Raw genomic sequence first — 144,179 nt, 5'->3', positions numbered from 1 at the left:
GAAGCCCCAATTTCCATTTTACCTTTTCACTCCTTTTTAGTCTTTTTTTTTTCTTAAAATTTTTATTTTAATTTTTTTTGACTGCATAGCATTTTGTCTAGGTGTGGATTTATTTTTCTTCCTTTCATTCTCCCCCTTCCTCTTTTTCTTCCTTTCTTTTCTTCCTCTATCCCTGCTCCCCTTCCTCCCTCCTTTCTTTCCTACCTTCCTTCATACTGTATGGGAGCAAAACATGTCTTTTTGGCAAAGGGCTGACTTAATGGGAGGGTCTCTGAAGAGGTTGGTTTAGAAAAGATGTTTATATGTAAACTCTCTATAGGACCTCCCCTGGTGGTGCAGTGGTTGAGCGCTGGGCTGCAAAGCTGCCCACAGCCTCTGCAGCACCGGTTCGACCTCTCCTGCTGCCCGCTGCTACCCTCAGCAATGTATTTTGGTCAGTCTGCCTGTTCTGTTCCCCACTCTGGCTCTGGTGAATTCTCTCACCCTCCCACGCTTCTGACTGTACCCAGTGCTTGTATAAATAAATATTAAAAAAAAAAAAAAAACTTTTCTATAAAGGTGTCTCCCAATAAGTACCTAATCTCACTATCTCTTTTTAAAGTTGAAAAGAGAACTTAAAATCTACATACCTGTTGGCTGTGTCTTCCTTGGTAACCTCCCTAACTGAACTTTCCCTTTCTCACCTCAACCACCCTTATCTTAGCTGAACTATTTAAGAAGGCATCTGAAAGCAAATAAACTGTTACTCAGTCATGTTGGGTCTCTCCCATATATGCATGAGATATACATGCTATTATTAAAACTCCTTTTTGATTTTTTTTTTCTCTAATTCATCTGTCTGATGCCTATTCAGTTATTTGCCAACCTCGAAGAACACAGAGAGATATGAAATGATTACCTTTGTCCCCTCCACTTCTACATTTTCATGTTAGCTTATGAATTTCTTGGTGACAGTATGGCTAAAGAAAATAAACTGTGTCATCTATAAATCATGTTTTATTAAAGGAGTAGTTTCCAAATTGAACTTAGTTTCATGCTTATTTTCAAGGTTTTGTTATTCTTTATTTAACCCAGAGAAATGAAGAATAGGATCAATAGGAACTAGTAGAAATTCATATGACAGTCCATCTTTGCCACTCTGTATCTCTCTATACATGTGTCTTTATAATTATTTTTGATGACTGAATATGCCACTTTCTTTCTTGCCAGTTTTGTTACAGTTTTATAAAAACAGTTTATTGAAAATATTTTTTCAATAAATTTGCTTTCTTTCTACATGGAGAGATTTTTAAGGTCTATTTTTCTATATTAGACATGTAAGTAGAAAAGGCTTGATTACCGGGGACCAGCCTCTGGCAAAATGTCGTGTCAGCGGTTCCTGAAAGGATGAGATGGCCTAGGCAACCTGTAAGGGGCTGAAACTTAAGGGCTGAGGGAAAGGGGATGAGGTAGTGAGGAGACACTGACACAGGATGAGGTGCAAGTATCTTCTGCCGAGAGACTCAGCAGGTTTTTATTTATTCATTTTTAGTAATCAGAAAAATTACATCATCATGAGCAAAGCAGAAACAATTAGTGTATTTTATTCCCAAGGACTACTGGCTCCTACGAGTGTCAGCTAGATGGTAGCCTTCAAGGTTAATAGATAAAAAACCAAACCTAACACTAAAACTTATTATTTCAGCTAGACAATTACCTAAGACAGTGGCTAGCTGCCAGTACATCCCTATCAGCTAAAGCCTAAGCATCAAAAGACTTCTATGCATATGGCCTTCAGCTGGAGACCAGCTGCTACTTAGCTATCAGAACTTTTTTCTACCTAGAAACTTCTTAACACAGTTACCTTCATTTAAAAACTTTCCTAAGAAATTTCTAAATAAAAAGGAACTTCTAAAAGCAAAAGAAGGATTTACTATAATAGTAGTACTGGATTGCTTGTCAGATATGTACAATAAATCGTCTCCCATTGTCAAGTGGGCCAAATTGTTTAATAACTAATTTTCTAAACAGATGATTTTCCATGCCATTTATTTGTAGTATACTGATGCATATAATTTATTGCCTAAATGTACTTTCTGAAAAATTTTGTCTCTTTATGACCAAGAACAAAAAATGAAGGAATGTTAGATCTTCAGCCCCATGGTGTGAGGCTCTTTACCTTCGGCCCCACGGTGTGAGGCCCGTTAGCTTCACCTCTTGCCAGTGTCTTATCTGGCTGGGGCAACAAGGCCCCCTGCAGCACTTGATATTACATTTAGTTTGTAAAGTAGGTGATGCAGAAAAATAAAGAATGTAAGAACAAGAGGTAACAGTCAAATGTGCATTTTTTAAAGTCGTATTATTAGTAATGTGGGGAGTAAATGCTAGGAGGTAATGAACTGAGGTATGGGGTGGGTCATTTTAAAAAATAGCACATTGTAGATGGAAAAGAAAGGAAGATGCAAAAGGATCTTAGAAAACAAAATTTGTATGTTGTTGGATTTTAAAAGTAAGAAAAAGGACTGTGGTCAGATCTCAATTTCTCACTTGTATTAAAGTTTTCATGGAGTTGTCTATAATCAAACTAGAATAAGGAATCAGAAGAAGTGGAGATAGAGGGATGATAGCAAATTGAAAATGACTATTTTAGTATGAACATTTTGAGATTGTTTATATGGAGACAGTTGTTCCACTAGACTTTTGGAGTCACTGATTTGAAATTCTAAGAGAAATGGATGACAGATTTGTATTTTTTCTATATTTATGTGTGATAGGAGAAGAAAGGAAATCACCCTACCCTTCTGTGTTTTTCTCAGGATGATTAAATAAATTAACACCAGGCAGATTAGTAGAAGACAGAAAAAGAAAAGGAAAAACAGGGGCATGTATCCTGAGTAAGTTATGGGATCGTGATCTGACTTCAAGAAGAAAGGAGAAGGGCTCTCATTTAAGGAGATGGTAACTCATGTGATGATAAGTAGATGCTCTATTTAGATGTTTTCCTTGGCATATAGTTAGGTTTCTAGGATAGGAAGGTTCTATCTGGTTAAAACCCTAATTTTAATAATAACCCCAGTTTTCACTCTTTTAGATAGTTGAGGGAAGTGTTAACATTTCTTGAGAGCCTAAGGAGTCTGGATTGACCTTGAAATAATCCACATGTCAAAGTGATACTTCTTGGGAAGGTCTGTCCTGAATACCTTGAGGAAAACTAACTGAACATCTTTAGGAGAACTAGCCTTTTAAAAGTATTATATTTTTTAAAGAAACAAACAAAAAACACCTTGAAGTTTTGCTATTGGATGATATTGCACCGGCAGACTTATAGCAAACTTAGGAGAAGATTGCAGTTTAAAACAGTTTTATTACAGAACAGGAATTTGGCTTAGGAAAATTGAGAACTTTCAATAATATGTTCATTTTATTTCTGCCTACTGGTTCCACTCTTTAAATGCCATTGATGATGGAGAATATTCTTTGTTAATTTCCTACATTGTCATGCCATTGTTCATTGAATAAGAGCACTTTAAAAAAGTTAGTTTCAAAAATGTCACTGCACTTCCTTATATGATGTTGGAAAAAAAACATGAGGTTGTAGGATTTAAAAGTTGGAATAAGATCTACCTCAAGAACATTTTAAACCTGAACATTCATTTGAAAATGTAATCTACTTTGTTACTCAAAGGTTCTGCTCTTTCATCACAATCTATGATGAAATTGCAGATTTCTATGGATAGCTATATTCAACATGTATCTCTAATCAAAGAAGTACCAGATCAAATGCAGGATGTTTTTCACAGAAGCACTTTAATTCCATGCTTGTTATGAATTCTGTGATACAGAATTACTGGAGATTGCTCACAGAAGAATAATTCATCCAAGTGCTAAAAATACATTGAAACTATTTCCTATCCATAATTCATTAGAAATAGTATTCAGAGACTATTGAAACTATGAAATGAAGTAAACCTTATAAAGCGATGAAATGATAGATGTAACCTAATTTACAGGGAACTATCAAGGATTTCACATATATTAACTGTGAATTTTAATAACATGTTCTTATGCTATGACTTATATTCAATATTGCCTGGGGGATACTTTAGTATAATAGTCTAGGTTTTCCTTGTATTATGGACTCCAAATCTTCTCTGTATATACTCTTTTTGAAGCTCTAAATATTCACATATATGATTGGTTTAAGTTTTTCTATTTCTCATTTGTTCAAATTTTGATGATAAAGGTTATATCTCCTTTCTTTACAAGGCATATTATCCAAAATTTCATGTTTAGTGTGGCAGTGAAGTTCAGTGAGTATAACTTAGATCATTTGATATCCTTTCAAATCTTCCATAAGTTTAAAGTTTTCAAAGTAAACATGTTTAGAAATAAATTTCAAATGAAAACAAGCCCTTGTACCATGTATTCTTTTCAAGTATAATAACATGTCTTTGTAAAAATAAACTTTAATGTTCATAAATTAATCAAAATGATTGATATAAAATAAGCAGCATGTCAGAACAATAAATAAGCGAAAATAAAATGTCATTTACTATGTTAGTTCTTAGTTTGCTATGATTATTTTTTCTTATATTGTACTTTCTGATTACATATTGAAACTTTTTATATTAATATCTGGAAGAGTTTGTGTATATGTTTAATTTTTTGGTAGAATTATCACTGAAGTTACCTGAGTCTAGAAATTTATTTGTGGATTTTGTTTAATCACTTTCTTTCCAAGGACTCTATTCTTCCTTCAATTACTTTTATTGTTTTTTTCCTAACAATTTATCTATTTCATGCACATTTTGAAATTAACATGACATTGTTCATAACATATTCCCCAAACATTTTAATAGCTGCACAATCTGAAGTAATATATTTACATACATTTGAAATTTTTGTTCTCTCTTTCCTGTTTTACTTCTTTTTCTCTATCGGTCTTGCCAGAAATTGATTGATTTTATTTGAATTTTTAAAGAATCAACTTTTGACCATATTGAACTTAGATGTTTACCCTTTTATGAGTTCTTTCTTTTATATTTATACATTATATTTTCCAATTTATTTGGCTATATGTTTCATTATTATTTCTAACTTCCTTATGACATCTAGCTTGTTGATTTTCACTACTTTTTCTAATATATGTGTGGTAACCTATACTATTGGTTTCTGTGCTACTATACTTGTGTAAAAGTTTGAATATACAATATTTTTATTCATTTAAAATATTTTCTAAAATTCGACATATTTTGACAGCACCTAGGTTAAGTAGGACTATATTCTTAAATTCCCAAACAAATGAGGATCTTCTGCGTATCTTTTATATGTTGACCTCTGATATATTTGCACTGAACACAAAGAACACATCAGCATTTCAACTAGTTTTTGAGATAAGTGTTTATCTTGTTGTTTACTTGAGCTCCTTCTAAGAAAATGTCTTCACCAATACGCCTGACCTCAGGCAACTAACTACTGACCTGTCACTATGGATTTGTCTTTTTTCTAGATTTTTGCAAAAGTGAAATTACCAAGCACATACTTTTTGCGTGTGGCTTTGTTTACTAAGTTGGAACATTGGTATACCATAGTCACTTACTTGATCATAGCCAGAATATTAGAACCAGAGAAATGTCACCTGGATATGTATCCATAGTAAATGTGTTATATTCCATCATATTTATTTTTAATAATAACACATTGTTTTACTCTTTTTATAAAAGTACCACCAGGAACTGCTGGATCCAAAATATGCCTAATTCACAATTTTATTCTCTTTCTAAAATTTTCTAATGTTTTACTTTTCTCTAATTCTCCTTCAAAAATGATTTTTTGAAGGCAAGGATCTCTAGATCAGAATTAAATTTCCTTAAACAATTTGTGAAAAAATTATAGAAACTTTAATTCCTTATTATTGATTATTTGATAAATATCTTTCTTAAAGACACAAGTCCCGTATTAGCCAAGAATTTTGGATAAAGAATGATTTAATCTCTATCCATCCATCCATACATCCATCAATCATCTATATCTATCTATATGATTTTATTTTAATATAATATTAGGTTAACTTTTCTTAGGAAATTACTAATTTGCTTATATTTCAAGATAATGTGAAGACATAGAATGGGAAAATTAATTAACATACCTGATTCCCTGCAGGTCAACAACACAACTGAAAATATGAAAACAATTATATTTCAAGTTGTTTATTTATATTGTTAAGTAAGTGCCATTTTAATTCTTCCTGGTAATCAGAAAAAAAGGCTGCATTGGAAAGGGAGTAGTTATATATATACACACACACATATATATATATATATATAAAAATGTTCACACATACACACATATATAAATATATATATGAAAATCTGCCACATTTATAAAACTTTTATCACTAAGCATTATTAAGTTTGCTTTTACAACTTTCACCAAGAGGGTTTTACATTGCACTTGATATTGGCAAATGCTTGATAATTCCCCAGCATGGATGGAAGTACAAAATAACACTTCCAACCTTTAAGACCAAACACTTCTGTAAATACCACAGATGCCAAATTGCACTAGCAGGTGCTAAATTGCTACTAGTGTATCACCTTGGGATATGATGAAGATAAATGGAGCACTGTGCATTTCCCCAGTATTCCACAATTACCGGAACACCTGTGCTAAACGATGTGGTGCTAATGCACCATAAACATCCTCACAATGCTCAAAGGACCTTCTCATTTCACACTACAACTTGCTTAGCAGGGACTTAACTTAATGTAGGTGCTGGAAGTGTTTCACCTATCCTTGACTGCTACCACATGGTGACATACCAGTATCTTTATCAGTGGGAGCTGGCTTTCTGCACTCCTTGTCCAGTTTTTTTTTTTCTTTTTCTAATATTTTCTTTATACAATATTTTTTTTTTTTAAAGATTTATTTACTTATACAAGCACTGGCTACAGTCAGAAGTGTGGGAAGGTGAGAGAATTCACCAGAGCCAAAGCAGGGAGCAGAGCAGGCAGAAGGACCAAAGTACACTGCTGAGGGGAGCAGCGGGCGACAGGAGAGGTCTGCGCACCATGCGGGACCCTCCTCCAGTGGCCCGGGGAGCAGCTGGGGATCGATCCAGCGCTGCAGAGGCTGTGGGCAGCTTCGCAACCCAGCACTCAACAGCTGCGTCACCGGGGAGGCCCTCTTTATACATTCTTAACGTTTGCTGTAGGAGTATGTATGCCTTCCTTTGCTTTAAGTGAATTGTCTTCACCCTTTTGCCTAAATATCAAAGGCATTTTTTTTTCAACAATACTAGATGCTGTTGTCACTATGATTTTAGCCCCTCTTGTTTTCCACAGTTCACCCTGGGATATATAAGCTCTGAAAGGCAATATGCAGGTTTTAGAGTTTATGAAGATATGTCAAATGGATGTGCATAATATGTTGATTTATAATGATGCACAACTGAACCTTTTATAATGTAATATACTAATTCAATAAAATGATTAAGAATAATGATGATTGAGAGCAGAAGCAAGACAAAAATCGATAATACCTGAATCTATAGTACTAATTTAACAATAGCAATTCTAAGCTCCCCAAATACCATCTTGAATCCATAGATATAAATAAATGAGAACCTGGGGCCTCCCGGGTGGCGCAGCGGTTGAGCACAGCGCTGTGAAGCTGTCGGCAGACTCTGCAGCACCGGTTTGATTTCCCCGCCAGCCAGGGAGAAGCCTTCATGGCGCAGCAGACCTCTACTGCTTCTCCCGCTGCTCCCCTCAGCAGTGTACTTCGGTCCTTCTGCTTGTTCTGCTCCTCGCTCTGGCTCTGGTGAATTCTCTCACCTTCTGGCGCTTCTGACCTGTACCCCAGTTCTTGTATAAAATAAATAAATCTTTAAAAAATAAATAAATGAGAACCTAATATATGGAACAGTGGAAGTACAACTCTTTTTTTTGTTTGTATATTTGAAAGCAGCTTAAAATGAACTGCAATATTTGAAACTTGTACTGTGAACTTGCTCTTTGAAATGAATGATACCGAGAAAGTTTATTTGTACATAAACTGTTCATATGCTCGTGCAAACATAAAATGGTGTGAAATGTTCATAAAAGTTTAATAAAATTCTTTGTTTTAGATATTTATTGATTTTTGCTTGTAGGCGAACATTCTATTTAGAAAATGAATAATAAGGTCAATGCCATCTTTTCAAGTTTAAAATATTAGATAAATAAGCAAATTAGAATCTATTTCTCTCACCTGCCCATTTACTCAGCCAATGTTTATAACAAAAATTTATGACAACATTTTCACAGCCAATCTATTATACCAAATTATTTTGGGGGGTCATGTAAATGTCTGTGAGAACAAAAGTAAGAGATTATGAACTGAATTCTCGGAGCAGAACTGATATTATAATCTTGTATTTCTTTATCATAATTTTTTTAATCTGAAGAAAATTTTACTTCCTGAATGGTTTCTAATGACTTAATCATGCTAAAGAGTGATGTGAGTCAAAATAACCACCTAAAAAAGTTAAACATAATAAACTAAAAAGGTAATGAAGTGAAAAGTAGAGGATTCAATACTAGTCTGGGAAGTATGCCCAAGTTTTCAATATATGAATAATGGAAATGTTTGCATAATAATAATCAATCCTTTCAATAATGAGTTTGCTGTCACTATATAATCATGTTGAGTAATTAAATTCCAATGGATTCAGTTGCTAAGTCAGGCATATGCTTTGAGTCATCAGCATGGCCAAGGATCCTTGAGCCAATTGCCAGGGTCAGACTTTCTATATTAATTGCTACAGTTTCCTTCTGCAGAGCTTTTACTTATTAGGTTAGTTATTAATCAGCACCTGCTATGAAAAGGCAGAGAGTTAATAACCGGAGAGACAGAATCTGTTTGTGTGGCCAGCTCACAGATTCCCACCCAAATTCGTATTCGGAGGTTAGTGCCATGGCTCAGGATAAAATAAACAACCTCTTGCTATCTTCTTGTTCCCTCTACCAAATTATTTTTCTTATTTCTTTGTAACCTAGTATTTTTTCCCCCAATTTTCCTGTTTATTTGTATTCTAGTAATTTTGGAATATATCCTGAACATTATAAATAATATGTTGTAGAGATTTCCAATTCTTTTGTATTCTTCATAATAGTATTGATTTTTTCTCCCCTTATTTTAGAAAGACATTAACTGAGCTATATTTAAACCTGAGCTATATTTAAACCTTTTGGACTATATCCTGGACATTATAAATAATATGTTGTAGAGATTTCCAATTCTTTTGTATTCTTCATAATAGTTCCTTAGTTCTTAGGTGGATGCTTCGATCTGTTCTGTGAATGGATAGTTCTGTGCTTAATCAGAATTGGGTGCTAACCCTTCTGGGTTCTTTGCTTTCAGTATTTTTTTCCTCACTTTCTGTGACCACAGCCTAATTTACCTTCTGTAGTAATTCACTCTCACATGCTTTTATTTTAGTGTTGAGGACAATTTGTCTCTGTGATTGAGGCCTGTCCTTATCATAAAAATCATTAAATGTATCCAATGCCTATTCCTTCTTTTAGGAGAATATATGTTTGGTTTAGCCACTAAATATTTCACAGATTGTATAGTTGTTTTTGTTATTTTTTTAAATAAATGATTTTTTTTTATGAGGGTTGGACTAATTTGAGTGTCTCTGCCACTGTAGAATTAGAAGCATTTTTTATTGAACATATCTATAATGTAAGATTGAATAATTTTGTCCTTGTTATGTATTCCATAGGCATCTATGTGTATATGTACTGAGAGAGAAAGACAGAACTGTCATAACAACTTCATCTTACAGCTAAATACCAAGTCATAAATATATTCAGTAAACAATCTAGGGGGTGAGGGCCTCCCCAGTGGCGAAGCGGTTGAGGCGCTGGGTTACTAAGCAGCCTGCAGCCTCTGCAGCACCCGTTCGATTCCCGCCGCTGGGCGAGGGTCCCACATGGCGCGCAGACCTCTCCTGCCACCCGCTGCTCCCCTCAACAGTGTACTTTGTCAGTCTGCCTGTTCTGTTCCCCGCTCTGGCTCTGGTGAAGTATCTCACCCTCCTGCGCTTCTGACTGTACCCAGTGCTTGTATAAATCAATAAATTAATCTTTAACAAAAAAAAAAAGAAGAATCTAGTGGATGAACTGTACCCAGTGCTTGTATAAATCAATAAATTAATCTTTAACAAAAAAAAAAAGAATCTAGTGGATGAACCTATTACAATGCATCCATTGAGTGAATCATTTACACTAATTTACTGTTTCATTATCTCCTAAGCTTTAAATTATGAATGTTATTTCTTCCTTTCTCTTTGATCATCTTATACATCATAATTAAATCTCTGAAACATTGCTTTATTATTTCAAATATGTAAAATTGTGTGCTTTTATTGACTTTGGAACTTTCACTAGATAACATTTTTCCTGATATATTTTAACTATTTAATACTCAGATTTTAGGTAATTCATTTTCTTCTTTCCTCATTGCCCTCTTGGCTCCTCTGTATAGGCAACATAGTATACTCCATGTATATATTACATTAATTACTTGGAGCTTTAGGCTCATCAAATCCTGTAGACCACTAGGTCTCTCGACTTTGGAATTTGTTCTGGTTTTCTTTTCCATTTCTTGCCCACAAAATTATTTTTTCAATTATGTTTGTGCATTTTATAATAAAGATGCTTTATAAAATGTTAGTGTGTTAAAATAAGAGTTATATATAAAACAAATTAATTGAAAGAGATATCAAAACATTAAAATATATTAATAAAACACTTTCTTTTATTTACAATGATAAAATTAGATTATTATATAGATAATTCAAACCATCATATTAAATAGAAGGAATTCTATTGGCTATAACTATCTGGCTCCTCAGGAAAAAAATCTTGTATACTTAGAAATATATAAAATACAATTATCATTTGCTTTGGGTTTTTTTGTAATAATACTAATATCTGTAAAGTATAAGATTTGTGACAGTTTTATGCACTGAAAATGAATGCAGTATTTATTACAATTTTAAATCATTTAAAAGATTTGTAATTCAAGGATGTAGAAGACTATGTATTATATGCCTCTACTAAAAAAAAAATACCACATTCTCAGATATCTGTGACATGAATATAATTTTCACTGCTTTAAGAAATATTCATTTGTGTTTTAGAATATGCAAAATATTATATTTTTCACAGTTTTACATAAATGTACTAAGTTATGTGTTAGAATAAATGTAACCTTTCTTGGACAAGATTAATATGCTGTTTAATTGTAATGTGTAGGAGTAAATTTGATATGCTTATTACAATTTTTAAAAAAGATGTTTTAATTTATCATTATTCAAGCAGTCCAAATCATTATCACAAGAAACACCTTTTTAATTATGTAAAAAGATTTTGTAATTAATATTCCATTTATTTTTTTTAAATGTAGCTATATTTTACCTAACAACATTTTAAGGAAATGATCTACTAAGTGATGAGATAACAAAAGTGCTTGATTATAACAATAACATTCATTTCTGACTTCTCCCATATATTGTGCAGCAAGAAGTACGAATGGGCTGTTCCATAAACCTGATATGGTATTTTAACTGCTATAAATTTTATTTTTTTGTCCTTTGGTATTTACTGACTGCAACATTCCTTTTTCATTTAGAAAAGCTGAAAGTTAATTTCTCAGTTCTTTCACATTCACAATGAAGTAGTAGACATGTTTTCTCATATTCTTTTTACTAAGTATACTTAAAAATCCTGGGCACGTTGTACAAAGTACCATTAAAAGACAAGAAAAAATCAAACTGACCAGATACTTGAGGGGGTAAAGAATACCATGTTGGCGAGTGTTCTGGGCTTTCTTTTTGGCTCCATATACTAATGATTTGGAGCTAAAGAAGCCAATGAGTGACAACCCCCTGCCCCATAAAAATAAAGCAACAAAACCTCAATCATCTCAAAAATTTTAATATTTAATAAGAAAAATGCACTAGGATTGCTAAAGTATGTAGCTGAAGAAAAGTTAATTTTCATTTGCTTGTTTGTATTCTTAGATCTTATTTGGTGTCATAAAGCAATGCATTTATTCAACAACTATTGATAGATTTAACTGAATACTGTATTGGGATAATGATAAGTTCACAAGCAATTGTAAGAATAGCACATAGAAATAACATGGACCCTGTTCCATTTTATTCTAATGTTAATATTTTGCAAAACTATAAAACAGCCAGCATATTAACATTGATAATACTCACTGATCTTATTCAGATTTTCCAGTCTTACTTTTACCTGTGTGTGTCTCTGTGTGTATTTAGTTTTAAACAATTGTATCACTCTCAACACCACAGTCAAGATCAGTATCTTGATCAGAGTTCAGTGCTCACAAGAAACAGGTTGATTATATTCATAAACCATCTAATATAATGATTATAATCATAATCATCTTCCTTCCTTACATGGATCATAATACCTGGCAATCACTAATGTGCTATTTCTAAAATTTTGTCATTTAATAGTGTTATATAAAGGAATCACGCAATAGTTACCTTTGAGACAGGCTTTTCCCTCTCAATATAATTCCCTAATATTCATTCAAGTTGTTATATGTGTCAATAACTTGTTCCTTTTTATAGTTTTGCAATATTCCATGTTTTGTATCTGTGTTCTTTTCAGTTTGAGATTATTAAAAATTTAGATGTTGTGAATATAAGTTTTTATTTTTTGAGTAAAATGCCCAAGAGTACAATAGCTGGGTCATGTGATAGATTCATGTTTATTTTCATAAGAAACTTCCCAACTGCTTTCTAGAGTGACTGTATAATCTCACTTTATTATCTGCTTTGTATGAGTGGTCCAGGTTCTTTGAATCCTTGTCGGTGTGTGGTGGTGGTATTATGTTGATTTTCAAATTTTAGATATGGTGATATCTTGTTATAGTTTTATTTTCCACTTCCCCAATGTTATTTATATTTCAGTTTAAGTCTCTGATCCATTTCAGTTAAATTTTATGTGTTTGTGAATGTTAGGTCAGAGTTCTTTTTTTCCTCTTGTCACATACCCAATTGCCCCTGCACCAAATGTTGAACAGATGGTGTCCTCCCTCATTAAATTGTGTTTATTTCTTTGTCAAAAGCATATTGAGAATAATTATGTGGGTATATTTTTGTACATTTTTATTCTACAAATATTTTAATGGTATTAAAAATTATATAGTGCAGAAGATACTGAGGTGTGTCAATCATGATTGTCTTCAATGTACTCCAGGTGTTCGAGGGGCAGGGAACTTAAGCTGTTGTGATGGCATGTAAAAAAGACTGAATTTAAAGTCTGTATCAGTACATTTTGGGGACACGATAGAGGAGAGAATTCTGTGTAAGGAGGGAGTTATTAAGTAGAGCACTACACAACAGGCTTAAAGTGAATGACAAGTATATAGATAAGGAGAGAAAGCATTTCGGGTATCAGAAGAAGCTAATATTTATAGAGGCTTTAAGTATGCAAATTTACAGAGGTTGGAGATGGTCTGTGGCATTTGGAAAGCTGCAGACAGTTCAGTATGCCCTTAGTATATGGTTCAAGAGGACCTAAAAAGGGATGATGCTGGAAGCATTAAGGTCATGGAAGACCTGTTTAATATTCTAAGGACCTTGGCAAAAGGGAGATATGAAATAATTTTAAGCTAGAGAGTGACATAATCAGTATAAAAGTAACTATTATAAGCTTCATATTCCTTTCTTAAAAATCAATTATACCATATAGTTGTATTAGCCCCTGCACTTTCTCTTTCAATTTTTACAAATGGATTTCTTCAGCCCCTGCACTTTTTTATTCAGCTCATGCAAATGGAATTCTGCTCATCACCATGAAAATAAAGGCCATACAAATTACAGATAAGGGAAGTTAAAGAGCTATTGATTCAGTTACCAAAGAACACAAAATTTTAAAATTATAGCCATTTAAAAGAATAATTTAGATAAAATCAATGCATATACTAGAAAATTTCTTTTGGAAGACTATTAGAACTCTGTTTTATACCTTTGTGCATGAAGTTACATTTACTATATTTTGTTCTATCAGTTATCAAAAAATGGTAACAAAGGAGTTTATCATGAAATAAGTTTCAATAAAATATACAGTTTGGATAATTTTATTTCTATATGTTGGTCTGGTGAAGCATAAAAGCACGTAAATATCACAGGACAAATTCCATTTAAATAACACGTAAATAACACGGACAAATTCCATTTAACAGAAACATTTGCAAAAAGAAAAAAAAACAAGGAACAGATATTATTTTTTTTAAATGTCATGCTAAACCTTAGACTAGAAAAACAATCAAAAGATTCATGGAAAATTTCAATAATTAACAGGAAAGAAACTAGACTAGAGTCATAGCATGGTAGATCGTATGTATGGTAGGAAGGGCATTCTAGCGTCTCTGATGTCTATAGTTGCTTGCTGATTTTGATTTTTACTTTATTGCAATGAATCTTTTCCCTGGTCCCTTATTTAGGTTTTCTAAGTTCCTGCTATGAGCGAGACCAACTGGTATTTGGCTTTTTTTTTCTGGCTTATTTTGCTGATCATGATCCCTTCCAGCGCCATCCATGTTGCTGCAAATTGCATGAGTTTATATTTTTGATTGCTGAGTAATATTCCATTGTGTATATGTACCACATCTTGATCTAGTCATCTATTTTTGGGCATTTGGGTTGTTTCCATAGATTAGCTGTTGTAAATAGTGCTGCTATAAACATAGGGGTACAAGTGCCCTTTTGAATTAATGTTTCTCTGTCATTTGGGTACGTAATTACAAGTGGAGTTACTGGATCATATGGAAGCTCTATGTTTAGTAGGTCAAGAAATCTCCACACAGCTCTCCATAGTGGTTGGACCAGTTTGCACTCCCACCAGCAGTGCAGGAGATTTCCTTTTTCTCCACATCCTCATCAACATTTGTTGTTGCTAGTTTTTTTTAATATGTGCCATTCTCACTGGTGTAAGATGGTATCTCATTGTAGTTTTGATTTGCATTACAAGTGATTGTTGATTACAAGTGATGCTGAACATTTTTTTTCATATGCCTGTTGGCCATTTGTATTTCCTCTTTGGAGAAGTTTCTTTTTAGCTCTTCTGCCTGTTTTTTGACTGGATTTTTTTTTTTTTTTTTTTTTTTTGAGTCTCATCAGCTCTTTGTAGATTTTTGTGATCAGTCCTTTATCATTAGTGTTGGGTGCAAAAATGTTCTCCCAGTTGGTGGGGTTTCTCTTTGTTTTGGTTATTGTCTCTTTTGTTGTACAGAAGCTCTTTAATTTGATGTAGTCCCAGCTGTTTATCTTTGCCTTCACTATCCCTGCTTTGGATGATGTGTCTATAAAGATGTCTTTGAGGTGCAAGTCATGCAGTGTTTTCGCTTATATTTCCTTCTAAGTATTTTATGGTTTCAGTCTTATGTCTAGTTCTTTAATGCATTTTGAGTTGTTTTTGTGCATGGTGAGGTAGTAGTCAAGCTTCATTCTTTTGCATGTAGCAACCCAGTTTTCCCAGCACCATTTATTGAACAAACTTTCTTTGCTCCAGTGCATATTCTTTGTTCCTTTGTCAAAGATTAGTTGACCATAAATCTGTGGGTTTATTTCTGGATTTTCTATTCAGTTCCATTGGTCTGTGTATATGTTCTTGTTCCAGTACCATGCAGTTTTGATGATTATGGCTTTATAGTATAATTTGAAGTCTGGGAGTGTGATGCCTCCATTCCCTTCTTTTTTTTTTTTTTTCCTTTCAGGAGAGCTTTAGCTCTTTAGCGTTTTTGTTGATTCCATATGAATTTCATCAATATTTGTTATATTTCTTTGAAGAAAGTCATTGAAATTTTTATTGGAATAGCATTGAATCTGTAAATTGCTTTTGGTAGGATGGCCATTTTGATAACGTTAATTCTTCCAATCCATGAGCAAGGGATGTCTTTCCATTTCTTTGTGTCTTCTTCTGTTTCTTTCAGTGTTTTATAGTTTTCTTTGTATAGGTCCTTTACCTCTTTTGTTAGGTTTATTCCCAAGTGTTTGACTTTTTTTGTTTCAACAATGAAAGGGATTTTTTTTTCTTCTTCTTCAGATTTGTTGTTTGTGTATAGAAGGCTAGTGATTTTTGTGTGTTGATTTTGTATCCTGCCACTGTAATAAACTGATTAGTTTAATTAGTTTTTCTGTGGAGGTTTTGGGGTTCTCTAGGTATGTATGTATATTATCATATCATCTGCAAATAGTGATCGTTTAACTTCTTCCTTCCCTATTTGGATTCCTTGTATGTCTTTCTCTTGTCTTATTGCTCTGGCTAGGACTTCCAGTATTATATTAAAAAGCAGTGGTGAGAGTGGACATCCTTGTCTTGTTCCAGATCTTAATGGAAATGCTTTTAGCTTTTCACCATTGAGAATGATACTGGTACGGGCTTGTCATAAATGGCCTTTATGATGCTGAGGTATGTTCCTTTTAAACCTAGAATTTCAAGGGCCTTTATCATAAATTGGTGTTGCACGTTGTCGAAAGCTTTCTCAGCATCTATTGATATTATCATATGGTTTTTATATTTCTTTTTGTTGATGTGTTGGATAATGTTGATTGATTTTCAGATGTTGAACCATCCTTGTGTCCCTGGAATAAATCCTACTTGGTCATGGTGAATTATCTTATGGATACATTGTTGAATTCTGATAGCTAAAATTTTATTGAGGAGTTTGACATCTGTGTTCATCAGCCTGTAGTTTTCTTTTTTTGTGTTGTCCTTGTTTGGTTTTGGTATTAGTGTAATGTTGGTTTCATAGAACGTGTTTGGTATTATCCCTTCCTTCTCAATTTTTTAAAAGAGTTTGTGAAGGATAGGCACTGATTTGTTTCTGAATGTTTGGTAGAATTCATTTGTAAATCCATCAGGTCCTGGGCTTTTGTTTTTAGGGAGGTTTTTGATTTCAATTTCGCTGCTTGTAATTGGTCTGTTTAGGTGTTCTATTTCTTCTTTATCTAGCTTTGGGTGATTGTAGAGTTGTAGGAATTTGTCCATCTATTCTAGATTGTTAAACTTGTTTGCATATAACTATTCATAGTAGTTTCTCATTATTCTTTTGATTTCTGCTATGTCTATTGTGATTTATCCTCTGTCATTTGTGATCCTATTTATTTGTGCTTTCTCCCGTTTTTCCTTTGTGAGCCTGGCTAGGGATTTGTCTACTTTATTTATTTTTTCAAAGAACCAACTTTTGGTTTCATTGATCTTTTGGATTGTTTTTTTTTTTTTTTCAGTTTCTATTTCATTTGTTTCTACTTTGATTTTTATTATTTCTTTTCTTCTACTAGTTTTGGGTTTCTTTGTTGTTCTTTTTCTATTTCTTTGAGATGCGAGATTAGGTTGTTTCCTTGAGTTCTTTCTTGTTTCTTGATGTGAGCCTGTATTGCTATATATTTTCCTCTTATTCTGCTTTTGCTGTACCCCATACATTTAGGAAATTGGTGTCCTCCTTGTCATTCAACTCAAAGTATTTTTTAATTTCTTCTTTGATCTCCTCATTAGTCCAGTGGTCTTCCAGTAGTGTGGATTTCAAGCTCTATGAGGTAGGAGAGTTCCTTGCCTTCTTTTTATGGTTTATTTCTAGTTTGATGCCTTCATGGTCAGAGAAGATGGTTGGTATGATTTCAGTCTTGGTGTATCTGTTGATGTTTGTCTTGTGTCCCAGTATGTGCTTTATCTGGAGAATGATCCTTGCGCGCTTGAGAAAAATGTGTACTCGGATTTTTTTGGGTTTCGTGTTCTATAGATGTCTGTTAAGCCCATGAGTCTAGATCCTTATTTAGTGCTTTAGTGTCCTTACTTGTTTTTTGTCTCATTGACCTATCCATTGTTGATAGTGGTGTGTTGAATTCTGCTACTACATATATATTTTCTCTGATGTCTGTTTTCAGAGATGATAATAGTTGTCTGATATATTTTGGTGCTCCTTCATTTGGTGAGTATATGTTAATGAGTGTTATCTTCTTCAAGTATTGTCTCCTTGATCATAATGTAGTGACTGTTGGGGTCTCTTTTACCATTTGAGTTTGAAATCGGTTTTATCTGGTATAAGTATAGCTGTTCCTGCCTTCTTTTTTGGTCCATTTGTTTATAGGATTGTTTTCCATCCTTTTACTTTGAGTCTGTTTTTATCTTTTGTAGTTAAATGTGTTTCCTGGTGACAGCAAAAGGTTGGGTTTTGTTTCTTAATCCAGGCTGCAACTCTATGTCTTTTTATTGAAGACTTTAGTCTGTTTACACTTAGAGTTAATATTTATATGTTAGTGCCTGTATTTTCTATTTTGTTTGGCTTTCCTCTGATTTTATTTATTTATTCTTTTAATAATTTTTTTTCCTTTCTTTTCTTTTCTTTCTTTCTTTCTTTCTCTTTTTTTTTTTTTTGCCTTGTTTCGTTATTATTCATCCTTCTGTTGCTTTTGGATTTAGGACTCCTTGTAGTAGTTTTTGGAGTGGGGGTTTAGTTGTAAAGAAATTCCAGAGTTTCTGTTTGTCTGGGAAGGTCCTTATTCTTTCTTCTTAGAGGAAGGAAAGCTTTGCAGCATAGCGTATCCTTGGCTGGCATTTGTTGTCTTGGAGTCTGTTGACTATGTCACTCCACTCTCTCCTTGCCTGTAGTGCTTCTTCAGAGAAGTCTGATGTCAGCCTGATTGGTTTTCCTTTGTATGTTATCTGTTTCTTCCCTCTTGTCAGCTTCATTATTTTTTCCTTGTCTTGGATTCTTGGGAGCTTCACTATTATGTGTTTTGCTGGATTTTTCCTTTCATCATGGACGTTTGGTGTTCTTCTTGCTTCTTGTATGTCTATTTTCAGCTCCTTCTTCATGTTTGGGAAGTTCTCTTCAATTATTTACTTGAATATATTCTCTGTCCCTATGTCTCTCTCCTCTCTTTCTTGGATTCCTATAACTCTTATATTTCCTTTCCACATGGAGTCAGATAGTTCCCAAAGTCTTTCTTCAGTCTTTTTCATTTGTACTTCTCTTTCCTTTTCTGTTTTGATTATTTTTATTTCTGCATCTTTGAGAGTGGTTATTCATTCTTCCATTTTATCTATTCTGTTATCACTGCTTTTCCCAGAGTTCTTTAGCTCTTCCATTAATCCTTTGATCTCCTGCATTTCCTTCACTTCCCTCTTTTGAGACTCAATTTCAATCTTCTGATCATTGTTTTCCTTAATGACTTCTGTCAGTTTTTTAATCATGGCAATTTTAAATTCTCTTTCTGGAAGGCTCAGAAGTTCTTCCCAGTCATTGTTATTGCAATCTGGTGGGTGGTTTTCTTTTTGTGGTGTGTCTTTTTCCTGAGGACCTGCTTGGTTGCATGTAGTTTTTCTTCTCTCTGCTGCTTGTTTTCTAATTTGTCCTATGCATTGGGACACTGTGTCCTGCTACTGGCTGGCATCTTTTTGGTGTGCTCTTTCTGGGATGTCAGAAACTAGTGGTCCAATCGAGTCAAAAACTTTTATGTCTGAATTCTGTTAGGGCAGTAGTACTATGAACATGTTAGCGGTCACTGTCACAGAGAATTTCCTCCTTCTGTATTTGTTTAATTCCAAGGAGGGTCTTATGGTCCCACAGTCTACCCTGTGGTGACTGGATCACCCGCTGGGCTCCTAATTGCTGGATCCCCCTCTGGGCTCAGACTGGTGGCCAGACAGGTCAGGGCTTGTGGGGGCTTTTTAGCTCACTGGCTTCTAGGGGCTTTTCAGTTCACCTCTGGCTGTGAGTGCAGCCCTGTCCCAGCTCCACACAGTCCAGGTGTGTTGTGAACACGCCAAAGGTCCCTGATGTAAGATGGGGCATCGGGAGGGCACGTCTGTCAGCCGGTGTCTGCCCTGGCGCTGACTGGATCACCCTCTGGGCTCAGGCTGCCTGATGGGGACTTGTTGGTGGGGGCTTTTCAGCTCACCTCTGGCAGTGAGTGCAGCCCTTTCCAGCTCCACACAGTCTAGGTATATTGCCAACATGCAAAATGACCCTGATCTAAGATGGGCAGTTGGGAGAGCACTTCCGTCTGCTTTGGCACTGACTGGATCTTGAAGTGAATTTCTTAAACCTAGATTCTAGATTTCTATTTCTCATGTTTGCCTTTACCACCTCCTTCTTTTTTGGGCAGGTTCAAGGCAGCAATTTTAAATGCTGACTGCTTTTGCATCATTGTGACTTCTGATCTTTTTCCTATTTGAAAGAAGAGATCACTGGATTTTGATAACCTGGTAATGTGGTTTGCCTAGTCAAGTATCTGTTCCTCCACTATTCCTTTGGCTCTTCTTCTGCTATTTGCCCTTTAATTTTTTTTTTTTAAAGAACAACTTTTTTTAAATTTTTTAAAATTTTATTTTATATTCCCCATACAATTGTAACCCCTTATTTTGACCCCAATCCCTCCTTTCCCAGCCCCTCCCATAGTGTGTCTCTGGTTCATAGTTGTTTGTTGATTTGATTTTTTCTTTTTTTTCCTGGTCCCTTATTTAGGTTTTCTAGATTCCTGCTAAGAACAACATTTTTTTAAAAGATTTATTTATTTATATAAGAACTGGGGTACAGACCAGAGGCATGGGAAGGTGAAAAGATTCACCAGAAACAAAGCAGGGAGCAGAACAGGCAGAATGCCTGAAATACACTACTGAGGGGAGCAGTAGGTGAGACAGGAGAGGTCTGCCATGCCATGTGGTATTCTCCCTGCACAGCTGGGAATCAAACTGGCACTGCAGAGGCTGCAGATAGCTTCATAGCGCTTCGCTCAACCCTCTGCGCCCTGCCACCTGGGAGGCCCTGCCCTTTAAATCTTAACACTTCTTACAATTGTTTTTACTCTGTATTTGTTATCACTCTGTATTTCTTCTCTCCTGTAAGTTTCATCTGTTCTCATTATGTTAACTATCACAAATATTCTGGATAGTTATTCCATTCCCTAAGGATTCTAAAAGCATATATCCAATTGTTAACAGACATACAGGAGATGATGGTTTAAAACAATCCATTGACAGTTCCTATATAATTCTCCACTCACTGACTGCTATGGTTTTGCTTGGGTGCAACAGATAACAACAAAGGTTTTCCAAATATCAGCTTCATGGAATAAAAGCATACTCATTAGTACTCTTGTGCTTATTCAATGCTACCAAATGAGCTATACTATGTTGTTATTTAACCAAAAGAAGATTGATGGTTGCAGTTAAGAAATCTTCAGGTACTTGCTTTTAACTTCTTGAAATAATCATACAGCCAGGCATTTTAAAATATACTTTTATTGCTGATATCATACATACAGAAAAATGCACAAATCAGTCCTAAGCGACGATATGGACATCTATGCATAACATTCTCTTAGCTAAAGAAATACAGTACTGGGGCCTCCCTGGTGGCTCAGGGGTTAAAGTCAGTGCTATCAAGCTATCAGCCACCACTGCAGCATGAGTTCAATCTCCAGCCAGCTGACATGGCAAGGCAGACCTCTCTTGTTTTGCCCAATGCTCCCCTCAACAGAGTATTTCAGTAGATCTGCCTGTTCTGCTCCTCACTCTGTCTCTGGTGAGTCTTCTGACCCCCACAACTCTGTCTTACACCCCAGTTCTTGTATACATATATAAAAAATACAGTACTATCCACAGCCTACAAGTTCCCTTTTTGACCCCTCACAATTATTATCTTTGCATTTTTCCCCAAAGTAACTAACTAGCAACCTGACTTCCAACTTCCAACATTTTAGTCATGTCTGTTTTTGATTTTTATGTAAGTGGAATCAATAAGTATACTCTGTTATCAGCAATATGTCATGTTTCTTTTCCTTATAATTTAGGCACTGTTTTTAAAACTGGAAAATGAACACATAGACTTGTTTCAGAAGTTAGAAAATCCTTAGGCAATTGGTTTTAAGGTTTTGGGCTCCCCACATAGGCCATTATTAGTTTTGATGTGTTCATTTCATACATTCAAGCTCAGTGAAAACAAAAGTAACTTGGGATACAGGGTTATAATTTGTCCTTAGAAAATATGTGGTCTTTATTCTTGAAATGGTATGTGTAGCAACAAAGAAAACAACAAATCTACAGAAGCCTATGTCCTTCTTCTAAACTTGATGAAATAGGATCACTGCAAAGAAACACTTTTGAAAATGCATGTTCATTAGACTCAATGGATGAAATCTTAAAAAATGTTTCTGAAATTTTATGATGTTTAGGAATAGTTGTGCAATTCCAAAATCATTTAGTTATTAAAATAATCAATATAATCTAGGAATTCTATATTATACACATTACTTGAATTTTTCTTCTTCATTAGATGAAGAAGAGAAGTTGACAGTGACTTGAACTTCAAAAATATGTAGTCAGTCCTTTTATCATAATATAAATAATTTGGAAGAGAACAAGGTAGCTGATAATGGAAAAGGATTTGGAGAGATAAATTATGTTAACTTATTAAAGTGAACACTATGCAAATATTCCATTTGCTTTTATTTTAGCAGTTAGCCAACGATTGATTGCTTTCTTTCCCAGTATCTAAATGAACATTTTTTTTAATAATTCTCCTAAGTTCTCAGTATTTAAGAAAGGATTATTCTTTTTCAAAATTCCGTTGTAAGAACATAAATTAAAGCTCTACAACAAACTGAAAATAGAGCATCTATAGAAAAATGATCTATGTATTTAATCTTCCTTTTCCTTTTTTAGCTTTACTTTAGCATCTATTCTGTCTCACAAAGCCATTGTCTAGTACATGACTCCTATTCATTCATGCAATCAATCACTAATTATCAAACATTAACTGACTCTGGCATATTTTGCAGTGCTGTTTGCAGAAAGTCTATAGCACTCTGTTAGAAGTAATCTTCAGGCAGCATGTTTTATCATGATTGGCTTCTTCAGTGTATAAGTGCTTCTTCCTCTCACCCTGTATCCAGAGACTACGGGTGATAAGTTCTGATGATGCCAGGCACCTTGCAGTCTGGTCAAACAGCACTCATAGAAGTTCAAACTTTCCCCATATTTTTTGGATTTATTGAGGTAACATTGGTTTATAATATTGTTTGTGTTTTAGAGGTATAGGGTATTCATTCTCCTTCACATGTTGTCATACCATATTCCCCACCAAAGCACTCACAGTCCTCTTCTATAGTTCATTGTCCTCTCTCTCCAATTAGTTCTTGTTCTTCTCCCTTTAGTAGCCTCAGTTCTGCAGTTAAATTTCTAGTTTTGGTTTTTAGTTTGACTTTATCTCTTTGTTTTGTTTCTCTGTATTCCACATATAAGTGGCACCACTGGTATTTGTTTTCTAGAGAACCCCATTCTTGAGGTTTAAAGAGAACTCATAGATTAGATCCACATTTGAGAGTGTTTTATTACTCTAAAAAGAATAAAGACACCAAGTAAAGGTGGGATCATGGATATGGGTAGATTTAAGATAGAAATCTAAGTATAGAAATTTTTAGATAAGGTGATTGATAAACTATAAAAGTGAGGATGACTTAATAGTTTCTAACTGGATTGTAAAGTCTCATTGTGAGAAATGGAAACATGCTTAAAATTTGAGTTTGATCAGGACAATTTTGAATTCCCGAAAATTCAAGATTGAGATGTGAACTAGTTGAAAGATAGAGAGAGATTTATTTTGGAAGGAGAGGCTTGATTGTCATTACATATTATTTAGATATCCTAGGTGTATATTAAATAATCAAAATATCAGTCAAATCAAAGTGGTCAATAATCATTCTGATGAGGAATTTTAAAGTCAATAAAGATGATAGAATTTGAATTGAATTGGAGAACTGTGAGCAATTTGGAAAGCTCTGTAATTAATGAAGAGGAGTAGCTATAAGTCCTAAATCAATAGATGACATAGATGGGAAAAAGATATTAGTTTTAGTATAGATTTGATAACTTTTGAAAGAAAAAGCAATATTGTTAGAAAAGTTTTGAAGAATAATGATCTGAAGTAAACTCTGGTATAATGAGTATTTTATCTCTTGTTTCCAAACTTAAAATTACAGTCAACCTACTAAGAAAATAATAAATTTGGAGAGAAATATAGAAGTAGGGTTCTCAGAGGAGGACCCTACCATATCTTTTGATATGGTAACTTTTGTATGATATGCAAATATTTTCTCCCATTCAACAAGATGCCTTTTCTTTTTCTAGATAGTGTTTTTCATTGTGCAGAAACATTTTAGTTTGATGTAATACTACTTGTTTACTTTTGTTTTTGTTTCTTTTTCTGTAGGAGTGAAGTCTCTAAATATACGTCTGAGGCCCATATCATTAGAGGGCTTTGCCTAAATGTGCCATCCTTGTTACAGGGCTGTTAGTGCTTTATTTCTTTTTTGTGGAATAATATTTCAATATGAAATATTTTGTAGAATGACAGTCATTATATGCATATACTACAATTTGTACATCCATTAATCTCCATCTGCAATGTACAATGGTTCCAACTGATCCACATCCATGGGTTCTCATCACCTGTTTTTTTTTTTTTTTTAAGGTGTGAAGTAGTGTCTCATAATTTTTATTATATATCCCTGTAACTAGTCATGTTAACTAGCTTGTCATGTTCTTGTTGGCTATTTCTCTGTCTTACTTGGAGAAATGTCTATTTAAGTCCTTCACCCTTTTTTCAATTGGGATGTTTCATTTTGAGGTAGCAAACAGGACATCTTGCTTAAAGCCAAAAAGGCATGCATACAAAGAAAAGTGAAATAAAGCTGAATAGATTTTGAATAACCAAAATATGTTATAATATTTTTAAGCTTTTTGTCTCACTCAAGAAATGTTTTATTTTGGCACTTACTGTGTTGAATATTTGTCCTTAAGTTTAAGATTTTTTTTAAAGTGAAGGCCAGATATCTTTCATAATTGTTGTGCATACAGCACAATTTTGTTTGTTAATTGATTAATTTAACATGACTTGCTTACTCAATTAATGATCACTGAGAATATCTTCCATAAATTTGTTTTATCAGGTTGTTAAAAATCAGAGTTCATCTTCTTTATTCTGCAATGTCTATTTGTAGATTGCATAGAAGTTATGTCATAGGTCTGAAGTGAATGCTTTCAGCAGATTAATGGCAATAATTTAAATCCTATTTATTTGCTATCAGTATGGAGGGAGAGGACATGCTTTTTATCCAATCGACAAGATAGAATTTAGATGGACAGAGCATTAGAGCTAGGACTCTAAGACATAGCTTACTGATTTGTTCATGTAGCAATTAAAATTGAATTATGAAGAGAAGAAAATGTTATAAGAATATATATATTTATATAGAATTACTAAGAAAGACTGAAATATCAGTGAAAAGCACAGAAAATAGAATACGAAAATGGACTCAAACAATTCCTACAATGTAATTTGCAGAGTTTGTCAAAGCTGTTACAATTTAGTCACCCATGGAAAAAAAATCCTTAATCTGTTTAATAGGCCTGTCTTTTTATTTATGCATATCCTTGTTCCCTCAGTGTAGATAAGTGAATAAAATAGACTTACACATCCTCTGTTGGCTGCCATTATTAGACCTAATATAACCAATCTAATGAAAGCAATTTTACTCTCTATTGTCAAAGTAAAATGCAACTTATGATGTAGTTTTGATGTGCTTGTGGCTATTTAAAAATGAACCATCTTCCAATGAATCTTAAGATTCCAGCATACAATTGAGATAGAAATACATTTTTTTTTTTTTATTCACAACTCCATATCTGACCTTAAATATGTTACCAGTAAGCCAAACAACTGGATAATGCCTCTGAGCAAATGACTAATGCCCCTTACCAGTTGGTAAATTAGAATAGTGTGCTTGTGTAAAAACTTGTTCTCCACCTAGACATTTGTTTGTTCAAACAATTGCATCGTAGTGATTATTAAGAGAAAAACCTCTTACTTCCTGAATGGAAAGGTAATTTGAATGCATTTGCTTTTTTTTTTTAATATTTTTTTTTATTAATTTTTTTTTTTATAGAGGCATGTTTATTTCTTTATTTATTTGTTTTGTTTGTTTGTTCTGTTTACACATGCACTGGGTACAGTCAGAAGCGCGGGAGGGTGAGAGAATTCACCAGAGCCAGAGCGGGGAGCAGAGCAGGCAGAAGGACCGAAGTACATTGCTGAGGGGAGCAGCGGGCGGCAGGAGAGGTCTGTGTGCCATGTGGGACCCTCCTCAGGTGGCCGGGGAGCAGCGGGGGATCGAACCTGCGCCGCAGAGGCCGCGGGCAGCTTCGTAACCCAGCGCTCAACCGCTGCGCCACCGGGGAGGCCCCCTGAATGCATTTGCTTTTCAAGTGATAGTTGAAATATGAGGATTTATTAGTACTATTTTGTCTTTAGAGTCTGTTCTATTTATTTTCTTATTTAGCTTCTTGTCACTTTGCTTTGCTTTGACATATCAACATTTCTTGTAGAGTTGGTCTGTTATTTGTAAACTTCAACTTGTTTGCTTGAGAATGTCTTTCTTTTTTTTTTTAAAAAGATTTATTTATATATACAAGAACTGGGGTGTAGCCCAGAGGTGTGGGGAGTGAGAAGATTCACCAGAGACAAGAGTGGGGAACAGAACAGACAGATCTTCTGAAATATACTGCTGAGGGGAGTAGTGGGTGAGACAGGTGAGGTCCCCTGCACCACGTGGGTTATCTCCTTGGCTGGGGATGGAACTCATGCACAGTATCATGCACATAGCTTGATAACACTGTGTCTGTAACCCAGAGAATGTATTTCTTCCTCATATCTGAAGGAGAGTCTTGTACAGTATAGTGTTCTTGGTTGGCAGTACTTAACTTTTGAGAATTTTGAATACATCATTCCATTTTCTCCTTGCCCATAGGGTTTCCTCAGAGAAGTCAGATGTAAGTCTGTTTGTTTGTTTGTTTTTTCTTCCCCACGTGCTGACTTCTATAGTCTTTCTTTGTCTTGGATTTTTTTCTAGTTTCTTTATTATGGGTTCTGGTATAGGTTCTTTTATATTTAGGTAATCAGGTGTTTTAGTTTCATGATTTGCCTATTTAATTAATTCTCTAAGCTAGGGAAGTTTTCTTCTATTATTTCCTTGAACAGGCTTTCTATCCTCCTGTCCCCCTTCTGGGATACTCATTATTCTTATCCTGGCTTTCTTAGAGGTATAGGATAGTTCTCTACTTGGCTGTTCATTTTTTTTTTTTTTAACCTCTTGTTTCTCTTTCTTTCTCCATCTGAACCTTTAGTGCATTATTACCTTCAGTCATTGATTCTAGCCTTAATTTGATCTATTATACTCCCATAGCTTTCTCTAAATTTCTTGATCTCATTTATTGTGCTCTTCACCTCCTACATTTGTTATTTTCTTATTTAACATCTCAATTTCTATCTTCTGCTCATTGGTTTTATTTTTTTTTATTTCTGAGCTCACTAATTTGTTTTGCTAAATATTGTATTTCTTTGATTAGCTTCTATGAATTTTCTTATATCTCTTTGCCTTGTCTGTCTGAGTTTCTTCTACTGCCTTGAATATTTTTATTATATCATTTTTGAACTTTATCTGATAGGGAGATATAGTCTACATCTATTTGTGTTTGAAATTTGGAGATTTTTTTTCTGACCTTGAGATATTGTGCCCTATTGATGCTTTGTATTTTCATCTGATATATATATATACACACACACACATATATGTATATATATATTTAAAGATTTATTTATTTATGTATACAAGAGTTGGGTACAGGCCAGAGATGCGGGCGGGTGAGAAGATTCATCAGAGACAGAGTGGGGAGGATAATAGTCAGATCTACTGAAATACACTGCTGAGGGGAACAGTGGGCAAGACAGGAGAGGTCTGCTTCACCATGTGGTTTGCTCCCTGGCCAGCTGGAGATCAAACTTGTGCTGCAGAGGCTGATGATTGTTTTATAATGCAGTGCTTAACCCCTTGCGCCACCAGGGAGGCCTTCATCTGTTATATTTTTATTTTTTTCCTTATAATAAGTAAATACTGCATTGTCGTATTTCCTTAACAAAGGTGTGCAAATGAAAAATAAATCTATAAGAGTTATTTTTTTCAAGCAGGATAGTATGTTTCCTTGTACATATAAGCATTATTCTTATTATTTACTATGAAACAAATTTTTTATTAGGAGGTGTGTGTATTTTATCTTTTCTCCACCTTTATTCCTATAGGTATATGAATTTATGACCTCCAGTCTATGGATATACAGTAACAGACATACTCTGTGTCTCAGTTTCTATTTTCCTATCAATTGTAGTGCTGTTTAACAGCAGAAGTGTGGTTCAACAGTTTAATCCAATTTTCAGAGTAGGCATGCCAGAGGAATGCATCTGTCACAGAAAATTAAGAAAGATCCATACAGTACCTAATGGCCTAAGAAAGTTAATACATTTCCTAAATTACTTGACTTTCTTTCTTGGTGCTCCCCACCACCCCCCAGAAGAATGTCAAGTTTAGTATTATATCCCTGCACACTTTAAATGAAAACAGATTGATTTTTATTTTCAAACATAAATAAAATAATTAATATCTAGCCATCAGGCTCTTATATGGATTCTTTCTTAAAAATCCAAAAAAATCATGGAATTTAAAATGCTATGCTTAATATTTCGGGTTGATACTTGGTAAATGCATGTAGAACCTTTTTCTGTCAATTTGTATTTCTTAATGGAAATTCATTTAAATGAGGATCTGTCAATTTGCAGTACATTATCTCACTCTAGTTAAGACAAAGCTTCACTGAACACGTGGCCACCCCCTACACAGAATAAATTGTATCTTGGCAATGCATTTCTTTTAAATAAATATTTTCACTCTTTTAATTTTAAATAAGCTCTTACCATCTGTTCTGTCCTTTATTTAAAAATGCCAAAGAACATAACTTAAGTACTGTGCCATTTATAAACTGCAGACAGAGAAGCATCTTAGTTCTTAATTCTACACAGTCAGTATTTGTTTTTCTTTTCTCTTGCTTCCAATATATTGGGAGATATTATTCTGTTCTGAGATAATAATTCTTTCCTAGTGAAAAGTCAACACAGGGAAGAATAAATGATTAATTGGAAGACTTAACCAAAGTCATATCTGCAGATATGTGATATAACTGAAGGGTAGTAGTCATATAGAGGGGATTTTACGTCTAACTGCACGAGGCAGGTGCAGTACAGATTGCATTGTAGCCAAGACTCTTGCTAGAGGAAACTCTGTCTTCTAAAATGGTTAAAAGGTCTTTCCAAAGAAATAAATAATTAAAGCTTGATTCATCCTGTATACATTTTCTGATAGGTTATGCATTCCAGGAGCACAGTAAGCAATTCCTAGATATCAGAAATGCACCACAATGCTGAATAAGAGAATGGTAAAATAAGTCTAGTTAAAATGTAAAAGTTATATTTCTTCAATTCAATCTTCATCAGTCCCTTTCTTTGGGCAAATAACATTGTAAGTCACTTAACTGAATACATTCATAATGAAAATAAAAGCTGCTGATTAATTTGAAAAAAAAAAAACTTTCAGTATGTTTAAGAATTCAAAGAGCTAAAATCATTAATAGGAAAATAATGCTATTTTACAAAACCAGAGCATATGAGTTTTCAAAATCTTGCCTATATTTCTCAGATGGGCTTCTCAGGTTGAAAGATTTCTTCTGTATTGTCCTCTGGCTTTCTTTTCCATAGCTGAAGGAGGTGAATTCAACTCTCTAGGATCCTCCATCATGCCAAGGTTAGACTAATTTGGGCACTCTAACCATTCAAGAGAAGTATAATAATTACATACATTGATACTTACCTATTTGATATCAACTGGCTACATCAGTTCATTGTTTATTTGCATATAAAATTCCCCTAAGAAACTGACTTAGAAATAGTATTACAAAGAGTAGAAGTTTTGCACCATCTATGCAAACAATGAAATCAATAACTGGAGATTAAAAATAAATTCAGAAAATAAATGCTATACTAGCTGTGTATATAAGTAAAAAAAAAAAAGAAAAAAATACACAGTGTTCTTTTTAAATTAATTATTGGGGCAAAGATAAGACCTAAAATGAATATGTAGTTTATCTAATATGCAATGAAAACATAATATATTAGAATGCCTAAGGCATAGAGCTAAAACACTCTCAAAGGAAAATTAATTTTGCGTGCCAAATAAGAGAAAAGGAGAATAAATGAATTAAATACATAATTCAGGAAATGAATAGCAAAACAAAATGTGAGCAAAAAACAAGAAATTGTAAAGGTTAAAGCAGAAAACAATGAATTAGAAAAACAATAGAACCCACAAATACATTTTAAAATCAGCTTCTTTGGCAAAATCAATACTAAATCACTAGGTAATATAAATCTGGAAATAATGGGAAAACAGTAGATATACAAAATAAATTATGATAAGGAAAATAACTATAAAAATGAAAAGATGTATAAGAAATAACCTTGCTCAGCTCTATACAAATAGACTAAGAAGCCTGGTTATAATTTATTTACAGAAAATTTAAAAACTAATCCTTAAAAAATAGATAATATCAATGGAATTGTTTCAATTGGATAAATAGAAATTTAAAAAATATTCCCAAACATATTTGTTGACATGATTTTAAGAATTCTGATGCAAAATTCTATCATAATTCTAATGTTACTTAAACAGCTTCAGAATACAGGTACAGTTAAGAGATATTATAGGTTTAATTCCAGAACACTGCAGTAAAGTGAATATCACAGGACAGCACACAACATAATTTTTTTAATTTCTCAGTGCACATAAAAATTGCATTTACACTATACTGTAGTTTATTAAGTATGCAATAGCATTGTCTAAAAATATACTCATGCCTTAATTTAAAATATTTATTACTAAAAACAAATATTATGTGATCATTCAAGAGGTCATAATCCTTTTGCTTGTTGAGTATTTTGCCTCACTGTACATGGCTCCCATTCAAGGTGGTTGTTGTAAAGTTTGGAGTAACTACACAATCTCTTAAAATAAGGCAACAATGAAATTTGCAATGTCATTTTTTCCTTACTTACAGAAAAGTCTTCTCTTTAGCATGTGATACTTTGGATAGCATTTTATCCATAGTAGAACTTCTTTCAAAATTGGAATCAATGCTTTCAAACCATTTCAAAGTGTCAACAAAGTTTATGTAATTTTTTAAATCTTTTGTTGCCATTTCAGTAATGTTCATAGCATTTTCACCAAAAGCACATTTTATCTCTATGAACAACTTTCTTTGCTTATCCATAAGAAGCAAGACTTTATCTGTTCAAGTTTTGTCATAGGCTTTTGAAAGAAAATTCTCTTAGCAGAGATGAAAACAGCATTAATCTAGTTCATCTCCATCAGAGGTCTTGGGTAACAAATTGTATTGTTAATTAGCACTGATATTTTGAAAGGAATCTTTTTTCCCGAGCAGTAGATCTCAACACTGGGCTTTATATATTCAGCAAAACGACCGTATTATAAATAGATACACTATCATCAGGCTTTGTTCTTCCATTATAGAGTACAATAGATTTAGCATAATTCTTAAGGACTCTAGGATTTTGGGAATTGTAAATAACCATTGACTTCTGCTAAAGTCAGCAGCTGCATTAGCCCCTAAGGTAGATTCGGCCTGTCTTTTGAAATTTGAAGTCAGGCTTTGACTTCTCCTCTGTAGCTATGAAAATCCTTAGATGGCATCTTCTTCCAATATAGGACTGCTTTGTGTATCTATATTGAAAATCTGTTTTCTGTAGCCACTTTCATCTATTATCTTAGATAGATCATCTGGATAACTTGCTGCAGCTTCCACATTAGTAGTTGCTGCTTCACCATACATTTCTGTCTTATACCGACAGTTTCTTTAATCCTCATGAAATTTCTCTCCTAAATTAGCAGTTCTAACTGAAGTGAATAATGGTATGAATAACATCCCCCTTCTTTTTTAAAAATCCCCATTGTGAGTTTGAAATCACAGGTTCAAAGGGCAATAAGATAAATGGGTTTTATTTTTCACAGATACTAAATGCCACCATATCCCAATTCAGGGTAAATTATTGTGTTCATAATTCAAAAGTTTTCTCAATTGTTCCATCTGCAAAAAGAAAATAATTCTTGTTGCTGACCTTAAAGATGTTAGAAATTTAAATAAATGCCTAGTAAGTTTTAGAAATGTGGGCTATTACAATCCTTTCATATGGTGTTTAAACCAGGAACTGCAAAGAGAGAGGAGGTAACCTTAAAAGAGGTAACCTCATGTGGGAAAACTAAGGAATCCATGATGACCATGTGGAAATAGTCTGCAATGACCAAAATCATAACCAATTTACAGGAAAATTTAAAAGACTGAGAAAGGTAGCACTCTAAGATAGTAAATATTTTTTTCAGGTTTCTTTATACTTAATATTTGCATCATCCAAGTTCTAATTTGAAATTATCCTTTCCAATCCTGAATGCAGAACATTTTCTCTCTGTCCTCTAAGAAGGAGTATTACATAGTATTTAAGAGCATAACAAAGACATTAGACAAATCCTGCCTTTGGGAATACAAATGGTGACTTTATTTACACAAATGGCATTGTACTTCATGGATTGAGGATATGGCATGGGTGCTTGTTCAACCCTTTTTTGGTGGGGGGTGGCAGTGTGTCCTGGTTTCCTTCTGATATGACTGAATATACCTGCCAACTTCACCATGATTTTTCAAAAGTAAAGAACTTTGTATTCAACCAAATTTTCTTTTTCTTTGATCTAAAATCCTATTTGGAAAAAGGCAGCAGCAAATATGAAAGGTAGGATTGTTACACAAAGCATACTACTTTAATGCATTGAAGACATGTATTGTACATAACTTTTTATCCACTTACTAATTTTCCCAAAAATTATTTTTATAGTAATAGAACAAGAAATCCGTGGAATTGAAGGATGAGACACTAGCTTTATTTTTTCGTATTAACTTTGTTGTTTAGTATTTCTGAGAATAAACTCAAAGGAAACAGTATTTTCTCTACCAATTGGATTTGTTGTCAAATCTAATGAGACCAAAATGGTAAAAGTATTTGATTATAAAAGATTGTGGTGGAACTGAATTTTACATGCTCTGTTATAATATTAATTGAAATATTTTATGAAATCAAACTCTATCTCTCTCAACATATATAATTCATATTGATGTGTCATGCAATCATGCCCTAAATCCATAAATAGAAATGGTTTGCCAATACAGTTGCTATTACTGTAGACATCAGCAGGACGATTCAGCGCAAATTTATTTTTCTTACCAATTAAACAATGATTTATAATGCCCATGTTATTTTATTTACTTTACTATAAAAATTTCAAACTAAATAATCAGCTTATTAGAAGAATTAATTGCTTTTTCAGTCTTTCATTTCTCATTTCTACTACCAAGTAACAATTCATATTTTATCATTATTATTACTACATTTATGTCTCTTAGCAATTGGGAAGCTTTCTAAAGATAGCCTGAACAATGGCATATAAGATTATTTTAGGCATATAAGATTATTTTAAGCATCTAAATTATTTAGGACTAACTTTTTGTGATTTTGCATTTAAAATATTATAAAAGATAACATTACAAAAATAGTATGGATGATTTTAATTTCACTTTTGTTAGAAATTTTGGGCTATGAGTCCTGCAGTAAATCATAACAACTTAAAATCTTAAGTGTCAGTTATTTCTTACATTGTCCTTTGAATGTGCAAAGCACTGTATACCATCTGAAACAGATCAAGGGAATGAAGTCCATGTTTCTGAAGAATCGTGGTTTTTGTTTAGTTATGTTTTGTTTTATTTTTCCCTGAAAGCAGTCCAGCTTCTCAGTGCCTATGATTTGCTATTCTGTCTCTTTTGTGTGCTATCTAGAAACTGTTCATTCCTTTCACCACCTCTTAGTGCTTCTAGGATTTAGTCATTTTTATTTTACTTGCTAGGTGACTTGTATATGTGAATCAAGGATTGCATTGCTTTCTGTGTTGCTGACCAATATGATTGCCAGCATTTACCACAGTCTGTAATTCAAAGAAGGCCCTCAAATAATATTTGTCAGAAAAATTGACTTGAACCCAATTGTAATTAAGTAGGAAAAAATAAACAAAATAGAAATTTTAGAAGAAAATTGTCAAAATAATGTAAAAACGTAATATCTAAAAAACCATTATATTTTAAAATCTGTTGAAAGAACGAAAGAATAAGTGAATAAATAGTATATTTAATATTGAGCATCCTTTTTAAGTTATAAAGAAGAAACCAACAAACTGGATAGCAAGTGAATTTGGCAACATGGACATCAGGCATATTGAAAATTAATTCATAGTTTCTTGCAGAATAAGCAAATATTTTTCCAGTAGTGTCAAGATGACCAAAACCAGTAACTTTCAAAAGAATGTTTTGATATATTATTGTGCTAGTGATCACAGGAATGTGATGAAAAAAATGATGGGGGAAAAGTATACCACTCCAGAAAAATCACTTAAGTCTCAAAGTGAGCAACTATTGTTCTAGATTGTAGTATTTTGCACAAATAAATATACCATCTAGGAATTGCAAAGTTGTACAAAGACTTGTAAAGAAGGCTAAAAACCTCATCCCCAAACTGTCTATAATTTTAATAATTTAAAATAATATAGACTTACTTATTCTCTATAAAATTTTAGGAATATTATTTTTATTTTTCAGTCAGTTGAGAGTTTTTATGCAAATACAATGAATATGGTCTCAGATAAACTCTAGAGACCCATTGAGAATGATTCAAAGGGTATACATAAACAATGCTCTTTTTTATTTTATATATTTTTACATCATTTTTCATTTTTGCATAATGTATGCATTTTCATCTTGGTTAGAGTCCCCATACAATTCCCACCCCCCTTGTTTTGATCCTGTTCTCTCCCACCCCCCGTAGTGTGTCTCTGTTTTATAGTTGCTTGTTGATTTTGCTTTTTACTTTATTATAATCAGGTTTTTTCCTAGTCCCTTATTTAGGTTTTTTAAATTCCTGCTATGAGTGAGACCAGCTGGTATTTTTCTTTTTCTTTCTGACTGATTTTGCTGATCATGATCCCTTCCAGCTCCATCCATGTTGCTGCAAATTGCATGAGTTTATCTTTTTTGATTGCTGAGTAATATCCCATTGTGTATATGTACCACATCTTCTTGCTCCAGTCATCTATTTGGGGACATTTGGGTTGTTTCCATAGCTTAGCTATTGTAAATAGTGCTGCTATAAACATAGGCATGCAAGTGCCCTTTTGAATTAATGTTTCTGTGTCCTTTGGGTAAATACCTAGAAGTGGAATTGCTGGATCATATGGAAACTCCATCTTTTGCAGGTTGAGGAATCTCCACACAGCTTTCCATAGTAGTTGGACCAGTTTGCACTCCCACCAGCAGTGCAGGAGAGTTCATTTTTCTCCACATCCTCGCCAACATTTGCTATTGCTAGGTTTTTTTTTTTTTTTAATATGTTCCATTCTCACTGGTATAAGATGGCATCTCATTGTAGTTTTGATTTGCATTTCCCTGATTACAAATGATGTTGAACATTTTTTCATATGTGTCTTGGCCATTTGCATTTCCTCTTTAGAGAAGTTTTTTACCTTTTCTGTCGATTCTTTGAGTGGGTTGTTTACTTTGTTTTTGTTGAGTCTCCTCATCTCTGTGTAGTTTTTTTTTGTGATCAGTCCTTTATCATCAGTGTTGTGTGCAAAAATTTTCTCCCAATTGGTGGGATGTCTCTTTGTTTTGGTTACTGTCTTTTGCTGTACAGAAGCTCTTTAATTTGATGTAGTCCCAGCTGTTTATTTTTGCCTTCACTATTACTGCTTTGGGTGATGTGTCTTTAAAGATATTACTGAGGTGTATGTCATGTAGTGTTTTGCCTCTATTTTCTTCTATATATTTTATGGTTTCAGATCTTATGTCTAGTTCCTTGTGTCCCTGGAATAAATCCTACTTAGTTGTGGCGAATAATTTTATGGCTACATTTGTTGAATTCTGTTAACTAAAATTTTATTGAGGATTTTTGCATTAGAGAGATTGGCCTGTAGTTTTCTTTTTTAGTGTTGTCCTTGTTCAGTTTTGGTATTAGTGTAATGTTGGCTTCATAGAACGTGTTTGGTATTATCCCTTCCTTCTCAATTTTTTGAAAGAATTTATGAAGGATAAGCACTAGTTCATTTCTGAATGTTTGGTAGAATTCATTTGTAAATCCATCTGGTCCTGGGCTTTTGTTTTGGGGGAGGGTTTTGATTACCATTTCAATTTCACTGCTTATAATTGGTCTGTTTAGGTGTTCTATTTCTTCTTCATCTAGCTTTGAATGATTGTAAAGTTGTAGAAATTTGTCCATCTCTTCTAGATTGTTGAACTTCTTTGTGTATAATTGTTCATAGTCATTTCTGATTTTTCTTTTGATTTCTGCTATGTCTGTTGTGATTTCCCCTTTCATTTGCAATCCTATTTATTTGTGCTTTCTCATGTTTTTACTTTGTGAGCCTGGCTAGGGGTTTGTCTATTTTATTTAATTTTTCAAAGCACCAACGTTTGGTTTCATTGATCTTTTGGATTGTTTTTTTTTAGTTTCAATTTCATTTATTTCTGCTTTTATTTTTATTATTTCCTTTCTTCTACTGGTTTTATGGGTTTTTTGTTGTTCTTTTTCTATTTCTTTGAGATGCAAGATTAGGTTGTTTCCTTGAGTTCTTTCTTGTTTCTTGATGTAATACTGTATTGCTATTTATTTTCCTCTTATTCTGCTTTTGCTGCATCCTATATATTTAGGAAATTGGTGTCCCCCCTTGTCATTCAACTCAAAGTATTTTTTAATTTCTTCTTTGATCTCCTCATTAGTCCAGTGGTCTTCCAGTAGTGTGGGTTTCAAGCTCTATGAGGTAGGAGAGTTCCTTGCCTTCTTTTTATGGTTTATTTCTAGTTTGATGCCTTCATGGTCAGAGAAGATGGTTGGTATGATTTCAATCTTGGTATATCTGTTGATGTTTGTCTTGTGTCCCAGTATGTGATTTATCTGGAGAATGATCCTCGTGCGCTTGAGAAAAATGTGTACTCAGATTTTTTTTGGGTTTAGTGTTCTATAGATGTCTGTTAAGCCCATGAGTCTAGATCCTTATTTAGTGCTTTAGTGTCTTTACTTGTTTTTTGTCTCATTTTGATCTATCCATTGTTGATAGTGGTGTGTTGAACTCTCCTACTACATATATATTTTCTCTGATGTCTGTTTTCAGAGATGATAATAGTTGTCTGATATATTTTGGTGCTCCTTCATTTGGTTAGTATATGTTAATGAGTGTTATTTCTTCTTCAAGTATTGTCCCCTTGATCATAATTTAGTGACCGTCGGGTCTCTTTTTACCTTTTTGAGTTTGAAATCTGTTTTATGTGGTATAAGTATAGCTGTTCCCGCCTTCTTTTTTGGTCCATTCGCCTGTTGGATTGTTTTCCATCCTTTTACTTTGAGTCTATTTTTATCTTTTGTAGTTAAATGTGTTTCCTGGAGACAGCAAAAGGTTGGGTTTTGTTTCTTAATCCAGGCTGCGACTCTGTGTCTTTTTATTGAAGACTTTAGTCTGTTTACATTTAGAGTTAATATTGATATGTTAGTGTCTGTATTTTCCATTTTGTTTGTCTTTTCTCTGATTTTATTTATTTATTTATTTATTATTATTTTTTTTGCCTTGTTTCGTTCTTATTCATCCCTCTGTTGGTTCTGACTTTAGGACCCCTTGTAGTATTTTTTTTGGAGTGGGGGTTTAGTCGTAATGAATTTCCAGAGTTTCTGTTTGTCTGGGAAGGTCCTTATTCTTTCTTCTTAGAGGAAGGAAAGCTTTGCAGCATAGATTATCCTTGGCTGGCATTGTTGTCTTGGAGTCTGTTGACTATGTCACTCCACTCTCTCCTTGCCTGTAGTGCTTCTTCAGAGAAGTCTGATGTCAGCCTGATTGGTTTTCCTTTGTATGTTATCTGTTTCTTCCCTCTTGTCAGCTTCATTATTTTTTCCTTGTCTTGGATTCTTGGGAGCTTCACTATTATGTGTTTTGCTGGATTTTTCCTTTCATCATGGACGTTTGGTGTTCTTCTTGCTTCTTGTATGTCTATTTTCAGCTCCTTCTTCATGTTTGGGAAGTTCTCTTCAATTATTTACTTGAATATATTCTCTGTTCCTATGTCTCCCTCCTCTCCTTCTGGGATTCCTATAACTCTTATATTTCCTTTCCTCATGGAGTCTGATAGTTCCCAAAGTCTTTCTTCATTCTTTTTCCTTAGTACTTCTCTTTTCTTGTCTATTTTGGTTCTTTTTATTTCTGCGTCTTTGAGAGTGGTTATTCATTCTTCCATTTCATCCATTCTGCTGTCATTGCTTTTCCCAGAGTTCTTTAGCTCTTCCATTAATCTTTTGATCTCCTGCATTTCTTTCACTTCCCTCTTTAGGGACTCAATTTCATTCTTATGATCATTGATTATTTTTTCCATATGATTTTTGACTTCTTCCAGTTTTTTAATCATGGCAATTTTAAATTCTCATTCGGGAAGACTCATAAGTTCTTCTAAGTCACTCGTGTTGCAGTCTAGTGTTTGTCTTTTTGTGGTGTGTCTTTTCCCTGGGGATGTGCTTGATTGCCTGTAATTTTTTCTTCTCCCTGCTGCTTGTTTTCTAATGTGTCCTATGTGTTGGGACACTGTGTCACTGGTACTGACCGGCATCTCTTTGGTGTGGTCTTTCTGGGATGTCGGGAACTGGTGGTCCAATCAAGTCCAATACTGCTATGCCTGAAGTCCAGTGAGGGCAGTGGTATAATGGATATGTTAATGGTCGCTGACTCAAAAAATTTCCTCCCTCCGTATTGTTTAATTCCAGAGGTGGGTCTTGAGGTCCCAGAGACTGCCCTGGTGGTGGCTGGATTGCCCACCTGGCTCCAAATCACTGGAGCTCCCTCTTGGACTCTGACTTGTTGCCAGGCAGGGCCTGGCTTGTGGGGACCTTCAGCTCATCTCTAATTGTGGGGACAGCCCTTTCTTAGTTCCACACAACAGCTTTGGTGAGATCTGGATGCAGGCAGAATTCTCTGTCTTAAATATGGCAAGTCTGTTGGGCTCCTCCCTGCACCCTGGGTCTGCCCTAGTGGTGGCTGGATCCTCCTCTGGGCTCTGACTTGCTGCCAGGAGGGGCATCTGCCAGGCGCTTCCCTGTGCCTTGGGTCTCAACAATGGTCTTTTCAATATTTGCTCTATAAAAAGCAGGGAAATGAATATTTGAGAATGATCACCTGTTTGATAATATTACAATAAAAATACTGCAAAAGAAGTCACCATGGATCCAAAGTTTCAGAAGTAGAAAAGTCATCATCTTGTGCATTTATTAATATAAGAAACTATAATCAGGAACCCATCATATTTTGTAGGTGCAGAAAAAAAAAAAACATGAGATAGTGAATGTAAAAACTTTAACTGGGTATTGCACATTATAATAATTACAGCACAAATTATCTAAGAGGAGATGTAGTGTTAGTAGTAACCATACTAAAGTTTAAGCATAGGTAAAACTTCATCCAATGTACATCATAAATTCCACCTTCTCAATGAAAACAGCAAGAAAAAACATGCTCCTATAAAGTAACTTTTCACTAGAGAATAAAGAAAACTAAATAGAACTGTTTTTATCATGGATAAAGATGAGGACAATATCATGAAATGTATGCTTTGTGTACCATTATCAGTAATGTTCTTTATGGACTTTACCAGTTTGCAATGATCCTCTATATTTATGTCACTTTCTAATTTGTATTCAAGTAAGTACCCCCAAGTAATCTGTACTAGGGGATGTATTTTGTCATTAAACCAAAATCAATAATTCAAATCTTATTTGCCATTACACTATAGATATCTTTGATAATTGTTAATATTCTGTTTCTAAAGTGTGATAGCCTGAAACTATAGGAATGAGTTAATCATTTATGATTTGGGGATTGGAGGAAGGACAATTTATACTCTCTGCAAATAGGGATGGAATTCAGATGATAGGTGATAGAAGAGTTTTCATGAGGCAGGGATCCTCCACATCCTAAAACACTCTACTTCCAAAAAAAAAAGCCCAATAAATATGCATATGGGTGCATGACTTAAGTTTAGCCTATCTTATCTCACTCCTCAACACTTTTTTTTAAATTAATATATGTATTTTCTTACATTGTTGTTCATTTTTGTATAATATTTGATTTTCCACTTAAGTATTGTCCCCATAGTTCTTCCATCACCACAGCACCTGTGACCCATCATCATAGTAGCTTGTGCTCTTCCCTCCTGCTTTGACCTCTCTCCCTCCCCCTCTCTTGCTATATGCCTCTGATCTATGGATAGTTCATAAGTTTTGTCTTTTTCCTCACCCTTTATTTGGTTTCCCTATATTCTACTTATAAGTGAAACCACTTCTGTTATTTATCTTCTTCCTTCTGACTTATTTTGCTTAGCATAATCCCGTCCAACTCCATCCATGTTTCTACAAATGACATGAGTTTATCTTTTTTGATTGCTGAGTAGTATTCCATTGTGTATATCCACATCTCCTTGATCCATTTATCTGTATGGGGCACTCCCATATGCTAGCTATTGTAAATAGTGCTGAAATAAACATAGGAATACAGGTTTCTTTTTTACTAAATTAGTATAAAAAAGAAACAGAGACAAGTGTAAAATTCATTCTCCTACTGGTACACTAATGTTCAGTAAGCATAGCATTCAGTGACATAACAGTAAACCAACTTATTTGAGTTATGTTCTTGCTCATAAATTCAATTGGCAGAATACCTTTGATTCTGGTTAGTTTTCTAAGCTGAATTTATGAGCCTTTCATTGTTTCTTTGAGCCACACTTTAGATTTGCAATACATTTCATTTCTATCTAAGTTACCCACAGTCTGGTAATATTACTTACCTCAAAAAAGTTTCACTATTAGAGATAATGGTATTCAGATGTAAGGAATTTGAACGAGTTCATTTTTTGGCATATTTTACATATTTGAGATTAGAGGCAGCACACATATAGTAGTTTGGATAAATGAATACATATTATAACATACTAGAGTAATAGCCAAATAATCTTGTATATTTATCTGGAAATATAGCTTAACACAAGTGGTTGAAGATAGAATCGCCAATTCCATTAAATATTATGATGTGGGAAGGAATATCAGGGTCAGATAGCTGCTAATATTGAACTTGGATAGCTTTTTGACCAGTTAACACAACAAATAATTTCAAATCTTAAAAATGTTACTGAAAGTTCTTACTTTTTTTGAAGTGCCCTTTTCCAATTGCTGATGAGACTGATTTTTTTCTTCAAATTTCAAGAATGTTATTGAAAGCACTTACTGACTTTTTGAAGTGACTTTTTCTTCTTGTTGATGAGGCTCATTTTTCTGTTTATTAAATAAACTGTAATCTCAAATTCAGGGAATTGCCATGGAGACAAACCAAATTTTCTTACAATAGGCTTGCTGGAATCTACCCATTGAAATATCTCCCTTTTATGAATGAATCATAGGGATATATTTTCTCAGCTAAGAACATCCTGGTACTTGCTTTCTAACCTTGGGGAAACTCATGATTATAAGAAGACCAAATGGAAGTTCCTGGAATGCATCTTTACATCAATCTTGAGTCAAAAGTGACACAAAATTGCTATAGAAATAACACATCATAAATTGAAAAATTTCAAAATGATGATTCTGATTGCATTTCCATTTAATTCTTCAAGTTGACTGAGGCAAAAGATATATTTGTACTGAAAAACTATAGTGTTTCATCATGATCTTAATTAGGTGGTTTTCAGGTGCAACTAGTATCCCAAATGTGCTTTCCTTACTAAAGCAAATCAATACAGCCCCTGGCATCTGGTATGCTGTTATTGATCCAGAGATAACTTTTTCCCCCCACTGAACTAATAAACAGAAAACATAAAAAGCAGTCTGCTTTCACCTGGCAGGGACAGCAGCTCAGCAGGACACTTGCAATTTTAAACCACCACCTAGTTTTAAAAAATCTTAAAAACAGAAAGTAGAAGTTATCTCTATTCAAGGTTTGGTAAGAAAAATCCTTATTCGGGCCTCCCCTGGTGATGCAGGCAGTTGAGCGCAGTGCTATGAGGCTGTGGTAGCCTCTGCGGTGCGGGTTCAATCCCGGAAGGCCTGCGAGAGTCCCACATGGCCATGGCAGACGTCTCCTGCCTCACCGCTGCTCCCCTCAGCAGTGTATTTCAGTCAGTCTACCTGTTCTGTTCCCCTCTCTGTGTCTGGTGAATTCTCTCACCCTCCCATGCATCTGGCCTGTACCCCAGTTCTTGTATGCATGAATAAATAAATCTTTAAAAAAAAATCCTTATCCAAGAATGCGCTAAAAATGAAATCACTAACACCTTCCATCTTGCTAAACTCTACAAGTACAGCAATTTTCAGCATCCCCTTCAAAAGGACTGACAAGTGCATCATAGTACCAAATTAATTAAAACACATAGTGAGTTTAATAAAGTTTAGATGCAATTCCAGTTACATTTGAGTGTGCCACTCCAATTAATTTAGTTGTTATTGAAAGATATTTAAATCCTCTATCTAATCTTTAGGTTTCAGCTGGAGCAATTTGATATTCAAATTTATGAGTCAGAGAATCTAATGATGTTCCGAATTCCTATATTATAAAGACTTACTTTACTTAAACCGTATGAAGACTTACTAAGACAATCACACTATGGACTCTGGCTTTTTTTTCTTCATTAAAAACATCCTCTCTTCAGTAAGTAGTGATTTTCCTTTTAAGAAAGTTTCTTCTGCTAATAGGCCCTGATAAAGTTTGGACACCTAATCATGGGACAAGTAAACATAATATCAAGCTGCTCATTGTCAGGTGAATATCTGTCCCTTAGCCTTGAAGACACCTGGATGAGAGATAAAGAAATATAGTTTTACCTAGATATATTAACTAGATAGAATTTGGATTCTTTTAGCTAAAGATGAAAAAGTAGTGGAAACTAAAAGCCCTGCAATAGACTGCTTTACTTTGCTTTCCAATACTGTTAACATTGGTGGCATACTTTTAACTGAACTACATTGGTAAAATGACTCTATACACTATTCATATTTCACCACCTTTCCCCTAATTTCCATTTTGTCCTCTAGTTTCTAATCTAAAACACTGTTGCATATAGCTGTCCTTTCTCCTCAGTTACCTTTGGATTGTGGACAGTTCCATCTCTCATGACATTGACATTTCTGAAAATACTTTTATAAGTATTTTATAGAATATCACTTAATTTGGTCTAATGTCTGCCTGATAATTTCTCACGGTTATGTTGAAATTTTGAATCTTGGGTGGAACTGCCAGGGAGGCAATGGACCCTGCTGATCGTGGATCATATTAGCATTTTTATTATGTCATTATGGGTTTCTACAATGATAACAATGGACCCTTTGGTTAAGGTGATGTCTACCAGGTTTCTTCACCATTTCAACCATCATAGTATTATGAAAACCATTCCCTCATTCAACAGATTTCCTTAAGCTGTCCTACTGGAGTCATCTGTTTCCTCCATCCCACTATTAGTTGGTTGATTCTGAATATTTGCATATGGATGTAATCTCTATTAGTCATTATACATATTTATTTTTAACCCCCACTTCCAAAATTAAAAGCAAAGCATTATCAAGGACAAAATGCTTCACTAAAAAACTAGAATAAATTAGCTCCTGTTTATTTTTCTAGTCTCTAACATATCCTATACCACTTTAAATATGATGTATTTTTCTTTCCTCAAACCTTTGCAAAGTATTTTCATATTGCATGCATGTTTTCTGACTTTCCATCTTAAGTCCTCCTGGATTTTAAATATGATTTTTTTAAAGTATGCATGCTATTTCTAATTTTATTTATTTATTTTAAAGATTTTATTTATTTATACAAAAGCTGGGGTACAGGCCAGAGGTGTGGGAGGGTAAGAGGATTCACTAGAGACAGAGCAGGGAGCAGAACAGGCAGACAGACTGAAAGCACTGCTGAGGGAAGCAGCGGGCGAGGTCGGAGAGGTCTGTTGCGCCATGCTGGTGTCTCCCTGGCCGGCAAGAAATCGAACCAGTGCTCCAGAGGCTGCGGACAGCTTCACAGCACTGTGCTCAACCTCCTGCGCCACAGGGGAGGCCCTTAAATATGATTGTTAAATGCCAGCTCACTTGTGAATTTCCTTTATTTACTTACATGGTGTTTACTCTATTTTTATGACTTTAAGTATGTGAATTAATTTTCAGTTGGCCAGTTTCATCAACAATGAGGATGAAAATATTCAAGGGAATAAATCTGAAGAAACTAAGCATTCTGAATTATTCTATATGCTCCTGGAACAACTATGTGTTATAAATCATAGTTTACAAGAAGCGATGAGGACTAGGTTAAGAAAAATGTCCAAAAAAGTATGCAGATATTTAGCAAAGCAAGAATTTGAACCGTGATCTCTTATATCAAAGATTGATTTTGCTTCCCTGGACTAATTCATAGAGCTGTACTTATTTTCTCAAATTTTCTGTAGAATAACCCAGTGTGTTGCTATTTTTTTTTTAACATGTTCAGTATATCCATGGAAGATATTAATGAGTAGCATTTTTAAAATTCCCACAAGCATATGAAATGTGAAACACAATTATTCTCTATTTTGTCTCTTTTATAGTCTATCTTAATCCTGCTCTAACACTAAGGAAACTTTTTTTTTTTTTAAGATTTATTTATTTATTTATACATACAAGCACTGGGTACAGTCAGAAGCGCGAGAAGGTGAGAGAATTCACCAGAGCCAGAGCGGGGAGCAGAGCAGTGGGCAGCAGGAGAGGTCTACGCGCCACGTGGGACCCTCCTCCGGTGGCCGGGGAGCAGCCGGGGATCGAACCGGCGCCGAAGAGGCTGCGGGCAGCTTCGCAACCCAGCGCTCAACCGCTGTGCCACCGGGGAGGCCCTAAGGAAACATTTTTAAAGATTCTTTCTAGTAACCCCTATTTAGTAACCCCTGGAAAATAATTGTGTTGATCCATATACCACTTTATAAAAGTTCAATTTTGCTCGTAGGTGTTTGAACACACACAGACACACACACACCTCTGCAAGACACTGCTCAGAGAGGACACTAAGTGGCAGAGGCAGGCCTAATATATAGGCAGATTTGGAATTGGAAGAACACCAATTCTTATATCAGAACATTTACCCTATTTTGGTCTCAAAATAGAGACTATATAACCAGAGACATTTAAAAACAATTCTGTATCCACCACAGAAAATGACCTTTAGAATTATTCTTTCATAACAGGAAATGTAAACTTTGTATTTTTAAAATTCTGAGAAATGTTAAACCTTTATAAGGAAATGGCAGTCTGAAGAATTGTGGCACCTAAAATACAAATCGTATAAAATTGAGAGTTCTGATGAATACTTGGCAGATCACATCTTTACAATTTCTGATAAAAGAAAAAAAAATTAGACATTGTTTAAATCTGAAATAGAGCCACATACTTCTTATTTAATACCAATGCAAACATCACATTAGGGGATCAAATCAATGGAATTCTCTGAAGAATTACAAGGTTGGTATAGTTTGTATGAAAGTTAAAACCGTGGAAATATAAAACTTAAGTCCAAATCCTTTTCCAAGCTAGTTAAAGGATGCTTTTAAAAGTGGTATGCATTCTGTACTTTTTCGAAATAGGAAAGGTGTTGCTAGTATTTTCTAGTAACTTAAGTAGATTATTTTATATGTTGCACAATGTAGATAGCAAATATGATTTTGAAACTGAGGGGAGAAAGAAGCAACTGAGCCACCCTGTAGGTTACTGAATGTATTATAAAATTAGAAACTTTGAGGGTTGAGAATCTAATTCAACCTGAACATATAATAAATTAGGATAAAGTAAGAATTGAGCTAAAGAATAATGTTGAAAATTTATGGAATACATGAAGAGTTAACCTTCCAAATTCTGTGGCTTAAATTTAATGAACTATGGAGTAAAAAAAAAATGCCTCTCATTTCAAAAAAATACTGTTCAAAGAAATTTTGACTAATAACTTTCTAGAGTACACCGTCATTTTCTCCATGTATCATTTTCACCATTTTATATAATTATTCCTAAAATCCTCATGGTATATTCATTATATTTGCTAAGTATTTGTTGCTTTGTATAAAAAATATTTATGCGTATTTATTTTAAATATTTTTATTCATTCTACTTGTTATAGTATTTCTGGTCTTATTGTTATATAGATAATATCTCAAAATTTTTGAATTAGAATGTGGGTTAATTCTCCTTTTGTCATCTTGCTATATGAGACCTTCCTCCAAAACATGTCTCAGTCAAAAAAGATAGCCAAAGATTGTTCTCTTTTTCCTAACTGGAAAGAAAACTCTTGTAACATTTCAAAAGTGATATGTTAGCTTTGAATTTGGGTTAGAGTAAGGTAATAGTTAAGGAAATTCTTTTGACTCTACTATGAGATTCCCCTTTTCTATCTCAGGAAAAATTTTATGTATTTTTTATAAATTTTTGACATTGCCAGTTTTCATTTGTTCAGAGTATATTCTTTTAACTTACTAAATCTAACCTATCTAATGCAAAATTATTTATCATTCTTCATTATCTATCTTAATTTTTGTGGATACTTTAATAAACAAATTTCAATTTGAAACATTCGGATTAAATAGTAAGTATACAAATTAGAGGTTTTATATCATAGGGAATACTATATTCTTCAATGGACTATGCTGGAGGACTGTGGGTGCCTTGTTGGTTGGTGTAATATGGTAAAATATCAATTTTTTTACTTTTTTGTCCTTGAACTCATTTTTTTCTCCCTCTTAACTTTTAAGGAAATCAGATAATTGTTTTTATAAATTATTTATTGACATTTATTTAATAAATGTGTGTACATGTGTGTGTGTCATCACTGGTATGAATTACTCCTCTAAATTTTCAGATATGTCCTCTCATTGCAGTTAGCTTATGATTTTGATCATAAAAATATGTGTTAATTCTAATAATAAATCACTTCCATACTTTTAAAGTCCTTTATTCTCTTTTATATTCTTGAGGTGAACAATTAATTTGTACTCTTTTATCTATTATACAAAACTACATTAAACTAATTATTTAACACAAAATATTTCTTTAACTGATCACATGAATTTGATATGATTTATTATCATTTTCAGCCAGTTTTGAATATTTTACATTTTGCATTATGATTTTTATATCCATGAATTATTTATAAGCATTTTATTTCAGTTCTAATACATGGAGATTTTAATTATTTTTGGTTTCCAGTTTTATCTCAATGTATTCAGATATCAGGGTTAATAAAGTAGTACTTAGACATTTGTTGAAATTTCATTTTGTAATTATATGCACTTATTTAAAACTGTGTATAGATGAAAGTGCTTATATAATTCTGAGAGTGTTTTAATAACTCCATTCCATTAACACTTACTATTACTTTAAAATTATTTTTATTTGTTTTTATCATATTATCTGTACTTCATATTGATATCTGCATTATTAAATGTATAGCTTGAGATATTACAAGAGATCACAAATAGCAGTGTTTAAATCAAATAGTTTGTGTTCTTATAATCCATATATGAGCAGTGTAGTGTTAAAATGATGGCTCAATGGTATTCAACGTTTGGTTCCTTTACTTTGTTTACCCCCATCCTTAAGTTATGCTTTTTGTCTACATGATTTAAAATTCACCTTCACCATATTTGCACTCCAGTCAGATAAAATGGGGGGAAAAAGAAGAGGACTTTATGCCATGTGAATTATAATTTGTATATGTTTTCCTATAAACTTAATGGATTAAGACAACAAAAATTTATTATTTTATATTTTTATAGTCCAGATGTCCATCATGGGTTTTAGCTGGCTAAAACTACATTTGCAAAAAGTATAGAAGAGAATCCACTTCCTAGCCTTGTATAGCTTATAGAAACTACTGTATTCCTTTGTAGCTCACTTTCTCCTTCTTAAATGACAGCAATGACAGATCTCAGAGCACTTCTTGTGCTGCCATTATTTCTGACTTTTTCCATGAGCATGTCTTTTTCTTTCTGGTGACAGCTGCCAAAATTTCTGTACTTTTAATGAATATCATGATTACATTGGATCTACCTGAACAGTCTAGAGTGTCTCATCATCTCAGTGTCTGTTATCTTAATCACATCTGAAAAGCCCCCTTTACCATATATAAAACATGTGTTAACACACTGTGGGGGGTAGGACATGGGCAATTTTGAAGGTGGTTATCCTGCCTATCATGGTATATAAAGATCTTGACATTTAGTAAACAATCAAAAAATGTTAACCTTCATTTCTTACTATTTTTGTTTTTACTTAGCATGGACTTGATAGCAGAAAAGACTGGAAGTTCATCTGACTCCTCATTGTTGTGACACTGTGGAATCTTAATAGGTTCCAGACAATCAATCGGTTGCTTTCTCTCTCTGAATCCCTATTAAATAGAAATATATATGGGCACTTACAAGAGTCAAGAGAATATTATGCTATAGCTTTGAAATATTTATGGTTAATTCGTATATTCAGTTAAATTATATACCTTATTTCATCAATAGCAAAGCTATTGGTCGGTAGAAACTAAAGTCAGGCATGGTGGGTCTCAATAACAAATCCTATGGCACACCTATTAATATATTGCAAAGGAGCACCAGCTCTCTCTTTGAAAATAAATAAAAAAAATGAAGCATGTAAACCAATAAAATAAATAATTGTGCTCAGTTATGGCAGAAATGAGAGAGATAGGGCCTCCCCGGTGGCACAGAGGTTGAGCACTGGGTTGCAAAGCTGCCCTCAGCCTCTTCAGTGCCGGTTCGATCCCTGGCTGCTCCCTGACCACCGGAGGAGAGTCACACGTGGCGCGCAGACCTCTCCTGCCGCCCGCTGCTCCCCTCAGCAGTGTACTTCGGTCCTTCTGCCTGCTCTGTTCCCTGCTCTGGCTCAAAAGAAATGAGAGAGATGTTTGGTAGCTTGAAGCTGAGTAACAGATGTCCAGAGTTAAAAAGGATCAATATGTTGGGATTCTAGTTTAAATCACTAAGTTCATTTAAGAGGTTATTTGACTTCTTGACTTTGTCAACTACATACAACCAAATGCCTTCGATCATACTTTTTAAAGTCAGTAAAAATGGATATGTATCATATGTGACCAACTTTTAATATTTAATATTCATATAAGTATCCATCTAATAAATATTGAATTTGAAAGCATGCTTTGCTTATTTACCATACAATGATTAATAACAATGCCGATAATAATAATAGTAGTAAAAATTCAAATTTGTATAATACTCACATTTTCTCAAAGCACTTGAAATAGTGAGTATGTTGGCAGCAGAAGGAGAAAGAACATTTGTGTTAAACCACCATTTTCAAATATTGGCTTAAACCTGAGGCAATAGTCATCAGCTATGCTCCACTAAGGCACAGATTAGCATACTCTTCTATCATTTTGTGCCTGTATTAGTCAGGGTTCAATCAGAGAAGAAAAACAAGAAGAATCTAGACTCATAAATGCAAGTTAGAGTCTATAAATATGAAACAGAAACACTTCAGTTCTTGTTGCCTCTGACTTTGAGGATATGTGTGTTTTATAGAAGCCAAGACCCTCATGGAACCAAGCCCACCCTGGAGCCAGAGAAGAAAAGGATAATTTCGAGGAAGACACTGCAACTGACTCATGCCAAAAGGGGAGCCAGTGGGTAAGTGACAATATGTGTGAGCTGCCAAATGGCTGCAGTTTCATTTCCTTCTTCCACAAAAATCTCACATTATCCGAAATATATGAAAAAGGGAATTTTGGGAACTGTAGTTTAGCTTATAGAATTGATACATTAAATATCCCATAAGATACCTATTCGCCTCTTAGCAACTTTTTAGGTTTCTTTTGATTTATATGCAATTTAGAAGAATATTAGAAAGACATCTATGGAAATTATTAATGAGAATGAGAAAATGACATATGTCTATATTAATACATAATTTGTGATATCTAATATTTTAAATATTTATTAAGACATAAATAAGCATTTGTGACAAAGTAAATACTAGTTGAGGACAAGATAATATCTTCCATTTCATCATTCTTCCTTCTCCTTACCACTGACTGCAAATGGATATAGTAAATAAGCATTATTATTAATGCAGTTATTTCAGTTTTCACCAGTTAATTTGAGATAATGGTAAAATGTAAGATTTTAAATCTTACATAATAAAAGATTTTTAGATCACATAGTCACCTGCTTGTGTTAGAGTTCAAACTTGTATTATCATTTAAAATGCAAAATTACTGGTATCTGTATTCACTTTTGCAAAGAAGTTTGAATATTGATACTTGTGTTTCTATGGTTTATTATCTTTAGAAAATATGAAGATCAGAACCCAAACATTAATATTTTACATTAAAATATTGAACCTTCTTTTTTGTATTTTAACACTCTTAGCTGCGCATCAATTTTTGTTAGATCAAAATAGTTAATGTTTTTATGTGCAATGCTAAGATAAATTGATAAGAATAATATTCAGATAATTTCAGGTAAAATAAAATCAATAGAAAATTCACAAAAGATTTTAATATATTAAAAGCTGAAAAAGTACATTAAGCTTATTTATAGTAACTTGTACTGTGTGAAATTGTCATTCCTGTTCCTGTGTATAAAAATCAGTCCATATTGATAATTTAATGTGTTTTAATCTATTAATTTAAGGTGTTAACAAAATGGAGAGAAGTTTTTTTGGTGTCTCAAATTATAAAATATCAAAAGTATTATAACTTATGCTTATAAGAATGGAGGAGTCTAATCTCATTGAACACCAACAGCACTACCTTCCTGAAAGTAAATTTCACAACTTATACCAACAAATTAAAAATGTTTAGATAGTTGAAATATTGTGCTTTATAAGATATGTAAGGTATATATATATATATATGGTTATTCACAATTTTTCACGTATATTTTGGTCTTCATAATCCCTGAATCACAGATCCCAAAACTTAAGATTTTCCAAGCTTTGAGAATGATAAATGTATCTTTTGTTATGTGGATAAGGTGACTTTTGGAAGCATTAAGGGTGGGGATCTGGTTGCCTAGTGAACCAATGAAGTGATTAAAAGGTTGGGTGAAAGGATTGGGATTTCCAGTCGTATTTCCAGATATTTTGGGGAGAGAGATTGGATATGAACTCATTGGCCATTGGCACTGAACTCAATCAATCAATTATGTTTAATTAATGAAATCTCCATAGAAAAAGAAGAGGTCAGGGCTTCCAGAGTATCAGGGCTGATAATCACCTGGAGGTTTAGGGAGAACAGAGCACCTGGAATGGTAATGGATGTTCTAAACCCTTATCTCATACCTTGTCCTGGGTATCTCTTCCCCCTCACTGTTTCTGAGTGAATTGTGGCTAAAATATTTTTAAAACCTTATATTTCTAGATCCTATTAATTAGTGTATATATTCGCTCAGGAAAAATACCTGCTATTGTCAAGTGTTAGATTTAGAAGGAAACAGACCATAATTTATAAGTAAGCATTACTTAAAGTCTCCTGAATATAGATTATCTAGTATTTCAATTTATTCTTTTATCCTTTTCTCAAGGATACTGCATTTAGTGAGTTCTCATAAATCAGATTCATAGTGCAGTTTATCTTTCTTATTACATGGTAAGTGAGATTTTTCTGCCATTTCTTTTGCATTGTATCAGTAAAGATATACACACTGAAATAAATAATTTATTGACAAAATATTTTGCATTATGCAGGGTTGTTTTATCATTAGAATACATTTTCACACTTATATAATAATAACAAAGAGGGGAGATAGCCTTCATCTGCTAACTGAAACAATTAATCAGGTTTTCTTTTTTTTTCTTTTTTCTGTGTAACTTAAAATTGACAAAAATTGCAGTGAACTCTGGGAAAATCAATTGGGAATCATCCTGCATCTCTTCAGAAGTTTTGATGAATATAGACCTCATTTTGATGATGGCATACCATCATATTTAGCCTTGCTGCTATGAGCAAAAGAGGAAGAAATTGTGTGTGTGTGTGTGTATATATATATATACATTAAATTATACATTATTTATAATGTATATATGTTATATATAATATATTTACATATTTAGTTATTAACACTTGTACCCTAAGACCAACTATATACATTCCTGGCACATTTTCATGACTGCATATAAATATAGATACATATATATTAAGTAATATATGTATACATAAAATAATTTTATATTTGATAACTTCCTAAGAAATCAGGATGGAGAAATGCTAATAGAATGATTAATTTCAGCTTAAAATGAGGAAGAACTTTTAAACAATCAAATCTGCCTCACCGTGATAATCTAGAGGGGTTTTTTTAGGTTACATTATGTTATGGTAAAAATCATATTTTTCATACCCTGGGGAAACAACTGCTTCCACCCAGGAGTCCCTGGTTGTTTTTAAGATCTTTCATCAATCAAAAAGTCATTTGCTTTAGTCCTTTTGGTGAATAAATCTTGTACTGCCTTTCAAAAGGACAACATAGTCCAGAAGGCCTGTCTTAGTTTATGTTTTGTTCATTTCAATAACTGGCTTACATTCAGTCCACCATCCAAGGTTTTATGGAAACACATTGTGAAAGAGATGAAATTAGATTATATATATTTTACATTAAAGGCATTTTTAATTTTGGTATAATAGAGTCATGTTCTGTTATTTTATTCAGTGTTCTCAGTATCAGTGACTGTATGTAGGGACTTCTACTACAGGAGTTTGTGGACCTTTATTCTTCTATGCTGCCATTAATTTTATTGAGCCACACATTGTGTGCTATTTACTGGCATGCTATCAACAGGCATCCTATCTATATTCTCAGTTAAAAAATACCAGAGAACATATTTCATTGACTTATCAATATATGCCATCTGGGCATTGCCTTTTATCCCAGCCTACACCTTAACTCACTGATCATCCTTTATCTCAGTGGCTGTTGATCCACTCTGCTAACATAGTCCAATGTCAGTGTCCCCTTACATAAATTAATTCCTTCAGTAGGTGTCTGTGAGTGAGCGTTTTACATAAGAAAATAGTACAAGAAATACTGACATATATACAATAGAAGGAGCTGCCCTTCACTTTACATAATAATCATTCATTAAAAAGCAACTTAACATAACATAGTACTCAATTTACTTTTGACTAACTCAGAAACAAGATGATAATGATAAACTATGTCCCTTATCCAGACATCTATACAATAGTTTTTTTCATAATGAGAAAATTCATAATTGCTTCTTTAACAAGGTGGCTATTGAAACTTCACCTGATTTTCCATTAACCAAAGCTCAAATAGTACTTTGTGGGAAAAGTACAAGAGGATTGTGTAAATATATGAAAGAAGAAAAATATTTAAAGATATTTTATAAAATAGAATTCATGAAATAAAATATTGATATACATTTATTATATCAAAATAATTTCTGTTGGGTGAAAAATACAACATAGCCAAGCTAAATGACAAGTCATAGAGTAGGAGATCATTATATATTATATATTAATGTGAGAGCATGTATATCATATATGACTGAAAATGGATGCATATTCAGAATACATTTCAATAACTTCAATGATAAAAAATAAACTAATTTAAGAAGAAAAATTATCAATTACCTAGTAAAAAGAAGCATTAAACATAAAAAAAATACTGAACTTTGCATGGAATAAGAACAGGGAAAGTTAAAACCACAATAAACAGCTTTTTCAAGTGAATCAAAGAGTAAAAATCTGAAAGTTTGGCAAAACCATCTAGGGGAAAAAGCAATTCTGATGAGTGTCTACATTGGAAAAGCAATGGTGAAGAGCAATTAAAATATCTTTTGATGGTATAAGTGTGAATTACTCAGAACTCGATAAATACACTTTTAGATAGATACCCTAGAGAAAGTCTTATGTGCATCAGCATTTATAGCAGAACTAAATTTAGTATTAAAAATAATGGAAGTAATCTATCCTCCATCAATAGTAAATTGAATAAAGATATCCTGGGATTTTTAAAAAGTGATTCGTTGCATGAAGTTAATCTGAGTTATATAACATCTTGACTAAGGCATATTAGAAACTATATATTAGTATCTTTCAAAATGACACTTTTTTTGAATTTACAAAAAGATGTACAGAAATAAAACTCTGGAGAAGGTACAGAAATAGTAAAGTAAATAAATACAAGTGACTTTAAAAATATGTCATGGTGGTGGTGGGGTGGTGGTTTGTGGGTGTGTGTGGCATGATACACATGTGATAAAACCTAAATATTTGCAAATATTAATAGTAGTCATTAATAATCATTAATAGTAGTCAAATTAAGGTCTTTCTTCTCTTTCCTGTATCTAATTTGCAAGTTCAATTTATGAAATTACATTTTAAGAAAACATCTTTGTTCAGGAAAGAACTAAGTCATCCTTTTCATTTATTTAATGTAGAGAAGATAGGCATCCACCATTCTTGAGTAAGTACATATGGGTTCTTTTATATCCTCATGAAGATGGACCAGTAGTATACAGAGAAAAGTCTTTACAGAGTTTATAGTAAACTGAGCTTTGGGGTCAAGAAACTTTCTATGAGGAAAGGATATAAACTGACATTGTATTCATTTCCTATATGGTTATGGTCTTCCTAAAGAATTTTTACTGGTTTAAAAAATAAGGGAAAGAAGAAAAAGCAAAAAGCACTATGTTCCTCAATATGAATTTGAAATGTGAGGATGTCTACTTGACATCAAAGCCTAAGAACTGGTCGAATCTGACTTTTCTGACTCAGCCCGAGACTCAGGCTCTACTTTGTTCTACAAAAGAAATATCTTTATATGTTCTTATATATGTGGAAACTAGCTGGTTTGTGAAGGTAAAATGATAGATCTTAAATTAAAAAAAAAGACGAGGCTCTTCTGCAACTAGTGTGGAAAGATTAAGATTAATTTCACACTTTAAATACAACAAAATTATGATATGCATTGTTTTACTGTTCTTCAACTTACAAAAGAAATCTGCTAGTGTACTATAAATCTATTTTTAATTCTTCACAGTCATGTTTAGCTCATTAATTATTTTTGTTGAAGTAATGTGTTTATAACATTATATAATTTTCAGGTGTACAGCATTATAAATCAGCATATGTATATACTGTGTTAATGTCATCACTAAATGTCTCTTTTCCATTCTTCACCATCTGATTCTCAAATCTTCTTTCTACCTTTTCTCATGGTAACAAACCAGTAAGAGTTTGCTTTTGTTTTATTTTTATCTTTTCTTCTACATGTAAGTGAAATCATATAGTGTTTATCTTTGAGTTATTTCACTTAGCATAATACCCTTTATGTGGATTCATGTTGTTGTAAATAGCAGGATTTCATCTTCTTTTATTGCTAAGTAGTATTCCATTATGTGTATATTCATATATCCAGTCATCCATTGATAGGCACTGAGGTTGTTTTCAACTCTTGGCAACTGTGATTAGCCCATTTTATGTTTTTTTTTTTTTTTTAAATTTTCTAGAGGCATGTCTTATTTATTTATTTATTATTTGTTTGTTTGTTTTTGGTTTATACATGCACTGGGTACAGTCAGAAGCGCGGGAGGGTGAGAGAATTCACCAGAGCCAGAGCAGGGAGCAGAGCAGGCAGAAGGACCGAAGTACACTGCTGAGGGGAGCAGCGGGCGGCAGGAGAGGTCTGCGCGCCATGTGGGACCCTCCTCTGGTGGCCGGGGAGCAGCCGGGGATCGAACCGGCGCCGCAGAGGCCGCGGGCAGCTTCGCAACCCAGCGCTCAACCGCTGCGCCACCGGGGAGGCCCTAGCCCATTTTAAAGAGAAATATGCTGTTTCTTAATCCAAAATTTGGACATTTGAGCACATATTCAAAAAGAAATAGGAATCTTATATTCATTTTGTTTACCCTTTTACTTTGAGTATAATGTTTCATAGTCACCCTGGAGATGGGCAATATTTACCACATTTTTTAAATAATGAAGCAAAAATTAGAGATGTTCAACAATCTGCTTTCAGTAGCACAGTGCTTATAAACAGGGAGTATTTGTTGAATGAATGAACAAATATGGAAGAACCAAAGTTGAACTTGGTTTTAAGAGTGACACTTTATAAATAATCTAAAAAAATTTGTCTTCCCTTAAGATCTATAGTTAGCATTAAGAAATTGTTGCCATTAAATTCACAGAATCTTATATGTTGGTAACATTTCCCACATTTTTGCTCATATATAGTATGGGGACTTTTGCATGCATGGATAAAGCCATGATGTTTACTTCACAATTGCTCCTAAGATTCTCAATAATATCTGAAGTCAAAAAAGTACCAGAGAAAAAAATGAGAATGATTTTAAAAGTATAAAATAAAATCAGTCTTTTGGAACCATAACTTCATGAATAAGGAAAATATTTAACAGCTTATTCTCTAGTTTATGAATTATTACAATTTTTGTGTACTTTCAGAATTTGTTTTGTATATTATATGATCATTTGATTAGAGCATCAATCACATCAAACTGCTGGAGTTGTAGAAATATTTGTTGTTTCTACACATATTAATCTTTACTGTAGTTTAGAGTTTATCTATTGAATCAGTGATTTTGAAATCACCTTGACATTTGCAGAGATTAGAAACTGCAATAGAGATTTATGCAAATGGATACACTAAAGGCTTTGTGTGGTGGTTGTTATATTTATACATCATCTCACCTTTCTTGGTTGTACTTGAAGGTAGGATGCCATACTCATGTCTGTTCAGCAGCAAAATAGCTTCTCAGAGAGGCCTTTTTATATGTTGAGTAGAATGTGGATATCTTTTTGTTAAGACCAAACAGTACTTTTTTCTATCGGAAACATTTCACATTTCTGCTTGAGAGCAAAAAGATCTGTGATTTATAGTGGACATTTCTTTTCCTTCCAACAAGTTATTAAAGAGTAATATTGAACCCAACATGTACAAAAATGATAATTAAGATGATAATACCAAAGCCAATTCCTTTAATATTTGGAGAGAAATTGTAAGTGGGAGATTATATGTTGACCTCCCCACACATGTACACACACACAAGCCCAGAGTAAGAGATAAGAGAAGAGATGAAAAAAATATATAACAATATAATATCTAACACTTTCATGTGTTTTTAAGCTTAACTAACTTTATTACTCAGGAAAGCATGAAACTGATATAAAATGGACTAAACCATTGATACACTGATCTTTAGCAAATAGATCTAAAACTTTGAAACTCAATGACGTGTTAAGATAGGCCATCTACTGGGTAAAATGGTTCAAATAAGTGTGGTACTAGAAAATTAGTTCCACAAAATCCTTGCAATTCCCAATACCAATCACATTTCCATGTCTTTCAAAGTAACTTGTAACCAAATTTCAGATATTTCTTCAGAATTTTTGTAGTGCTAATGCCATTCCCTATACTGTATATGTTCTTTAAACCTTGCACTGTGATGATGGTACCTGTGGTCTCAACAAAGGCAAGCTTATATACATTTATAACTACCATACAACATACAGATACCAGAAACTTGAAAGTACAACTTGATTAAAAAAAAAAGATGAAGTCTATCCCAAGTACTATTAAGTTGTTAGAGGTGTCTTCCTGGTAAATGAAATATTTCCTCTGTTTGAGTTGTACAACTGTACTCTATAGAAGGCAGGTATTTGAGGACAGAGAACAGTAACAAAACTTGCACCCCCTCTGCTTTGACAGATATATTTTCAACACTATCTAAATATGCTTTTATTTCTCATTGAAAATATATATGGGACAAAGATGTGGGCCTATGATATTTCTTGATCAATTGTAAAGTTTAATTCCTTACAGGAAAAACTGTCCTCATATGATTTATCATCACAGAATGTCCCATCTACCTTTCCTGGCCTCATTTTGTCAGTGTCCTTATAGTCCTTCCCTTATATTTTGTCCCCTACTGTCACCACCACCACTCCGAGAGTAAATAAATGAACAAATTGAGAAGTCATCAAAGAATTAAGCTATGGGAGATGCAGATATTCCCTCTGATGGTTCAAATTGTTCTGTCAGATTTGGGTAGCAGGTACCTTCCAAGGTTTTTTTTTTTCTTTTTTTTTAGATATTTTTAATATTAATTTTTTAAATGAACAATGATGTAAAAAATAAAAAAAATGCTTTCTTTAAAAAAAATCATCATACTTATCAGTTAATCAGTTTACCAAAATTTCTGTAGTTTTAATTGCAAGGGAATGCTGTGGTACGGACCTGGACTTTACAGATATAACTTGTGTGTGTGTGTGTGTGTGAAAATAAATCTACTTTCATTGTTACATACAGAACCTATCTTAGAACCTAAACTATTTTTTTCCTTGAAATTATATCTGGTATAGTTGTCACTTTTTATAATCAAGTATTTAATTCATGCTTCAGAAAGGTGGTTAAAGTAGGTAACTTTTAAGGCTCTTTGCAACCCCAAAATTATTTAATTCTATATGATTTTATCTGAAAAGGTGGAACTCCAGGGGATGGGGATGTGCGGGCAGGAAAGCTTTTATGTTCAATTCCCCATCATTTTCACTGGGTAAGTGCAATGTCAAAAGAATGATGACTGAATTAATCTGTATCCTACAGGAAAGAAACTGAAGTAATGCTTTCATCTCTCTGTGAAAAATTATGACCCAGTTTTAAAATAGATGTAATAGAATGTTACCAAGATAATTACAGTATTTGCAATCAAAGTTTCTCTCTAAATATCTTATTTGTAGATACAGTTTTTTCCACGTTAGACTATTAACTGCTTACATGCTTTCTTGAATATCGTCAAAATAATTTGTTACTGGGAGGAGAACAATTTAGGATTTGGCCTGCTTTTAATAAAAGCAAATCATTGACAAATGTTGAAGATTTAGTACTGATATGTGAGAAAATTTGTTTCCTCCCAACCACACATTCTTTAATTTCCAAATCTCTTTTAAAAGAAGTATTTGTACTGCCATTATTATTTTTACATTGATGTCTCCTTATTTGGTTCCCCTATATTTCTGCTAGAAGTGAAACCATCTCATATTTTTCTTTTTTTCATCTGGCAGGGGAAGAGGAGGGAGAGGGATCAGAGGGTGGGAGGCAGGAGCAGAGGGGACTGAAGTGATGGTGCACTTGTGCATTGAAGGAAACTCTATGGGAACTACACCTGAGGGGGTGGGGAGAAGCAAATATTGTTTAAAAATGAACAATGATATAAAAATAAACAAATAAAAATTAATTAATAAAAAATAAGTATTTGAATTTTGTATTCCTCAGAAATGTTTCCAGTTTAGAGAGTTAGGTATCCTTTATATTCCAAATATACACATTCATACACACCTCTAAAATAATATTTTTTGTTCAACTTCTCAAATTGAATAAAAATATCAAGGATATAAAGTACATCAAAATCTGGAGTCATGTTCTTAAATAATTTAAGTTTTGGGTAACTTTTTAGACAATTTTAAACATTGTATGAAATAATCAAAGAAATGTGTACATTAAAATCCAAGATCATATTTTTAAAAAATGCTCTTGTTTATATATTTATTTTTTCTATTGAAGTTGCAGATGAACATCATTATAAATCACCATATGTGTATACTACTGTGTTTCACCACTAAAATATTATGTTCTTAAATTACTTGCATTTGATAAAATTTGAGGGAAAATGTACACTTCAGGGTCTTGATAGAGAGTTGATAGGTCATATATTTTCTGCAACCTTGCTGCTGTGTAGCAGCAGCGTAGGAACAGATAGTTATAGATATATATGATATAATTATATATCTTGATCACCCCTATCTCAACGCAAATTCTGATCAAGCTCTAGAACAAGTTACCATTTCCTTCACATCATTGTTAACAATCATTACTGTAATAGTCTTTTTTTGGTTCACAGAGTGTGACTTCAGAAGTTCTAAGAGAAGTCTTATTAATATAAGCTTTTTGTCAGATCCTCAAATCACCTTGAAAACTCCTGTAGTGAAAATTATATGGGCTTAGTCAAACTTAGCTGGATTTGTTTCTTGGATCTACTATCTACTACCTATTTGTATCCAGCTGTGTTTATAAAAATTATTTAGCTTACTTAGGATTATTTTTCATTAGATTGTGGTATAACCTAGATGATAGAGCTTACATAAAACCCACCTACAGAACCTTTTTTTAATTTTCTGCCAGTTTTCACATTTTACTTCTGCCTTCTGAAATTACAGAAGTTGTGCCCTGGGCATGTAGTTACCTGTAATACTTCCAGGTAAGATTTACTTCTCAGATTTCTTTGTTGTGATCATTGAAAGCTGGAAGTGTATGTAGCTTGTGGGAAGTTTCATAAATAAAAATAGCATTGCTCTTCTCTCTTCCCCTTCCTTTTATCCTCTGATTAGAGTTTAGGTATGTTAGCTGGAGCTTTAGTTGTGATCTTGAATCATAAGTTGGAAGGTTCTTGATGAGAATAACAGAGAAACAAGGTAAAAGCAACTTTGATTTCTTGTCATCACTAGTTTCCGCTTCAGTCCTAAGAAATTATCATACTTCGTATGTAATTTTTAAGGCTGTTACTAGTTTTGTGATTTTGGTTATTCAGAGCTGAAATTAATCTTGACTAATATAGACACTTGACCAAAAGACTAATACGTATAATGGTTAGCAGGTCAAGAAAATGTAATTACAAATTCTAGTTCTGTTCTTTTAGCTAAGTAACATTTTGCTCAACTATTCTACTCCTCAGTTTCCTCATTTCAAGTGAGGAATAATATGTGAAAATTAATGCAGATGTTGTGAAATAATACACATGTAGTATCTGGCATCAGGGCTAGCAAACTAAGGTACCTGGCTTCATTTATCATTTATTTCTACTCACCTATTTCTGAATTGAGGATAGCTTATAGAAACCATAAGTGTCTATTTAGTTTTTCTGCCCATTTTTGATTGGGTTATTTATTTCCTTTATGTTCAATTATATGAGACTTTAATAGATCTTGGATATAATATATATGTAATGGAAAACAGGTGCATGAATAAATGTTCGTCATCACTTGTCATCAGGGAAATGTAAATCAAAACAACAGTGAGATACTACCTCACACCTGTTGAATGACCCGTATTAAAAAGAACAGAAACAGTAAGTATTGGTGGGGATGTGAAGAAGATAATAATCCTAAAATCCTCTGTTGTTGGGAATCTAGACTTGTCCATCCTCTATGGAAAATAGTATGGAGGTTTCTCAAAACATTTAAAGTAGATCTACCATATGATCAGCAATTCCACTCCTAGGTATCTACCCAAAGTACGTGGAAACACTAATTTGAAGGGATACATGCATTCTTAAGTTCAGTACTATTTACTACAGGGAAGTTGTGGAATCACCCTAAGGGCCCAAAGCCGTATGATTGAATTAAGACACGTGTTATATACACACAGTGAAATACTCTCAGACAAAAACTCTTCTGTAAATCTTACAGTAACTCTCCAATCTATGCAGTTAATAACTTGATATGTCTTATTTTATTTTCTCTGTAACCTTTTTAAAGAATAAGGTCTTATTCATTCTTAAGTAACAAAAGCCCTTAGCATAATCACTTAAAAATTTTCTCAATAAATGATCGTTGCTATTATCTCCCAAAGTCTTTTCACATAGATGTATATAATCTACTTATTATCTATAGTCTGAAGTCTATTTGCTAAATATGTTTAAGATTTTATCAAGGACCAATTTTTGAAAAATTAAATACAAATTCATTGTAGAACTGAGATGCTTTCAATAAATATATTTGCCTACCATACATTCCATATGTCCCTGCATCTTACTGAAGAATCAACAACTTTCAAAGCTCTGAGATGGTTCCCTTGACAATTACACTTATGTTATCTGCTTATGCAGTGGTTTCTTATTTTATCATTTACAGGAATTATTTGCATCTTGTTTAATAGTTGAGGATTTGAAAATCTTTCAAAAACTCTTATTTTCATTTTGAAACTGAAAAAATATTTCCCTGACATATTTTCAAATCCTTCCCAGATTCTAGTTTTCTAACCTACAAAGAATGAAAAAAATATTGTGATGATTGCTTTTCTACTTTTTTTGCTGAAGGATATTTTAAATTATTTATAGACACATGGTAGAAAGACATTTTATCATGTTGCAGAAACCCAGCACTAATTAGTAAAAATTAGTCACTGTTTTTCAAATTGAAGGATTATTTCCTTTTGTTTACAGAAAAACAATAGGCAGTCATGTTTGCAAAAGGAGAATAAGTGTCCCACACATAAATATTGTCTTCATTTGTGGAAGAATTGATCCCTTCTAACACATGTATACATCCACTGTAATTTTGAGATCAATTTATAGTTATTAAAAATAAAAAAATATAAATTAAAAGGAAGTTGAAATAGAGATGGCCCTTTTGAACTACTTTCTCTTTTAAAGTCCACTATGTATGTATATAGTTTGCAATATTTAGTAGTCATTGAATCACATTCTGTATTCATTTTGCTTATTTAAAATGTTATTAAATTATGACACTACTTTGAATTGTAAAAGATACTTTCATTTTCTGCTTGTTTGCAGAAGAGTGATTTAAGAAGATTTTAAGCTTGTCAAAGAAAATAGCAAGCATAAATTTATGGCTGTAGCATAACGGTCTTTGGAATCAGATGGTTTTGTTTCAAGTCCCACTTCCCCAGTATGTTAGTTGTGCTATGCTCAAATTATTTAATCTCTGCATCACTTTATAAAATAGAGATGGGAAAATCTAGTTCACACTGATATTAAGAGATTCAAAGTAAACCAATACACATAAAGTACAAGTATCTGATAACATGTAAGTTCTCAAAGAATTAGTTATTATTACTAGTGCTGTTGTTACTTCTTATTACCATTAATACAAATGCTACAGTTTACTCTTGTATTTAATGAATGACCACTGATTGTATTTTATCTTGGAGATTTAATAGACTTAATACAATGAAACTAGTTGATTATATTCATTTAATGATTATATTAAAATATATGTAAGAAAAGTCAACTACTGATTTATTCATAGAATATCTTAAATATAACTTCATTGTTCCATGGCAGAGTAAAGTTGCAATATATACTTACATAGCTTGTGGATGATCTGTAGAATTTCTTTTTTGCTTATTTTCAAATATTCTAAGTGTATAAGTCAATAATGAAAATGTTTAAAACAGAAATTTGACATATTCATGTCTGAAATGAATTAAAATATAGTTTAACTTTCTCATCTTACAAAAGCTTCTTTGGAAAGAAAGAACACCAGCACTTTTGTGGGTTTTGCCTCTGTAAAAATTCCCCTACATTGTATATGTCAGCATGGTGAATTTGATAGTAGAACATTAATTCCCAATTAAAATGTTTTAAATTTCCACATAAAACTAGTTTTAGTGGTATCTCTCTATGTATGTATATAAATAAGTATATATGATACCATATAGAAAGAGAGAGATAGAAATTTTCAAGAATGTTAAGTTGGAAACTTTTATCTTCTGTAATACAAAACCTTACTGTCATATTTACTGAAAAAATCAGACACCAACCTAAATATTTTAAACAAATTAATTGAAATGATTATAGAACCAAAGTGCACTCCAGAGTTTTATATTTCATACAAATAGATCTTGAAATTTAAGGAAGCTGCTAATTCTGGGGCCACCATTGCTAGCCACCAAGAATACTAGAACATGTTATTCTATCCTTCGTACCGACTGATGATGACCAGAAGAAAGAAAGATTATTTTCTCATTTCTCTGAATCTCAAAAGAGTTATTGCACTCCATGAATATTCATATGGCTACTTGCAAGGGAATATGGCAAATGTAGTTAATAATTTTCTAAATGTTCCAATTAGATGTTCTCCTGGAATTTGAGAACAACTGTTGAAATGTTTAACAGTAGTGATTTTAAGTATTTTGAACCTTCAAAATTGCAAAAATTGAAATCATTCTTTCAATAGGAGTTTTGTCTATCACATTACTAAATAATAATACTAACAGTTGCAATTGATCTTTTTGTGAAGTTTGTTTATTAAAACAATGTGAAAACCAGTATAAGATATTATCAAACTTACAGAAAATTTTTCTTCCCATGTCATTTTAACATTACACCTGTGAAAGTCATTTGATCAATTCAGACATCTTAATTCTAATAAGTATAATTTGATTAAGATTATTGTAAAAACTTCCTAACTGATCTGCTTCAATTTCTCCTCTGCAATCAGTTCTGAAGATTTAATTATTTTCTTCAACACCCTAAAATTCCTCAGTGGGAAAGTTAAAACAACTGTAATATCCATGCTAATTCTGTATTATTTTACTCCAACCCATGCGACATTTTGATTCTATGAGATATATTTTTTACACGGCTTTTTAAAATGTCTTTAAATAAGGAAAATATAGTATTTATAATTTTATTTCTATCTACCAGTATTTACCCTGGCACACACAGATACCCAACATCTCAACATCTTTTAAAATAAAAAAAAAGATAAATATTCTTATGTTTAGAATAAATAAATGGATAAATAAACTGTTGCTTCACAAGTTTATAAGTAAATCTATTTCTGAACATTAGAGTACAATCCAATGTTATATCTTCCATTTGTAAATTTGGTAAAAGGAAAACCCCAGTATTTTAAGTTTACATTAAGACCCCTGATTGTCATTTCTGATAGATTTGGTTTGGATTTCAACCTAATAAATAGCAACCATGACATTTCTATAGATCTAGACACAGTGGTAGAAATATCAGTAACATTATATTTGAAATATTGTGAAGGATAATTAGATTGTGATATATTATTTCAAATCAATCAGTGACTGAAATGGAAGATGATAAACTGACACTGAAGATCTTTTTTCTCATGTAACTCTCTGACCTATTCCTTGGAATAAGAGGTAAAGAATTATTTCTTATTTAAAGTAATTTTGTTGAATATAAAATGCACACACACAAACATATGTGCACAGGAACTCACTTGGCAGTAATTACTATTTATTTTTAACTGCTGAAATGAGTCTTTATGCCATACATGCCCTTGGTGACTTTACATCAACTTAAATGAGGCCATAAAGAAAGAAAGTGCCTACAGCAGGAGTCTATAAATTAGTGCCAATAGGGCCCACTGAAGCATTGACTTTAAACATATGAAACTAGCAAACTTAACTTTGTTAAGTTTCTGATTATTTCAGCTATTATTTTCTGGTTGTTATTAGCTATTATTAACAACAACAAAAAGTTAAAACCCTCTTATGCATCATTGTATTTTATCTCAGATGCCCCATCATAGGACTACTAAGTGCTAAAAAATACCTTTGCAGTCAAAATTATTGCAACAATCTGTATTAGAGATGGTCACCTATACTAGTAAACTGAGTGCTCAGAGCTGAAATGCCAATTTAACAATTTGTATCAAGATCTGTAAAAATAATTACCTCTTAACGCATTGCATCTACTTGGGTTTTCCTGAGTTTGTTTGTTACACCCCCCGCCCCTTCCCTTATCATCCTTTGGCCCTTTCTTCCTTCCTCTCATTTCTCTCTAAAACTCAGAAACATCACTTGATTTTTTTGTCCCTTCATTTATGTATGTATTTTGCTTTGTCAAATCATTCACTATGTAAATGTCCAATATTTGTCTTTGTCACTCTGTCTTGCTTTGCATAAATGCTTTGCACATAATTTCTTCAATATCATTCCATTTTGCTGTAAGTGGCAAATTTTACCTCTTGTGGTGGAATAGTATTCCATTTTGTGGGCATACCACTTATTTTTCATCCAGTCCTTTGTCACTGGGCAATTAGTTTGTTTCCATGTCCTCATACTGTGAGTAGTGCTGCAATAAAAATGTAGAGCATATAATTTTGGGAGTTGATAATTTCAAGTTCTTTGAGTGACTGCTCAAGTGTGGGATTACTGGGTAATACAGTATTTCCATTTTTCCTTTTTTTAAAAAAATGCATATAATTTACATTGCAAGGACCACTGAAGACAACTATTTGTCTTTTTTTTTTTTTTGTTATGGTTTTCATTGTTAAGGTTTTATTTATTTTCAAATGATTTTTAAACAGATTTATGATTTCATATTTGTTTGTTTTTTCCTCACCAGTATTCCTTATATACACTTGTTCCTTTTCTTCTCCCTCCCTCTGACCTCAGTAATCTCACACTATTTATTGACGTTTACTGGTTTTTGAAAGTGCTTTACATTATCAAATTGTCTGGTCTATAAAATGTTTAATATTTGTTTTTTGTTTTTTTAATAAAGATTTAGTTTTTTATTTATTTTTATTTTTTTAAAGATTTATTTATTTATTTATACAAGCACTGGGTACAGTCAGAAGCATAGGAGGGTGAGAGAATTCAGCAGAGCCAGAGGGGAGAGCAGAGGGCAGATTGACAAAGTACACTGCTGAGGGGAGCAGCGGGCGGCAGGAGAGGTCTGTGCACCATGTGGGACCCTAGCCAGTGGCCGGGGATCAAACCGGCGCTGCAGAGGCTGCTGGCAGCTTCGCAACCCAGCGCTCAACTGCTGCGCCACCGGGGAGGCCCTCAGTATTTGTTTTTATCATTGACTTAATTTACCACACATAATTCTCTTTAGTAACATACTGTTTCTTGTATAAATCATATTATCCTTTGTCTTGTTGATCTGTCCATGGTTGTATGTAAAGTGTTAAAGTCCTTTGGTGGTGGTGTGTTTTTATCAATATATCCAGTTCTGTTATTGTCTTATGTGTCTCAATGATCCATCACTTGGTGCATGTATATTTATGAGTGTTATTTCTTATTGTTGTATTAGACTTTTAACGATAATACAGTATCCATCTCTCTTTCTGAATTGGAAGTCTATTTTTGTTTTGATCACCAATTGCTTGTTAATGATCTTCTAACCTTTATCTCTAAGTCTGCTTATATCCTTGATGGTAAGATGTTTTTTCTGTAAGCAGCAGAGGTTGGAAATCATTCAGCTAATCTACTTCTTTTGACTGGTGAATTCAGGTGATTTGTATTTAAGATGATTATTGAGATATAAATGCTTTTTTATCCCTATTTGGGGGTGTGGGGGGTTGTCTTAGTCCTTTTTTTTTTTTGAATTTTCCTATTTAGGTTCCATTCCCATTGTGTTACATGTTAGTTCTATTAATTTTTTTTTAGGGGTTTACCAAAATTAGCATATGATAGGCTATTTGTGTGACCCATTGGACATTCTGGTCTCTGTCTGATTCTGATGGGTCACATAGTTACTGTCCTCCATATCCTCCATGTTAAGTTATTTAGGTGTCTGTTACCTTGATAGTCATTGTTCTGTTGCTTTATAACAATCCCTTTAGACTTTCTTTCATGTGCAATTGGTACTGATAAATGCTTTTAGTTTTTGCTTCTTTTTTAAATATTAATATTGCTGGGTAAAGCATTCTGGGCTGGAAGTCCTTTCCTTTAAGTACTATAAACATCTCCTCCTAGTCCCTTTCTGTTTGTAATGTTTCTACTGAAAAACTCACTAAAAGTCTGATTGATATTCCCTCATAGTTATCCTCTTTTATCTGGATGTTTTTTAATGTTGTGTCCTTGTTGGTTTTCAACAGATTTCTTATAATGTGTCTCTGTTTGTGTCTCTCAGGTATTATTTTGTCTGGAATTCATCGGGCCTGTTGGTTCATTACCTCTGTTTTGTTTCCCAGATTAAGATGGTTTTCACCAATTATTTTTTAAATGTGTGTTTCACACATTTAAAATACATACACATCTGTATGATATATGATACATATACATATGAATCATCATCAAGTATATCTTAATGATATAAAATTTCAGTTTTCAGTGATATTTCAACAAAGCTGGAAAAACAACTAAAACAAAAACAAGACATTTTTGAGAAACTTGTATAGCCATTAGCAACTTGAGACATAGCAACTAAATGTGGCAGTCTCAATTGTAGCACAGAAAAAAGCAATGAAAAACCTAAAGAAATTTGAATAAAGTTTGAACCTCACTTTCAATATTGATTCATTAATTGTTCCAAATGTATCATCCTAATTAATGTAAGGTATTGCTAATAGGAGAGTCAGGGTGCATGTAATATGAGAACTCTTTGCTTTCTGTTTATATATATATATATATATTGGAGTTTTTAAATATGTGAAAGCATGGTTGTTTTTTCAGATCAGTGAAGTTTATACTAATGAAATTTTAGAGCATTTACTGATAGGAAGCTTGTAATTATAACTTTTTTTCTTCTGTGAAATTTATAGAATCCTTTTCAAATAGGTAGACATTTTGTCAGCTTTAGGACCCAGGAAGATCTTTCTTAAGGACGTAGAACAGTTTTGTTGAATATAAGCATCTTTACATTTAAAGAACTAATAATCTTACATTTATGTATTTTTTTAAAGATTAATTTATTTATGCATACAAGAGCTGTGGTACAGGCTAGAGGTGCAGGCGGTGAGTGGACTCACCAGAAACAGACTGGGGAACAGAACAGGCAGACTGACTGAAATACACTACTGAGGGGAGCAGCGGGCGAGTCAGGAGAAGTCTGCTGTGCATGTGGGTAGCTCCCTGGCTGGGTATCAAACTCATGCTGCAGTGGCTGTGGTTTGCTTCATAATGCGGTGCTTAACCCCTTGCACCGCCAGGGAGGCCCACATTTATGTGTCTTTGAAATATAGATATTAAGGCCCACATTTACGTGTCTTTGAAATATAGATATTAAGTGAGTACCTCCTCCTTCTCCCAGTGTCTGGCAGGATAGGAATATTACTTCAGGTGGAAAACCTACCCCTTGCCATAAAGACAGGAAAAAATTGTTTCTCTTCTGTGTAAAGGCTAACAGAGCTTGTCAGCCCAATTAACAGATTAAATTTAGAAAGAACTGTATGTGACAAAATGTGCTATTAAATCCTCTTACTTAAAGGCTAGTTATTCTTTATCTTGGAAATGTAATGGGTTTTATCTGCTTGGCTGTAAAAAAAAAAAAAAAAAGTGAGATTTCCTTCTGTCTTTGCAACTTCTTTAAGTGGATTGCCAGTGAAGTGCATCACTTTGTAGTTTAATGCTTATTCAACAATAAAAGAATGCTCTTGTTCTACCACCTTTTTTAGAAAGTGTTTCTGGGTTGAAAAAAAAATGTTTTTAATTATATTTCTGCAGAAATGTGCATATACATTTGCAATATGTGTCGTTTTTGTATGTATGTATTTTTTTATATCCAAAAGGGCAGTTTTATTAGAAAAACGGAAGAGAACAAAAGCTTGCACAGACATGAACTGGCAGAAAGAGCTGCTCCTGAAAGGGACAAATTTGTGAAAAGAGACATCTGCATAAACACAGGGGGACAGCTTGGGAGGAGAGTTGTTGTGTGTATATATTTTGTTGGGATATCACAACTATCAAAACTAGACATGTATATCCCCTGAAGGTTGAGGGATTCTGATTATGAGACAAGTCTAGCAAAAATTTAATTTTATACTTCAAAAACCTTAATTAAGAACTACATTATTGGCTACACCTGAAGCATTATAAAAATTACTGAGAATTAAATATATAGGTGATGCCATGTGATTTTGAAAGACTGTATTTAGAGATGTTTGTTGCTATGTATATATTAGTATGCTCAGAACTCCATAATATTCTAAAGGTAGAATATTAGGATATAAAATATCTGGGCACAGTGTTGTAAAATTATTTGTGTGTACTTTTCAGATATTCTTTGGTTTGATCACATTTTAAAAACTAACAGAGACAAAGAGAACATTACTCTAGTGTTTTCATGTACAAGGATGAAATCTATTGAAATATTAAAGAAGTCTACTTAAAGTTTATTTTTTTTCTTTATTGTGGTAACTGGTTTGAATCATTGTTTGTGTTTTAGAAGTACAGGATCTCCCCCCTCAGGTGTTGTTACCACATCACACCCACCACCAAGACACCCATATTCCACCATCAAAATCCTTTGTGCTCTCTCCAGACCTTGCTGTAGCCTCTCCTGTTTCCTCCCCCCTCTGGTAGCCTTAGCTGTATAATCCTGTTTCTAGGGTTAGTTCTTAGTTTGGCTTTGTCTGACCTATTGTTTGGTTTTTCTATATTTCACATGTAAGTGACACCATCTGGTATTTGTCTTTCTCCTGATTATTTTTATTAGGTTTATTCTATGGATGGAGTTTCTTGATTCCCAGATGTTTTCTGTTTTGAACACAAATTCATACATGACTGTCTATTTACCCCAAAGGTTCAGGGATTTTATAAGCCCCGATGCGTGATGTGTCAGAGTGTGTATTTGTGTGTATGTTCAAATTAATGCAAACTGGCACTGAAAGAACATTTTCAGTTTTTACACTTGAAGCTTTTCTAATGTTGATGAATTTTATTTTTATTTTAAAAATTATTTTAATTATTGTTTGTACACCCATTATTCTTAACTTATTTTCCAAGTGTTTACACTTCATCCTTTGTTATGATTATTTTTACTGTATTTTCCTGTACATTTGTATATATTACCCAGATCAGTCTCCTTTAACTTATCTACAGAATGTAGTGTTATAAAATCATATATTTATTTCCAGAAAGTGTTAAGATTGAGGCTCCCAAGCATGTATTATTGTTACCATTGTTATTATTATCAAATTTCTTGATAATTTGCTACAACAGTTTTATTTAACAGTGCTTTGTTTGGGTTCTGACTTATATTATCTGTAGACATGGGTCCACATGACTGATTTGGCCCTTCCTTCCTGCTTCTTCATTTTTTTTTCCCTACTTCTTTCCCTCTCATATTATCTCAGGACCTTTAGAGTCAAATGGAATCAATCCTTCAACAATGAAACACACAATGATGTTAAACTTATGAACCTACATATCAGAAAACAAGGTGCCTGTCCATTTCTCAGGTATCTGAAGAATACCTATACTCAGACCCTTTTCAGAAATCCCTGCATCAGTGACCTAGAGGACTTTAATACCTTCCTAATCTCTTGGCACCTTAAAGGAACTCACTTTCACACAGGGCCAATATTACCTTAAACCCACCACAGGATAAGAGATCTCAGATCTCTGAGAAGCAAGCTTCTACTATAATTTCTACTGATTCATTGCTCATTTTCAAAGAGGAAACTAATACTGTAGCAGTTTTCTTATTCAGTACTGAAGTCCAAGCTGGTTCTTGGTTAGGATCTCTAGGACATTCAAAATTTCACTTACACTTAGTCGACCTTAGACCTAAAGAACTATATACTTTAGTAGAGTCAAAGATCTTGGGTTTGTCGCTAGATTGGAACTTGCATTTAATTCAAGTTCGTATTCTCAAATTAGTAAAATCTCTAACCTCTGCCTTTTAATGGTTGAATTGAATATGTTTACAGTGACTGCAATTACTTATATGTTTGGTTATACAATTACTTATATATCTGTACTAAAGTATTTTGCAGTTTGTTTCTCATATTTTTGCTTTTCATTTTCTTATTAATGTATTTTATTTAAAAAAAAGGTTTCTTAGCTCCTTTAATCTATAGATTTATGCTTTTTTCCAATTTTGGGAAATTTTTACCCCCTTTTAACTCCAAGAACTTTTTCATGTTTACCCTTTTATCTTACCTTTGGTAGGCTTCAATACAATACTTTGCTAGGCTCCAATAAAATAAGAGTTAGATCTTTTATTGTAATTTCTACCAGTACTTGAAGCTCTTTTTTTTAATTTTAATGTATTTTCTGACTCATTCATATTGAGTGAGCCATTATTCTATATTCAAGTTCACTGACTGATTCTTCTGTTTTCTCCATTCTGCTTTTAAAGTCATTGATTGAATTGTGCATGCTGGGTTGGGGCAGGTGATGGTACTGCATTTTTCAGTTCTACAGTTTTTGGGGGTTCTTTGGTCTTATGTTTCTCTGCTGAAAAATTACTATTTCTTGGACAAAACTATAATTTTCATTTGCTATCTAAAGTTTTGGTGACATATTTCTTTAAGTTGCCATTTTCCTTATTTTCAGTAATACATTTGATTTTTTCACACTCTGCTTATTATGTTACACACTGGAACTTATTCAAGTATTCTATTTAACCTGACTTTCTCTGATACTGTTATAGAAGGGACAGGAAGAAGGGACAAAGGGAGAGATCCAGAATTCCTACTCTGTCTCCGTTGACACCTGGGAAGGTGAGGGGCTCCTGGGTACTGCTATGCTGAGCAGAGCTAAAAGTTCTAGTTTTTCCCTCAACCTCTGTGATACCACCCTGACTGGCATGAATAGAAATACTTTATTAATGTTATTCTTATGGCTTCTGACACCATAAGACTATTCTTATTTCTGCTCTTTGGTAGTGAAAATCTTGACTCTCTACTAGACCTTTCCTGGAACCAATTCAGCATGAATATAGATGGGCATCTTCCTCCTACTGGGTGGCAGTAGAAACTCAAATTCTCCATAGAATCTCTTCTGATACCAGGGGACAGAGTGGTATCCAATGGGGGTGAGAATCCAGTGGGGATGAGAATCCCAGCATCACATTAGCCTTCTGTGACATTGCCTAAGTGCGGAGGTGGATGACTTATTATAGTTAGGCAAATATGTAAGCCCAGGCTCCCCAGTTGACCTTTTCTGACATTGGTGAGGTAGATATGTAGTGTTTGATAGGCATGGAAAGATGCAGTCTGATTTCTTTTCTGCCTTGCTCAATTATCTGTTTCCTGGTCCTTTCACTAAAGAGAGACAGTTTTTTGGAAGTTTTTCTTTTGTGTGTGTCCATTGGTATTTTAGTTTGCCAGCTTCTTCAAATCTAAATTTGGTGTATATGGAGGGCAAATGGAAATACAGGAAACTTATTGTATTTCTTAGATCCCAAGGTTTTTAGCTAGTTATTTTTCTTCTTTCTAACTTTCACAGTCTTAATATTATATATATATAAAATATATACATGCATATATAGGTGTGTGTATATATGTGTATACATATATATAAAACAACATACAGTGTTTTTAGTTGTACTTACTAAGAGTAGGGAAATCCACTGTACCTTTCTGTCAGAGAAGGTAGATTGTGCTGTTTTGAAAGAGGATTTTTAGAGTGTTTGATGTTTTATATATGCTGGAAATTAATTTCAAATGCACTTGACATGTAAACTTCCCCATGAGTTTTTCAGACTCATGTGTGTATGTTCATATGTGTGTGAGATCAGAAGAAATAGGATCCAAACGACTTGCTATCTTCCAAAGACTATTTGAATCACTGAAAAAATGTTATTTTCTTGCATGCAGACATACTACCATTAACTCAATTTTTAAAATCATACTGAAATGAAGTCTATAGAAATGTCTTTTTGATCAGTGTTTCTTTTAGAATAAGAGTTGGGATGATCTAGATAAACTTTTGTTACATTAGTTTTAAATTATTTTGCATTGTTGTTCCTTTTCTTTTTGACACAGTTGGCATACCAATTACAGTGTGGAAACTCCATAAAGAGTCTTGTTTTATTTGGCAGCTAACTGAATGCCTCAGTTGCTATGAGATTATTCTCATTTCTTTTTTTAAAGAATCAATACGTAGTTTATGGTGCTTTTAATAGGGAACAAATAAACTGAATGAGATTTTATATTATTATAGGGTTATGGTATTTTCAATATTTTATGCCAGAAAATTCTATTGGTTATGTCTATGAGTTATAATTCAAATAAAAAGAAGTGTTTTATGGATTATTTTAGAAGTTACATGGATATATATAAATATAAGATATATATATGTGTATATATATAAATATATGACTAATCCTTGAATAAAGCTAGTTCTCTAAAACTGACATGACTGATGTGATCACTGGTTTTCTCAGTCAATCACTAATTATTTCAAAAAGACATTTGCTGAGCAGTAGGAATGTGCTCACCAATAAGTTACACATGGATAGACCGCTGAACATTGCAAAGAGATCTTCACACTATTCAAATATGTAAAGAAAATCATGGCACCTTCTATAATTCAGAAAATTTCAATTTTACCTCTGCAATTAGGTTAAATATGCCTATTTTAAGAATTATAAAAAATAGCAATTAAATCCTTATTATCATAAAATTTAACTTCAATTACATTCTAAAGAATGAAATGAGAGTATTTTTCTTCTCTACCTGACACCCTTCTTAAGTAATTGAACTGTTGTGTTCCAAAATTCATTATTTACAATTTTCATAATGAAACTAACCCCTAAACCACTGTTTTGTAATTTGTAGAAAATTGATTATAAAAAGCATATAATAAATAAAATATGGCCTGATATAATAACATTTACTGATTATTTTTATTTTCCTTTGTGCTAAATGTCTTAAACATATTATCTAATTTATTCTTTCAACAGCCTTAAAATCGGATATGATTTTGTCTCACTTTTAATAGAAAATATATCACATTTCTATAGATTGGGTAATTTACCCAATTTTTACAGCTACTAAGTATTTAATAAGCTCAGCCTATTTTTGTCTTATCCGATTTTAAGTTAAAACATATATTGTCTAAGTACCAATCCAAAGGAATTACTACAGGACTTTGTTAAGATAGGCTACAAATACTCACTTTGAAGAGGGAAAATGAGGTTCTGGGGTGTGAGACATAGTTACAGTTTGTCCTTCAGCACAGGTTAGAGTCTAATTTACCATGGGTCATGTAAAATATCTAGAAATAAAAACCAAGCTAGAGCTATAAAATAAAAGTGACCTTTAAAATCCAATATTACAGACAAACAACTTTTGCCTGTGGAGGCTTTTGAAGGACAAAATAGGGATAGGAAAGTTCACTCTCATTTCCCAGAATATACTTTCTCAATGTAGGGCAGCAGTCAATAGAATTAAGGGCTTATAGCTGCTGAAATTAAAATGCATTTTCTACATTTGTGAGGTTTTGGGAAACTACCAAAACTTCTGTATCTTAGAACAAACAAGCACATAGAAATCAGCAGCTTCTGATACTGGTGTCACAATGAACAGGGTCAGAGGAGATTCCCTAATATGCTTCTTTTGTCCATTCATTTTATAATCCTTCCACCCTCTGAAACAAGGCAAAATCAAACAAAAACTAGATTTCAAGAATAAAACTTTTAGTATTCCAGGAAGTCTAATTAGAATAACTATTCAGAGTGGATCTTAATATTGAAAGCAGCACAGACATTGCTGCCTATACTTTGAATACTAATTTAATTAATATTTTAATGACATTTCCTATATCACTGAGATCGACTAACAGAGAAGCCTTTGCCACATTTACTTAAATTGTCTGAAGCACACTTTAACATATTTTCCAAATTATCTCTTTCAAAAGATATCTAGCTGGTGGGGACATGGACAAGTTGCATGTACATTTCAGGCATATATCTTCAAATTTTTAGTGGGACTCAGGAATGAGCATTTTTAATAAACATAACAGTTTGTTATTATGCAAATGTTGTGAACCACATATTGAGAAACTTTTTTCCTAGAGCAGGGAATAAGCAGGTAACTTTCCTTTGACTGGTTAAGCTTAGCCAAATATATTATTGTAAATACAGCATTTGACTTTTATAATTAGGGTTTCTTTGGCAATTAGAAAAAAAAATATGTTATGATCATAGAACCTCATATAGAGATTACTGTACTGCTTTCACCAAAATGCTGAAATAATAATCATAGGCCTATTTAGTAATGCCAACTAGCTGAAGATACATCTGGAGTAGAGACATTAGAAAAACCCCACATATCCCCTCAAAAGAGGAAACCATTATTAAAAACATACTGGTTAATGTGTCTGACTTACCTTCTACTCTGTCACTTGAAATAAGTGACATTGCTAAGTCACTATGCTAAAATATTTTATAGACTGAGAGGAAGCATGAAACTAGAGGTATTCAGTCCAAACAATATTTATGAAATATTTGAATATTATAACAGTTGCTCCTGAAATATAGTAAAAATCTATTCTAAAACACATGACCATAATCAGGTTTTCATCAGAAGGTGTATTTGCACGATTTCCTTTTGAAACAGCACCTTCTTATCAGTTAAAATTCCCTCTAGCTATCATAACAACCATAATTGATTTTTATTGTAAGAGTATTTAAACACCCATCATTATTGTCAAGTTTCACAAGCAATATTTAGCAAAATAAGAAAGTTACAAAAATGCATATACATTATATGTAAAGGTAAATGTAAAAATGAGAATCAAAACTGAATATTGACTTGTAAATGTGATAGTTTATATCATTATGTATAGATATAAAGTTCATTACAAAGAATGAATTGGTGAATATTAAAACATTGTTCTTATGGAATATAAAGGGTTGGGTTCCTGTGCAACTCTGGTCAAACATTTTTGCCAACTGATCAGTATTTAATCTTGTTTTATGTATGCTTCTGTTCAAAGATACATCATTTAATAAATAGTGTTTATTAACATTGGACTTGTGTTGACGGCATTATAACTTATGACAAAAAGGTTATCTAACACATTTATTTTCTCCATGGGACACATCACCACATTTTTGTGTTCAAGATCACTAAATGGCATTTAAGTACCATGCTTGGGAGCCATTTTAAGTAGCAGAAATCACCACACACACACACACACACAAGCAACCCACACAAATTTCTGGCACTTATTTACTGACTGAAAAACAATGATGGATTGGTCAATACAGGTTAAGTCTACATCCCAACAACAGTGTATAGGTGTCCAGTTCTTCCACATCCTCACCAACATCTATTGTTTCAGGTCTTTTAGATAGGGGCCATTCTCACAGCTATGAGATGGTCTCTCATTGTGGTTTGTATTGCATTTCCCTGATGACAAGTGATGTTGATCATTATTTTACATGTGCCTATTGATGTCTTCTGTCATCAGTGTGCAGATATAGGCCATTTGGTTATTTTTGCTTTAGCTTCCCTTACTGTTGCAATCTAGTCTCCAAAGACATCCCTGAAGCCAAACTTGTGGAGTGTTTACCTATTTTCTTCTTAGATTTTATGTTTTCAGATTTTACATCCAAGTCTTTTATTCTGTTTGAGTTGTTTTGTATGCGATGTGAGATAATGTTCCCAGTTTATTTTTTTTGTTTCTTGCATGTGACTGTTCAATTCTACCAGAAGCATTTGTTGACAAGACTTTCTGAGATACTGTAATTTATAATACAAATGTTTATAGTGGGTAAAACTAAGAAAAATTCCATCCAAGAAAACAATAACATCATAAAATACAATTCATTTTTTAAATCATTAACTTGTAAAAAATTGTGAACTAAAAAATCAATGAAAGAGAACATTTTCTACCAAAACATCATAATAAATATGTAAATTTAAAGCCTATTTTATTAAATATTGCTTAGATATGCATTGCACCTATACTTTGATTTTAAAAAAGTAGCAAACAGTTTTTAGTCTTTCTGTCTTAAAGTGTGCAATTCTATATAGCTAGGTTTTTTTTTTTTAACTCTCATTAAAACTTAGAAGCTCATCTAGGTGTAGCACATTTTTATTAAGATTATTGCTGTGTACTTATATAACTTTAACCCAATACTTTGAAGGTTTCACATGTCTTCATTATATTTTTCAACTTTTTTTCCCCCTGGTGTATAAGGATGCTATTGATTTTCTAATTTTATCTTATCATACTCCAATTCCTTGGGCTGTTTTTGTAATTCAATTATGGTTCTCTTGATTCCTTTAAGTTTATAAATATATGATGCTATTATCTGAAAATAATGATAATCTTATCTCTCCTCTACATTTATGGTCTTTATTTTTATTTTGTAGCTTACTGCATTTATTACCAAATAAATTCATTTAATTATATCACTCTCAGAATCATTAGTTTTTCTCTGTTGTTTGTCAAGTCAAGTTGTAGTATTTTCCAATACTTGGTAACACTGGAACTTAGAATTATCAGCTAGGTGAGAGGTTGTACTTTTCATTAATATGCTTGCATTGACTTATCCAATCCTATAATGATGAAAGATGCACTTTTCCAAGATATAGCCTGTCATCTATAAAATTTATTCCCTGAAATTATTACAAGTTTGTAAAAATCCCTAAGTAACTTAGCATTGTTCTCTGGCCATTTTTACTAAATTGAAATTTTGATTCATTTTAATCATTAAAGAAATATTGAATACCTGCGTAAATTTGATAGAGAAAATAGTATGGATTATAAAATTTGGTTAGCTTTTACAGATTCTAGTCTTCTTCCTTGGATACATTTTAACTAGTTGGAAAGAAATTTTATAAAATCACATTTATTGACTTGGCTGAAAATTTTGCATGGAATAAGTAGGCCAAAATTCTAAGGGAACCACATAAGTTGTTGTTTTAACTTGTATAAATCCACACATACTCCTAAAATGTTGGATCAAAATTATTATAATGATTTTTAGCTTTTACTGGGGGAGGCTTCTTTTTTTTTTTTTTTCAAAATTTAAAATTGTGGAATAATTCTTGGCCCAGGCTCCAGTAAAACAAAAATAATAAAAGGACCTGTAGTAATTTCCACTGTTGTGTTACTATCTATAGAAAAAGACCACTCTGAGTTCTCCTCTGACTAGTCAAGCAATCAAACTAACATCAGACTGATTAGTAGAAAAGAACAAATTTAGGGGTCTCCCTGGTGGCTCAGCGGGTTGAGCGCAGCACTGTGAAGCTGTCCTCAGCCTCTGCAGCACCGGTTCGATTCCCAGATGGCCAGGGAGATTCACACATGACATGGCAGACCTCTCCTGTCTCTCCCTCTGCTACTCTCAGCAATGTATTTAGGTTGTCTGCCTGTTCTGCTCCCCGCTCTGTCTCTGGTGAATCCTCTCACCATTCTATGCCTCTGGCCTGTACCCCAGCTCTTGTATAAAATAAATGAATAAATAAATAAATCTTAAAATAAAAAGAAAATTAAAAAAAGAGAACAAATTTAATTACATTCATATGGAGACTATACATGAATATATATTCTAAAATCCATGGAGCAAATTGAGCATATATATGTCCTGCACTAAGGAATAGGATAGGCTGGGACTTCTCTAGAGAGAGGAAGGGAACGCACATGACAAAGACCACATGCTCTGCAATGAGATGCTTGGCCTATCATATAGATAGATTTCTCTAAAAAGAGTTATTTTTGGTAAAAATCCTAATTCTGGGTAATATCCCCAATTTTCATTTTTCTTGGTAGTTAAAGTAGTGGTGAAAGTTTCTATTGAGCCTAAAAGCCTTGATTGATCTTAGCTTGAAATAATCCACATGCTAAAACACACGTTTTGGGAAAGTTTGTCTTGAACACCCTGGGGAGGCCATTCTAAATATTTTGGGAAACCTGTCCTTCTGTTAATGCTTATACTAGAAACAGCTGCAGAGATCGGAATCAACAGTAATAAATGACTCTGTGGTCTCTTTTCTACAACTTCATATTGATGCTCAGTGTGGAGCACCATTGTGGAGAAGTAGACTTGCCCCATCATATAATATATTAATAAGAAGCAAAATAGCTATAACAAAACTGTACTTTTCCCATTCCTTGGTCCTGAATTGACCTAGGCTTTCCCAGACAGGGAAAATTTTATGAGACTATTTTGTCTTTTTGGAATTAAGGAAAATAATGTCTTCGGAGAGTCATAGAAAGTATATTACTAAAATAATATTTTAGCACTTTTATGGAGCGACTCTAATGTTCTGTCAGTATTATTGAAAGTTGAAAATCTCTGGAGGCGTGGGATGGGATGAAAATGGCGGGGGGAGGAAGAGCACAAGGGAATATGGCGATGGACTATTGGTGCTTTTGTGGTGGGAGAACTATGGTGATGATACCAGAGGGAAGAAATCACATATTGTAAAAAAAATATATACAAAACATATATATAAATTATATATAAAAACATAAAATGAAATTAAGATACATATGTTTAAAAAAAGATGCGTAAATTCAAGAAGACATAATCTCAATTGAAAAATCAATCTAATTTGTTAACCTTATTGATTATGCTCAATGTTGATGCCTGAACAAAATTATGTAAGATTATATAATTTTCATTTAGGACCAACAAATACCTCAATGTAAGAGTAGTAAGTGTTATCCAAATATATTTCCATTTCCACATTGAGAAATTTAAAGGTATTAAAGTAATTTATAATATATTATGAAATATCAGCATCCTAAATATGTACCCATTACCTTCTATATATATTATTCTGCTGAGTTACATCAGAGAAGTCTGTTTCCAGTTTGGAGTCTAAGTTTCCTCTTTAGCAGTTGTGGTTGTCCTCCAAAAGAAAAAGCTCCTACAATGTCTTCATAGTAGAATATTCTAGAAGAATAATAGGACACATAATATTACCAAAGCACCAGTTATATACCCAGGGCATTTAGGAAATACATATACCTGGAATATAATGTTGCCAGTATAGCTCTCATAAAGTGGTATTTTGTAAGCAAAAGAGTTACCCTAGAGGAAACAATATGTACTATAATCTAGATTCATAATTCTATTAGTATAATCTAGGCTCACATTTCTAATAATAACTAGGATTGATAATAATAAAGACTGTGATATTTGAGGTAAATATAGGAGAAATGGATGCTAAAAGTTACGATTTTCTTGTTTTGCAATTTCAACAGAATGCCCACCAATTGCTACTAGTTGCTGGGGTTTATAACGTGTGAAATTAAAAGTAAATTGAACATGGGAGTTGGGGAGCTCTATTATTTAAAGTTTTAAAAGACTATACATGCATTATTTTTATTTAAAATAATTCTACCTTTTAGAAGCAGTTGTATTAGTAGGAATTAGATTTTGTCAGTCTTAACCAGAGTGAAATTAACTACAACTCTACCAGGTAAGAGAACTGCTTAGGAGTTTTAAGGTTTTTTTTTTTTTTTTTTTAAGATTTATTTATTTATGCATCCAAGAGCTGGGGCACAGGCTAGAGATGTGGGAAGTGAGAGGATTCACCAGAGACAGAGTGGGAAACAGAACAGGCAGACTGACGAAATACACTGCTGAGGGGAGCAGTGGGTGAGACAGGAGAGATCTGCTTTGCCATGTGGGTTTACTCCCTGGAGGGCCGGGGATCAAACTCGTGCTGCAGAGGCTTCAGATTGCTTCACAGTGCGGTGCTTAACACCTTGTGCCACCAGGGAGGCCCAGGGTTTTTTAAGGTTTTATTTTTCTTGGTAGTATCTTACTATCTAAAGACAGAGCATTAACCCAGGTGTTCTCTTGAGGATACTTCAAACTCTAAATCTTATATGCTAGTTATAACATTATTTAGTCAATGAAAATTGTATAACATAAAACCTAGGTAGAAATGGATTTAATAACTCATACCAGTATAGCTATCAAAATGAATGTACTTACTAGATATATTTTAAATATCAGGGATAAAAAAACACACTGTATTTTTAACACTACCTATCTTTTAGGAGTCAAGATTAGAATATTAGGAATGAGAAGGACCTTTATTTTTCTTTATCAGTATGGGTACTTAACAGATATTTTAATTAAATGCATCTTGTAAAATTTATGATTATATAATTAAAACATATAATGAAATTATATAAATGTAAATACTCAACTGGAGAAGCCTCACATTATCTTTATTGTGCATCCATGGGGCTTCTCTCCAGAAAACTATATCATGAGCTTAAATGATTCATCTATTGGTCTTTACCATCATCTGTTTTTTTCTCAAAGATAAACAAACAAGAAATCAAATCAACAAAAAGTAGGCCTGGTGCTGCAAATCAAATGGCATGAGTTTACCTTTTAATAAGGGATCAGGAAAAAACAATAAATAAAAAAACAAAATTAACAGGCAACTATATATAAATTCATCAGGGGAGAAGGAAAAGGGATCAGAATAGGAGGGAAGAGCACAAGGCACTATGAAGGTGGTGCACAGGTGAATTGGTGGTGGGAAGTTTACAGGGACTACACCTGAGAAAGCACACATAGTACAGAAATGAACAATGATATAAAATATATATTAATTAATAAAAATGTAGGCATGTTTTTTTCATCACACCTCACTTTTTCTTAGCTTTTTTTGCATCTCCTGGCATTTAATTAATTTTCAAAATTATAAGTTAACATTATTTACCTGCTACATTTCTAATTTACTGAACAATATTCCTTGAATATGGTTAAGAAAAGAATAAAGGAAAACAAAGAAGCCTGGTATAAAACATTTTTTCTAGCTGCCATGATTAACATCATTAATCAAAAATGTGTAAGTCAAAACTTTACCTACTTAGAGTCACTCCTATCGCAGCACCCTGAAAAAAAAATATATATATATAAACTCTTAAAACTTTGACCAGAAAGAGGAAAATCAAGATCCAGGAGTTTTTCCACCTATAACTGGGATTTTCCCCCAACTTAATTGCAGTTGGCTCTGCAGATTGAGATTTTTCTAGGTAGACTACAATGAGAAAACCTAAAGCCAATTATCAGACTGACCTTCTACATGTAGCTGTCCTAGTAGTTTGACAAGCCTTCTTGTCCTTAAAATTTGTTATTAATTCTACAAATAGCTGATACAGTGTACTTGCTATTGTAGGTATAAGCATTATTGTCCTATGTTACTTCATGCTCTCCAGTTCTTGGTGGACTTTCTAAGAATCTGAGGAAAAAAGAAAATTTCTTCTTAAGTAGAAGAGTCACTAAGAGGGAGAAAAGAAACAGAAACATGCCAAATAGAGATGGATTGGCCTATTTGACTCTGACCTATTTTAGCTTACCAAGTTACTAGAGAGAAGTGAAATTTGCTTTAGTATGCTTTATTAAAATTCTTCTATTTTTTCTTTGAAATGCATTCCAAGTGCCTATAAATTCAGATCAGATCTGTACTTCTTTGGAGTGCAAGTCCAAAAATGTTTAATAGTTTTTTAAATTAAGTTTAGTGTTAAGGATCAAAACAATGTGCCACAGTTTACTTTAAATGATGGGGAATAAGAAAGGTGCTGAACTGTTGTTCACAAATAATTTATGAGAACAAATTATTAGTTAACAGTGGTTGTAATGGGCCTTTTTGGTGGCCTAGGGATTAAGTCTCAGCACTATCACTGTGGCAGCCTGAGTTTATTCCCTGACCTGGGAGCTAACCCACATGGTGCAGCAGACCTCTCCTTTTTCATCTACTGTTCCCCATAGCAGTGTATTTTAATAGATTCATCTGTTCTGCTCCCCACACTGTCTCTGGTATGTCCTCTCACCCCCCACACCTCTGGCCTGCACCCCAGTTCTTCTATGCAAAAATAAATAAAATCTTTAAAAAAAAAGTGTGGTTGTATCTCCACTGATTTGTTTGGATATCTGCTTTTACTTTCCATGTAATTGTGTGACTACATTACTCTTAAATTATCAAGAATTATAATGCTTTGTGGTCTTCTGTAAATTAGTTTCTAGGGAAAGAGTTTTAAAACTATTACTTATAGATGTGAAAGAGGAAACATGGATTTAATTTTATTAGATTTTTGATGGTTTAAATGTCCTTTAAAATAATGCTTCAGCAAATACTGGCTTTATCATGAATTAAAAGCTTTACTAAAATGACACTGAATTCGTAAAGAGTGACAAAGTAAAAAGAATGTTGAGTGAGAGCAAGTGACATTTGATGGTAATTTTAAATCATTGGCACTAAAAAGAGTTGTTTAAAAATACCAGTGTGACCATGATTTGACACGTAATTAATTTGCCTTTGAATTGTAAGGTCCAATTTTAACAGGAATGAGTTATGATGACATAACATGAGAGATTATTAATCTCACATTATAATGGATATTGCCTTATAGTTTTAGAAAAACTCTGGATTATTTCTTTTCTTTCAAAAGATAAATGCAGTTTGAAATTAATGAGTTGTGCAATATCTGACCTATTTGTGGACACCTGGGAAGATGTATATTTTAGTCTCTTAAAGAAGAGCGGACATTAAAGGCTGTGTTTTAATATTTGGCATTGGCTTGGGATGGTTGACAGATTCAAAGAAATAAACTTAGGTTTAAGTATTTCCTATGTTTGGATGCCCAGTAGAAGATGGTGTCAGAGGAGTTTCCCTGCATCACTTCTGGGAAGATAATTTTAAAATAGTCCAGAAGGACGCTGGATCCAGAGGATCCCGTGACTTGGGAAAAAACTAGAGCACCTCTTAGGCATTGGTATCAGCACTGTCTTTGCCAGAGGGACACAGAGAATATTCAATATCAGACAAAAAAATGGTGGATGGAAAATATGCCGGTGACTGTGACTGGGGGTGGAATTCACAAACCTTGGAGCTGTGCTCCTATGTTTGTTTGGTGACCCTGCAGAGTAGAGATGGTTAGTGTGGGGGAATACCTCCACTAATTAGGAGTAGATACCTGCAGAGGGCCTGGGATGTCCCAGGTGGGCTGGGTACCGGGTGAAGAGGACAGGGTGCAGAATGGCCCTCTGCCTACTCCATCCTCATAGGACTCAAGCCAATCTTGTGAAGTATGAAAGTGTGGGCATAGACTGCAGAAATGCACATGTTCTGGGAACCCAGAGAGAAGAGCTATCAGCAGTACCATAAATAGGAGCTACCCTGGCATACCACTTTCAACAGTGACCGAATCCCTCCAAATCCTCTTCCTTCCCATAACTCAACAATTACAGACCAGTTCTTCCCAACTTACAACTATTGAAACACCAAGCCATGTTGGGACTTCAGTATCCCACATTTGTTAACAGGTAGATCACCAGACAGAACCTGACAGAAAATAAACAAGAAAAACCTTAAAGAAAGAACATATTAGGCCACGTGGCTTAATAGACATTTATAAGGCACTGCACCCCCCAAAAATCCGAAAATGTTCTTCTTAAGTTTATGTGGGATATTCTCCAGCGTAGATCATATAGAGGATCATGAAGCAAGAATCAATAAATTCATGGAAATTGAAATTGTATCAAGTAGCTTCTCTGATCACACTGGTATCAAACTAGAAATCAACCACAGAACTGAAGGGATATGTAGACATTTGTCTTAAGAGTCTGGGATTTATATTTATTTATTGCTTGAGATGACTCAGACTACATCTGTCTAGCTTGTGATTTCTTGCCTTTAAGCCTTTACCAAGTCATGGAGTTTATACTCTTTTCATATATTTTATTTCTCATCTCCAATTTCCATTTGAAGTTCTACATTATGGTGATATTCTTTTGGACACTAGAGATAGGTACATAGATCCAGATGTCATTTAAACTCATATTCCTATACTTTCCTTAGTAAATGTTGAAGACAGTGATATTGAAACAAATAATGGGTAAATACAGATTTATTAACTTCATATAATTTGCTAGGTTTCCCTTTGCACCTCCTTCTGACACCTCCCTCTATCCACTTAACCTCTTCCCTTTCGGGTAAACAAATATGGATAATTGGGATGATGCATTAGGAGGGATATAAAATTGGATGTCAAATATGCCCAGGCTATGAGAAGAGGTTCTGTGATACTAAGACATATAAATATGAGAATAAGTTATGCAAGTGTTATTATTAGTTTGAAGCAATAATTTGCAGCATAACCAAGGAAAATAGCTGAAACTTAATCAAGGAAATTACATGGATTGAAACTGCGCAAAAAAAAAAAAAACACAAAAGAAGACATTAATGGAATAATTGAGGAACAAATATGATGTACGAAATATAGAACACAAATGGCAAAATGGCAGGAGATAATTCAACAATATAAACAGTATTTTGGATGAGGGTAGGGCATAGAAATCTTCCTTCTCATATTCCTTTTAATATTTTCTATAATGAACTCAATTGTGTTAATTATCAAACATATAGTCAGCTTTAAAAAAATAAATAAAATTGTGGCAAGCTAAATATCAGTTTGGGTACTATGTATAGGTCTTAGTAGGCAAAGGTATTAAACTGTTTATTTTTCCAGCCACTGCAAAATTCTAACAGTAGATTTTTTTTTCTTGTTTCCTCTAAGTACTAAGGAATACATATCTAGGTATAGAAATGACTAGGTATATGAACTTTAACACTGAGGCAATATTAAGGCATAATGAGTCCCTTTTGTAAGAAAGGCAATCATTTAGGTCCTAAAGATAAGCTGTTTAAACAGATGTTTTAAATCAAATGTTTTAAAATTATATCACTATTTTTGTACAAATTCTAGAATATCAGTGTTACTAATAATTTCCTGGGAAAACATATATAATTTAAGTCAAACAGTGTTTAGTATAAAAATGAACAAAATTCCTTTAGAACAGAAATATCTGAAGTGTATTGTGTTTGTTTACTAATAGAAAGTCAGTAATTTTCAAATATTTCAATATCCATTAATAAGGATAATTCTAGTTTTATTTATCTGACCATGTTAATAGCAGATACTATATAGTTAATAGCAGATACTATATAGTTCTTATCAGCTAGTATCCTTTGATTCTAGATCTAGTCCTATTCACTTGCCCCTCCATTGTCTTCTTAGTCCTGCATCTAACCTGTCAGTGTTGACTAAACACTAATAATGTCAGCAAGGTGATTTGAGAATGAATCCTGCATTTGTGCTCATTGCCATAGTTCTTTTCTTTTTTTTCGTTTTTTTAAGATTCTTTTTTTTAAAGATTTATTTATTTATTTATTTATATAAGCACTGGGTACGGTCAGAAGTGCAGGAGGGTGAGAGAATTCACCAGAGCCAGAGCAGGGAGCACAATAGGCATACTGACGCAGTACACTGCTGAGGGGAGCAGCGGTTGGCAGGAGAGGTCTGCGCACCATGCGGGACCCTCCTCCAGTGGCTGGGGAGCAGCCGGGGGTCGATCCTGCGCTGCAGAGGCTGCGGGCAGCTTTGCAACCCAGCGCTCAATTGCTGTGCCACCGGGGAGGCCCATAGTTTTTTTTTTTTTTTAACTGTGGTAAGAACACTTAATGTGCCAATGGATGAATGAATAAGGACTACATGAATACATGAAATTTGCAATAGAATATTATTCAACTGTGAGAAAGAAGGCAATTCTACCATTTGTTTATTGTTTGTTTTTTAAGATTTATTTATTTATGTATCCAAGAGCTGGGGTAGAGTCCAGAGGTGTGGGGGGTGAAAGGATTCACCAAAGACAAAGTGGGGAACAGAACAGGCAGATTGACCAAAGTGCACTGCTGAGGGGAGCAGCAGGCGAGTCAGGAGAGGTCTGCTGCGCCATGTGAGATGCTCCCTGGCAGGCCAGGGATCGAACTCATGCAGCAGAGGCTGCGGATAGTTTCATAGGTTGCATCTTAACCCCTTGCGCCACCAGGGAGTCCCAATTCTACCATTTGTGACAACATTGGAGGACTTTGAGGACATTATGCTAAGTGAAATAAATCAGACAGAGGAAGACTAACACTGTATGATATCATTATTTGTGGAATATAAGAAAATCAAAATTGTAGGAACAGAATAATGCCGATTACCAGTAATTGGAGGATAGAATAAATGAGGGTGATCACAGTTAAAGGATACAAATTGTAAGTGACAAGACACATAAAAATTAGGAATCTAATGTACAATATGGTGAATATAGTTCATAATATGTATATATAACATACTTAAATGTAATTAAGAGAATAGATCTTAAATGCTTTCACAGCAAGAAATAAAATATTAATTAAGTGATGGGATAGAAATTTTAACTAGTGGTATGGTGATAATCATTGTGTATGTACATCAAATCAGCACCTTTGACCCTTTAATTTACATGATCTTGGGCCTCCCCGGTGGCGCAGCGGTTGAGCGCTGGGTTGTGAAGCTGCCTGCGGCCTCTGCGGCGCCAGTTCGATCCCTGGCTGCTCCCGGCCACCGGAGGAGGGTCCCACATGGCTTGCAGACCTCTCCTGCCGCCCGCTGCTCCCCTCAGCAGTGTACTTCGGTCCTTCTGCCTGCTCTGCTCCCCGCTCTGGCTCTGGTGAATTCTCTCACCCTCCCCGGCTTCTGACTATACCCAGTGCATGTATAAACAAACAAACAAACAAATAAATAAATAAATAAAACATGCCTCTATTTAAAAAAAAAAAAAAAATTACATGATCTTATATGTCAATAATATCACACAAAACTGGGTAAATGTGAAATCCTAAAATCAAAGGTATAGCTTGAGTTTTAAAACTTATGGAAATGTGATTTAGAATGTGGTTTTGTAGTTCAGTTTGATTAAAAAATGCTTATAGAATTCATTATAAGTTCTAGTATGTGATACAAGAACTAGTATAATATAAAAACTCCTATATCATGCAGAAATCCCTTGTCTTTAAGAAGTTAGTTCAATTTTTCTTGACATTCATCATATAAAATTTGTCAAACTAATAAAATTGGGCCCTTAGAAGCAATAAGCCAGTTGAAGTCCTAAACCTACAGGAATACCCTCTTTTCTTTGTATTTGTCATCTTAAGAGCAAAGATAGAGGAATGCTTAAAGCCAAAAATTCAACACCATAATGACTTTTTGGGTTTAAAACTAGATCTGACACTCTTTACTCATCTCTAAAAGAGAAATGAAATTAGTATTTCTAGGTTGTATTAAATGAGATAACACATGAAAGGAATTCCATACAGCACTTAATAGTGACATTATCACTGTCATTATTTAAAATACCTTTTAATATTAAAGCCATTTTTGTAGCCGTAAGGTAAAACACTTGCCAGAAGCAATGCAAAATGTTAATGTGGTTTTACATTTTTTGCTGCATCTTCTGTCATCTCTCCCTGTCCTGCTTGTTTTTATATTCTCTCCACCTCTTTTTTTCCAGTAAGCCTCAGTGCAAGGTATCCTGTGTAGCCTCTTAGACTCCCAAACCAGAACAATTTACTGCCTCATGTGTGTTTCTATAACAATTTAAATATCACCTCTAATAGCCTTTATTGTATCATGTCATTGATTTTAGTTTGTATGTGTCTTTCCATGACACTGGCAGCTTCTCAGTGCTAGAACTATCCTACTTATTTTTGCATATAACGTGAGCTAATACAAATGCTGAAAAAAATGAATATAATGCTCCATCATTCATATTCAGAAACATTTTAAGCACTTAGTGTGCTGGGCTTCATTTTAGGCACTGGGGTGTGGCTCTCTAGGAACTTTACATTCTAATGGGGGGGATAATAAGCATGTTAACAAATAAATACATTATAATTGAAGATAATGTCAAGTCACATAATAGAAAATAAACAAGGATAATTCATGACTCAAATAGTTGTTCATTGAAAACTTCTCTTAGAAGGAGATATTTGAACTACTTCCTGGATGATGAAAAAAATATCAACTGGCCACATGAAAGATCTGGGGAAACAGGGTCTGAGACAAAGACAACAGTCAATTAGAAAGATCAGGAGTTCAAATTAATTTTTACACTTGAAAGAATAATTTTTGAAGATGATTAGAATTATGTTTTATTAAAATTAATTTTAATTCTCGATAGGAAGTCTTCACAAATGCAGTCATAGGAGAGTCAAATGGTTAAGGAAAACTTTTCTAAGGATATCTTATATCTTCTCAATCTATAAAGGGATTTAAATAATAATTAGTATACAAAGAATAGGTGTCTAAGCCCTCTCTGGTGGCACAAGGAGTTAAGCACCGCACAATGAAGCAATCCGCAGCCTCTGCAGCACGAGTTCAATCCCTGGCCGGCCAGGGAGAAACCCACAGGGCGAGCAGACCTCTTCTGACTCACCCGCTGCTACCCTCAGCAGTGTATTTTGTCAGGCTGCCTGTTCTGTTCCCCAGCCTATCACCCTCCCACACGTCTGGCCTGTACCCCAGCTTTTGTACGCATAAATAAATCATTAAAAAAAAAGAAAAGGTGTCTAGGATCTAAATTATGGTCCAGTGATCCCAAAAACAGTCAAAGAAAGAGTGAGAGCACACAAAGAAAGAGTGAGAGCACACACTAAATAGATAATCATTTAAAAACTGGAGACTGGTGATAAGAAACCCTCAGTTTTTTTTTTTTTTTAACTTATCTAAAGTGATACAATAAAGCTGCAAAGAAGATAAAGAAGAAAAGGGCATTTGTGTTAGGTAATCAGGATGTTTTACACAAAGGAGAGAAAGATTTAGAGTAAAATACAAATTAAAACTTTCAGATCACAACTTCAATAATGACCTAGGTGAAACTACAGCTATTTACAGTAGCTAGGGCCTGGAAGTAACCTAAGTACCCATTGATATAAGATTTGATTAAGAAGATGTGGTCTATCCGACTATGGAATATTATTTACCCTTAAGGAAAGATGAAATGCGGCAAAATGAAAGACGCTTAAGAAAATACCATGTAGTAAAGAAAATCAGAATGACAAAGACAAGTAGTGGGTATTTATAATTGTCATAGTTAACAATTAGATAAAGTAAAATACTTTCAAAAACTAATAGACATTAAATTAATAGACATAAAATAATAGACATTAAACTAATAGACATAAAATTTTAATCCAATTGTTTCAATCAAAAGGAAAGTTAACCCCATTTTGGGTACCCTGGTAAGTTGTACTTAACAAGTGAGTTAAATACAACTAATCAGTTATTCTGCCTAAGAAGGTTAATCTTGAGGAAATCAAGCATGTGCTCAGAGTAAGTTAGAGATAATATGTGAGAGATGAATTTAGCTCCTAGAGTTTTGTAGACAAACGTTCATTGTTAGTGAATCTCTAGCTAGTGACAGAGTGTTAGCTTGACATTGTATCAGATGTGGTAGTCTATTTAAGTAGTTTAAGTGTGTCTCACCATTTTACTTTGCACTGACATGATTTAAAAATTCTATTTTATTTTATAAGATACCTGAAGTCTTCTAAATAATGTTGTATTAATTAATTAGAGCAATAATTATTGATTTAAAATAAAGTGACACATTTTTAATACCAATAGAGACCAATCCAATGTGTTTTGTTTGTTTAGTTGCAATGAACTGATAAAAATTCTAATTAGCTTAAGCAGTAAAATTTTATAAGAGTTTGTGTTATGGTAGTAGAGACAAATAAGTACAACAGGACACTAATAATTCATTATCTATATAAGAAAATTATTTCAGTCAGCAATATGATCTGTGAGAAAAATATGAGTAATGGAAGAGAAAGTGACTGGGATGTTTCAAAGGGGATAACTTATTTTCCTTGGGCAGTAAGTGATTTCAGCAATCAATGTACAAGTGAAAATATAGGCATTAAACAGAGCTTTGAAAGAGTAGAAATCAGGCATTTCCTCTTGTCTAGAGAATAATCTTCCTAAACCTTTAAATAATCAGGCAATAATGTATGCAGTTAGACAAAAGTTTTTTTTTTCCACACAGTAGAATGAAACTTTATTTGCCTTTCATTCCTTGTCAGATTAATCTTTAAAATAAATACCCTTGCCCCTTCCCTCACCCCCCTGTGGCCTAGGGATTAATTCTCAGCCCTATCACTGTTATGACCTGAATTTGAACCCCAGCCAGGGAGCTAACTCAAATGGCACAGCAGACCTCTCCTGTCTCATCTGCTGCTCCCCTCAGCACTGTATTTCAGCAGCTCTGCCTGTTCTGCTCCCAACTGTCTCTGGTGAATCCTTTCACTCCCCACACCTCTGGCCTACATCCCAGTTCTTGTATGCATAAATAAATAAATCTTAAAAAAAAGATTAAGTGAACTCAGAGGAAGGCCTGATGGAACTGCCAGCTTTATTTTTGTGGAAATGATGACTTTATCTTAAAACACTGAAACATATCATCTTGATATTTTTGTTTATAACTTTCCCTTGTCTGTTTATGAATCAAAATTTCTTCCAGGAAGTAAAAGTTTTATGATATTTTTTATTTTCTGACAATGTGGGCAGTAATAACCTAAGATTTGTACTTCAGGAGAGTTGGAGCTTCCACTTAAAACTTGAAGCTTGTGTTGCCTCTTCCCAATTATCCTTTCTCAAAAAAACACTAAATTGGAGGTCCGGGCCTTTGTGCAGCTCTGAGTATGGTTCTTCAAATATCATCTTGCTCATTGTTCTTTATATTTATAGCTTCCCTGGGAACCCCTCAGGAAAAGTGATGACTGACAAGACAGTAGTCTGACATTTTTGAATCCCTGTTTATCAAATTGTATCAACTAAATTTCTAAAAAAAATTCAATTAATTAAAGAATCACAGGATGATATAGGTTTATAAATATCCCTTTGTGTTAATTTAGTCAATGAGTCAAGGTGAGACTTCTGGAGAATTATCAAAATACCAATCAGAATCAGACCTATGGAAACATTTGAAATGCTGGTCTGGCCCATGAGAGGTGTCTACAAACAATGATGTAACTTTGCATCCATATGTCTTTGTGTAACTCAGACATAGTCTTGTTTGACATCCATCTTCAGAGTGATTAGAGAAGATGAGGAATGAGAGGAACTGTCCGATATGCTGAAAGTTCAGGCACTTTTTAACCTCTTCTGTGACCGTAAAGACTGACCATGAAGGGGCCTCCCTGGTGGCGCAGCGGTTGAGCGCTGGGTTGCAAAGCTGCCCGCAGCATCGGTTTGATCCCCGGCTGCTCCCCGGCCACCGGAGGAGGGTCCCACATGGCACGCAGACCTCTCCTGCCGCCAGCTGTTCCCCTCAGCAGTGTACTTCGGTCCTTCTGCCTGCTCTGCTCCCCGCTCTGGCTCTGATGAATTCTCTCGCCCTCACATGCTTCTGACTGTACCCAGTGCTTGTATAAATAAATAAAAATAAATTTTAAAAAAAAAAAAAAAGACTGACCATGAAGATTAATTTCAAGTCAGCCCTTCTTTATTCACTAATTGAAGATTTAATATATCTTATCTTGAAATTTTTCTTCTTATTCATGTTTCTTTGAATCAGTTTGGGATCATCTTTTTTCTAGATAGCCTTCTAATTGAACTTAACTTTGTCTTTATTGGATCTTGCTTTTCATGTCCCGAGTGCCTGCTTCCAAATTCTCATTGTAACATTATCTCCTATGATGCTATGTCAGTCAATTTGCATCTGGGAGACTTTAAAAGAGTGAGCTATGGCCAATGAACAGAACCAGTTGATGTGTTATGTGAAGATTGTCCTATTTAGAGTCTATTCTGTGGGTTGCAGCATTCATTGAACATTAAACTATGGATATTTGTCCGATACTGTTTCATCACATCTACTTTCCAACATGCACTTGGAGAATTGGCTGAATTTGTTATATTGTTAGACTTACATGTAATCTTTCTCTGAGTCCCAGTCACAAAATTGAATATATAGGCAACTTTCTCAGAAATAGAAGTCTAAATTGAGTCAGAATGGCTTCCTCTGGGCAGAGTTAGTCGCATTGCTTTTCAATGTCTTTGTTCTTTATTTATCCTGTAAGAAGAATTATTTTCTTTACCAGGCTATTATTCAATAACCTTCAGTAACATATCTGACATACTTTTTAGTCCTTATACGTGTAAAATAGTGTTGTAATGCAATGTCTGAAATTGATGTATTTTATAAAATCAAGCCTGTCATATTTTTTGGTAATAAACTAATTTTTATTTGAAGTGTATCTATTGCATTATATTCTGGTTTGAAAGTCCATAGGGTTTTTTCTTAAGAAAATATTGTCATGATTAATACAAAACATAATGTATTTTTTCTTATAAATTGTACTTAGTACACCATGCACACATCCTTGACAATATGTAATTCTACCATATTTCTTTAAGATACAAGGAAAAGTAACTCATTATACCCTAGCAATATTTTAGCACCAATTTATTAAATGTATATAAAATAATATACTGCAGTTTAAATCAATTAATGATTAGCTTTTTCAAATAAAGAGATACTAAAGGATTCTAGTAAAGAGATACTAAAGGGTTATCAGAATTTGAGAATATAATTTAAATAGTTTCTCTTCTCCTTTACGTGTTATTTACAAGGCACAAGACAAAGGAAATTATGTTCCATATAGAGGGACAATTTATTTATACTACAGTTTTCCTGTAGACCTAGATTTCAGAGATCGTAGCACGTCTGTTTTCATGAATGTTTTTCTGAGTCTTATACCTAAAATACCTAAATAGCTAAAACATGGTTAAGCATTTTCTTCCAAAATTCTCATTATCTGTAGGTTAGAAATTCAATGTTTTGTGATATCCTCACATCTCATTATCAGTGATTCATATTATTTTCACTTCTCCCTATATATTTATCCTGAAGCATTATCTTAAAGAGTTTCTCAACAATGTAATTTCCATATACAAATGCACACTCTCTGAGTTATTGTTTTACTGTTATGAATATTTATCTCTGGATTTCTCTATTTGAAAAAGGTACAATTCAGAACAAACCTTTACATGAAGATTTTTGATTTTCTACACATTAAATAGCCAGAGAAACTTTTATCACACTTAGGTGCTAATGAAAATGCCACAAATTTTACAGAATTGGTTAAGCAATAAGCCATAAATCTTGTTCCAGTGAAAATGTTAGGCACTAGTTCTGAGAGTATTTCAGAAAACTTGAAATTAAGTTGAAATTAACTGGACACATAAGCAGTCTCAGGCTTCTGGTTAAATATGATGATAATGCTTTGCCAGATATACCCATGCCCATAACCAAAGTACAATCAAGCAGAGCTTTCTCTGATGCCCTAAGTGAAAACTCCAAAATTAAACTGTATATAGTGTGTATAGGGTTATTGTATGGTCAATGAAAAACAGTATTTGCATTTGTCCTTTGTTGTATATGAAGTTCGAATTATAAACTGTAGAATACAACTGAGCAAACAGTAATCTGAGAAATTCTGAGATGATGAGACAGTTATTTAATGATTCCTCACTCCTTGCAGAAATAAAGAGCTTAAGTTCTCATTCTGGAGAACAAGTCTGCAAGAGTCACTGATCAGAATCTAGCTTTGCATTATTGCCTAAGAATTTTATCTTAGAATTTTATTATGTCCATAAAGATACATAACAAAGGAAATAGAAAAGCTGTCACTAGTGCTGTAAAGAACAGATGAACAAAAATTATATTTCAAAGTATGGGGTCAAATGTTGAGAAACTCTAAAATGTTGCAGTTACTATGAAAAGCAGTATGGTAGTTCCTCAAAAAGTTAAACATACGTATTCCATGTATTTCCAGCAATCTGAATTCTGGATTTATACACAAAATAATTGAAAACAAAGTCTTACAGAGATCACTGTATTCCCAAGTTTATAGCAGCACTATTCAGGATGGACAAGAGGGGGAATCAACCCAATTGCCCCTCAATGAGTGAACAACGTGTGTATGTACATATGCACAAAAGACAAAAAGAAAGGCAGTTCTGACACATATTACAATATAATTGAACCTTGAAAATATTGTAATAAGTGAAATAATCCAGTTGCTATGAGACAAACATACTATATGATTCTATTTTTATCAGATCTCTACAGTAATTAAGTTCATAAAAAAACAGGGAAATTATTTGCCAGGGAAATTAAGTAAAATTGTGGTTGACCCAGGAGCTATTGGGAGAAGGAAATGAGGAGTTGTTTATCTATTTTAATTATATATATATATATATGTATTTATATATATACATATATATGTAAATGCACACACATATATTTAAATATTTTTGTTAATTTACTTTCACTTATTCAAGATGAAAAAGTCCTGGAGATTACTGTACAACAACATAAATATATTTAACATTAATGAACTGTACACTTAAAGACGGTTACTATGATAAAATTTATGTATATTTTACCACAACTAAAAAAAGAGTCTCATTTCTAATTACACTTTCAGCAGCAATCAATAAAGAAGTAGATCCTTGAGCTAAAAATTTACATTGAATTTTACTGAAAAAGTGTTTGAGAAGTAGCTTTAAATACGTGTAAAATTTCTGACTGATTCCCAATATCTAGTAGGAACTGTAGAATTTAAAGTCTGCAATGATAAGAAAAGCAGAAAGTCATTCCTCTGAAGCACAGAAACAATTTTCTGAGCCTATCTCTTGGCTCTAGATCATATTAGTTTCTCTTTTTCTTTACAGTCATTCTGAGATTGCAACACCCAGTATGTAACACAAGGCAGCATATGAAGGGGAAAAAAGTAAAAAAATATATATATATATCTATGTTATATCACACACTGGCACAAATTACATTTATGTTAAATATTTTAATATCAGGTCTAGTACAAGTTCCTCCATATTTTTAATATTAAAAATTAATAAAAAGAAGGTACATTAAAAATCAGAAGTTCAATAGATCAGAATACCTGGGAAATGGAATCTGTACTAAGTTAGAAAAAGTAAGAAAAAAGACATGAACAAACAATTGAGGAAAATATGTACAATAATATAATAAAACTTCAATATTCTTAATACATTTGGAAGAATAAAAAGTGAATAAAAAGTTACTCTTTAATGAGATATATAAAAAACAGAGTAGTTACAGAAGAAATAGAAATTATCAATTACAAATAGTTTAACTGCAATATTATAAAAAGATAAGCAAATAAAAATTGCAATTTTTTTTTTTACTTATCAAATTTGCAGCCATTCAGAAATCAAATAGAATTGAAAAAAGAAAAAATATTTAGAAAGAAAAGTAAGTGCTATTTTATATGGTAAGGCTGATATTATCCTACTTTGTGTGAAGGATTTTAAATGATATTCAGTAGTCATTATTTGATGGTTTATTTTTCATACTATATGGAAGCTGTGTGAGAAAAGTCAGAATGGTAGGATTTATTTTTTTATAATGACATTTAACCTATATTTTATGATTGTAAAAATTACCAAATATCTTAAAAAGCAGAGTAGCAAACTTCTCCATCATTTAAATGAACTTTTATGTAGGCTTACATTATTAAGATTTTTGAAGAAAATTTTTAGAAAAACATTGTTACGTTATATGTGTTTATATATTAAAACATTATACAAATATAGAACAATTTAAAGGTTGTTATCAAATACTTTAATGGTTTTTTTAGTGGAAGGTCTGATTATGATTATTTTTTTCTTCATGTATTTTACATTTTCCAAATGTATTATCTAACATGTATAATACTTTTATAATGAAATAAATATTATGATTATTAAGCACCTTTAGAACCCAGAAATAGAACATGCATTATTTTTTGAAAGGCCTCAGTAAATACAAATACAAGTGTTCCATTATCTGTTTTGTTTTATGTTGATTGCTTTTTCTCAGTTACAGAAAAGTCTTTGGATTTTTGGTGGTACATTTAGTTTTCATGAAATTTCCTGTTTTTTTATCTTTCAAGATGAGGAATTGAAACCTTAGTAGTTGATTTGAGAAAAGTTGAAGGGAGTTCAGGGGATACTGTGCTTGTAAAACTAAGCAGTATGATCAATGTGATTAGCTGTTACCCATAAATATTGATGGGGCAGGCCCATTATGAGGGTTAGACTATAGTTAGACTGTAGGTCAAGGTTATCAGATAGGCTTAGAATGAGAGGCTCATATATGTGTTTTAGTTGAAAATTGAATGTTAAGGTATGTTCTAGAATTCCTGTCACTAATCAAAACTAGTCTAAAATTAAAGCAAGACTAAAGACTTCAACTTACTATCAATAGAAATTTATAAAAGCATTCCAAGTTAATCTATCTCCTTTGTATTTCCATACATGTGCTCATCCTCCAGTCTACTGTAAGACCCACTATACTTTCCTGTTGGTTTGCATTTCTTTCTCCTCTTCCATAATGTGGCCTTCTGTATGATATAATATTTATTCTGTCTTTTGGCTTTATCACTTAGGTCAAAAATAGCCACCCAGTCAATGAGTGCTCTTTAAGTTCCTCCTCATCTCCTTTCTCCTTGGCTCTCCTCTCCCCTCCTCCACTTCTCCCTTCCCTCTTTCCCCCTTCTATTCTCCTCTCTAATATTGCTCAGAAGTTCCATGCACTACCCCTTACAATACATTTTACAAAAAATATCTCACTTAACCTCCATATTGAACCTATAAGATGGTTACTACCTGCTTCCCACCCCATCCAAAATGTGTAAAGAAGAAAACAAAAGGGAAAAGAAACTTGCACAAGTTCACACTTATAAGTAGCAATATGAATAGGGATTCATTTGGGTTGTGTCCATATCTTAGCTGTTGTATGCCCAAAAATAGATGACTGGATCAAGAAGATGTGGTACATATACACAATGGAACATTACTCAGAATCAAAAAAGATAAACACATGCAGTTTGCAGCAACATGGATGAAGCTAGGGATCATGCTCAGGGAAGTAAGTCAGAAAGAAAAAGAAAAATACCGGATGGTCTCACTCATAGCAGGAATTTAGAAAACCTAAATAAGAGACCAGGAAAAAGACTAATCAATACAAAGTAATAATCAATATCAACAAGCAACTATAAACCAGAGACACACTATGGGGGAGGGGGGAAGAAGGGAGGAGTGGGGAGAAGAACTAGAGTCAAAATAAGGGGGTGTGCAATTATATGGGGAATATAACCAAAATGAAAATGCAGACATTGTGCAAAGATGAAAAATGATGTAAGAATTATATAAAATGAAATATTTTAAAAAATAAAATAAAATGGAAATAGTAATGATAAAAAAATGAATAGGGATTCAAGTGAAGTTAAAGTGAAATGTGAAGGAATGGAGTAGATACAAATCTGGGCATAATTAATACCTGGCAGCATTTTGAAGAATATTTGACATCTTAATTAGTAGTTATTACCTAAATGTGCTTTGAAGGTATTTTGACGTCTTATGTAGAGTATGAGTCATTATTTAAATTTTAGCAAAATTTGTGACAAATGCAGAAAAACCTATCAGGAGTTAAAATATCTTTACCTTACCAATATATTTATGACTTTAAAAAAATCTAAAGGTCAGACTATCTTTGGTGAACAACTCTAGTGTTTCTTGATTTGTTAGGTGATTTCATAATTTACATGAAATTATTTGAATGAGATAACATGCAAATATTGTTACTGCATCTTATTTTCAAGAGTTCCAACAAAATAATGTTCTTTTAGTTTTAAATGAAAATTTAAAATATTTTATGATATCCAAATTTGAATAGAATCAATCACCCCCACCCCAATAATATGATTGGCTTCATTGATCTTAGACTCTAGAAACTGAAATTCATATAACATTGTTAAGATGCCACAGCTTGCAATTTGATTCAGTTAGGAAATGTTTTCAGTACATTTTTTTCACAATCAAAACTGTTCTGAGGCACATTTGTAACTTTGGATCAATCTGCACAGCTAAGCAAACATTTTATCTAATGAATTTCATTAACAGTTTAAATCTGGATTAGAGATGAACAAAATGGATAAGATAGCCCTTGAAGAAATATGTTTAAGGTATTCCTTCTCTCTCCACATTTTCTTTACAAAGCCTGTCCACAGAGTTTTCTGGGCAAAATGCTTTCTAGTTGATGGGTCAGTCCAACTCTGCCCTACATTATCCTGCAGCTCAAACACAGAATGATGAGAAACTTCTTGAAAGGAATGTTAATTCAGAATTCAAAGATCTATGCATGTCTTGTCTCATGGGACAAATGAGAGCTAAATGATCTAAAATTATAACTTCCTTGACTATTGTTTTTAATCCTAGAATATTAGACCTTCGGATCTCATTGTTTTTATTTGTCTAATAAAGTCATACTCAGAATAGTTTTCTTTTTTTAATATTTTATTTTATATAATGCTTCCATCATTTTTGCGCAATGTATACATTTTCATTTTGGTTATATTCCCCATACAATTGCAACCCTTTATTTTGACCCTAATCTTTCCTCTCCCCACTTCCCTCCCCATAGTGTGTCTCTGGTTTATAGTTGCTTGTTGATTTTGATTTTTACTTTGTATTAATTAGTCTTTTTCCTGGTCCCTTATTTAGGTTTTCTAAATCCCTGCTATGAGTGAGACCATCCAGTATTTTTCTTTTTCTTTCTGACTTACTTCCCTGAGCATGATCCCTTCTAGCTCTGTCCATGTTGCTGCAAACTGCATGTGTTTATCTTTTTTGATTGAGGAGTAATATTCCATTGTGTATATGAACCACATCTTCTTGATCCAGTCATCTATTTTTGGGCATTTGGGTTGTTTTCATAGCTTAGCTATTGTAAATAGTGCTAAGATAAACGTAGGTGTGCAGGTGCCCTTTTGAATTAATGTTTCTGTGTCAGTTGGGTAAATACCTAGGAGTGGAATTGCTGGATCATATGGAAGCTCTATCTTCAGTAGGTTGAGGAATTTCCACACAGAATGGAGGCATCACACTCCCAAACTTCAAACTATACTACAAAGCCATAATCATCAAAACTGCATGGTACTGGAACAAGAACAGACACACAGACCAATGTAACTGAATAGAAAATCCAGAAATAAACCCACAGATTTATGGTCAACTAATCTTTGACAAAGGCGCACAAAGAATATGCACTGGAGCAAAGAAAGTTTGTTCAATAAATGGTGCTGGGAAAACTGGGTTGCTACATGCAAAAGAATGAAGCTTCACTACTACCTCACCATGCACAAAACCAACTCAAACGGATTAAAGAACTAGACATAAGACCTGAAACCATAAAATACATAGAAGGAAATATAGGCGAAATACTACATGACATGCACCTCAAAGATATCTTTACAGACACATCACCCAAAGCAGGGATAGTGAAGGCAAAGATAAACAGCTGGGACCACATCAAATTAAAGAGCTTCTGCACAGCAGAAGAGACAATAACAAAAACAAAGAGAAACCCCACCGACTGGGAGAAATTTTTGCACATAGCACTAATGATAAAGAACTGATCACAAAAATCTACAAAGAACTGATGAGACTCAACAAAAACAAAGAAAATAATCCAGTCAAAAAAATGGGCAGAACAGCTAAAAAGAAACTTCTCCAAAGAGGAAATGCAAAAGGCCAACAGGCATATGAAAAAAATGTTCAACATCTCTTGTAATCAGGGAAATGCAAATCAAAACTACAGTGAAATAACATCTTACACCAGTGAGAATTGCACATATTAAAAAGCTAGCAACAGCAAATGTTGGTGAGGTTGTGGAGAAAAAGGAACTCTCCTGCACTGCTGGTGGGAGTGCAAACTGGTCCAGAATAGTTTTCCTTTGCTCTCTTTTGAGTGGGTATATATAGTCTGCTAGTAAGTGTTTACCCTCACAACATTTATATATACAAAATTACTAAAAATAATACAGAGTTTCCATATACCATACACCAGGTTTCCCCTATTGCTGATGACTTATCTAAGTATTTGTCACAATGAGTTATATTGACACCATATTAATGAGTAAAGTTCATCCTCTTTGGTTGAAGGATACTATTTATCACATTACATGTAGTAGTCATGTCTCCTTAAGCTTCTCATGATTTGGCAGCTTCTTAGACTTTCCTTATTTTTTTCTCTTTTTGAATTAATTGGTAGCCTCGTGGCTAACTTACCAAGACTACTGAGATCATCCTTCCACAAGGCAGACCTGTGTGTGTGTGGGAGCAGTCTCTATTTCAAGAAGTAGTGCTATTCATTTAACTCTGTAGATTTTTGCTTCATTTTGTTAATTTTCTCAGATTGTTATAAATTCCTTGAAAATTATCCAGAGGCTTTAACTTTCATTGCAAGATATGAACGGCTTAATAGATATTTTACCAGGTAGAGTGCCTTCCCAAAGAGCCTCACATTGTCCTTTTGGAAGTTTGACCTCTCCAAAGAATTTTCAATCATTTGAAAAACAGTGCACAGTACATAAAAAATTTTAACAGACATGTACACAAGAATAATTGGATTCTTTTTGGAATAAATATGTGAAATATTAAAAGTCCTAATTTTTCCCCAATGAAGTGGAAAATTTACAAAGCTTTGGTGCAGAACATACTTGAATTTGGGACACTGTGGTATTCTAAACATTAGAAGATACCTTTTGAGGACCTCCCTAGAGGCCTAGGGGTTAATTCTTAGTGCCATCACTGCTATCACCACTACAGCCTGAGTTCAATCCCTGGCCAGGGAGGTAATCTTCACATGGCACAGGAGAACTATCCTGTCCTGCCTGCTGCTACCCTCAGCAGTGTATTTCAATAAATCTGCTTGCTCTGCTCCTAACTCTGTCTCTGGTGAATCCTCTCAGCCTCTGGCTTACACCACAGTTCTACATAAAAAGATAAAAAGTGTTAGAACATGCCCTTTGAGATCTTTAGCACATCAGCTATTCCCATGGAGATGCATGCATTTATTTCCCATGGCTTCAAAGATGTAAGTAGCAAATAATGCCTTAGGTTCTGGTACTTTTTCAACTTTAGTATGCACAACAAATGCCCCCTACTACTGCCAGTAGATAAATTAAATCTATCTTATAACAAAATAAATGATTCTAATGATAAGAAAGCAGCCAAAAATATAACAGAAAGTTAAGGGAGAAGAGACAAAGGTGATGATAATGAAAAATAACATGATGCTTACTGCTACCCTCAGGCAGAAGAGTTAATACAGTTATAGTAAGCTGGTTTCATTAAACAGAACAGTTTGTATTTTGACAAGAAATCATTTTATTTATAATAGTTAGAACCCAGCTATTAATTTTGGCTTAGATGATAGAAAAACTGCTGTGATCCATAAAGAAACAATTATGTTAAAAACTTAATATGGAAAACCATGAAGTTGTATGTAAAAATTTTTGTATATGAAAATAATAATTATAAAAGTGTCTTTCAGAAATGGAACACAACTGGGACTGTTTAATGTGAAAATTAAGTCAAATGCTAAAGATAAACTGTAGAGATATAGAGAGGTACAACTGTTATAAAGATAATGATACAGAAAACCATGTAAGCATAAAATGTTATGGGAGATCACCTTGATAAAATATTTTACCTTGATGGAGGATATAAATAAAATAAATAAAAGGAATACATCATGGCTGCATTGTAGTCCATTCATGAAGAGAGAGATATGATGCAAGAACTTGAGGTCTTGAAATGCATATTTTGAAAATTTATTAGGTAAGTTAATCACAAAGATTAAAATCTGATTTGATGGCTATACCATCACATTTCTATTCATGTATGAGAGCATGAATAAGAAGATAAAGTTTATTTTGTTAGTCTGTGTGTATTGTTTGCTGGTCCATAGACCAGGATGATGGTGGTAAGTCTATAAAGAAGTAAATAAATGAGAAATATTTGGAAGCAGATTTGAGAAACAAGTTTCAAGAAGAAATAATGACTGAGTTTGTTGGATTAAACAATAGGAAAATAGTTGTAATTTCTGATAAAAGGTATTGCAAAAAAGGGGAAAGGCACATAAACATTTTTAGTTTGCTGTACTAATAAGGCAGGAATTTAAGAAGTTGAGGAACCAGTAGAATACTCATTTCAGGAGTTCAAGAGAGAGCTTCAAACCCAAGATGGAGATTTAAGAGAGGGTAGTAATGGCATTTCAAACAATGAGAGATCATTTGTATAGTAGGGAAAGAGACAGAGGAAGGAAGAAAGGACAGAGGGAGAGGAAATAAAAGGGTGAAGGAAAGGGCTACAGATATTTCACCTTTTGAAATTCAGCTAAAGGGAAGGACATGACAGTAGAAACCGAAAGGAATGTAGTACTGTATTTAATGAGAGCAATTAGAAAGTTATTATTAGGATTGGTGCTGTCTGGCCAAGTAACATAGCAAGTGAAAAACTTTGAATAGATTAATGCATAGAATTTATTAATATCTGGAATAAGATATTTCCTTGAAGTATCTAACTTATATTCCATTTACATTTTTACCAAATCCTTCATAAAATATCAGTGAAAATGACAAGAGGTTGACAGTATAAAATTCAGCACTTTCTATAATTCTCATGACTTGTTTTGCTTTACTTAGAATAAAACCAAAACCAATGAAGGTATCAAGTCACAATTGCTGACTCTGCTTTGACAGGGTGAAATTAACATTAGTAGCATTAGGTCAAACTGGAATGGAAAAGAAGGAAGAGTCAGCACCTTCTTTGGGCATTTTTTTATAATGGAGTCACTCTGTGGTATCGCCTGTATTTAGTTCTTCCACTTCCAGAATCTTAATAGGGAAAGAGAAAACTAGGACAACCTGAAAATTTGAAAAGTATAGTGATAAAATTATAGGAACTGAGATTATTTTTGTACTGTATAAAAATGAGCCATAAATTGACTACATGGTACACATGTATTGCCTTGGATCTATGGACCATAAAGTTGTCTGCATTGAAGATTATTATAAAACTATTCCTCTTTGCCATCATCATCATCATCATCATCATCGCTTATATATATTTAGTAAGTACGAGGCAGTACAGGACAATTGCATCACATCTAAGTATTAAAAGAGTGTTCTTTTTTCTACACCACAGATCATAGGATTAGCTACAGCAAAAATCGTATGATAATCAGATAAAATGTCTTGTGGTAAAATATACAAATATCATAGATTTCTTCTATACAGAGTGATAGCATGGAATATGATGTAGAATAAAATATCTGATTTTCAGCTGTAAGAAAAATATATAAAAAAAATATTCTTACAGAAAAAAAAAACTATGCAAGATCTATGCTTTTAAGAATACAAGCTATAGAAACTTGCCATGAAATTGAACTACTTGGATTTGAGGAACTATTAATATATATTTTAAATCCATCAGATCTCTCTAAGTTAAACCTAATATTTACCTCCACTTTACAAAATTCAGTGAAATTTACATAAAACTTAAAGTGATTTTATAATAATACTTAAAGAACATACTTGCAGAATAGGAAGATTACAGATGGAAGAGGTAATAAAGGCATTTGCCTTTTAGATGTCAAAGGTATTTTAAAACCAGTGTTCAGATTATATAACATAAGATTAAAGTGGGTTCTAAACAATGTGAGAAAATGATAATTCCTTCATGTGCATCATTTTCTTCTAAAATAGTTTTTATAAATGTAATTATTTTAAATATTTGCCTAATCAATGTGATTTTTATTTAAAAATCTCATCAGTGAACTATGACATATTTGTAGAGAGATGTTTTCAAATGACAGTGACTTATGTGCAGAGAAAATATTCTTCTATTAGTTGATTTGTTATGCCATTATATCTTACTGCATAGTCAATGAATGCTAAATGGCATTTAATATTGTCTGGTAAAAGTATCTAAACTTTTATGATTAACCCTTTATTAACAAAAAAATAGAACTCATTTTTTATAATTCACTATGTTTTTTAAATTTTGTAATAACAAGATAAAATTGCAAAATTGTAAACTGTTCTGATATACTTTTACCAAGTTCATTTTTTATTACAATAATTTTGCATTAGCTTGACTCATTTGTCAAAGCTAATAAACCAACATAGGTATAACACTATTAGCTGAATTTCACTCTGCATTCCTATCTTTTTAATTCTAACTGGTGTTCTTGTTCTATTTCAGTATACCACATTGCATTTAGTTGTTATGTCTTCTGTTCGTCTCTACTGATCTGGAACAATTTTTCAATCATTCCTTCTTCTTCATATCCTTAAAAGTATTAAGGACTACAGGTCTCAATTTAGGTTTGTCTGATATTTTTCTAACAATTAGGATTGGCGATGGGTTTTGGAGAAATATATCATAGAGGTAAAGTACCTTATCTTCATTTACATTTCTTAATACTCATCCTGTAAAGGGCTATGTTATGTCCCATGGCCTCATTGGTAGCGTTTACCCTGATCTTTGGGTAAGAGTAGTGTTTACCAGGTTTCTCCACTAGAAAGTTACTGTTTTCCTCTTTTAATAACCTATTATTTGATGTAAATCATAAGTCCTGTCCATACATAAGGGTAAGGATTTAAACTTCTCAATCTTGAGAAAGGGGTATTTGCATATAGAATTTGTAATTTTCTTAGATGAAAGTTTTCTCTCCTCCTATTTTTATCATTATATTTATATGAGCTCATTGAAAATTATTTTATACTCACCTTGTAATTCAATACTAACTATATTATTTTGTTGCTCCAGATTATTTTGGTGTGGCATCCCTTTGGGTAATCTTCCAGGTTTTTTTTTTTTTTTATTTAAGTTTTATTTATTTATTTATACAATCACTGGGTACAGTCAGAAACATGGGAGGGTGAGAGAATTCACCAGAGCCAGAACAGGGAGCAGAGCAGGCAGACTGACGAAGTATACTGCTGAGGGGAGCAGTGGGCGGCAGGAGAGATCTTCAGGCCACGTGGGACCCTCACTGGTGGCCGGGGATCGAACTGGCGCTGCAGAGGCTGCGGGCAGCTTCTCAACCCAGCGCTCAACTGCTGCGCCACCAGGGGAGGGCCTCCAGGTTGTTTTTTATATCACTTGGACAAGCCCCATCCTTTTGGTTTTTACAGTACTTTCTAAGACTATAAGATGTTCCTATCTTTTATTTTCTCTGCCCCAACCCTAAAATCAGCCACTTTATCAACAGCTCTTGAGTGGTAGACCCTATCCAACTTTGACAGATAACAGTAGTAGAACCTATCCAAATGTTTGACAGACACAATGAAAGAAAACAGTATTCCATATCAAGTTAACAGTGTAATAAAAACAAAGGACATCAAATCTGTATTTTAATAAAGATGGAATGGTGATATATATTGTTGAAGAAGAAAGTTGTAATAATCAAAGACTGAGAAGCAAGTTAGGACCAGATTGTAAATTATTTGCATTCAACTGAAAGAAGACTTGAAACTAAAAAAAGTGTGACCTGGTAGTGATTGATGTCTTACTTTTATAGACAAAAATTTTGTTCTGTGATAATGATTTTTGAGTTAACTCAAAAAGGATGAATGTTCATAAACTTTATTTCCTAAATTTCACTATGTAAAAGAGAAATGTTATATTGTAGGAAAATTAGGAATCAAGGACATAAATACTATTTTGTGGGGTCTCTTTATAGCATCCATGTAGAAATAATCCCTATGAATGGGATAATAGCATAAAGTAAGTGTAAGTTTTTAATCCATACAAAAACCAACCTAAATTACAAGAGGAGGATATATAAAATGGAAAAAAATTGCTGTTGAAATTAGGGAATACTATCAAACAGATCGCTGCAAACTTTGAGGAAACCTTGAAATTCCTGACAAAGGAAATATATGGCAAAGGAGAGATCTTTCCATATACCAGCCTTGAGGAGGAAGAACTAAAGGCAAAGTTAAGTTGGAACATTTGAAAAAAATAGATGCTTATAACTAAAAGTATTTGAACAGTTTTGCAAAAGGGAAGCCACAAATACAGGTGACTATGAGTAATGTGAGAACACACAGGAAGATGTATACACATAGTATGGAGAGTTGACTTTTTTAATTGATATTCTCACCATGTGTTTAATTTTCATTCAAAATGAGAACTGGCTAACAACTTCCATGACAGGAAGATCACCAGCTGAATGGGATATTTCACTCTTCCAAAGTGGTAGAATTTTCAATAATCTTCATGGTAGTCCTAGAATATAATAAGACCAAAGTTAAGTAAGTGCTAAATTTCTCTCTAAAATAGAAATTTCTGTCATATTAATAAGCACAAATTCTGTATTGAAGCTGAGATTCAAACCTGCCACTGCATTAGGAGTCTTGTTAAAACTACATTATAGATATGTATAGATTCATATATCTCCTTTCATAAGCAGAATTGGGTTCCCCAAACTTCATTTATTGAAATCCTAATCCCCCAGTGCCTTGGAATTTGGAACTCCCTCCATTTTTTTGAAATGGCTTAATTTCATCCCTTCTTATGGCTGTATGGTATACTTTGTATAGATATTTTACCTCGTCTTGATCCAGATCATCCATCTTTAGACATTTAAGTTGCTTCCATGTCCTACTGTAGTAAAGAATGCTGCAAAGAACATTGGTGAACATAGGGCTTTTGTGTCATTGTTTTATATTCTTTGGATATATGCCCCAAAGTGGGATTGCTAGGTTATAAGGTATTTACATTTCATTTTATAAGATAAATTCTAATTACAAAGTAACATTTCTTCAGGACCTAATAGGTATCTTGTAATGTGGATATCACTGAGAACACAGAATAATGTGTGACCCTTTGACAGAAGTAACTTAAATACTAGCAATTAAAATTAGATGATGACTGGCATGAAAGTGTCACATTAATATGCAAATGCCTATTTCATGGTCTTTTGTAGATTGTGATAAAAGAAATTGGCAGATTTTTCAGTGGGAGTAGCAAGCTAAAAGTCAAACAAAATTTGAACTATTCCAATTTATAGACAAGTGGCAATTTATGAAAACAAAGGTGGGAAAATGATTGTTTAAAGTGAAAAACAGTTACCGATGATACTTATTTCTGTGTTGGAATTGTGATGACAGTGCTATGATTGGGAATAAAACTAACCTGAAAGAAATAAATTTGGTAAAACATAAAAGTTCATATAATTTTAAAAATTGGTGTATATTTTATGCAGATGTTATGTGATGTTTGTTTCCTCACATTGAACCAAGTTCTTTCAAAGTACTCAGTCAATCAGTTATTTTATCTTTCATGATACATTTGACAAAAATTATACTGGTTTAATTTTTTTGTTGATTTTGTTCCATAAGGGTATATATTTTAGCATGGATATATTTTCTTTCAGTTTTAAAATCCAGTTACATATGTTGACAAATATTTCCTCACAGTTTTATAGGTTATAATTAACATAAATCATTGTATTTTAAGGTGTACAAAAAAATGGCTTGATATATGCATACATTACAAATCATTACCACGAGTTTAGTCAACATTTATCATCTCACCTACTTATGTTTTTATGATGAGAACTTTTAGGATCTTAGTAACTTTCAAATATACAATATTGTTAACTTTACCATGTTGAGTATTACATTCACAGAAGTTGCTTATCTTGTAACAGGAAGTTTGTACCTTTTGACCACTTTCACCATTTTACCACTATTCTTTTTTTAACTTTTCTGACCCTTTCTTTCTTCTCCATCTGAGATCCCTCTAATATGAATATTATTCCTCTTGATGTAGTCACAGAGGTCCCTTAATATATCTTTTTAAAAAATTCTTTGTCATTTTGCTCTTTCTGGGCATGTTGTACTGTTTTATCCTCCAGGTCACTCATTGGCTCCTCTGCTTCATTCAGCTTGCTTTTTGATCCCTCTGTTGTATTTTTCAGTTCTATCATTGTGTTTTGCAGTTCTGTAACTTCTATTTGGGTCTTTCTTACATTTTTTACTTCACCCATTCTCATGAGTTCAGTCAATATATTTATAATCATTATTTTGAATACTTTGTTAAGTATAGTTCACTTATGTTTGGATTTTTTCAGTCTTTTCCTGGGTTTTCTGTGTTGTCCTTTCTTTTGGGACAGGTCTGTCTGTCTCATTTTACCTGACTCTCTGTGCTTGCTTCTGTGTATTATTCAATTCTACTACCTCACCAGGTCTCATAGGAACACTTGTGCAGGTGCTGTTCCATGGAATCCAAGAGCACAATCCCTCCATGACCAGCTAAGCTAGATGTTCCAGGCATGTCCACTGTGTGGACTGTACCATCCTTCAGCTACATTTGTATGACACACTGTGTGGGGCTGTTGACCTGACTCAGATATGACACAGCAGGTAAGCACATTTGAAGCGTTCAACTGTGGTGTGCTGATGGGTGGTACCATGGGCTAACTGAAGTTTCCTGCTGCTTATGGAAGGTATGTGGAGTTGCTAGTCTGTCCCAGCTGCATTATTAATGGTTTGTAGGATGTGTCTGTGACCTATAGTGGTTGCAGGTCCAGGATATGAGTCAGAGTTACAACACAGAGGTGGGTATATATCTCAGCAGGAGTCACTCATAGAGTCTAGTAGGCTGGAAGTGCAAGGAGGATTAGAAGAGAGCATCTCTGGGTACTGGAATTAACAAGGTCACGTCAAATTGCCGAGATAGTGCATGCCAGTGTTTCCAACATTGAAGTGTCCCAAATATTTCTCACCTCCCGGGCAGATGCTAGGAAAGTGTTTCCTCCACTTATAATTCAGGTGCATTTCAGGCTTTTGTTGCTATTCCGGGGTCGTGGATGAGTGAATCCATGCACATGTATTTTAAAGGCAACCTCTGTGTTCTCTTCCTTGTAGTTCTTGGATTCTCCTGTGTGTTTTACTCTCTAGTCTTCAATGACAGAACTCTACATGGCTATCTCTTCTGTGAGAAATCAGAAATGTTGGGGTTACTGAAGCAGGACAACACCTTCCTCTATGCCCCAGTGGAAAGTTCTGCATCTTCACAATTCCTCCCAACAGTAAACTCTCATGGTGGAAAACTTCCTTAGCAAGAGTTTCTCACTTTCCTACCCATCTCAGTGCTATCCTTTAATTCTTTGTTGAGAGGTTTCTATTTTTCCAGTGTTCAGGTGTCTTTCTTTGTAAACTCCAACATGTAGTGGTAGATTTGTTGTATCTGTGGAAGGTGGTGAGTTCAATTTCCTCCTCTGCCACCATCTTGAACCAGTCTCTCATGATACTCATTTTAACATTTTCTAACTTGCTCTGTGATTAACAATGTTACAGACTTACAGACATGCATGCACATAACTACATAAGAGAAAAAAACCTCAAACCAAAACTACCTTGTAAATATCTTTACCATTGCAGATGATGAGTCACATTTTGGGAATTTTATATTAACTCTAATGATCTAGTGGACTACTTTAATTTTCCACATAAGGAGGAAAGATATCTTAGATATTGTCTTCAGGATATACACATATAAAATACATGATTTTTTTTGGTTTAATATTTCTTCTGTGATTTTAGTTACATCTGAAAATCCTTAACCATCCATGCACGTCTTTGTTCTGATTTAATCATATATTCACTAATCAACAAGCATACAAAAGTAACATTTCTATAGCATCTATATTTCATTTTTATAACTCTAAGTTTTACTCTAGAGAAAGTTAATCAGTAAAAGAGGAAAAATATCTTCCACATACAAATTGTGTGATTAAAAGTCTAAACTAAGAATTGAAACATATGGCAGGATTACTGAATAGGAGATTGTTCGTAAATGGATGTCTACCTTTGACTTGATCTCTCATCCTGTTTCACTTCCCATTTTGGCCTTGATACTAAGCATATGAGAGAAATAATGTTAGAGAAGCACCCTGTATTTAGGCAACCAGTCATCTACGCTGCTTACTATGTTTCTGCTTGTATATCATACTTACAGAAGTTAGCAAATAATTAAAAGTTTGAAAACTGATTACTTCTTAGAGAAATGAATAATATTCATAGATTGGAGGGTTTAATGCTACCTTATTATAATAACCAAAAGCCTATATTTTCTATGAGTTATAATTATTATTATTTTTATAATCATTTCATATGTATTTTTAACAGAACTCAATCTGTTTGGGGTCATAGAATACAGCTTTGGAAAAACACCAAGATGCTCTGCCATGGGAAGGGGACTAATTGATGAGTAAAGTCATTTTTAGGTGATCCTAGTAGTCTTTAATGGAAGAAATAAGTCCCTTAGATCATAAATCAAAAGCTACATATAAAGACTCAGAAATTACACCTTCAATTTTTCCTCCAGATTTTGGAGAGGACAAAACACTCATCTGCTTTTATGTGGCAGAAAATTAAAAAAAAAATTCTTTGTAAACCAAAAAGGGCTGTGTCAATAGAAGATTGTCTCAAAGACCTGGTGCCACTTAACTGTGAAAAATATTTTTGTTGGTGGCATTAAAGAAGACACTGAGAACATCACCTAAGAGATTATTTTGAACAGTATGGGCAAATTGAAATGATTGAAATCATGGCTGATAGAGGTGGAGGCAAGAAGAGAGGCTTTGCTTTTGTAGCCTTTGATGACCATGATTCCACAGACAAGATTGCCATTCAGAAATACTATACTATGAATGGACTCAATTGTGAAGTAAGGAAAGCCCTGTCTAAGCAAGAGATGGCCAGTGCTACATCCAAAGAGGCTGTTGTGGTTCTGGAAACGTTGGTGGTGGTTGTGGAGGTGATTTTGGTGGGAATAACAGCTTTGATTATAGAAGAAACTTTTGTGGTGGAGGTGGCTTTGATGGCTGTCTTGGTGGTGCTGGATACTATGGCAATAGAGATAACTATAATGGATTAGATAATGAGCAATGCAATTTCAGGAGCTACAATGATTTTAGCAATTGAAAAAAAATCAATCTTCAAATTTTGGAACCATGTACAGAAGACACTTTGGAAGTAATTCTGACCCTTATTGTGCTGGAGGACAATTTTTTGCCAAACCATGAAACTAAGATGGCTCTAGTGGTTCCAGAAGCATCAGCACTATGGCAGTGGCAGAAAATTTTAATTAACTGCCAGGAATCAAAGTTTAGCAGGAGAGGCAAGCCAGAGAAGTGAAGCTACAGTTTAAAACAGATTTAAGAATCCAAGAAGGGTAGTAGTGACAGGACCTCATTGTCACATAGAAGACACATTTTAGACAATGCTCATGTGAATGGACAAAAAATTTGAGGACTATATTTGTTTTTTTTTTTTTTTTTTTTTTTTTTTTTTTTTTTTTTTTACTTTTTTTTTTTTTTTTTTTAATGGGAAGGAACTTTAATAAAACTAGGAAACAATACAGGAAAGGCAAAGAGTCTAGTTTCTAAGTGAAGCACCCAAAGTTACCCGTCCCCTCGTGGGTAAAAGTCCATCCAAATGGGATCGGCCCAGAGCAAGGCCCCAAAGCCTGCCACAAGTCTAAAGCATCTTCCAGTGGGGACCCACAGAAAAGGGTCAGAAACAATCAGACAAGCCCAGAAGGAAAAGAGCAAAATCAACATCAAGATAAAAGCTGCCATTGTCACCTCCCCACGGGTCTCACCCACATCTGTGTCACCCAGTCCACGACCAAAAGACAAGCGCAGTTTCTTCACATGTCTCTAGGCTCCATGCGCCTCCTCCAGGTCTCTTGGCTCCATCCTGCTTCTTTCCTCAGTCTCTTCTGCAGCTTCTCCTCTTCCTGCTCAGCTCCACCCTCCCTTGGGAGGGGCAGGGAACCTCCCCCTTTCCTGGGGACCACCCTGTTACAATCCCCCCTTTTAATTTTTATTCCACCATATCTATGGTGGCACAGATCTCTCATGGTGTAATCTTAGGAGACAGTCTTTTTTCAGGGTTACAATGTGTGTAAGTAATTATATAACAAATTATTTTAGGTTCTGTTCTGTGGAAACTGTAAAGCATTACAAGGATTTTGATGTAGATTTCTTTTTCCCCCCATGCTGTTCAATGCTAAATGTAATAGTTTTATCAATGATACTGAATAAATGACTTTGAAAAATTGGGAAGCCCAAGGGTTTTACATTTTATTTTAGAATGCCTTTCCCCCTTCATATCAATGAGATTTATTGGTCACAAGTTAAGTTAATATAGTTTAAGGCTATGTAGTTATTTTTTCACATCTAATACTTATTTTCATTCTAAATAAAATTCTGGTTTATTTGGCTTTGTGTACATATTTCACCATTTATTAGGTGCCAGTACTCATGCGCAAGCTTTTCCTATACATAGCCCCTCCCCTCGGTAATAAAGAGAGTTCCTGCTTCCAGCCAAGTGAGTGCAGGTGTCTTTTCATCCCCACCCCCTCCGCCGTGTGCCGTGTTCCTGAACCCCATCGGCCTGCCGGAGGGACCGACAATTAGGATTTTATTTAAATGCCTTCTTTTAAATTTACTCATGTTAATAATTTGGTCAATTTTTATTTTCATCCTTCCTTAAATGGAGAAAATTTGGTCACTCTTCTGTTTAAAAAAAAAAATCTGTTGGGGCCTCCCCTGGTGGCACAGGTGGTTGAGCGCAGCAATGTGAAGCTGTCTGCAGCCTCTGCAGCCCAGGGTAGATCCCAGCTGGCCAGCTGGTGAGGGACCCACATGGCATGGCAGATCTCTCCTGTCTTGTCCGCTGCTCCCCTCAGCAGTGTATTTCATCAGTCTGCCTGTTCTGTTCCTCGCTGTCTCCGGTGAATCCTCTCACCCTCCTGCGCATCTGGCCTATACCCCAGTTCTTGTATATAAATAAATAAATCTTTAAAAAAGTATCTGTTGATAAGTTATTCTACAAGCCAGTCTTCCCTCACCAAAAATAATAATAATAATAATAATTCTACCTTTTTAAACCTTTACGTTGATACTTTGAAACTCATTCAAGTGGCATTCTTTCTAAATTCTTCGAATATTTCTTACAAAAAGAAAGTATGAATTTGATAAAATTCTACTAAAAACATTATCAGCAAGTTCAAGACACTTTGTGGAAAGGTATCAGTTCAAATCTTTAAGTTGATTCTGTTATTGTTTAATTTCATCTAATTTAAAATCAAAGAAAACTAACTTACCAAGTATATTTATCTTTGCTTAGAAGTGGAACATTCAACATCCACCAATCTGGCAGTGGCCATTTATACTCCAGAGATGGTGGTATAGGATCACAAGGAAATAATCGTATTTTCTTTCTTCTATTTTCTTTGCAGAATGCTACCTTTAATTTGTACTTACTTGAAAGTATACTTTCTGAAATTTGTTTTGACTTCCTCTTCTGACTACTATGGTTCTTTACTTACTGGGTGGGTGTACATTGCTTGTATAGATTCAATATCTGTCTTCTTAGATTTTTTTTGAAAACTTCATCAGACTTTTTTGTTTTTGTATGTACAAATTCAACCCCATTATTTCTATCCTCTTATTTGAATGTTCTGCTTTGAGTCTTTCTAGGGCTCTATCTCCTCTTTGAATCCTTCATATCTCCAAATTTAACATGTTTTCTCCAAGTCCTTCATGAATCTTAATATCTTTCATATATTTTATGCTTTCCTGAGACTGTATGCTTTGCCCCTTAAAAAATTTAATGTGATTATCTCCTTGAACACCCCCCCACCCACCATTTTCCCGTGCAGTTTCAGCTTACTATGATTGTTTCATCAAATAAGCACTGGAGTTACTAGCCAAGGTCTACTTGCTCTTCTTGGTCTCTTTCTTGCCCTTTGAGTCATCACTTCTTGCACTCAGTTTCCTACCCTTTTTGGCATCTTTCTTTTCATCATCCGATGCTTTTTCTGCACCCGCCTTTGAAGCTTTCCGATCTTTTTTGGAGTCTTTCTTTGCAGCTGTTTTTTCACCTTCTAAGGCTATGGCTGACCCCGCGCCTGCTTTTGAAGCTTTCCGTTCTTTTTTGGATTCTCTCTTTGCTGCCACCTTTTCACGTTCTGACCCTGAAGTTGATCCTGCGCCCGCCTTTGAAGCTTTCCGTTCTTTTTTGGATTCTCTCTTTGCTGCCACCTTTTCACTTTCTGACCCTGAAGTTGATACCGCGCCCGCCTTTGAAGCTTTCCGATCTCTTTTGGATTCTCTCTTTGCAGCCACCTTGTCGCCTTCTAAGGCTATAGCTGATTCCGCACCCGCCTTTGAAGCTTTCCGATCTTTTTTGGATTCTCTCTTTGCTGCCACCTTTTCACTTTCTGACCCTGAAGTTGATCCCGCGCCCGCCTTTGAAGCTTTCCGATCTCTTTTGGATTCTCTCTTTGGAGCCACCTTGTCGCCTTCTAAAGCTATAGCTGATTCCGTACCCGCCTTTGAAGCTTTCCGATCTTTTTTGGATTCTCTCTTTGCTGCCACCTTTTCACTTTCTGACCCTGAAGTTGATCCCGCGCCCGCCTTTGAAGCTTTCCGATCTCTTTTGGATTCTCTCTTTGCAGCCACCTTGTCGCCTTCTAAGGCTATAGCTGATTCCGCACCCGCCTTTGAAGCTTTCCGATCTTTTTTGGATTCTCTCATTGCGGCCACCTTTTCGCCTTCTAAGGCTATAGCTGATTCCGCACCCGCCTTTGAAGCTTTCCGATCTTTTTTGGAGTCTTTCTTTGCAGCCACCTTTTCACCTTCCGACCCTGAAGTTGATTCCGTACCCACCTTTGAAGCTTTCCGATCTTTTTTGGATTCTCTCATTGCTGCCACCTTTTCGCCTTCTAAGGCTATAGCTGATTCCGCACCCGCCTTTGAAGCTTTCCGATCTTTTTTGGAGTCTTTCTTTGCAGCCACCTTTTCACCTTCTGACCCTGTCGTTGATTCCACACCCGCCTTTGAAGCTTTCCGATCTTTATTGGCCTCTTTCTTTGCAGCCACCTTTTCGCCTTCCAAGGCTATAGCTGAGTCCGCATCTGCCTTTGAAGCTTTCCGATCTTTTTTGGATTCTCTCTTTGCAACCACCTTTTCACCTTCTGAGTCTGTCGTTGATTCCACGCCCGCCTTTGAAGCTTTCCGATCTTTTTTGGATTCTCTCTTTGCTGCCACCTTTTCACCTTCTGTGTCTGTAGTTGATTCTGCGCCCTTCTTTGGAGCTTTCATGGCACCTGTTTTTGCATCACCTTCTTTTTCTTTAGGTTCTTTTTCTATAACCTTGTCTTTCTTTGAATCTTTCCTAATTATTTTTGGCTCCTGTGAAACTTTGGATTCTGCTTCTGAGTCTGATTTGTCTGTGTCTACTTTCTTGTCTTCTTTTTTTTTACTTATTGGTGAAGGTAAAGGTTTCTCTCCACCTGCTGCTCTGGCACTCTCCTTGGAGCGATGAATTCGTTTACCTGGAGGCTGCCTCCTGGCAGCTAAATAAACAGAGGGTTTCTCAGAAATTTTCATCAAAGAACGGTGCATCCATAATGGTCGTCTAGAACCTTCCTTTAAACTGTCTTCATGATATATCTGAAATAACAGAATAATGATGAGCTATTTATGTGTGTCACAGTTTTTTCTTTTTCTTTTTTTTTTTTTGGACAGATACCATAAATTTTTTAAATTCAACTGAGAAAAGATATTACATTTTAATAAATAGTATAGATTTCATAATTTATGCTGCTGTTTAAGTTTTTATTTTGTCTTTGTCTTTTTCTTTTTTTTTTTTCTTTTTCATTTTTTGTTAGCTGTGCCACATTTGGCACCTAATTTAAAAGACTTTCTTAATTCCCTCGGATTTTATGTTAGAATTGGTAAAGAATTCTACTGATTAAGGATATATGAGAGCATCTCTTCACAATTAGTAGAGGATTATTTTTTGTTTTGTTTATGAAAATTATTGAAATATCTGCATTCCTAGTTTAACTCAGAAACCGTTCTCTAGTATCAAATAGTTTCATATTCAGGTATATTCTCGTCTTTAGATGAGGTCTCTGGAATTTGGAGTGTTATCTGTGGTTAAAAGTAAATCCCTGAAACTTGTCCCACTCAGCAAGATATAAGTTGCATATCAGTTAAGTAGGAAACTGCAATAATAAAAGCTGTAATATTCAGTGTGTGTTAATTTGTGCAGAATGGTACATTTTGTTTTAAACTTCTGACCAAATGCTTTCAAATCTTTAATTGCAACAATAAAAAAAAATAAGGAATATTAACAGAAAGTGGAAAAATGAGAAGAACATGAGCAGACCCAAGAAACTTGGAGAGCCCCTGATTAGATACATCACTGAAAATAAACAACTGATGATACAAGTGATCTTATGAAAACTATTATTTGAACATGTTCAAATTCCATGATGACAGTAGACACATTGGGAGATATTTATCTTCAGTTATTCAGAATCCTGAATTCTGTGTACATGAAATGAGGAAGCACTGAAAGTTAATCAGCTTGTAATATAATCCATGATACTAATGAAGAGTTTTCCAGCTAAGGAGCATTTTCTGAATGTTAATACTAATTGTATCAATGGGGTTTTGCGATTTCTGTGTTTCTGGGATACATATTTTCTATAATGTTGGATTACTGAGAAAATCATTAATATGAAATAGGGAGATAAGTTTTATACAGTAAAATGCAAATAGAATATGGCTCCTTTCTTTAGTAGTACAATGCTAATTACCTTTTGCTATGTTTTCCAATGTTTTGTTTAAAAGCAACGTGTGAATATAAAATGTAATTCCTCAGTTACAGCAGTCAAAATTTAAGTGTTAAAAAGTCACATTGGAGTGCAAAATCATAAAATATTTCATTAAATAACCCCACTGTGGTGACCTGTAACAATATTATATGTGCCATCACAAGCTACTTGTAGTGAACTTAGATGGTCTCTTAAACACTCACAGAAGCTTCTGCATTGGCTTGTAGTTGGGAAGGTTTTGATCTCCTTTTTTTTCCTGGCCGTGGTGGTTTGGGAAATACCAGGGCAAAGTGTTGTTGGTTCCATGATTTTTTGCTTAATTCGCTGACTAAAATAAAAAAAAAACAAAAAACAAAAAACATTAAGGATATACTTTGGAGTAAATAGAATTAAATCAGAACTAAAATACCAACAAGGTAATATATTTCATGTAACTAAATAGGCACATATTTCAAATTGCAGTCTCATTTATTTGGTAATGTTTGAAATTCTCTGCTATTAGTATGAGAAAATAAAAATTGATTTTTTGACTTATGCCAGTTTTACAGCTAAGTTGTCATTGTAGGACTAGTATAGTCTATAATTGAGATGGCAAGAGAAGCAGTTCTACTGCTTTTTTATTTTTAATATAAATTATTTATATATATTTTACATAATTTTCAGTTTTTGTTAAGATTTTTCTTATTTATTTATACAAGAACTGGAGTATAGACCAGATGCACTGGAGGGTGATAGGATTCACCAGAGACAGAGTGGGGAACAGAACAGACAGACTGACGAAATACACTGCTGAGGGGAGCAGCAGGCGAGACAGGAGAGGTCTGCTGCGCCATGTGGGTTTCGTCCCCGCCAGCCGGGATTGAACCCATGCTATAGAGGCTGCGGACAGTTTCACGGTGAGGCGCTCACCACCTGCACCACTAGAGAGGCCCCATAATTTTCAGTTTTGTACAATGTTTGCTTTCTCCTCTCAGGTGTAGTCTCCATAGAATTTCCACCACCAATTCACCTGTGCACCATCACCATAGTCCCTTGTGCTCTTCCATCCCCTGTTTTGATCCCTCTTTCTCCCACCCCCCCACTCTGATTTGTAATTGTCTGCCAATTTGTTTTTGTTTTATTTTTCCCCCTGATCCTTTCTTTGGCAACCCTATATCCTCCTATAAGTGAAACCATCTGATATTGTTCTTTTTCCATCTGACATTTCACTGAGCATATTCCCTTCTAGCTCCATCTATGTTGCTGTGAATGGCATGAGTTTATCTTTTTTGATTGCTGAATAGTATTCTGTTGTGTATATATAGCACATTTTCTTGATCCATTCATCTATTTTGGGGCATTTGGGTTGTTTCCACATCTTACCTAGTATAGTTTATTACTCATTCCTTTTAATCTTCCTATCTCTTCTAGTCTAGAACTTTGATTGGGATTTTTTTGGTTATAATATAGTTCTATTGAGAACAGAAGATATGGTAACTACAACTTAAACCCTTAAAGTAATTAGTGCACGACTTGTTATAAAATATTTAGTAAATATATGATTGAATCTAAATGCTAATGGTTAATTTTCCCTTGGCTAGTAATAATTTCCCAAACTACAAGAATAAATGTTACACAGCCAAGAACTACATTGTTAGAGGTGTGGCATATTAGTGAAGACTGTCAAATAAAGGGTACTTATAGAATTATGACTGGGAGAGAAAAATTACCTGCAAATTGAAAAGTGTTAAAGATTATTTAGGTTACCAATAAGACCAGTGAGATATGTCTTTATTGTAGTTAAATTGGTGTAGTAATACTGTGTGTAAGAGGAAATATATTTGTAAGTTTCCTAAAAGACTATCTGGATCTATGAAAAATATACAGAATGAAAGCCATATTTTAACTCAATATATAAGGAAATCATTTGATTTATAAAGTCCTTTAACGTCAGATTGACTGATCTTGTCAAGTAAGATTTTTTTGTGTCAATTATAAACTGGATATAATCTATCAAGAATGTAGTAGAATTCCTGACATTGGTGAGAATTTCTTTATTTCTATACTGTTTTTCAACTGTAAGATTATCTAACAATATGTCCACCTTTATAATACTTCTAACAATATAATGCAGAAAATATTTGCTTAACCTACATTGGATTTAAAACAAAATACCTTAGATGTTTGGTAAACTCATAAGAAAGTTGCCATGGCAAATAATAAATTGTTGATTTTTAATGATATTTCATGACAGATCTTGGTTTATCATTTTGAATGGAGGATAATAATCACTTATCTTTAAAATTAATCATACAAGTTTTTAAATCATTTTTCTCTCTTCTTTTTTCAATTTTTTTTAATTTCTTTTACGTCATTTTGTACTCCCTGTAAAATTCTCACCACCAGTTCATACATGTACCATGTTTTTTAATTATTTCTTACCTGGAATGTAATCATCATATGTTCCAAAGTTTATTTTTTGGCTATTAAAATAAAAGGGAAAGTTTTAATTAATTACACAAAATCACTTTATTAAAATATGTATTATACATATTTTATATAATTATACATAATATAATTATACATATTTGTCAGCACCACCAAAAGAAATATTTTGTACTCAGAGTTCTATTATTATGTAAGATTATCTCTGAAAAATAGAGATAAGCAAATGTGCAGTTTTAGCATAAACTTCAGTAGAATTATTACAACTTGCATAAAATCATTTACAAAAACCTCACCAACCTGCCTTATCTGAAATACAGACTTGTTTAATTTTTGAATTATTTTCTGCACTTAACTCTTCAAATTCTCTTGCAATTGAACTTTAACTATGCTTAAGTAAAATTAGATCTTTAAAATACCACTTACTCAAATCCAAGTCAATAGCATACGTGTACTCTATGAATGAGTATATGTGCATCATAAATATTGATCTGCATTTTTTGTTCTCTATGAAAAATTGAGAAATACAATTATATTGTAAAGTACTTTCTATTTATAAGTTTCCATTTGTTTTAGTATTACATGAACATGTTTGTTCCACAAAAGGGAGCTTTATAATCTAACATTTATTTATTTGTAATGGAAGCAAATATTAAGCACTGTTAGAGAAATATTTTGTCTTTGTTGTACTGTAGATTATATTATAGAATTGTTGATCCTGAGTTTTACACACACACACAGTACTTATTTTAAAATACATATTAAGAACAAAGTGTATATTTATAAATATTTTGATTCATTAATTAATGTTTTTAAAACCTGGAACATTTTTGTCATTCCATTAACATTTGAATATATTACTTGAATAAAACAGGATGTGTTGACCAATAAGTTCTCTGGTCTAGTGTTTTCTTAACTGAGGTTATGCTTAAAATACACACAATTTTGATTTGTGTGTTATTCAAATTCTGTGAAAGTCTATGTTTTATATGTTCTGAAAGAATAAATGTTTCAGGTTCATAAAACAATGTTATTAAATTTGAGATTTGAAAATGCTACATAGTCATGTTCCATTAATTCCTTGTATAATCTGTAGGGCATAGCCTTTAATCACCAAGCGATTGAATCACTAACAAAACTATTTGGACAACACACAAATATTTGAAAAATAAAAAGCTCCTTCTAAATAATAAATGGTTAAACAGAAATCACAATGCTCATTTACACAAAAACAACTGAAAAATAACATCTCAAAAATATCGAAAGCTGCAAAGAGTTTTGGGAGAAATTTTATAACTTTAATGCCTTGTATTAGAAAATAATTTAAAATATTTTGACTCTCTGCTTTAAAATTAGGAAAATATCAAATTAAGTACAAAGGAAGAAGAAAAGAAAGCTATACACCAAAATCAATAAAATAGAAAAAATGTTACAGCAAATTTATAAAGTCAAAATTTGTTATTTAATTCCTAAAATTGACTACCCCCTAGAGTAACTGGTGAAGAAAAAAAGAGGGAAGACATAAATTACTACTATTAGGATTGATGCATATCAACCTTAAAGGATAATGAGTAATATCATTTAGTACTTTATGGTAATGGATTCAGGAAAATAAGTAAATTAGATGAACTCTATAAAACTCATTTACAAAAAGTGACACATGATAAAATAATTTGAATATTCCTGTAATTATTAAATAAATTGAATTCACTATTAAAAATCTTCCTATAAATAGCAAATGTACAATTTTATTGATAAATTAAATAAAATTTAATAATAAATGCAAATACCACACAGGTTTTTCAGAAATTAGGAGAAATATTTCAATTCATTTTTGAAACTAATGTAAATAACCCTGACATCAAACTGTGATATTTTATTATCAGACATTACAAAAAAATATTATACGTCGATATTCTCCATTAACACACAAATATTTCTTAAGCATTTATTAGCTACTTTTACTGAACAATGTATAACATGGCTAATACATTTATTCTCTGGAATGTAAAATTGGTTGAACATATATAAGTTAACCAATGCAATCACTCCAAATAACAAAATAAATAAATTTACCTGATCATTTCAGGATACACAGAAAAGATTTTCAAATAAAAGTTTCTAATTAAAATTAAAAATCCTCAGAAAAATAGAATATTTTTGCATGTGCATATGTTTGTGTGCATACAATATTGATATTGGCATCTAGTGAGTAGAGACTAGGGATGCTGCTAAAGACCTTACAGTGCAGCACAGGGCCCCAACCTCCCCCTCCCGCCCCCCCCAAAAAAGACACTCTATAGTCCTCAACTCCAAGAAAGATTTATTCTGTTGAAAATATCAATAGTGCCAAAACTGATAAACCCTGATCTATATAAAGGTGAATTCCTAGCAAGGCCAATAGAATAAGAGAAAATCTTATTAAACCAACTCAAAGGAGAGAGAGAGATTAAAAAAATAGACTGTATATACGATCTGGAAGCTAACATTGGAATTTTTTAAAGTTCAGATTTTTAAATAGCCCATCTATAAAATATTTTTATGAAAACCTCTCTGACTTACTTCAGAAATCTTAGACCTATTCAAAATGCAAGGACTGGGTTGACTGATACAATCTGAGTTGGAGGAAAAGGTAGGAAAAGATGAAGCTCTTGAGTAGGATTGTTGAGGTTTGGATGAATAAAGTTATTAAAGAGAAGTAAGTTGGGAGGGGGAAAACAGCACAAAGAGAACAGCTTTCTTTTTTACCTAAAGTCAGTAGCCATGGCACAAGGCACAGATTGTAAGTATAAAATTAAGCCGCTATCATTGTTAGAAGAATTCAGAGGAAAGACAAAGTAGAAAAATGGCTTTCAGCATGCCAAATTCTTTGTTATGTGAATAGGGAATTGCTACTTGAGCCCAAAGAAATGTAAGAATTTGTTTTCAAGGATTTTATATATGCTTCATTGGCTAACAATGAGGCTATTGATTGTGAATTCAACCACGTTTTCTTTATAAAATAGCAAGAGAGGGCCTCCGCTGGTGGTGCAGGCAGTTGAGCACAGTGCTGTGAAGCTGTCCGCAGCCTCTGCAGTGCCATTTGATTCCTGGCCCAGTCGGGGAGAATCCCACATGGCACAGCAGACCTCTCCTGTCTCGCCTTCTGCTCCTTTTATCAGTGTATTTCGTCAGTCTGCCTGTTCTGTTCCCCACTCTGTCTCTGGTGAATCCTCTCACCCTCCCGCACAACTAGCCTGTAACCCCGTTCTTGTATAAATAAATAAATAAATCTTAAAATAGCAAGAGAGTTTGGGGATTACACTAGAAAACAGCAAAAACAAAAATTATAAAACCAAAAATAAGAGTTTAACCATCATGGTGAAGTTCTTAGAAAGCCTGCAATGCTCATGGTAATAATAAGGCCATCAGTAAATCATTGTGCTTATGCATTATAATTAGGATATAATGTAATTCTGTCATGTTATAGCCAGAACACACATTACTATATGTGTGTGTATAAAATCAGCAAGTCACTCAGTGTTTAAAGTAATCATGACAAAGACATTCAAAAACTTTACCAAAGATTTGTCTCTTAAAGTAATAATTGTATTGAATGAAATAGGCATCAGTGCCTATGTGAAGGCTGTTTTATGGTTTCAAGGTCTATATTTCATATTCTCTTTTTAACATTACTGACCAAAGAAAACCCAAGTACAATTTCCTTTATATTTCAGTTTTATGTCTTTCTTTGCCTTTGTTCCATGCCTTCACAGTAAAAATCTTTAGATAATTAAATGGTTTCCTTTCCTACCTCATTTTATCACAAAATAAATTTAATGTAAGGAAACTACTATCATCAAATATCCCATATCTGGGTTATTTGTTTTTGATTGCAAATTACTTTTATGTACTCATTATTTCTCAAGGGGGATACAATTGGCATTTAGTTGGTCTTTGTGTCAGACTGTCCCACCTCCAAAGGTTTAGTAAACTTGACCCATGCCCTCTAAAGGTCAGCAACATTCCTCAGTCATCACACACATACACCCCACAATTGACACGCACGCATACTCACACTCAGAAAATGTTCCCATAAATTTCCAAATGGTCCATAAGGAGGTGATAGTTCCCTGAATGAGACCCATGAATTATAAATGCCAAAATACAAAATGATTAAAAATGAAGAATCACATTGAAAAAACTTATCCTAAATCATGTATTTATTTTACTAAATTGAATGAAGTTACTTAAGTTTTGTATCAAAACAACTTATGATATTGCTTGATAATGTATATCTTTGCTAAACATGTAATCTCTTCTTTATCCATGACATAATAATAATAAAACAAACATTTATTTATACTAAATAGAATAAATGTAAAACTAACTAAAGCATTTCAGTTATTTAAAACATAAAAGTTGCCAAAAGGACTTACAATCTTGGTGCAGACATTTCCCCCACCTATCATTTGCCAGGACATAAGCACACTAAGGTTCAAATTAGTGAAGTTAAGAGGTGACATCATAAAGAGGCCAAGAGTACTGGGATTTAAAGGGGAAAAACCTGGTTTCTTGTACTAGAAATCAAGATATTAATAGAAACTCACTGCTAATTGCTGGTTTCATATATCTATCCATATCTGAAAAAGTCCCATAGGTTTATCAATTTAAGAAATTAAAATTGATAAAAACTGCCTCTTATCCAAATCCAGTATTATTTTTCAATATAAAATATTCTTTGTCACCACAAAATTAAAACTTAATAATGTTATAAAATTTAAAACAAAATTTAAAACAAAATCTGCATAATAAAATGTGTTTGATTTTCCTGCCTCACAGAGATAAGACAATGGTCTAAGACATTGTAGACCAGTCTACATTCCCAAAAAAACTGGAATAATTTTAGCAATAATATAAATAACAATTGTGTTTGATTATAGTTTATAAAATAAAATGAATACCCATGAGTTTATAAATAGTTGAAGTAAATAAAAGGGGATCATAGAAGGAACACTTTCTCAGAGATTAAATCCAATTAATAAATGCATAAGCATAAAATGACATAGAAAACATCACTAGAATATGACATGAATAATTGTTAGGTCTGAGTTTAAAACACTATATAGAAAAATAAACACTATAGACATGTAGACATATTGCATACAAACAAGTGGCTTGAACAGATTGCAAATTAAAATAGCTAATGTTTAAAACAGTTTGGTACAACAACCTTTACAAATGTGAAACTTAAATAATTTTTGTCTACAAAATATACCTATGTATTCTTTCCCACATTTATGAAATAATCTTAAATATACTTGTATACATATATATTTAATATTTTATTGTAACAAAACATGTCATTTTTTATTTCTCTCAAAAAATGATAACATTCATTTTAGAGGATCTGAATCATAAACAAATACCAAACTTGTTTTTCATTTTGATCTTGTAAGAGTGTTTTGAAAGTTCAATGATGAATTGAGCAAACAAAACTTACAGGAGAGAGATCCTAAACCAAATTTTCTCTCAGGCCAGAGGAATAGGACTGACTGAGCTCTAAGGCCTGTGTGTGTGTGTGTATGTGTGTGCGCACGCACGCGTGTGTGTGTGTGTGTGTGTGCATGTAGTTCTCCAAAGAGCTGCCCAGAATAGGGTAGAGAGAATGGAGGGGGGAGGGGATGATAAAAATCCAAGGCTCAGTTCTTGGATCAGAAAAAGCATATATAGCATCTAGATTCATGTTTATTTTTTAAAATTATTTTGACTGAGGTAATATGTATTTTAGGGGATATAGATTCACACCACTTGAATGTATGCTATCACACCATGTCCACCATCAAAGCATCAAAAATACTCCACCAGAGTCCACTGAGTATTCCCCACCCACCCTTACCCTATCTTGCTAGCCTCAATTCTGTAGTCAGGTTTCAAGTGTTTGTTTGTATTTGATTTTGTCTGTTCTTAGCTTTGTTCCTTTATAGAACATATATGAGTGAAATCATCCTGTATTTGTCTTTCTCCTTCTATTTTGCTTAGTATAATCCTCCAAATTCCATATATTTTGTTACAAGATTTCATGTTTTCTATAGTTCAGTATTATCCCTGATAATTAGCTGAGTGTTATCCCCCAACACACACACATATATATATATATATATATATATATATATATATATATATATATATATATATATATATATGTCACATCTTCTTTAGCCACTTGAAACTAAGGATTAAATTGTCCTTGGATCCTAGAACACACAGAAAATATATCTAAACTTCTCAGTGAGACTTGCTTTTATAAGCAGTAGAACCTGGAAGCTTATTAGTAAATAACCCAGCCTGAGCATACACAGATGTGACTCCCATTGAACTGAGCCCCAAGCTGGCTGATATGGAGGAGAGTGACTACCAAAAGGAGACAAATTTACCAACAGATTTAAAGCTCCAGTTATCTCAAGAAAAAATCTCCTCATATTCTGCAGCGTATAGATTGCCCTGTAAAACTACCCAATGAATTTCAGCCAGGTCCACATATCATTGCCCCTAAATCTACACCTCAGCCATTAGAATATAACACCATTGACTTAATACCACCCCCCCAAACTAGTATAAACCATTTCCCCTGCCTAGATAAGGAGACAGATTTGAGTTGTTCTTTTGCTTCTTTGATCATTGACCTTAATAAACTTTTTCTTTAAAATTTGATGTCATGATATTGATCAGTGTTCATATCAGGTGACAAGCACCTTTGCTCTGTAACATACTTATCTGTCATTGGGCACTTAGGTTGTTTGCATACCTTAACTATTGTAAGTAGTGCTGCAATGAACTTAGGAGTGAATACATCTCTCTGAATTAGAGATTTTGTATTCTTCAGATAGAACCATAGAAGTGGCCTTGCTGAATCATATGGTAGATCTCATTTTAATATTTTGAGAACTTCCACACTATACTGTTTCCCTTAGGAACTAGACCAGTTTACATTCCCAAGTGTGTGTGGGTTCCTTCTACTCTACCTCATTGCCAACACTTGTTTCTAGACCTTTTCCTATGAGCCATTCTTACATGTGTGAGAATGCTTGGGTTAATTTGCATTTCCCCTAATAATATGTGTTGGTGAGCATTTTTTCAGTGCATATTGACCATCTGTATGTCTTTGAAAAAATGTCTGCTCTGCCCATTTTTTGATTGCTTTGTTTTCTTGTTAAGTTGTATGAATTCTTGGAAGATTTTGGCTATTAACCCCTTGTCAGATGTGTGATATATAAATGTTTTCTCCCATTCAGTAAGGTATCTTGTTTTAATGATGATTTCTATTTGCCCTGCCCCTGTATATGTTGAGGAGAGTGTGATCTAATTCATAATGCTTATACTTTTAGTCAGATCCTTTCCACATTCTCTTGCCTTATTATGTAATCTTTTCTTATCTATCATGGTATGTTATGACTTGATTTATGAACATTTAACTGTGCAATAGTAGAATGAGAGAATAAGAATTTCCAATAAGCATATCATAGAGATAAAGGCACCAATTTGGTAGGTATCTTGGGCTCATAGGAGAAACTCAAAATGTTAATGAACTAAGAAAATAGAGTCTAGAAAAGCACATGAAAATTGCATTTGCACAATACATACATGTAAGGGACTTTATCATTACCTTAATGTGGAAAAAATGGACAGAATTCAATGCACTGATAATATTGTGTGTAGGTATTTTTAGTGATATTCATCACTTTCATATGTGCAATTCATTAGCAACTATTCATATCTCTTTAGTCATCAATCATTTATAATTATATTCCCCTATCAGTCTAAAAATTATCAGGTAAATAGCCCCCTTATTTAATGATATTCTATAAATTTATAATAACTTGTATTGCATAATTGATGGTGAAGACCTTATAAGGAAAGATAGAAGGGAAGATTTTGTAAATGCTTTTCTTTGCTAGGTTATGCTTATAAGTACCATGGCTTAGGATGTTATAGTCCCTTTAGATAAAGCAGCCAACCAACACTTGTGAGCTTCCTTTTTATCAAAATGGTCTCTGAAGTAAGGGATAATGTACAAGATATCAATATTTATCTTAAATATCAAAGTCCCATAGATAATCTGAAATATCAAAGTAGATTTTAGTGCTATATACATAAATATATCTGAATAACAAATAAGATTATCAAACTACAAAAGATATGTATGGCATGATGACAATACTATATTCAGTGCTCTAGATATAGAGTATAACTAGGAATGAAATCACTTTTCAGAGAAGCAAAGTGAAAAGGAATTACATATTAAGATAAATTTGAAATATTTTTGATTGTCTCATGTAAACCAAATGTTTGAGTACAAAGTTATATCATTATATCATACTTATTTTTATAGTATAAAGGATCTTGTTCAGAAAAAACACACATACACTATATACTTTTAGTTATTTATTTCCTTAGTTATGTCTTTTCATAAAATCTATTTCTGGATTATGAAAAGTTTATTTAGTGTAAAGTATAACAATAGTATATTTGAACATGTGTCTAATATTTCTAAATATTGAGAATTTATTAGAGATTTTTCCATGTTTATTTCCCAGCTTCCTCTTAGTAGATGTAAGAAGATTTCAATGAATGTGAAATTAAAACTTTATGCAAGTAAACTGAATTTCCACATCAAATGCAAACATACAAATATGAACTATAAAGCAACTGAAGTATCTTCATATAATGACTTATGACAAAATAAAACCACCATTTTTTATATATACTTTTTTGTATCAACAGCAGCACTGTATTTAAAACCTATTACCTCATACCATTTTAGAAACTACCTACTTGTAGTTCACATGTATTCATGAGATGGGTCTTTTGTGGTCCTGAAGAATTGCCTTCCTTTAAGCTGATATCATCTGTTTTGAAAGCATCAGGAGAAATCTACCTCCAGAAGAATTTGTTGAATAAATTACTAAATTTGAAATTTAATAAGCTATTAAATAAGAAATTAGATATGTAAGTGCTAGGGTCTTTGCCATCTGTCTTTCTGGAAATACAACTACAATTTAAGAGAGGCAGTCAGTTTGGCTTGCCATCCCTTGTCCAAATGTTTGCAAAATAAAGTGTTAAGTTAGTCTCACAAAATGCATGTTTAATAATAAAGTTAAATAGAGTGTTTTCAGTCTTGAGGAATTTCAACATGTTGAAGAAATCAAGATATTGCCATAGAAAAAGCAATTATCATAATGTTTCATAATGTTGACTGACTTGAGTCAGTACATAAATATCTAATTCTTGTCCTCAATTTTTTATCTGTAAATATACAAAAAAAATTAGTTGATTATTTCAAAGAAATGTAGAAATCTTTATATGTGGTTTAGTGTGCTCTATTCAACTTAGGTAACATATCAACTCTCCTCAATTCAATTCTGTTATCAGTATGCATCTTATTATTTGGGATATTTTTCTTTTACATGCATCAGAATCACCTGGAGGACTTGTTAAATATGAGCTGTTGGGATACAGCTCTAGAGTTTCTGATTTAGTGGTCCTTTAGAAGAGCTTGAGAAAATGCACTTCTAACAAGTTCCCAGGTAAAAATATTGCTTCTGTTTATGAGATCACAGTTTGAAAACTGTTGCTTTTAACATATTGCTAAGATTTGATAAAATTTAATATGACTGTTAAATCTTGTTATAGGGGAATTTTGTACTAAGGGAGTCATTATGGCTGTATGTAAACATGTTAGTAATGACATATTGCATTGTTTCTTTTTTGGGGGGAAAATAACAATACCTTTTTCTTCTGCATTAAAATAAAAGTCCACATTCAAAATTCACTCATCACTTTGGAATACTATTACATAAGGAATAATATAGGAAATACAAATGATAGATAAGACTTTCTAGTTAATTCTTAATACATTCTGTACTACATTTTATATTTCTGTTTCAACCAAGATAATGTAAATGCTATTGAAGTTCTTTGTTGATAAATGTATCTATTCATCAAGTGATCTAAACTGCACAGTTAGAAAAGAGCTTTCCTTTCTGTGTGTTTAGGTGTAAATTTAGTCACTCTTTTTATGCTTACAAATTTTTTTTTGCTCACTTTAAGTGACAGTTGGTGAAAGGGACATCTATTGCATATATAAGAGTATAACACATGTGCAAATTTGTTTTTTTCTGCTATGCCAAGTACAGGAAAACTAATAGAAATGATGAGAGAACAAAATACATTGCCTTGAGGAGAACTGATTTTAGTCCATGATTGCAAAATCCAACTATTCCATTCAGCTCTAGTTGTAATGTACATCTGTTTTGTGCATTTGAAGATTATTCAAAATGCAAATATCTGTCAGATCCAACTATCTTTTGTACTATGAATGACAAAACATATTTCTAAACATGGTGGTCTGAAGAAACTACTTTAGGCTCTATCATTTGCTATAGGATTACAAATACCTATTTTATTTATTTACTCATACAACAAACATTTACTGGATTTCTGTTACACATCAGAAATTATACTATTTAAGATACAGGATTAATACAATAGGATTATGTTATAAATTTCTTAAATATATTAATATAGAGAAACATGGAGGCAAGTAATTTCAAACGAATTTGAGGAAAATATTCTGACAAAAGTACAATTAAAAATCATCAAAAATTTCTCTATTACAGTTTATCTATTATTTATTTCCTGTGTTAACTTTAGAATTGCCCCAGTTCCCAACATCTGATTACATTGCAGGAGGAGTTGTACCTAAAATGTTTAGCTCCCTAATCATTTTAACTTCTATTCTGACTGCTCCTTAATTCATGAAGGAATAAGATCTATATTTATGATGTACCCAAGTGCTGATGTTTACAATAAAAATATGTGAGAGAATGGGAGTGATGTACTGTCACTGAGATAGGATTCAAAGAGAAGGGAATTATGTTACCCATAACAACATGATATATTATATAAATATTTTACCAGAGGATTATGTGATTTGTTGTGTAAGAACAATACTGTACTCACAAAGTAGGACATTGACTTCACATAAATCAAATATAAATAAATGAAGAATCAAGTTGTTATTAAACATTTTTGAATGATTTATTTCACTACAAATCTGTGCTCTATTCAAACATTTTACTCTTTTTAAAAAAATTTCTTCATTGCATTGAAATTGCAATTGAATTATATCTCTTTTTTATTACATTCTAAGTCAAAATATCCACAGTTGCAGGGAATATTGGAGTTAAATTGCATTTTTTAAAAGACTGACCTTTAAAATATTAGTGTGAGAACCTCAGAAAGTGTTTCAATTCACAAGATGCCATATGGTCATTCATTTCAGAAGCCAGCATGAAAAAAATATATGGACTGAGTCTGAAAGTAAGGCAGAAATAGCATTAGGGAAAAAAAAGAAAAACATCAATTTCTCACAGTCTCTGGATTCTTCTAAATTTGTAAAGGATATGTTTGATTGACTTTCTGCCAACTGATCCCTTGGATTACCAGTTGTTGACTTAGATCAATCTATAATGCATGCACTCATGTTTTCTCTCTTTCTCTCTCCCCCTCTTCCCCTTTTAACTGTATGTTTCCATATTCTCAGTTTGTGTGCTCCCGTGGGGATACTTATAAATCTCTTGACTGCTTCATCATATTGTATCTTGTCATCTCAATCTTCATATTTTTTTTTCCTTTAAAGATTTATTTATTTATTTATACAAGCACTGGGTATAGTCAGAAGCGCGGGAGGGTGAGAGAATTCACCAGAGCCAGAGAAGGGAACAGAACAGGCAGATTGACAAAATACACTGCTGAGGGGAGCAGCGGGCATGGCAGGAGAGGTCTGTCGCGCCATGTGGGTTCCTGGCCTGCCGGCGGGCTGGGATCAAACCCGTGTTGCAGAGGCTGCGGGCAGCCTCGCAGCCCAGCACTCAACCATTGTGCCACCAGGGGAGGCCCTCAATCTTCATATATTTAACTGAGTTATTCCTAGTCATAAAACTTCCTGGTCATTTTTAATGTCATTTAATGCTGACTGTGTTCTAAATATTGACTAGTTAAAACATACTAAATATTGACTAGTATTTTAGTTTTATACTTGATTCTGTAATAGATAATTTTCTGTAAAATATCTTTTGGTAACTTTCTCTAGGCAATGTAAGTTGAACATGAATTTAACTAAGTTATATGTAATCGGAATCCTTTAAGGTGCTACATTAAGTTCTCTTACCCTTCCTCTATCTGCTTTTCTGAGATGACAATTTCTTTTATGGTTTACAAATGTAAGTGAAGCATATGTGTAGAATTATAATTTTCTTAGGGTTTCATCTAATGCAGATCTACTTTATACAACTTCAGCTATTCCTGTCACTTTATATAAATATATATATATATAAATGAATACATCACATCACATATGTAGGTGTGTGTGTATATATATGTATATATAAAAGTTATCAAGCACTGACAATGGATTAATTGTTGAGGATAAAATGGTGGAAAAAGCACACACATTTTCTAATCTCCCATAGTGCACTTTCAAAATGAGTACAAAAAGTGAAAGAATCTAACATTATGTAAAGATATAGTTGAGGCTATCATAGGAGATATAAATATAAGAGGACAGGTTACTGTATTTTTGGTGGTCAGGGAAGCCGTCCCAATGGAAATTACTGCAGTTTATCTAAATTAAAGGAATAGTGGAAGGAAAACTTTCCTGAGGAGGAGATGTATATGCAGTGACTTTAGACATGTGAGGATATCATGGTTAGAGAATAGAGAGAATACCAGTGTTTGTGAATGCAGTGCAGAGAGAGAGAGTAGTAAGGATCATGAGATGAGTTTCAGTACAAATGGGGCCATGCCTTTAAAGCTAAGTGTTCATGTGTATATGCATGCATGCATACATACATATGTGTGCATGTATGTGCATGTATAATTTATTTATAAGATCCTTGAATGAGAAATGGTTTCAATCTGAGTAGCTTTTAAGCAGTTTTAAACAAGGTTTTAAGCCTATTGTGGTTAGCATTTCAGAGTCTTTAAGGATTTTGAAAGAGGAAAGCAATTGGGGACATCAAGGAGATACTGCCGCGATTAAATCTTTGGCAAAAAGCAGTGGAGTAGAAAATATTATGAAATATTTAGAAGGCAAATTTCAACAAGATTTCATGATGTGCCTTTAGGTGCATTGAACTAATATTCTAGCAGAAAGTGCAACTAGTTTCTTCCCTGTCCCTCTAGATAAATATAGTAGAATAATTACCTTCTACTGGTCTTCCTTGAGAAATTACTCTAAGTGAATATGGAAAAATTTTGAGAAGAACAGAAAAACACAGGATTCAGAATTCTCCAAAATTAATTCCTGCACAATGGAGACAAGATACCCAGCTATTGTTTTTAAAGTTTTTTATTATTATTACTATTTGTTTTTTCCCCACACTGGAATTTGTAAGAAGAGATGGCTATCATATGAAATCTATATTTTATAAAGTGTTCCCTTTTATGAGGTGAAGTTTGTGAATGATGTGAACAAAAGCATAGATCATCATTTCCTCAATTCAATTTTATATATCTATTTGTTTGAAAATTTGAGCATTAGATTTTCTGTCATATTAGTTGTAGGTAATGAGGTTTTGTGGATAGTTTTATTTTCTCCATTTATTTTTGTTTTTCCTTATGTCCTCAGAGATATTATAGTAAGAGGTTGTTCGGGATAGACAGTATGGGTTGCTGATTAGACATTCTATTTTAAATTAAAACTTCTGCTAGCATTTAATTTAATTGGGCTTGGACTAAGTGCTTATTCAAAGAGCTGTAAGAGATGTTCATAAATCATTTAGTTCTGTTTCTTTGCCTTCAGACAATTGAATGTCTAAAACGAATAGGAAAATATTCAATCTTGTTCTTTCACCATTCAATACTAAGATAGGCAAAGATCAATAGGCAGGTTCACTTAATTACAATTATTAACTCTTTGTAAATATGATTGTATTTTCTCTAGTTGTTACTGGCTCCATGCATGTTTTTTGTTCATTATAACATTGACTGACAGTTACTATGAATGATTTATATAATGATGCAAGTATTATCCATGCCCACCACCACCACAAATAACTATAAAACAAAATTTTAATAGAATTCAAAGGCATACATCATCAGCTTTTATGATGTATCATTTTGTAGAAAATCAATTCATTGATTAATTCTTTTAACGGCATGACTACAGCCACCTTTTACTTTATGCCAGGTTTTATGACTGAGTGACTGTTATAACCTGGACACTGCTTAGGCACTCATGCTACATCAGTACATGGAACACAAACAAGCTCTGCTGCTAACTTTCTTTGGCTTGTATTTTGCATTTGAATAGCACTATTCCCTTATCCTGTAGTTGAAAAGCATGAAATTTTTACTTTACATTTTGAGGAAGAAAAGGACCTGAGAAAAACTACAATGACAGAAAATATACCAGGTCATGTTGATTAAATTAAAATCATGATTCTCTATGATTGAAAGCCCTAGTGTTCAATATGGGGAAGATATTTCAAAAGAAACTGATTATATGTTTTTAATACCTCCTGGCGGATCAGTGAGAGTGTACTAAACCATTTATTTTTCAAATTTTTAGAAAGTCAAAAAATTATTGTAATTTTCCTTTTTTATTACTCTAAAATCATGTTCCTTTACCCTTATATATATTTTTTTTTCCTCAAACTCTACATCTGCTTTCTCAAATACACTTACAATTTTATGAGCAGTAATAACAAATGTTTGAGGTGATTAGAATTTATTGGGGAATATGCATTTTCAAATTTTAATTTGTCACACCAATTTGATCTTGTCCTTAATTTGATTTAACAAAATCAACAAAATTAGAAAATAGCAAATAAAACTTTAGGATCCAAAGTAGTTTATTAGAAAATTATAACTATGTAAACCAGAAGTAACATGCGTAAAAATGAGGAGCTCCCAAAAGGACATTGCAAAAAATTGAGCTACAATATAAGAATCAACCTTGTGAGGACTCTGGAAATAATTAAAGTGTTTATAGCAATCACAATGATAATGACTAAAAAAATCACCTTAAAATGGAAGATAAACTTGGTGGTTTTCTCCTCCCTACTGCCCAATTTTGTGGGGTAAACAGAGTGAATATATTGGTAATATAGTGTGTATTTGTTTAATCTATCTGAAAGCTAACTGACACATGGCACTTGCTATTTTTTTAACTTGACCTCAGGCTAGAAAAGTGGTATTCCTTCCTTGGACACATCAGAAGTCAAATGAGCAATCCACAACTAACTAATAAAAAAAAAAAAGGTTATTTTTGAGATATACAATAATGTACCATTGCTTGATAGACAAGTTGCAAATATTTTTTTAAGAAATTAGGAACTCAAAAGTGGGTGCACATAATGGGAAATATAGAAAGTTGTGCAGATGCCCAGGCCAAAATACACATTCAGGAAAGACCTGAAAAGACCCAAGTGTTCCTTCCATTTGAGTAAAGGATAAGATAAAGTTATAAATGGCTTGACTAAGTGTTGAACATGTGACTAAGCATGAAGTCAACCTGATTACATGGGAAATATATATATATATTCTCCTTTTACTTTTCTCTTCTTTTTTTTCCTTTTATTTTTATTCCTGGCACTCAAGTAAATTATGTTGTAACAGTGTTAAACAAAAGCTAAAGAATAGACTTCAGAGATCACAGATGACAAAGAAAACAGACAACAAAATTAGTTCTTAAAAAATCACTAAATCATCAAACAGGTAGAATCTGTAAGAAGCAATTAAATCCATCCTAAGGAAAGGGAAGAGTATGATTCCCATAGTTAACCCATAATAATGTCCAACATGTTCAGTTTTCTACAAAATTTACGGAGAATGCAAAAAAAAAAAGAAATACCCCTGATAAATAACTGATATTGAACTTACTAGATAAAAACTTTAAAATCAGCAATTCATGTTGCATTTTAACACCTTTGAAAAGATCTAAGAATATATTTATTATTAAATCTAAGTCAACAAAAGCTGTGACTCTTGACACCCTGATTCTAAATATATTTGGCAGAACCAAAACATTTCAAAACAGAAAAGGAATGCATTCTACAAGATATTGATATTTATAAAATTATAGTGATTTTAAGGCTTTTAGTTCAGGTATGCTAATGGACAGATAGAATAGAGAAAGTAGAAACAATTTCTTTTTTCATCAAATTTTATTAAAAACATTTATTCACAAAGATATATAATTCAGGATTACAGCTTCATACCTGGTCATGTGTACATGCTTTACACATAATTTTTTGCATATAAAAAAAGATTGTTAGCCACATGTGGAATTGCTGATTAATGGGTAAGTGGATCACTCACTAAAATTTCAGGGAAAAATTGTTATATTAATAGATATATTGAATAATTTATTGTAAGCAACAGAAAAATTAATTCCAGGATGATTATGTTGAAAGCCAAAATTTTAAATATTTGATACCTAGTGGCAATCATTTTTATTATACCTATGCAGATAAGGATTTATTAAGACACAAAAGTGATACCATTAACAGAAAACACTAATAAATTGGATTATATGGAAAATTAAAGATAATATGTCTCATGATACCATTAAAAGGAAGCAACCATGCAACTAGCTGGGAATGTTTGTAATGCTCAAAACTAAAGGCTTAGAATAACTGACATTAAATCTTAAGAATAGTTATGAAATTGAAAGCAGACAAAAATAAATGAACACAGCATTTACCAGCAAGGAAAGATGAATGGCTTCTAAATATAGAAATATGTCCAATCTTCATTTATTAACTCTTTATTGAGTAGTTTTATTTTTTTAAATGGTGCTTAGGTTAAATCAGCAAAAAATGTATAAAGATTGTTGTCACTGTAAGCTGAGATACAGTCAATAAGAACTATAGTGATTAGTAAGTTAATTGTGTAGTATTTTAAAGAATGTAGGTATTGTGGGAAAATAATGTAGCTCAGGCTAAGGTAGAGTGGGATTGATGGTTAAAGGAGGATCATTTGGAATTTCAAGCAGGTTAGCATTTAGGCCTAATTGAAAACTTGCTATACATAGGAGTAGAAGGAGTGAAACTCATTATTAATCAGCAAAAAATAAATTAATTCTTCAATAGGATATCACTTTATCACTTACGACTCATAATACAGTTTTTCTTAATCAGGTTTTGGGAGAGAATTAAGATATAATCTCCCTCACATTGAATATATGTCATGAATTAACTTCTCTATAGTTTGTATATAGTCCATCCTTGGGAGAATTGAGAAGTCACTCAATTCGTTTTCTGTATTCTGTGATTCAGATAAGAAGCTCTAATTGAGAAAGGTTGTGGGAAAAATAATTTTAATAGTTTGCTAAAATGTATCAGAGAGTCTATTATATGAGATGAATTGGTACAATTAAAAAATTGGCAATATTCAGTAAAAATAAAGCTGCACACAACCTTTGGTCCACAACTTACTGCCTAGGGATGAACTCTTGGAAATGCTTCACATATATAAATGGAGTTAGGGACAGCAGTGTTTATATTAATAGAGTTTGTAAGAGAGATGAAAGTAGAGGAAACTAGAACTACTAGAACTGTTGTAAGTCACAATTGTTCTTTTATTACACTTCACTTTTAGAAAGTAGGAATAAGACTGTGGCTTATGTTCGTTATTTCTCATGCTTAGTAATTGAATAATACTATCATTATTTCATCAAAAAACAAGGAAACACCCAAGAAACTTTATGTTGTATAACAAAGGTGGAGAATGCTGCAATAAATGCTGTATTTATTCTTTTTTAAAAAAGATTTATTTATTTATGCATTCAAGAACAGAGCTGTAGGCCAGAGGTGTTGGGGGAGGGGGTGAAGGATTTACCAGAGGCCAAGTGGGAAGCAGAACAGGCAGATATACTGAAATACACTGCTGAGAGGAGCAGCAGGCAAGACAGGAGAGGTCTGCTGCACCATGTGGTTTATCTGTCTCCATGGCCAGGAACTGAGCTCATGTTGCAGTGGCTGGTGATACCTTGATAGCAGTGTATCTTAACCCCTGTGCCACCAGGGAGGCAGCTGTGTTTATTCTTTATAGTCTGATGAGTGTGTGTGTGTAATATGTTTATATATATTATATATATTAAATATGTTTAATTTTATTACATTTATTAAAATATTTATTATGTTATATATAGTATATATACTTTTTATCTTATACTTTTTATATTTTATACTATTCTATTAGTCTACTTAATAAACATATTTAATATATCTTTAGCATCTTTGCTCCCATATCTACATGCTTCCTTAATTCGTGCTCTTTCCATCTTATTTTCATAATTGCCAGTTCTTAGGGAAAAATAATTTAGTAAGTGGAACTAGATGTATTTCATATAACTTTTAAGTTTATTCCAAAGACTTTTAATGATTAAATGATATATTGAAGTTTGATCCTTTCCCTTTGCCAGATAAAATGATATATATTCATTTTTACAAATCCATGTCACTTCTTATCTTCAATTTATATAGAACAAATTTAGAATAATATATAAATTACGTATCTTCCAACTTAGAACATTGAGTATAGTTAACAAAATAATGTTGGTAGTATTTAATTGACGTTCTCTTATTTTAGTGTTATTAATTTGTAAAGGTAAGGAACACAGTTATTTGAAGTCTCATAGTATGAGAATTTCACTTTTAATTTATCTTAATATGTCTTTTAGTGATCCCTGCAACTTGTTCATAATGATTTCAACATGGAGGCCTCCCTAGTGGTGCAGCAGGTTGAGCGCAGCGCTGTGAAGCTGTCTGCAGCGCTGTTCAATTTCCGGCCCGCCAGGGAGATACCCACATGGTGTGGCAGACCTCTCCTGTCTCGCCCGCTGCTCCCCTCAGCAATGCTTTCGGTCCGTCTGTCTGTTCTGCTCCCCGCTCTGTCTCTGGTGAATCCTCTTACCCTCCCACATCTCTGGCCAGTACCCCAGCTATTGTACAAATAAAATCTTTAAAAAAATCATTTCGATATGTATCTTAATATTAAATCTGTGTATTTCTATGACAACCTCTATTTTCAAATTTCCTAGGAAATTATTCTCCTGAATAAATCTGTTCTTCATTGTTTGAAAATAATCAATTTTAACTTATATAAAAAATATTGATATTTTCTTTGATTTTTCTCTGGCCACTATGTCTTCTCAATCAGCACATCCTACTAATAGTCAGCTTTTCTAAGGCTCTTTGTCACTAATTCATGTTTCTTTGATGATTATTAATCATATTACATATACTCTTAGGTTAGAAACATGCTCTGTCTGATGTCATCATATTCCTGGAGTTTCTCTACCATTAATCTTTTCATCATTCATAAGTTACATTTACTTTCCTAGCTGAACAATTTTATACCTCTGTTCTAGTCCTTTGATGTTAGTGATGATTATCATTTAAAAGATTATACAAAAAAAAAAAAAGTCCATGTACTTTATATTACAGCTGGCATCTTTTTCTAGGAAGTATTCCTAAGGAACAGACCTCTGCCCAATGCACAGGAATGCTTTTAGCATTTGTTTTAATGAAGTATCAAATTGATCAAACCTGATTTCAGCTATGAGATTTTAGAAACAGGAATGCATTTCTCTTGGGTTATAAGTCATAGAACTTCAAAGGAGATGTTACCATACCGTCCATCTGTGAGAAGGCATTTTTATCCACACACAGATTTATTTCCAAACTACCTTCCTGTAAGATACAGGAATAAAAAGTTGGATTAAGAAGAAATATGCCTAAGTGCTAAAGGAAGGTTTAAAGCAATAATATAAACCTTAGGGTGTATTTATTTCTCTAAATAGATATGCTAGGCATTTTTAACAAGGTTTGTGTTCAGAAGACTTTTCTTATAGTTAGTATGTTCAATGGCAAGAAAGGCTGAGGTCTGAGTGAACAATGTACACATTATAGCAAACATCAAGGAGAGAAGTACTGTGGCATGGATTGAGGGATTGGTAGTGGGATGAGCATAACCCTTTCAGTAGAAGAGGCAGGAATAAACTAACTAGATGTGAAATCACCAAATGAATGGCAAATGGGGAAAACCTCCTCTGTTGCTCTTTTCTTATTTACATTGGACTATTGTATTGGGCTATTGTCTAATTGGACTATTGTAATTGAGCATTTATTTTGATACAGATAAGATCAAGAAAGTCAGAAATAACATCAGTCAACATCACTCAGTTTTGCTAAACCTTTAAGCAGTGAGAAAAAGAAATACAGTCATCACTGAATTGTTCAGGAGCTGATTGGCTTTTTTTTTAAATTAATTTATTTATTTATACAAGTACTGGGTACAGTCAGAAGCTCAGGAAGGTGAGGGAATTCACCAGAGCCAGAGCAAGGAGCAGAACAGGCAGACAGACGAAGTACACTGCTGAGGGGAGCAGCAGCGGGCAGCAGGAGAGGTCTGTGCGCCATGTGGGACCTTCGCCCCGCAGCCGGGGAGCGAACCGGCAGTGCAGAGGCTGCGGGAAGCTTTGCAAGCCAATACTCAACCGCTGAGCCACCGGGGAGGCCCCGGAGCTGATTATCTTGTGATGGACTTTTTCGGAATTTCCCCCCCCCCCCCCCCAATCTGGTGCACACAATTGGTCATTTCACTGCTCATTAGTCTCTTCACTAGAGGGATGGGGATTATATGCCAACTCTAGAGTCTTTAAATGCTACATCTTGTTTGCATCTTAATTGAGATTTTGTTTGTTTTTGTCTCTAAGGATTCCAGTAATTCATTTCCTAGCATCAAGGAGTATTTTAGAGCAGGAACAACTCTTGATTCAATGTTACCAGAAAATGTTAAGTGAATTATCCCAAGTTACATAACTGGAAGGAAGGAAAAGAGCTAGATCAAACCCCAGGCCTCCTCAAAAATCTACCCCTTTCTGGTCCATATTTAGGTTTTCTAGCTTCCTATTATGAGTGAGATCATCCGGTATTTTTCTTTTTCTTTCTGGCTTATTATAGACCAGGAAAAAGAATAACTAAAAGAAAAAAATCAAAATCAACAAACAACTATGAACCAGAGACACTGTTGGGGGGGAGGAGGGATTGGGTTCAAAATCGGGGTTGCAATTGTATGGGGAATATAAAAATTAAAAAAATGAAAAATGATGTAAGAAATATATAAAAAATAAAAAATAATATTAAAAAATATTGTTGCTATTAAAAAAAATTAGTAATAGTGGGGGCCTCCCTGGTGGTGCAGGCGGTTAAGACACAACCTATGAAGCTGTCTGCAGCCTCTGCAGCAAGAGTTTGATCCCCCGGCCGGCCAGAGGACAACCCACATGGCACAGCAGACATCTCCTGAATCGCCTGCTGCTCCCCTCAGCAGTGTACTTCAGTCAATCTGCCAGTTCTGTTTCCCACTCTGTCTCTGGTGAATACTCTCACCCCCCAAAACTCTGGTCTGTACCCTTGCTCTTGTATGCATAAATAAATAAATCTTTCAAAAAAAATCTACCCCTTCCACTGAGGTCATCAACTGTCTTTACTACATTATAAGAATATTGAGTATAAGCTTTAATATGCATTGGGGATTGTGTGGGCTTATTCGCTTGCTTCTCAGATCTATATCACCTCTTCACAAAAGTTGTTCCTGGGTCTTAACTTTTTACAACAAGCTCAGACTGCCCCCCATCAGCCTTCATGCCTCCAGATCTTTTACTTTTAAGCCCAACTATTGATGGGCTTAAACTATTGATGGTGAGATAACTTCCAAGCATCTCTCTCCTTTTTGATTCCATTGATGAAATTAAAAAAATAAGTCTTTAGTTTTTGAAATATGTTTTTTAATAATTTGTAAAGCATCACTACAGGGAAGTGAGAAATTCAAAAGAGAAAAAAAATAGAGATAAATCCCTTCTAGAGATGATAATGGAAGGTTTCTAATCTGGAGAATTCATTAAACTTTTACTGTCTTCGTTTATTATTTTGCTTGGCACTCTCATATCTTCCTCCTCTTTTAATTTCTACCACAAGCTTCTTCATTAACCATGATTCAGTCAGGAAAAATAATACATGACCTTTATTTCTTGAATGTTTGAAATACTGAGTAGCACACACTTAACTGGAAAATTAAAGATTAAAAATTGTAGAAGTGGCAAAAAAGGACAAAAAGATAATGTAGCAGTGTTATTTTTTTTTCTATTTGTTTGAAGGTCATTGCTATATGTGGTGTGTGTGCGCGTGTGCGTGTGTGTGCGTTTATTGTCCAGTTTCTAATATGCAATCACACTGGGGAAAATAGGATAAGTTATATATCATTTTATTAGACTAACATTAAGTTTCCTAACTCATTGTACCAACTTAAAAATATTTGCAAAAATAGGAAACTTTTACCTTCTCGTTAGTAATGATTGGGCTATAACACTGGGGTTAAAATATACATGTCAAAAATCATTCAACATCCATTCAACAAACATTTATTGAAATGCCACTGTTTCATTAGTTATTCTAATCACAATAATGTGGTATTTCATTAAAATTTCCTTTTCTATTAACCCTTCCTCTGCCTGCTTTTACAATACTAGCCAGCCTTATTTCTTACTTCACACCCTACACACATTATGTGCAGGTTCAAAGACAGATCTGTATTTTACAAACCTTACCTCTATGCTTACTGGCTTCCAGGAATAGCCTGTAAACCACTTCTATTTTTTAATTCGGTATCTGCATTTTTACTAGAATTTCCTTTCTTAGAATCACTCTTTCTTCCATGCCTCTAGGTAGATTTAAAGTAGAGAAGCAAATCAATATTAATCAAAGGCCAACCAAATGTCAAACTCCTAGCATATGCTATCTTATTTAATCCTATCTGAAAAAAGTAAGTATAGTAACTTTCATTTTACAGATAAGAAAAGCAGAGGCTCAGAAAAGGCTTATCCAGTATCATATACAAATAATTGTAAAAGCTGTTGTTTAAACTGTGATAAAATGAACACAGATTAAGGTATTTTAAACACTGAGATTCTTCAGTGCATTGCATTACCTTTAACTATATTTATTTGCATAGATGTATCAATAATATTGCATTTTTAGCAATCTGAGTGGAGGAACCATATATAATTTAAACATACATCTCAAAATGGCATAGTAGTATTTTGCCATATGTGCCATAAAATGAATGTTTATAGAATCAAACTAAACTGAATAATTTCTCAATAATATAAATAAAATAATAAATTGTACTAAAATTAAATTGAAAATCCCATTATAACAAGGCTGTGACAGTCTTGAGTTCTTAAAGAGGTGAATGTGATTAATTTAAACATGTAGTAGGTTCCTTTGAAAGGGGAGGAGCTAGAGGCCTATTATAGAACTGCATGTCAAACATATATTTAAATGGTTTAGTGAGAAATGCTACATTGCCTGGGGATATTTCTTGAGGGAACAAAGGCTGTCTCTGGTTTAAAAGTACTGTTGTAATGACTGGTAGACTCACATCAGTCAACCTGGAAATTTTTGCAAACAAAGCCAGAGCAAGATACATGGAAAACACAAAAACACAAAGGTAGTTTCTAAAAAGGTAAATAGGATTCCTTCAGTGCAAGTACTGTATGAACTGTATGAGAATGAACTGAGTCTTTTAATGTTTTCAGTTGTTATTGTTGCAGGATACTTATTTCATTTGAAACATTGATTTTTTTAGGGTCTGGGGTAGATCAGTTCAATTGGGTTTAAATTG

The 144,179-nt window shown here is 33.5% G+C and overlaps 1 protein-coding gene across 6 annotated transcripts; it reads right to left on the bottom strand.

Moving 5' to 3' along the window:
- Positions 1-48,449: 48,449 nt before the first annotated feature.
- Positions 48,450-124,930, bottom strand: CYLC2 (cylicin 2). 6 transcript variants are annotated; one of them, XM_054688813.1, is made up of 13 exons: positions 124,865-124,930; positions 120,444-120,484; positions 118,226-118,350; positions 114,498-116,850; positions 111,192-111,240; positions 107,927-107,996; positions 107,479-107,603; positions 84,843-84,916; positions 82,651-82,813; positions 80,367-80,499; positions 60,430-60,632; positions 56,882-57,037; positions 48,450-48,577 (listed from the first exon to the last, which is right to left on the bottom strand). In XM_054688813.1, the coding sequence occupies exons 1-4, from the start codon at positions 124,879-124,881 to the stop codon at positions 115,111-115,113; spliced, it is 1,923 nt and encodes a 640-aa protein (XP_054544788.1). In that variant the 5' UTR covers positions 124,882-124,930; the 3' UTR covers positions 48,450-48,577; positions 56,882-57,037; positions 60,430-60,632; positions 80,367-80,499; positions 82,651-82,813; positions 84,843-84,916; positions 107,479-107,603; positions 107,927-107,996; positions 111,192-111,240; positions 114,498-115,110. The 6 variants fall into 6 exon arrangements, with proteins under 6 accessions (XP_054544788.1, XP_054544790.1, XP_054544789.1 ...); XM_054688815.1 differs by lacking the exons at positions 48,450-48,577; positions 56,882-57,037; positions 60,430-60,632; positions 82,651-82,813; positions 84,843-84,916 and having other exon boundaries at positions 80,481-80,499; XM_054688814.1 differs by lacking the exons at positions 48,450-48,577; positions 56,882-57,037; positions 60,430-60,632; ... (1 more) ...; positions 82,651-82,813; positions 84,843-84,916 and adding an exon at positions 93,492-93,510.
- Positions 124,931-144,179: the final 19,249 nt, after the last annotated feature.

This window comes from Talpa occidentalis, unplaced genomic scaffold, assembly GCF_014898055.3.
Source record: "Talpa occidentalis isolate TD23 unplaced genomic scaffold, MPIMG_talOcc4v2.1 talOcc4.7, whole genome shotgun sequence".
NCBI lineage: Eukaryota > Metazoa > Chordata > Mammalia > Eulipotyphla > Talpidae > Talpa > Talpa occidentalis.
Note: the sequence above shows the minus strand (reverse complement) of the source record. Positions and strands in the feature narration are given on the sequence as shown.

Excerpts from the sequence above, each read along its gene's own strand:
- CYLC2 (XM_054688813.1), bottom strand. Across the intron at positions 118,351-120,443 it reads ATATGATGATTACATTCCAG|TCAGCGAATTAAGCAAAAAA; the intron begins GTAAGAAATAAT and ends TTTTTATTTTAG. Across the intron at positions 116,851-118,225 it reads AAGCCAATGCAGAAGCTTCT|ATATATCATGAAGACAGTTT; the intron begins GTGAGTGTTTAA and ends CTGTTATTTCAG.